The sequence below is a fragment of the Populus nigra genome, chromosome 6, assembly GCF_951802175.1.
Source record: "Populus nigra chromosome 6, ddPopNigr1.1, whole genome shotgun sequence".
In the NCBI taxonomy this organism is placed as follows: domain Eukaryota; kingdom Viridiplantae; phylum Streptophyta; class Magnoliopsida; order Malpighiales; family Salicaceae; genus Populus; species Populus nigra.
The window spans coordinates 19589526-19728132 of NC_084857.1; the positions used below are offsets into that span (position 1 = coordinate 19589526).

General features: G+C 33.8%; 8 protein-coding genes and 1 pseudogene across 24 annotated transcripts; 7 read left to right on the top strand and 2 right to left on the bottom strand.

Moving 5' to 3' along the window:
* Window positions 1–14915: 14915 nt before the first annotated feature.
* LOC133697253 (serine/threonine-protein kinase PBL27-like) lies at window positions 14916–26167 on the top strand. The gene is made up of 5 exons (XM_062119708.1): window positions 14916–15400; window positions 16277–16476; window positions 16707–16896; window positions 24467–24858; window positions 25000–26167. The coding sequence occupies exons 1-5, from the start codon at window positions 15259–15261 to the stop codon at window positions 25621–25623; spliced, it is 1548 nt and encodes a 515-aa protein (XP_061975692.1). The 5' UTR covers window positions 14916–15258; the 3' UTR covers window positions 25624–26167.
* Window positions 26168–33435: 7268 nt separating this feature from the next.
* Window positions 33436–41619, bottom strand: LOC133696187 (ISWI chromatin-remodeling complex ATPase CHR11). Of its 2 annotated transcripts, none has more exons than XM_062118294.1 (26): window positions 41298–41619; window positions 40580–40702; window positions 40377–40483; window positions 39534–39640; window positions 38948–39045; window positions 38634–38813; window positions 38290–38511; window positions 37937–38071; window positions 37523–37805; window positions 37352–37425; window positions 36978–37198; window positions 36799–36886; window positions 36623–36716; window positions 36344–36532; window positions 36198–36229; window positions 35986–36062; window positions 35792–35881; window positions 35632–35701; window positions 35472–35526; window positions 35325–35383; window positions 35087–35252; window positions 34466–34644; window positions 34141–34356; window positions 33855–33953; window positions 33678–33752; window positions 33436–33570 (listed from the first exon to the last, which is right to left on the bottom strand). In XM_062118294.1, exons 1-25 carry the CDS (start codon window positions 41490–41492, stop codon window positions 33735–33737), a joined length of 3177 nt encoding a protein of 1058 aa, XP_061974278.1. In that variant the 5' UTR covers window positions 41493–41619; the 3' UTR covers window positions 33436–33570; window positions 33678–33734. The 2 variants fall into 2 exon arrangements, with proteins under 2 accessions (XP_061974278.1, XP_061974276.1); XM_062118292.1 differs by having other exon boundaries at window positions 33855–33956.
* Window positions 41620–47595: 5976 nt separating this feature from the next.
* Window positions 47596–57601, top strand: LOC133697059 (uncharacterized). Of its 8 annotated transcripts, none has more exons than XM_062119393.1 (19): window positions 47596–47883; window positions 49345–49412; window positions 49503–49672; window positions 49759–50246; window positions 50327–50393; window positions 50488–50882; window positions 50972–51038; window positions 51143–51576; window positions 51654–51971; window positions 52050–52382; window positions 52459–52840; window positions 52925–53025; window positions 53177–53211; window positions 53725–53920; window positions 54618–54762; window positions 55301–55434; window positions 56237–56435; window positions 56586–56653; window positions 57276–57601. In XM_062119393.1, the coding sequence occupies exons 3-17, from the start codon at window positions 49615–49617 to the stop codon at window positions 56375–56377; spliced, it is 3294 nt and encodes a 1097-aa protein (XP_061975377.1). In that variant the 5' UTR covers window positions 47596–47883; window positions 49345–49412; window positions 49503–49614; the 3' UTR covers window positions 56378–56435; window positions 56586–56653; window positions 57276–57601. The 8 variants fall into 8 exon arrangements, with proteins under 8 accessions (XP_061975377.1, XP_061975382.1, XP_061975381.1 ...); XM_062119398.1 differs by lacking the exon at window positions 57276–57601 and having other exon boundaries at window positions 51654–51834; window positions 51919–51971; window positions 56586–56887; XM_062119397.1 differs by lacking the exon at window positions 57276–57601 and having other exon boundaries at window positions 49759–50055; window positions 50119–50246; window positions 56586–56887.
* Window positions 57602–62077: 4476 nt separating this feature from the next.
* Window positions 62078–68136, top strand: LOC133695640 (lipase). The gene is made up of 11 exons (XM_062117554.1): window positions 62078–62262; window positions 62341–62412; window positions 62643–62731; window positions 62825–62890; window positions 62977–63024; window positions 63170–63237; window positions 64862–64934; window positions 65022–65183; window positions 66964–67158; window positions 67535–67623; window positions 67749–68136. Exons 2-11 carry the CDS (start codon window positions 62346–62348, stop codon window positions 67951–67953), a joined length of 1062 nt encoding a protein of 353 aa, XP_061973538.1. The 5' UTR covers window positions 62078–62262; window positions 62341–62345; the 3' UTR covers window positions 67954–68136.
* A 6025-nt stretch (window positions 68137–74161) lies between these two features.
* On the top strand, window positions 74162–95539 carry LOC133697524 (chromatin structure-remodeling complex protein SYD-like). Of its 9 annotated transcripts, none has more exons than XM_062120146.1 (36): window positions 74162–74838; window positions 75153–75276; window positions 75373–75434; window positions 76241–76356; window positions 76476–77144; window positions 77503–77783; window positions 78131–78297; window positions 78418–78482; window positions 78912–79520; window positions 79742–80019; window positions 80156–80253; window positions 80419–80604; window positions 80773–80953; window positions 81027–81221; window positions 81335–81378; window positions 81726–81782; window positions 81979–82075; window positions 82379–82551; window positions 82642–82855; window positions 83039–83164; window positions 83284–83373; window positions 83526–83642; window positions 83752–83832; window positions 84066–84173; window positions 84485–84654; window positions 85338–85416; window positions 85505–85579; window positions 86526–86623; window positions 86721–86828; window positions 87756–87813; window positions 87890–88120; window positions 88231–89470; window positions 89561–90165; window positions 90451–90823; window positions 91211–91434; window positions 92214–95539. In XM_062120146.1, exons 2-36 carry the CDS (start codon window positions 75163–75165, stop codon window positions 95094–95096), a joined length of 10272 nt encoding a protein of 3423 aa, XP_061976130.1. In that variant the 5' UTR covers window positions 74162–74838; window positions 75153–75162; the 3' UTR covers window positions 95097–95539. The 9 variants fall into 9 exon arrangements, with proteins under 9 accessions (XP_061976130.1, XP_061976131.1, XP_061976128.1 ...); XM_062120147.1 differs by having other exon boundaries at window positions 91232–91434; XM_062120144.1 differs by having other exon boundaries at window positions 76476–76880; window positions 76956–77144; window positions 90451–91434.
* Window positions 95540–96491: 952 nt separating this feature from the next.
* On the bottom strand, window positions 96492–97465 carry LOC133697319 (photosystem I P700 chlorophyll a apoprotein A1-like; annotated as a pseudogene).
* A 1915-nt stretch (window positions 97466–99380) lies between these two features.
* Window positions 99381–103665, top strand: LOC133697269 (bifunctional 3-dehydroquinate dehydratase/shikimate dehydrogenase, chloroplastic-like). Its single transcript, XM_062119735.1, has 11 exons — window positions 99381–99545; window positions 99632–99882; window positions 99962–100067; window positions 100160–100378; window positions 100605–100951; window positions 101169–101232; window positions 101344–101452; window positions 101546–101689; window positions 102276–102424; window positions 102924–103086; window positions 103179–103665. The coding sequence occupies exons 1-11, from the start codon at window positions 99522–99524 to the stop codon at window positions 103217–103219; spliced, it is 1617 nt and encodes a 538-aa protein (XP_061975719.1). The 5' UTR covers window positions 99381–99521; the 3' UTR covers window positions 103220–103665.
* Window positions 103666–105281: 1616 nt separating this feature from the next.
* LOC133696924 (pentatricopeptide repeat-containing protein At2g36980, mitochondrial) lies at window positions 105282–107739 on the top strand. The gene has a single exon (XM_062119223.1). The coding sequence runs from the start codon at window positions 105430–105432 to the stop codon at window positions 107299–107301; it is 1872 nt and encodes a 623-aa protein (XP_061975207.1). The 5' UTR covers window positions 105282–105429; the 3' UTR covers window positions 107302–107739.
* A 19938-nt stretch (window positions 107740–127677) lies between these two features.
* Window positions 127678–131773, top strand: LOC133697277 (uncharacterized). Its single transcript, XM_062119745.1, has 2 exons — window positions 127678–127839; window positions 128578–131773. Exon 2 carries the CDS (start codon window positions 128665–128667, stop codon window positions 131536–131538), a length of 2874 nt encoding a protein of 957 aa, XP_061975729.1. The 5' UTR covers window positions 127678–127839; window positions 128578–128664; the 3' UTR covers window positions 131539–131773.
* Window positions 131774–138607: the final 6834 nt, after the last annotated feature.

The window sequence follows — 138607 nt, forward strand, 5'->3', positions numbered from 1 at the left end:
GATCCCAAAGATCTGTCATAGCAGAATAAAACTCCTAAATACTCATATTTTTCTAGTGAAGAGCTTGTATGTCGTTCTTCAATTGATACTGCTTTGCAAAATTTGATTGCGTAAATAACTTTTGTTGATGATCTCAAACCCTCTTTGTTGTCTCGTACTTCGCCAACTACATACTTATAGAATGCTTAATAGAGTTGTTAATCCAAGTAATAATATTTGTATTGTTTGCTTCTTAAACATCAATCAAAGCAGCATAACCCTTATCTGTATTTCTAGGTATCACAAAAGTTCCACTAACATATCCCCACATCTTTTTACCTTTAAGAAAATATCTCATTACATAACTTCAATGCAAATAATTCTTTTCATCTTATCTCACACTCACAGACTAAAGCGAATCATCTCTTTCAGTAGCCATAATAAACTAACAAAGAAAACCAGAACGCAAAAGAAAAGAAAAAAATGAAATACTAGATTATAGATATCGAACAAATATATTCTTGAAGTTGGATCCACGAAAGCTATGTTTGAGATCAAGCCTTATTTCATGAAATCATACTCTGATACCATGTTAAACAATTCAAATAAATAAAAAAGAAATACAAAAATAAGAGGAGAAGAGGCTAGGGTTTCATTGATGTTAAAGGAATAGGTTTAACCTAAGCACAAAAAGATTATATATAGGCTAAATAGAAAAGAAAATAAGAATATTATTCTATCATTAATAAATAAAACAAAATAACTTATATTTCTTAATACATCTTACCTAAGGTAAGTTGTATTGTTTGTTTGTCTGATATAAACTACGGTATTGTTGTGTTTTCTAACTATTGACCTAACTAAGGTTTAAGAAAAGTTATCTTCGATTAGGAGGTACATATCTAATCAGGTTAAAACCTAACTGTTTTAATTTCAAAATATAAAAATGAAAGAAAGTGTCTTTTCATTTAATATTAAGAATATTTATTATGTATAAGTTCATAACCTCATATATTAAAAGAAAACAAAATAATTTTTTTGGTGTTTTTTAAATATAGGCCAAGTTCTCATGAATTTAATAACTGGTTATTAAATTTAAAAATGCATGCAAAGATGTAAATAAGACTGCTTTTCTTGAATTTTTATGTATTTAAATGTTCTAAGTCATGCCTTGTATTTTTTTATTCTTATTTATGCAAATGTGATTTTTTATTTTTGAAAGACTTGGCCATATGCAAATTAAAATAAAAATTGTATTTTTGAAAGAAAGATTTTTGTTGTTTTCATGGAAGGAAACTTATTTATTTGATATCAAAAAACACCTCACGTGAAGGTCATGATTTCACATATTAAATTGGGGAATCAAAAAAAAAGATGGGAAATTCAAAATCAATTGAAAGATGATCTTTCAAAACAATTGAAAATTTATCAAACTTATACTAAGGCCATGTTTGGTAAAACACAAAAATGTGTTGTAATCAAGCTATTTTAATCACGATGTCTACTCAAGATGAAATATCATTCATCTACTTGAAACCAAGCGACACCAAATGAAATTCACATGAATTTATTTTCATGAACTTTGTTTAAATTTCATTATAATTCTAATAAATTAACACAAATTCAAATATAATTCATGCACCAACATTTAATGTCCAAAAGGCAATCACAACCCAAGAAAATAAACTCACAATTCAACAAAAATTATCAAACCAAAAACACATATGAATTCATATCAAATAATGTCTAAACAGTTCAAAACCTATACATAACAATAAATATTGTCCTAAATTTCATAACATTATAGCAATTTGTCCAAAAAATAATTTGAGGTTATAATCAACCTGAGTGGGGGAGGGTAATCAAGTTAAAGAAAACAATTGAGTTGGTAATGATGTTTGACATTGTTGATAGTGAGCAAGGAGAGAAGGTTGTGGCTATCACGACTCGATGGTGGCTGGGATTTCTAGTGTTGTTCAAAGGGAAGAGAAGGTTACGGTGGTAATGAGGGATAAAATAAGAGAGGTTGTGTTGTGGTGGCTGGTGTAGGTGAAAGAAAGATGATTTTTTGTTGGGAGGCTGATGTGAGTGGTTGATGAATGCGGAGGCCATTGATTTTTGGATGAAAGAGAGTCTGTCGACTTTCTTGTTTTAGGTTGTAGTGTTGTGTGTTTTGAGAGACCAAGACTCAGGCTGTCATAAGAGATAAGAGTGAGGGATGAGGGGAGTTATGGGTTTAAGAAAATTTTAGGGAAAATGATCCCTTTTTTATTTGTTTTCTCTTATGTTTTTTTATGCATTTTTACATGGTGCTAAATATGAAGGACATAAGAGGGTCATGGTTTACTCCTAGAAGAAAAGGAGACTTTTTGTATAGGTGTTTTTTTTTTGTTCTTGGTTGGAGGCTAGGTGATCAAAAATGGTCCTCGGAGGTTTTTTTTATGTGGCTCAGTGTATTCTTTATTTTGTGAGTGATGGCTAGTTTAGAAAATCATAGGTCTGGGGTTTCTGTGTATGTCTTTTGGAAGAGTATGTGAGCTGGAGAGAGTTCTTTTTTTGTTAGTTTTTTTTTTATAATGGCCTCCCTCTTAAAATTCTCCTCTTTTTTTTATGTGGTACAACCACCTATTTATAGGCAAAATAATTTGTCTTTTTTCTCCTAATTGCTTAATCCCTAAGCAACTAAAAAAATCATTTTGGTTCCTCATTTTTCTTTATTTGCATTTTTGGTCCCCTTATCCAAATCTTTTTTTGTTTTTCTTATTTTTTTTGTATTTTGATGTCTTTTAAAAAGTCAACATCGACTCAATATATTTTTTGTTGTTTTTTGCTATTTTTTGGATTTTTTTTGTAACAAGTAAGAAAAAAGAGGTCACAATCGGGTTATAACATTTATATTCATCACAAGTTAACTTTACTTCTTCATCATCTCTCAAAATCATAATTTTTTTATTTGAACACTTTGATGCATAATGCCCAAGTCCTTGACACCTAAAATATTTAATCTCTTATTGATGCTTCTATTGAACATTATTTATTCCTTTCTCCTTTATTACCGCAACCTACTTTTTAACATATAAGGGTTCGATAACTTTAGGTACTGCTATTGATTTTGTTTGTGCTTTACTTTCTATCCTAAGATTTGACTTTTAATCCTGAAAGGATCTCAAATAATTATTTGGTCTTGCATTACCTTTTCTTTTCAATTGTTTTTCCATTTTTATAGCCATATGCATCATATCTTCATTTTCTAAATAATGCAGCAATCCAACCACATTAGCAATATCTCTATTTAAATCATTTAAAAATCTAGCCGTTGTGACTTCTCTATCTTCAAAAACACTAGCTCTAATTATAGTTATTTTCATCTCTTTAAAATACTCTTCAATACTTTTAGAACTTTAAGATAAAGATTGTGATCTATTATATAGTTCCCTCTAGTAATGACTAGTGACAAACCTATTTCTCATGATTTTTTTTCACATCCTTTGATGTATCAATGGGTCTTTCTCCATTATGTCTCCTACCTATAACAAGTTGATCCAACCAAATAATAACATAATTGGTGACTTCAAATTGAACTAGTTTTACCTTATTTTCCTTCAAATATAGATGACAATCAAATACAAATTCCACCTTTTTTTCCTATCTAAATAAGTCCTTAGATCATTTTTTCCCCTAAAATGCTGGAATTTTAAGTTGTATGCTACCTAAATTATGATCTAAACCATCATGATCGTCAAAATTCCTTTATTGGCTTAAATCCCTATTTGGCCAAACTCTACCACCAAACTCTCCCCCTAGTCATGTCTCATATAAGAGATTTTGGTATGTACAAAACTTCCTTCCATGATTAACTACATCATCATTCTCATCAACATTAGAGTTTTCAGCTATATTTTCATCTGAAGAAGAAAGTGCTCATCTAGTAGACCTTTTAACTTCTTTTCCCTTTCCACTTGGAATATCATGTTTACTAATTATCTCGATATTCATTTTATCTATTTTTCCTATCAAAGCCTCCATCATTACATCTAACCTATCTTGTCTTTCTACAAGATCATTCATCTTTAATTGTATCATAATTTTTTATGACATTATGAATACCTGCATCAAAGGTTAGTAGCAAAGAAAGATTTCCCAACACACTCCCTCACGTATTTACACTCGGTTTAACATCACTTCACTCTTATTTCATACAATTCAATCATGTTTTTCACTCTAATAATCTCACTATGCCTTTTACCTTATTATTCACTTACTAGGTTCTTAAAGGTAACTTAGTAACTTATCAAATAATCATTCAAAACAAAATAATGATTTTGTAATAATGACGACTCAAGAATCAAGAAATATATGAAACTAGCTAAAATGAAACTTGAGGGCAAATTTATGAATAACAATGTAAATTCATGTGAAATATAATAAAGAAAAGAATACACAAAATAAAAGCAATAAAGTTTATGTTTAAGATTCAAAGAAAACTAACTAATTCAAGAAGTCAAGATTCAACTTCAAGAATTTCAAGAAAACAATTAAAATAAGGCAGGACAGATTTATATTTTCCAAACTTTAACAAAACAAAGCAAGGTAATCTAAGAAAAGCAAGAATTCAATTCGGCAATACAAAGATTCGGTATGTACATATTCAGCAAAATCAAGAAAGGATTCAAAAGACTTTCGGCATACCAAGATTTGGTATGTACCTTTTCAGCAAAATCAAGAAAATATTCAAGAGACTTTTGGCCAACCTTAAAATTTAAGGGCTTGCATTTGTTTATGCCCTAACTTGTCAATTCAATTAATCCTTGTAATTTTTCCCTTTTTTTTACTCTAGGATGAAACCATGAAAGAAACAAGATCAAGATCAAGAAAATTTTTCTTTGACGTGTTCAGCAAAATCAAGTATCTAAACAAGATGATTTTTTTTAATATGGGTTTGATGCGAACAACTTAAACAAGATGATTTTTTTTAATATGGGTTTGATGCGAACTTGAAATAATAAGAGAAGAATAGACTCTTTTTTATTATGAAATAAGACCCTAGCTGATGCAATCCAAGCAACACCAAAAGATCCATTGGAGTTTCCAATTGGTCTAGTGACAAGGCTTAGGGCTATGAGGTTTAAAGAGGCTTTCAATAGACTTCTTTAAGATACATTGGTCAAGGTGAACTTCAAGAGGATAATAAATAATGAAGAACAAGCATTGATTAGTCTTATTCATGTTCAATAAGGGCTTGTTGGATTGAGATAAAAAAAACTCAAATTAGACAATTTGACCTTTTTCTACTGTTTTGATTATAAATGGAGCTATAGGTTGAATTTTAATACGATTCTAGTTGGGCTGGAAACTAGACTTCTATATCTTTATTTGAAGTTGGGCTTTGATGTTCTAAGTAAATTACAAGAAAAAATTGATCTTGTCTTATTTTAATTAGTTAGGGTATTGATCTATCTTTGTTTTGTGCGACAACACTTGTTTAAGTTTTAAACTTGTTTTAGTTGGTTTGGGTATTATTTAAATTGGGTTTATATGTGACCCATTAAAGAAACTAAGGTTGCTTAGTTTTTTAGTATAAGTACTCTTTGTAAAGAATATTTTAAAAAAATATATTTATATAGAATAAAAAATCAGTGAGGAATCAGGGGTTAAATTGAAAAAATTAAAAGTTTAGTGGTCATTTATGGGGTAATTGAACAAATCAGAAACCAAATACCAACTTATAAAAGGCACTTGAAATTAAGGGTGACAAATGAAGTTTGGCAGGGATGTAATTGCATGAAATTAGAAAGAAAGAGGGGAATTGACAAATCCCAAATCAAAAGAAAAACCCTAATCTATAGGAATTAGTCAAAACGCTCACCTTAGTTCTCAAGCACCCTAAAAAACCACCTACACCCAAAACCAACTAGGTTTTAGCTATTTGGAACCCTAGACAACCCATCTAAAAGCCTAAACCTGCCTATAAAAAAAGAGGTCGAAGAACACCACAAAGAAAAAAACTGGAGAGAAGCATAAGGAAAGGAATGAAGAGAAAAGAAACTTAGGCTACAGGGTAAAGGCCTTGCCCAGAAAATTTCCAAGGCTTCAACTCTGGTTTAAGGAGGTTTGAAAATAATAAGAAAAGGAGATAATACTAAGAACCAATCCAAATTCAGATCTTTAAAACCAAGAAGGTATACATTTTCTTACCTTAAAAGTGAAGTTCATAAGGCCTGTTGGATGTTTCTTTTGTTTTTAATATGAAGTTTTGTTTGCCATGACATGTTTTTTATTCTTTTCTAACATTTCTTTACATTAAACTTGGATTTTAAATTTCCCAAAGTGGTAGTAAAGGGACAGGGGCACTTTCTGTTAATGAAAGAATAGTCCCTGCTTCTAAATAGCTAACCTGGCCATTTAAAGTGAAAATGGTCAGATTTTGAAGCTCTTTTTGTGAAAAATCATTTATTTTTTTGAGTTGATTGTTATTTAGGTTTGGAATCAATGTAATTTTTTAGTTTATGTGTTGTTTTTGTTGTTTCTTTAGCCATAATCCTATTCCTTATCAATGGTTTGTGGGAATAGGAATGGCTCACTTTAGAGCCTAGAAATGGTCGTTCTGGGCTCATTTTCATCTATCAGCTTTCTGGGCAACTTTTCTACATTTAAGACATTCATTTGTTGAATCTTGTCTTAAGTGCTAGTCTCATACCCTGTTTGGCTTAATTTCTGTTTTAGATAGGTCTGCCCTTTGTGATAAACAATATGGTAATTTCTAGCATCAATAACAGGTTTTAATGGGTTTAATCCTAGAATTTCAGTTTTGAATTGGAACCTTTTTCTAGGCAAAATCGTGTGATTTTATCAATCATCAAGAGTTTTGAACCCTTGATTCTTGATCTAGAGAAGTTTATGAACAAGAACATGACCTATTTTATTTGAAATCCGCTCTGGATTGAGTACATTTTAAGGGAAGATGAAGAACATTTGTTTGTTTTTTTTTTTATCTTTTCTGTTTTGATCCATTTCTGTTTGAAAATTTTTTATTTTTTGTGTTTTTCATCCATTTTGATCTGTTTCGTCTTTTTCTTTCTTTCCTTCAATTTGTTTCTAGGTTGACTCAGTTGGTTCAACCTCAACTGAGTCAACCCATTCTGGTTGACCCGGCCCCAAAAAAAGATAAAAAATATATATATACATATAATAATAAAAAAAACAAAGAAAAACCTTTTTTTTTGTTTTTAGGATTTTACCCCTTTTAGGAAAATTCCACTTAAACCTCAGTTTTTTTTAAGGATAAAACCACAAGTAAAAAATAAAAAGATTTTTTTTTGTGTTATATACGGCCAAGTGTCTTAAAAATACAAAGAAAATCATATTGTTTGGTGTTTCCATATGAAAATTCAAAATACATATTTGCATGTATTTTTAGGATTTAATAACTAGTTTATTAAATTCATAAGAATTTGATCAATATTTCAATAAATCACAATTTTTTTAATTCATGAGAATTAATGGTTAAGAATCCTGGTATAGAATGTTGGACCTACAAGTGAGGTTGGTATTTGAAATATTTGAATTAACCAGAAAATTCTCAGAGTTTATTTTAAATACTCATCAATTTTAATTAAAAATATTTTTTTTCTTTTGTAATGCACAAATTACAAAGAGCCTTTTCCTAATAATTTATTTGGGTACACGAGTCCATAATAAATTCTTAAACACCAGATTTATTCATACAAGTAAATCTCAATTATCAAATACAGATACACCACTAACTAAAAAACCCTTAAAACCTGAACCACATCAAACTGCAAAGTAGCTTTACATAAGGTAGGGTGTGTTAGAGGTGTTAGGCCATGTTTATTGCATTTCAAAAGTGCTTTTGAAAAAATTTAAAATTTTTTATTTTTTTTCTTTGCTTCAAATTAATATGGTTTTGGTGTTTTTAGATCATTTTGATGCGCTGATATCAAAAATAATTTTTAAAAAAAAAAATATTTTTTTGATACATTTCTAAGTGAAAAGCACTTTGAAAAACAACCGCAACCACACTCCCAAATAGGGTTCACAAGACCAGTACAACCGTATTTTCTAACGACCTTGAACCAAACAACTAGATGGCGACTCCTTTGGCCCCTTCAAAACCCACCTTTCGCCACGTGCAACACTTAGAAAGAGTATTTATACTCTTGAAAATAAAAAATCTAATGGATTTACCCTTATGGGCTAAATTGGTCTACTTACAAAACTGACCCAAAACTTATACTAATAAACTTGAAAGCATGGACCCCAACAAGCCTTAGGCCATTGTTAGAAACTAATTAATAATTAAGGTAAAACAAGCCTTATGCCTTAGCTAATTAATCGAACCCAAAAGTACAAATTAATAATGAGAAAATAAGTGTTAAAGTTCTCTCTAAGCTATCAGAACTTAAAAGGAGCCAAAAGAAATAAAACACAACTAAAACTAAAGCATATATAGAGTCCGTAGCTACCATATATATCATGGAAAAGAAAGGACTCTAACTTTTCAATGAATTCAGGCTACATTAGGAATCTTTGTAACCCAAGCTCATGCACAAGTTTATGGCCTAAATAAGCCTTATTTAATATCTATTTACTGTCCAAAATTAACTCACTACAGGTTTGGATTGATTTGGCCAAAAATATCCAAGAAATAACAATTTACCGATGAATCTACCAAAACATTAACAACAACTTCAACCAATTTAAACAATATGTTACTAAACTTTAATTAACCTGAAATTTTACCAAAATATATTTTCATGTGTCTAGTATCTTCTTGTAAAATTTTAGCTATATCTGATGTATGTTTTGAGAGATAAACCTGAACTTGCAAAACTAGTCAATATGTATTTTAAGGAAAAATTCAAACCTAACTTGGTTCATATTAGCATGGGAATAACTCACCCACACAAAAGATAGAAAAAATGTCAATTTCTTTAATAAAAATAGTATTCTCTTCAAAAAGTCTCGACAAAAAAGTATTTATACTAGAAAGAATCTTAAGTCTAATAGGATGTTCCTAATGAATATAGACAAACCTAATAAATAATAATAATAATCCAATGAAACAAAATTTAAATAAAGGCCCAAATATCTCTAAATATCCTAATAATAATAATTAAAATATAAATAAAACAATAGCCCAACTAATTTTAATGCAATTGAAATCATATTAAAATTCCTTTTGTAGCTCTAGTTATAACTAAAATAGCAGTGAAAGGTCAAATTGACATATTTGAATCTTCTTATTCTAATCTTTTTATAATATTTGGATACCCACCTATAAGTCATTCTTGAATATGAATTAAATTAATAAAGACTTGTACTTCATTATTTAATATCTTCTTGAAGTTCACCTCATTAGCCCATGTGTTTTAAAAAGTTCCATCGAAAACTTCTTTGAAACTCTTAGCCTTATGTATTGTCACTAGACCAACAAGAACCTCTAACAGATATCATGATATTCCTTAGATCGTATCAAATCATGTCCCCTTTTTTGGTATGAAGTTTTGGCCTAGAGGTGTGTATGTGTGTAGAGAAAGAATTTGGATGGTTTAATTGTTATGAAATTTGAATTGAATTATGTTAGGTTAAGTTTAAAATGAATGGGTAATGTGGAATTGAAAAGAAATTTTGAAGAAAAATCCATGTCTCCTTTATGTGTGATATTCGGCCAACTTAGTGTAAGAGGGTTTGAATTTGTTAATTCAAATTGATATGGAATATGTATTTGATTATGTTACATGATGTATTTGTTAGAAGGGTTTGAATTTGGGCATGGAATTAAATCACAAAAAAAAACATATGTTTCCCATGGCAAGAAGTTTCGGTTTAAACCAATAAAATACGAATGAACTTTGATGACTTAGTTATTATGAAAATTGGGTTGAGTTTTGTTAAGTGAAATGTATAATGGTTGAGTTATAAGAAATTTAAATGAAAATTTGGAAGAAATTCATATCCTTTTTTGTGGTGGTTTTAGTCATATAAGAGGGTTTAGATTTATTTTTTTTTTAATTTAAATTGATGTAAAGAATTGTGTTAAAAGGTATATTTTGAGATTATATAAAAAAATAATTTCATGAGATTTGAAAGGTGACCTTTAGTCCCTTAAGAGATAGGTTAGGTCAAAACTTCTTATAAGGAGGGGGTAGGACCCATAGTTTGCTTTATGTGTTCTTAAAATTATCATTGAACTGAGGATTTTAACAATTAAACCTATGGGTCAGTTTAAGGTAGCAGCATGGAGCAACAACACGAGCATGGGTTCTAGGTAGGTGCTCTGTAATTTTTCTGCTTAATAGATTTCTTAAGTCTTTTGAACTGCACATTTTTAAAAATGTGCATTTATTTATATAATTATTAATACTAAGAAATGATTGATTTGACTAGTTGTCCTGCGTAGAGCTAGTGATATCAGTGAAATTGATGGATGTAGTGTTTAATTTGACTAGCTATTTGGAATGGAGCTAGTGATGTCAATTTAATTGACTGTCGGGATACTTAATTTGACTAGTTATCCAGAGCAGAGCTAGTGGTGTTAATGTGCTTAATTGTTAGAATACTTAATTTGACTAGCTATTTCGAGTGGAGCTAGTGGCATCAATGTGATTGATTGTCGAGATAATTAATTCGACTAGCTGTTTAAAGAGAAACTAGTGGTGTCAATGTGATTTCATGTCAAGATACTCAATTTGACTAGCTATCTAGAGCGAAGCTAGTAGTGTTAATATGGCTGACTTGTTGGGTTATTTATGAATTATTTAGGTTGAATTAAGTAGATGATAAGTATAAAGAGATGACACATTTATGTTTAAAGTATTGATTTTGGTTTAATAAAATAAAAGTGGAGGTGTCTATGTTTTGTTGTATCACTTATTGAATTATATGCTTATATTGTATAATAAATTCATTTCAAGCTCATCACAGACCAAATGGAGCAATAGATTATTTATAGTTTTTTTTTGTGTTTAGGCAAAGATAATGTAATTATGGATAGGTAAAATTCCCTTTTTGTAATATAACTTTTGTGACTAACTATTGTATTCTAAAGTAAACTGGTATTAAAATGCATGTAATTTAACTATTGAATCTTTTTTATTAGGTTTGAAATTTAACATAATACTTATTTCAATTTATTAAATTAAAAATGCATGTAACTAATTTATAGTGTTTCTTATATTTATAATGAAGGGTGGTTTATGTTGCTCATGGAAGAAGGTCCACGATTGTTGGATCATGAATTAAGTTTTGATAACGTGTATGGATTGTGAATGTTGATACTTGAAAATATTCAATTTTAGAGGAGTTTTATTGAAATTTCAATAGAATCTTAAAAGTTATTTAGCAATTTCTATTAAGTTTTGATAGCATGGATTGTGTGGCTTTGTATACTCATTTTTCTCTTATTTTTTTTTTTCTTTATTTCTAATCTTTTTAGAAAATCTAAAATCTAGATTTTTTTTTTTATAAAATCAAGTGTCAACTTAATGATAATATTTTTTTTACTCCATGATAGACCCACACATCAAGTTAACTGAAATAAATAATAAAGTTTAATATCTAATAAAATCAATATGAAATTATCAAATTAAAAAAAAAACCCTATGTGCTGAAGAAAATTGGCACCGTGTGAATTTATATTGTTAATGGATATAAGCATACAGTAGATGAAACAATGTTTCACCTAGCTATTTTAGTGTTTTGTTAGTTTATTCATGTACAATATTGTTCTATAACCTAACTACATAATTAAAACCTGAACTTAATTTTTTATTTTAACATAAAGGAAATTCTTGGGTAGCTTTCACACCAAGATTAAACCTAAATTCTAGTTTCACGTTTATATATATATATATATATATATATATATATATATATATATATATATATATATATATATATATATATATATTTGAAATCAATTTTTTATTTTAACATCAAGGGAATTCTCGGGTACCTTTCCAACCAAGATTAAGCCTATTACTAGTATATTTTTAAATAATAATAATAATAATTTTTTCTTTAAAATTCGAAGCCTTACTAAATACTACGTGCTTGTTTGAAACGTGGTTGTGATTGTTTTTTAAAGTATTTTTCATGTTAAAATACATTAAAATAATATTTTTTTTTATTTTTAAGATTCGCGCATTAAAACGATCCAAAATATAAAAAATAATTAATTTTTAATAAAAAAAATTAAATTTTTATAAAACACAATTTGTATCGCGTTCCGGTACTGTAATGTCTTCATGTTTAAGGTAACGTTTGGGAACGCGGTTCAACCCGCGTTCCTAAAAAATTTGATTTTTTTTTACTAAAATTTAATATGGTTTGTACGTTTTGAATCGTTTTAATGTGCTGATGTCAAAAATAATTTTTAAAAAATAAAAAAACATCATTGACATGTATTTTAGTAAGAAAAATTATTTGAAAAATATCCGCAACCACACTACCAAATAAACTCTAACAGTAAGAAGTTCTGAGTGAAAAATGGAGTCCATGCTAAATCTTAAAAAAAAAGTAAAAAAAAAAAAAGAAAAGAGTCCATGCTTCTCAAAACTATGGTATACCGTAACGCTATGGCTAGTAAATTGTAATTATTTAACAAATTCATATGGACAAACCCTAATAAATTGGGTTTATGTACGTTTTATTGTTGCCCCTACTTTCTAAAAATAATAGCTTTTTGAAAAAAAAAATATTCTAAAATCAACAAATACATTTCTTCCAACACCGAGTTTCCCAACGTTGGATCAATCTCCTTGACGTCACTCGCACTTCTGGAACAAAATCAGAATCCAATCCAACAGTTCAAAACCCACGTCGCAGGTAAACTAAAATAGAACTTATCACTTGGAATCCCTACCCAGACAACTTCTCTAAACATTTTTATACATGTGTTTGGAATCTCCATCACAAGCGTTGAAGCACATCCCCTCATTGGGTCCCACTTTCTGGACAGTTATTACAAAAACTGGAAAAAAATCACTTATTACGAGGGCACCAGGATTAAACGGTAAAAAAATAAATAACTCAAAGGATATAAATAATATAATAATAAATATATAAGAGGATGCGTATAGTTTACTTAGCAATTATGGCATCCCTGTATTTTTCGAGTAAGATTTCTATTTCCTTTTTTTTTTCTTTTAGAAGTAAAATAATTTTCGTAGCTGTATCTAATAATTTGCTAAGATTTCTATTTCCTTGCAACTCAAAGGCTCATGTTAATAAAAGAATAGAGAATAGTTTGGTTAGTTTTTTTATTTTAATAAAAAAATTCATTAAAATAAAAAAATATATTTTAAAATAAAAAATAACTTAATTTTTAGACTCGTGTTACAATGTTGATTGGATTAAAAAAATATTAAACTTCAAAAAAATATTTGACCTTATTATTAAACTCAATAAAATAACTCAACCTTGAATTTTCCTAACTTAACTTTTTGTCTAGTCATGATTTTAAAATTAAACCCGTAAGAGTTGTCTAACTAAATCTAATCTATTTAATGGGTAAAAAAAAAGCCAAACAATAAGTAAAAAAATTTGATTTAAATTTAAAAAAGATTTAAGAAAATTTTTTTTTAATATTAAAACAGCAACATATTAAATTGATCTAGATTTCAAGGTTTAATTTACTAAACACGTGACTCATATCACGGACTCTATTGGGTTTAACAAAAAAATTTAAAAATATTTTTTACTTAATGATATTATAATAAAAATAAAAACTTATAGAATTGAATATAAACCAAATACCGAAACTTTTGTTTAAAATTATAATAACATTATAGAAAGTAAACATGAATAAATTATAAAGATCAATTTAAAATCAATAAATATTAAAGATTAAAATTCATTTTAAAAAATAAACAAAAAGTATTCAATAGAAAGAAAAAAAATTATTGGATATTTTTATTACATCAAATTTAATTGGTCAACCTCAAAACCTTTCGACCTAACTTTTTATATAGATCGAGTTTAAAATTAACTTGCGTGAAAGTTGATTTTATATGATACAATTGATTTGATGAGTTTAAAAGTAATATAGATAACCAATAAAAATATGATTTGATTTTTTAAAAAAATTAATATAATATTTTTTTAATATTAAAATTATAATATATTAAATTAATTTAAGGTTTTGTAGCTTAACTTGTAAAACTCGTGTCCCGGATCATTGACCATATTTTTTATTTAATAAATTAATAATAAAAATATATATTAAGTATTAACTAAATATCAAAATATTTATTTAAAATTAGAATAATCTTAAAAAAAACTATAATGACTAATTTAAAATTAATAAATTGTTGAATGATGAAATAAAAAAAATAAAGAAAAAAATTTTAAAATAAAGTGTTTTTCTGCATTTATATGAATAATGAAGTATTATAATATAAATTGTGTTTAAATTATATTAAAAATATATGAAGAAATTAGCTACACGAACAAGATTGTAAAGAATCCGAAAAACAACAATATTTGTTTCAATTTGAATTTAATATAATATGAAATTTCCTTTTAAAATATATGGTTGAATTTAAATCTGATAAATAGCATAAGCTATAAATCAATCCAAACAAAACATATATTGTTCTTTTCTTTTGTACAGGAGCTGAATTAAAACACGAAATTAATAGTTTGTTGGCAATACAATAATAGTTGTATTTTAAAATATTTTTTATTTAAAAATATATTAAAGTAATATTTTATTTTATTTTTAAAATTTATTTTTGATATTAATGTATTAAAATAATTTAAAAATATTAAAAAAAATAAAAACTTAAGAAAAGAAGCAGCATCACTTTATTACATTAATTACTTTTGTTCTATAATTACATCATTACGTTGTAGCTAACTTTTTCAGAAAACAAATAGCTTTAAACATTTTTTAAATATTCAAAAAAGAAAAGGAAAATACTTCACTTTATTACATTAATCACTTGAGATTTATTTTGAGGTTTCTTTTGTGTTTTTTACAATCTCTTGTTTGGTTTGCTAGCTTGAGCTTCCACAAGATTTTCTTCTATTTGTTGATCTAACACTCTCTGTCTCTCACTTGATTGATCTTTACTTTCAATGGACAATGAAAATCCTAGAGAGGGAAAGTTTTTAGAGAGAGAAAGCAAAAGCAAAGTGAGTGACTTGACACAGAATTTTCGTGTTAAATTTTGAATTAAAGATTCAAACTTTGAAAAAATTTCAATCTTTTGAGTGGTAAAGGTTTAGTTGGTCGTCTTTGATTTGTGTGTATTTGATATGGGTGGGTGTTTTCCTTGTTTTGGGTCATCAAACAAGGAGGGTAGTAGTGGTGTTGGTCTTGTTAAAGAATTGAACAAGAAGGATTCACTTAAAGAAGGTTCAGCTGGTCAGTCTCACCATGTTGGCAGAGTTAGTTCAGGTAACAAAATTTGATTTTTTTGTTAATTTTGGTGAATGAGTTTTGTTTTTGTATTCTTTTTTAAAGATCATTTGATGGTTTTGTTGTGTTGAATCATGCTTTTTTTAGTTTCATTTAGAGGTTTTTGGTGATGGTTTGCTGGTAGAATTGGGTAATGCTTTGATCTGTTTCATTAATGAGTGGCTTGATAAATTGGGTTTTTTCTCTTTTAGTTTTGCAGTTTTTTTATTGAATTGCTAGCTTCTTGTTTGCGCTGATTAATTTTTGTTCTAACGGTGTAGTGCCAAGCGTTTATTTTGGTGATCTACTCTTGTTTTTAGTAACTCTATTTGTGTTGTTTCTTATAATTATGTTTTGCTTTCTGTCTTAAAAATCATCACTATTAGGATGAAATGTGATGGTAGTAATTGCCTTTCAAACTGAAATCTTCTATTTCCCTAGCAGATTGGGAATGAGAAACCGAAAACTTCTGAGGTGATCTGTGTTTCTATGTCCTCAGTGTTTCTATGAAGAAAGTAAAATTAGTGATGTGTTAGGCTTAAATTAATGTTGTCTTCGAAATATGAGATGAGATTGTTGTCATTTCTGTTTGAACAAAGACTAGTTTCAGAATACTCACCCATAAGAAAAGCCCAACATCTCGTTTGCTGTTCTAGCTTTATATGTAGTATTGTTTTGGGAAGTTCATCTAATTGTAAAGTGCTCAGAGTCACATAAAAGGTATAGAGCAGCATAAAGATATGTTGTTCCATATTTTATTTATTTATATATATCTTTATCCTCTCAACTGCTGAATCGTGTTCCATAATTTAGCTTGCTCGAAGTTCTGGCTGTAGCAATTCATCTGTCTGTTTTCTGATTCACATATTCATGCAGACAAATCAAAATCTCGGAGTGGTTCTGATCCTAAGAAGGAACAATCAATTCCCAAAGATGGACCAACAGCTAACATTGCAGCACAGATATTTACATTCCGAGAATTAGCTGCTGCCACAAAGAACTTTAGACCAGAGTGCTTGTTAGGTGAAGGGGGTTTTGGGCGTGTTTACAAAGGTCGCATTGAGAGCACTGACCAGGTAAGTAGTGGTTTGTTGAAATGGATGAACATATTATCATGCATGTATACATTCTGTAATGTTTGTTTTACATTATGTGCACTATCTGTTAGACTTTGTGACTTTTGATATTAAGCTTCAAATTCTGTGGTCTTTTACCTTTTTAGCCTTTTGCTCTGAAATGTAATTTCAAAGAATGTTGTGCTGATCTCCTTTGATGATATTTGGTTGGTTGGAAATTGCATTTGCAGGTAGTTGCTGTGAAACAGCTTGACCGAAATGGCCTTCAAGGAAATAGAGAATTTCTGGTGGAGGTTCTCATGCTCAGCCTCTTACACCATCCAAACCTTGTCAACTTGATTGGCTACTGTGCTGATGGGGACCAACGCCTCCTTGTTTATGAGTTTATGCCATTGGGATCATTGGAGGATCATTTACATGGTTAGATTCTTTGCCTTATTTGCTTCAATACATTGCATTCATACAACCTCATTGCTTGTGGTTAAATTGTTCTGTCACATCACCTGGTAGAAAAATGAGATCCCCTATGGCAGACCACTTGTCTTTTCAACATGCATTCACTTTAACCTCTTTCTCTGGACAGACTGCTCTATCGCCCATTCATGAGATCAGGGATGAATCACTGGTTCATGCACTACATTCTGTTAAAAATATGTATTTCAGGATATATGTGGATATCATACCTCTTTATGTGTTTGGTGATCTGCATGAGTTTTTCTTCCTAGGAGAGTGAGAGAGTTGACTAAGAATGGACAGAAAACATGGGTATCTAGCCCTGGTCTTATCCTTTTGCTGAATTATTCTCAGAATAAAAAGCTTAGGAAAGTTTTAGTAGTCATCAAATCTATGTATAGATCAGCAAAAGGAAGTGAGGGAATTGACTGGCCAACTTGTTTCTTTGAAACATTTTGTCAGTATTTAGGGGAAGTTTTAAGGGGAAAAAAACACTTTGCGTTTTGTGGAATTGAATTTGGAACCGACCACAATTGATGTTATAAGCAAAAGCATCATTGTCATTGGTGTGAGGATATTGAGACGAATTATTAGAGTTATGGTATTTGGGATAATCTAAGAATGATTTGATGATGCTGTTAAAAATGTCTTAAAAAGAGAATGGGATTGGAGAGTTGGTGATACATATATGCTGCTATAGTGGCAGCTGCTGTTTGAATTTGATTTGATAATGTTAAGATCTTTCTTAACAAAACAATTTATTTTTGAAGAAATGCAGAAGGGAGAAATGAGAGGAGAAAGGTAGATGAAAGTTGATTGAAACTGGAAACTTTTATTGCTTGCCTCTCAAGTTTCTGTACAATTGTGCGTTTATACAAGTGATTCAATTATTTTGTTACTAACAGCTAACTTGGAACTGATTACTACCAGTCTAACTAACAAACCAACTAACTTGCCACATAATCCTCTTGATCTTTGTTGCAGAATTAGTTGCAGTTACAGTTGCAACTTCCATTGCTACATTCTGCCCAAACTTCACTTTTGGCCTGTTGATCTTTGCTTCTGCTTCTTTGCTTGTTTCTAATGCCAAACTTACTTGCACTTGTAACAATACTCCCTCCCTATGAGATTCTTGACCTCAAGAATCAAGGCTGGATTCAAGAAATTGACTTGAAAGTTCTTAATCTTCCTGAGTTGCATTTTCTTTGAATAGTTTGGACCATTGAATAAGTCTCATAACCACAACTCTATTACCCTTCTTCATGATCTTTCTATCTAGAATGGCCACAGGTTTAACTTCAACTCTTTTAAACTCATCCACTTTTTGTAATGAAGAAGAGACTACTGCATTGTTTCCCACCTTTTTCTTAAGCAAAGACACATGTAAAACTGGATGAATGGTAGATCCTTCTGTAGCCGCAACTTGTATGCTACTAACCCAATCCTTTGTATTATCTTATATGGACCATAAAACCTGGGATTCAACTTGATGCCTTTTCTTAATGTCACACTTGTATGTCTATAAAGTTGAAGCTTGAGATACACTAAATCCCCAACCTTAAATTCTCCTTTTATCCTTCCCTTATCTATATTTGTTTCATTCTATGCTCAGCTCTTTCCAACTGTGTTTGTAACAGTTGATCCATGTTAGCCGTTCTTTTAATTACCTCTTTTACTGCAACTACTATTGTGGTTTCTTGTGTAGCTATCTCTTTGCTTGGTGGAGGATATCCATGTAGAGCTTGAAAAAGACTCATCTTGATGGAAGAATGGAAGCTAGTATTGTACCACAATTGAGCCAAAGACAACTAGTGATGCCACTTCTTTGGGTTGTGCGTTGTCATACACCTCAAATAGTTCTCTTAACCCTTTCGGTTTGGCCATCAGTCTGTGGATGGTATGATGAACTCATCAGTAGCTTCACCCCCAATAGTTTAAACAACTCTTTCCAAAATAGGCTAGTGAATACCTTATCCCTGTCTGTGACAGTAGTTGTTGGCAACCCATAGAATTTGTAGAAATGATCCTAGAAAAGTTGAGTCATCTCTTGAGCACTAAAAGGAGGTGTTACTGCTATGAAATGCTTATACTTGGTAAACATGTCAACTATTTGAATGTTGCATATTTTTCTCCTGAATGTGGCAGTACTTCTATAAAATTCATGGTTATATTTCTCTAGGTTCCTTCTGAATGTTGCATCTTTTCCTCTTGAATGCAGCAGTACTTCTATAAAATCCATGGTTATTTTCTCCAGGTCAATGGTTGTGGTAATCCATGGTATGCTTACCCTTTCTATCTTGCGCATGCACACATCATATTCTTCCACAAACTTTTAGCTTTTTAACTAAAGTCTTCATTAAAGGCCAGTAGAACATTGCCTTGAGTCTTTTATAGGAATTTTGTATCCAGCATGGCCCTCTATGTATCAATCATGTGCAACACTTGCCAATCTTTCTCTTAAATTTCTCTTTTTTCCAATGACTATTTTGTTCTTATATCTCAGCACCCCTTCAACAAAAGTGTAATCTAGCCAACTACTTGCATCCATCATTTTCTCAGCAATAATTATTGAGAATCAATGGTGTTTCATTTGGGCTATCCACATCACCAATTCTTCTAGATAGAGTATATGCTACAACATTCTCCTTGCCTCTCCTATCTGAATTTAATATCTTAGCCCTAACAACTTGGTTAAACTTTTATTTTTTATGGGAGTATGAATCCTTTGTTGCAAAAGGTGCTTTAAACTTTCATGATTAGTTTTAATGATGAATTGATCATGCTGCAGGTAGTGTCTCCATTTTCTACTGCCATTAGTATAGCCATATACTCCACATAGATTGATAGTCTAAGATGTATTGGACTTAATGCCATTAGTGAGCTAGTGGCCTTTCTTGGCGCAAGATCGCACCAAAATCTTTTTCACACGCATCAGTCTCTAGCACAATGGTGCAGTTGAAGTTTGTCAAGGCTAATACTGGAGCCTTGCATAAGGCATCTTTTAACTTGTCAAAAGCATCTTGTGCCTTTCTATTCCAATGAAGCTAAGTTAATGGCTTGTTGATGACTTCAAATCCCCTTATAAATCTCCAGTAATATCCTGTCAGTCCATGGAAACTGCTCAACTCTTTAACTGAATAAGGAATGGGCCAATTCTTCACCGCTTTTGTCTTTTCTTGGATTAGTGGGTACACCTTCTGTTGATATGATGTGCCCCAAGTACTCAACTTGTTGCTCACAAAACATTTTGATTTCTTTGCTAGCATGTGTTTTTCCCTCAATGTAACATTTTGATTTCTTTGCTAGCAAGTGTTTTTCCCTTAATGTTTCTAGTACTAACTTCAGGTGGTGGATATGCAGTTCTAGAGTAGAACTATATACCATAATGTCATCGAAAAATACTTGTACAAACTTTATTAAGAATGGTTTCAACACAGTGTTCATCAAGGCTTGAAATGTAACTGGAGCATTAGTCAAGCCAAAGAGCATAACTTTGAACTCATAGTGTCCATGATGAGTTAAAGTTGTTTTCTCATCATCTTCTTCATGCATTCTTATCCGATGATAACCAGACCTAAGATCCAACTTGAGAAGAATTGAGAACCATGTAATTCATCCATTAAGTAATCAATTAATGGAATGGAAAATTTAGTTTTGATAGTCAAATTATGTAGTTGCTTGCAATCAACAAAAAACCTTCATGTATTATCTTTCTTTTTTACCAGCAACACTGGAGAAGCAAAATGGACTGCAATTGTGTTGTATAATCTTATTTTGCAACATCTCTTTAACCAACCTCTATCTCTTTCTTATGCACAAATGAGCTCTTATAAGGTCTGATATTGATTGGTTTGGCCCCAGGTATGAGAGGAATCATGTGATCAAATCCCCTAGCAGGTCGAAGGTGTTTAGGTTTTGCAAACACTGAGTCATATTCTTCTGGCAATGTTTTCATTTTTGAGTTTTACATAGCCCAAGTAGGTTCTTCACATACCTTCATGGAAAAAAAAATTATCCCATCAAGCCATACACTGCCTCTCTCAAGCTCTTGTAGTCCTTTGCAGTTGTGATCATTTGTAATCCAGCTTCTTCTATAATTCCTTTCAATTCAGTCATCCTACCATCCTTTCTGAATGACAATTTCATTTTGATGAAGTCAAACAGAATTGTTGAGTAGATTCTCAATCAGTCTACTCCAAGCACTCTCAAATCTGTTTGCAACTTGTATCCTTGCATAAACCATATGAATTTTGGACTGTGAGTATTACATTTATGTTGGCTACTGTTACAACAAGCATAATAGTATTCTTAATGGATGCCTTTTTTTTTTTAATAACATATGCTTCAGTGAAGGTGTACTGCCACTATCAATCGAAATGACAATGTCTCTTCCTTGACAACTGCCTTTGATCCTTTTAGTGTTATGTGCATAACCTTCAACCAATGCATTCAAAGATAGACTATATTCCTCAATCTTGCTTTCTTCACCCATATTGTATGAAGGAGCAGTTCTTGGAATGAATCTATTCTTCTTGGCCAAAGCATTATTAGACTCCTCTTGCCATTCAACTTGATCAAAAACCCACATCAGAATTGTTGGCTTGAGGATCTTGAGCATTGGTTTAATGTCATCCTTGATTCCACTTATAAAGTTGGAGATGTAATATGATTCTAGTAGTGGTGGATTTAAAGCATTCATTAAAGATTTAAGTTCTTCAAATCTTACCACATACTCCTTTACACCTTTTTCCTGCACTTGTTAAATTCTTCATCATCTTTTCCACTACCAAGCCTCATACAGATGGCTCTTGCAAATTCTTCCCAAATAGCCAAATCATTTCCTCTTAGGAAGAATTCTTCATACCATATCTCTGTCTTTCCTTCAAGGTATAAGGAAGTTATATTCCACCCACTTATTCACTGGTGTGAAGTGCATCTTGAAGAATTTCTTGCACTTTCTAATCCATCTTGGATTTTCTCTCCAAAAAGTAGGTGATTCCACTTTAGGTAATGCTACATTGTACCAACCCTATGGATATCATGGTTTCCCATAGTTTCCCCATGGTTGTAAGCTCTATGGTTAGGTATTATCCCATCTGAAGCTGAGTTATCTCTTCTTTCTGAATGACTTTAATGTGGTCATCATAGCTTCCATTTGCACGTTGTTCTGCTCAGCCCTTTTTGTTTGTTCCTGCCATTGCTTCTGGTTTGCAGCTATGGAATCTTGAAGTTCTTAATGAATGCTTTGCATTTGTTCATCAAGTCTTTTTCTGTGCTCCTCCAACGCCTTAATCTTGTTATTTTCCACCATAGTTCACTACCAAAATACCTCAAGATTTCAGTATTCTATTAGTGGCCAAATATCTTTGCTCTAATACCAATTTGTTGAGATCTTTCTTAACAAAACAATGTATTTTTTAGAAGAAATGCAGAAGGGAGAAACTAGAATAGAAAGATGGAAGAATGCAAATTGAAACTGGAAACTTTTATTGCTTGCCTCACAAGTTTCTGTACAATTATGCTTTTATACAAGTAATTCAATCCTTTCTAACTAACAACTAACTTGTAACTGATGACTACCAGTCTAGCTAGCTAGCTAACTAATTAATTTTCCACGTAATCCTCTTGATCTTTGCTGCAGAATTAGTTGCAGTTACAGTTGCAGCTTCCATTGCTGCATTCTGCCCAAACTTCACTTCTGGCCTGCTGATCTTTGCTTGTTTCCAATGCCAAACTTGCACTTCTAACACATAAACACTAGCAGAATGATGCCTGATAAAAATAGTCAAATCTGGGATAGTATTTATAAAATGCCACCACCAGTGTCATTAGCATTTGAAGTGGTACTGTTTGTATGTTTGATATTGCTAGTATCAGTTGTAGTTGAATCTGGCATGCTAGTGGTATTTTTAAATTGCTTGAATTTTGCTATTGATACCTGGTATTTTTCCTCAATTCATATGAATACCCCTGCGAAATATTGATGACAATTTCATGTGTTGTGTTGTTTTTTATTTGTGGTGTAGTTATCTGATCAAGTAGCAATATATTATTTTAGTTTCTTCATGAGCTGCGTTCCAACAATGAAGGCATGCTTGCACTTTTTTTTTATAGGAGTTGCTATATCATATCCATAATTTAATGTTAGGGCGGTCTTTTAGAAGAATGCAAAGTGAAAAAAAAAAATTCAAGTATAGGTTTTATCTTGGTATTTCATGGCAAACATGATCAATCAAAAGTATTAGTAGAGACTCACTGCAAAGCTTTTGGCAATATTGCTTACAGTATGTGTGAGATTAAAGTTGGGTCTGCTTCACATAACTGCCATGCAGAACTTAGAAGGATTAGTTGTCAAACCTGTGTCTAATCTTTTGATTAACTAGCATCAACCATCTGTTAAATGGTCGCTTATGAGTTCCTGTCTCAAATTTGTGTTAAGTTGCTGGATTTAATTCTTCAACTGAGAATGGCTTTGTCTAAGTACTATCTTTCAATATGAAGAGAAAAGATCTTCTGTTTGTGCGTGGACTAATCTTAAATATCTAATTTCCCATAGACAGAAGTGCTTGGCCTGAGAGTTGTTTCATGTGTTTTTGTTCATCCCTTTCAGTATGAAATGAGATTAATCTCTAGGAGTCTGGCAATAACTAAGTCTACAGGGAGATGAATAAGATCCTTGAAACTGTGGCAAAGGAACCACTAATATTATTTGGTATAGCTGTCATGGCTATCAAAGAAACCCGTGTTGAGATGATCGTGGATGAATTACGGTAGTAAAACCAGCATCACAAATTAATGCTATTGTAGTCAAGGGTAGCACCAACTGACGTTGAGGAAATTGAACTGAGATGGTCCTACCCTGTGCAGGAAGAGTATAGAGTGCAGTGTGATTGGATTCGATTTAAATTGAGGCAGGACCACAAGAAAAGCCTATCATAATCTGGTAAGGGATAATTAGAGAAGAGATAACTGCTGAAGGTATAAGAAAATAGCTGCGGGTGAGCTGAATGGAAAAGGCAGGTTCTTGCAGCTCAAGAGTGTGAGATTAAGGCTGTTGATAGGTTTGGGTGGCAATCTGTTTAGCTCTAGGGCTGTGGCATAATATCTAGCTTGCGTTTGCAATTGAGTTTTTGAACCAAGGTTTGAACCAGAACTTAGTTTTAATTGTCTTGAAATTCTGAAACTTTGATTTTAGAAACTTTACCAAATACCTGTTGGAGTTTCTAAACTTGTTTATTTAACTCAAAACCAGCCTTTTGTAGCAATATCGAGGCCCTTGATTGACTATATCTGTTGATGCTTGGAGTTGTAACTTGTAAAACTAAGTACTGTTCTTGTTATATCACTTTTGGTGGTTGCTGACATTTCTTCATAACTTTAACATCAAAGATTCTTGATTTAGAATTACTCTAAAATGATGCATTTCAGAGATTGATTTCGATCCCCTTTATCTGCCTGTATGCATGTTTCAAGTTTGGATAAGAATAATATGGTTTCTGCAACCCACTCTTGTTAGCGTATTTAATGTTGTTTTCAGATCTTCCCCCGGGCAAAGAGCCTCTGGACTGGAACACAAGGATGAAGATTGCAGCTGGTGCGGCTAAGGGATTGGAATACTTGCATGATAAAGCAAACCCTCCTGTCATATACCGGGACTTAAAATCATCCAACATCCTTCTTGATGAGGGTTATCATCCCAAGTTGTCAGATTTCGGACTTGCAAAGCTAGGTCCTGTTGGTGACAAGACTCATGTCTCAACACGTGTGATGGGGACATATGGTTATTGTGCTCCAGAGTATGCCATGACTGGCCAACTTACTTTAAAGTCTGATGTCTACAGTTTTGGGGTTGTCTTTCTTGAACTTATCACAGGGCGCAAGGCAATTGATAACACCCGGGATCCTGGAGAGCATAATCTAGTTGCATGGGTAAGTGTTTCTTCCTTTCATTTATCAGCAAACTTTTTAATGCATCATGGAAATTTACATCCTTTTTATTTTGTACACTGAATTAACATGAAAAGAAATTTATGTTCCCTCTGTTTTTTTCTTGGGACCTGGGCCTTTTAGGCAAGACCACTTTTCAAGGATCGTAGGAAATTCCCTAAAATGGCTGATCCACTGCTTCAAGGCCGTTATCCAATGCGAGGACTGTATCAAGCTCTTGCGGTTGCAGCTATGTGTTTGCAAGAGCAGGCTGCTACAAGGCCTCTAATAGGCGATGTTGTGACTGCTCTCACATATTTAGCTTCCCAAACCTATGACCCAAATGCTGTCAATCAAAGTAACAGAGTCGGACCATCTACACCTAGGAACAGAGATGATCGGAGGGGAATGGCTGATGGGCTGGATAGCCCAGACGAGCATGGACGTGGTGGGCGAAATGGTTCCCCTTCCACTTACAAAAACTCACCTGATTATAGGAAACGGGACCGTGTTAGGGAATTCAGCACTGGTGCAGAATTAGGAAGGAGTGAAACAGGTGGATCTGGCAGAAAATGGGGTTTGGATGACTCAGACCAACAGGATTCTCAGAGAGATAGTCCTGTGAGTACCAGCAGAGCAAGGGAAACTCCAAGAAATCGTGATTTAGATAGAGAACGAGCAGTTGCAGAAGCAAAAGTATGGGGTGAAAATTGGAGAGAGAAAAGGCGGGCAAATGCAATGGGTAGTTTTGATGGTACAAACGAGTGATGGCACCACAAGGGCATTGTTAAGGGGTTATGGTCTTTTAGGCACAGCGTATGTTCCATGCTTCTGAGGGTCATCATGACGAAAGAGGTTGCACATACATCATCCTTCATTGTCTTGGTTTCAATTTGCCACCAGGGTTAAGACTTCTTGTATCGAACTTTGACTGTTGTTTGTCCTGTATCATTCTTGTAGCTGAGTAGGAAAATGAATTCTTCAATTATATGGTTGAGGGAAGGACACAATTAAAGAAGAGTTCAGGGGAAGGGGTAGTGTTCAATTTCATGTGATTTAAGGGTAACCCCACTTGCAGAATGATGTGTGCAACATGTCATTCTATGTATTTAGGGGTTTCTGAAGTTCATATTCCATGGAAGTCTGGGAAGATTAGCTAATTTCTGCCCCCATGTATTTCTGTTTTATGCGGGGTGGTTTAGTGGGTTTGGTTTGGGTGCCTCATTGGTGTCACAGCTTGTGCTCAATAGTCTTGTATATGGATTTCTTTGAGTCAGTCGTGTTTCGGCTTATACAGAAAAAGTTTTCATGATATTGTTCTCCATGTATAATCTTATCACTCTGTAACGAACACCTTGCTTCTCCTGTCTCTCTCTCTCTCTGCTTCTACTTGCTTGTTGGGTCATGTTGTAGGATGTTTCAGGCTCGAGAATGATTTGCAAGTGTTAATTTCCAAGCCAATCTTTCCAATGAGTCACTAATGCTTACTATTGTTGGATTGTTTGAATTGTCATCTCTGTAGCCTCGTATGGGGATGGATTGTTTATTCTAACACTCGTTTTCAGTAGAAGACCGTGCTTAAATATCAACACTTGTGACCTAGTCTCCATTACAATGCTGCTTCTGCCAGGGCGTAAATAATTTCTTACACGTTTTTTCCTGGAGAAAGAGCTATCAGATAGTCGTCTGTGTAGGACGAAGCCGTAGTCAAAAGTAAATTTTCAGACCACATTTTTATTGGGCAGTTGGAGTCCGCGAAGTCCTGCCCATTGAAGTAGTTCTGTGTAATGAAACCTGTCTTTTCTGTTAGAGATGACACTGCTTTTAAAACCTTTTCAATTAGAGATTACAATGGATATCTACAAGGTTTCTACTGTAATAATACTTTATTTATCTAACATGTAAGAAATTTAGATATAGTTATCTTTTTTATGTGAACAGTATAAATCTAAAAATCTAAAAACTCAATTAAATTAATTTTTTAAAAAAAATTAAATTAAAGCCTTGTGATTGAATTTAACTCAGAGATAACTTGTAGGAGACACTAAGATTATAAAAACTAAACCCTCACTCAACATTTACGAAGAAACTCGAACAAGCATAGACACCATAAAGTTTAGTTTATTATTCGATGAGTCAGAGTAATTTAATGAAGAATCAAAACAAGAGAATCTGCACATCATACATACGATATGCGGCAATAATGTATTCTAACTTAAAAAATATTGTCTTATAAAATAACATTTATACTTCAAATAAAGTAAAACAATAATTGACATAATGGCTAACATCAACCTAAATTAAAATAAAATTTAAAGTATCTCAAATAAGGTCCAAAACATATGAGGTCCAAAATTTAAAATATATATACATATATAATTATTCTTTTAAATATGTAAGTTTTATAGTAATATAGATTAATTATAGGTAAAATAGATTTTTTATATTTTATTATGTCTTGTCCAACAAAATTTTAGACCTTGGTTTATGTTTTTCTCTTGGTAAAAATATGAGATGACTTTATTTTCATGATTTGTTGGTCAAAGAACTCGAGTTTTGATCAAAGAGTTTTAGATAAAATAAAATTTTTGAAGCATTTATTTTACTTGTATGAATCATAAAGCATAACCATAATCTTTTAAATATTTTATTTTGCACGGGAGAGCATTATTTACCAACCATGATTAATTGCTTTTGATTAGATTGGACTTTATTAGACATATTATGTGGGCTTTAACTCTTAGTTAGGAAAGAAAATGGTATTTATAAACTTAAAAGATGTTTAAGGGTTCTCATGACTTAGGATCATTAGTGCTCATTCCTAAGTCTTCCTTGTTTTTTTATTCATCGTGGTTGATGGCCTCCCAAACATGATAATAAGTTAAAATTATTTAATTTAATTAGTCTTATTTTGAACATGACTATGATTTAAAATTGGGTCAACATATTAAAAACCTAATAAGTCACATATGTTAAGAATCATTTGGAAATATTTAAAATAGGATAATTAATTAAGTTGAGATTTAATTGTAGATAAATTTTAAAAATTAAGGACTGTAATGTAATTAATATAGATGATTATAGTTCCAAACCTAGAAAAATCAAGTAGTAACTTGATTGCATAAAATTCTAAAGTTATCATGAAATCATATACGTGATATTTTTCAGGGGACATGGTGTTATTTTGTCATTAATAAAGTTATCAAATTTTATATACTAATAGAGGTTGAATAGTTGAATAACTTATGGTTTGTGACAATCAATTGTAAAGAGTTCATCTAACCTTTGAAAAAAGAAATATTCTTCAGATAATTTTTGTATAAATCATAAATAATTTTAAATTATTTAACGAGATCTTCAAAGCTTCTAAAAAATTTTAAAATTACTACTATCAATGTATTTATATGTTTCATAAAACCCATAAATATCTTAGGACACAAGTATAGCATTAAAAACCTCATGTAACTTGCAATTTGAATTGAGGAAGCTGTGAATAGATAAGAAAGACTTTCACTAATCATTTAATTAACAAACTATTTCGACTGGTTTTAACTCTTTCCACGTCAACTACAACAATCAAGATATCTTTTTCTGCCATGAAAATTGTTAAAAACAAGTTTAGAAATAAGATGGAAGATGGATACCCTCTTGATGAAGAAAGTATTTTCATTTAAAAAAATTGTATGAACTTTTGATATTGACTTGATTACTAACAAGTTCGATGATATGAAAGAATGTATATGTTTCAAAACCTGAACTAACCCTATCAGAACCAAAACTCATTTCAAAAGCTCTTTGATTTTTCTTTTATCAAACAATATTGTTTTGATATTGTTTTTAAAATATTAGATTAATCTAAGTTGATCCCCTGACTCAAAATTCCAGTCTTGTCCCAAATCAACTATTGGATCGAGTTTTAAAATTGTTATAAAAATTTCTATTATCCTTACATGCTTTATTTGAATAATTTTAGAATTAAAAGTTTTTTTAATGATATTTTATGAATAAAAAATAAAAAATATTGTATTTGGAGACAAGTTTTTTTTTATACCTCCTGTTTTGAAAGTATAAAAATTCTCTTTAAAATTATCTTAGAAATAAATTTATTTTTATATATGTTAATGTATTTTTAACAAAAAATACATTTACATCTCTATTATTTCTTCTGTTTTCTATATCTTGAAATAGTAAGAAACACTACCGTGGAACCTTGAAGGGTAGCTCAACTGGTCAGACCTTGAGTTTGTTTTTCATGGAATTAATCGAGATACACGCAAGCTAATCCAGATACCTAATAAACTTTACTATCGAGCCAAAAGGGCCAAAAAGCCTTTGCTTGACATAAAATAGTTAGGGGTGTATATATAAAATAAAAAAAGTAGGTTTAAAGTTTTAATTATGTTAACAAATGATTATACATATATTTTTTTTTTGCAACGCATGCAAATGGATATTGTAACTTTGTTGATGTCCACCTTACTATTTTTTCCGATTTCTCTTAGAAATTATATGCGCAAAACAAATGTAACTAGGCTTTTAACTTCATATACATGTCGCACCCTTGCGATGAACGCGATGTTGCGGCGACCCTTCCCGGGAGCGGGGATTGATTTCGGGGTTTTTGTTTTGTAAATAAGGGAGTCGTCACCTAATATTATGGTCACTAGAAACTCTAATTGGTCTTTTAGAGATTCTAAGACAAGGGACTGGTTGCGTAAAGGGAAGGTATTAGCACCCCTACTACGCCCTACCTAAGGTAAGTTGCTTAGTGTTTGGTTTGCCTTATAATTGTTAAGGTGTTGGTGTTCTCTTAATTAGTTTTTCTAGGATAGGTTTGCTATGATGAATGGATTTGAGTTCAAAGTCTAAAAGCAAGAACCCTTGGCCGATATGGATCATACATTTAGATATGTCTATAAAGTGTCAAGGAGAACTAATGCAGATCTCTTAAAATCTGTGTTTGCTAGGATACGCATCGCTTGCACCTCTTTTTTTAAAAAAATAAAATAAAGAGCAGACAACGTGTCATTTGCCTTCTAATGTAAAAACATTATTAGGCCCAACACGAGGCTAAGCCTTTTTTTTATTTACAAATCCAGCGCCGTAGTGTTTTTATATAAAAAATAAATAGAATTTTTTTTACAAAATAAATTGCCCCACGTACTTGGTTTGATATGATTTAGACAATGATTTTTTATGTTGAACATTCAATTATGTGTTTGAGCTTGGATGGGAAGCTATTTGACCAACATTATTTATTGCCTTGGTTTTCTAGTTGAAATGCAATTAGCCATAAAGGGTTTCTTGCTTTGAATCCATTTGACCATGAGAGGGTTTTAGCATAGAGTAGGCTTGGTTAGCCTTGGGTTGTGTATGATGAGGGGTTCAATCCAAAACCATTAATCTTGCATTTAGTAAGATTTAAGCAGCCTATATATGGTCTGATTTGAGCAACAAAATAAACTTGTTAGGAGCTTGTATCAGGTCTGATTTGAGTTATGTTAATGTGTATGAGTTTGGGTTAAATGGAATCCAAAGTTGGATTGGATTAATTAAGATGTTGAGATCATTTTTCTACAAGGATTTATCAAATATCCTAGTTAAACTAGGATGCATGGATAACACCTACTTAGTTGTTTGTAAGAGGAAGTTTTCTAATATTCAAGGGAGATACAAAGAATCGACAAGGGCTGACTTGAAGAAGAAATATTGTTTTTCCATGTTGGGCAAGAAATCCATGCCTAACATGGAATCAGAGAGTCAACAACATATGAGAATTATTTTCCATCATGTTTTGGCCTTTAAAAGCAAGGAATCATTCCTTAACATGGATTAGAAGGGGCAACTAGAATTGGAGAACTTTTCTTATTATTTTTTTCCTTTCTCTTGTTGGATTTCCTTATTAAAAAAAAAGATTATGGGACTATTTCAATGAGATATTTCAGCTGTTTTTCTTTTTATTTTTTAGATCATACTTTCAGCTAAACAAGGAAAGAAACTTTAGTATTCTAGATAACATCTTTCAAGTAAGGAAAGATGATTAATAGATGACACAAAGGGACACCTTTTCTTTTACAAGTTTCAGATCAACTACAAAGGATCCAATATAAGGGGATATGATTTTCGGGTTTTTGCTCTAACTTGTATTAATCTGAATATTTATTAAGGTTTATTTATTATTTTAATTTATATTTAGGATAATTATATTTTAGTTTCAGAGAATTTATTTTTGTTGGGTTTGTTTTGACCAAAAAATCAATATTTAGGCTTGTTTTAGGCATTAAACTTGTGCTTAGTTGAGTTTTAGTTAAGCCTTATTGATTTGTAACCTAATATGAGACCATTAGGGTTATTATTCTTAGACTACATCATGTCTTGTTTTGATGCAAATTTAGGCAGCCTTTTGATATTAATACAATTTAGTTTTTCTTAAACAAACTTCTTCTTTACTAGTACAAAGAGTAAATCAGACTTATCATGGTATAATTGACATTGTAACATCATTTATAATCATTTAATACCTCTAGTTCTTAGTTACAGGTTAATCTTGAGTCAAGGTTTAACCAAACCTGATTATTTGAGTTTCTTAAGGAAGTTATCATATTTGTTGTAGGTTACGTGGCCACAAGGTTCTTGTTAGTTGATATCAAAACTAAGCTATGAAATCATGTTATATCTTTCTTATTGTTGTTATCTATTTGTTTCCATGACAATTGTTTTTCTTTTTCTTTATTCTTTGTTTCGGTCAGAATTGCATAAGTTAGTTTTGATTAGTTTTCTTTTCCTTATCATGTTTATCCTTATTTATATGTGTTAATTGTGTTTATTCTTAAAGTCAAAAAAAGTTACACACCATAAAATGTTATTTTGGGTCTAAAATGATCTATTATGTTCATCAACTGAAAGGTCTTGTAATTTCAGGTTAGTACCATTAAAAATCAATCTATTTAGTTATTTTGGGTTGGTTACTACGTCAAAAACATTTTTATTTGCTTTCTGTCAAATCTAATCCAGAAGGTTAGATTGCAATTTGGGTCTAAAACAATATTTTTCTTATCATAAACTCTATGTTGGTCGTGTCTTTGTCCATTCTTGATATTATTTTTGCAAATGCCATCAATACAAACTTTTTTTATATTAAAACCACTTACAATTAAAAGCTTTGAATGAAACATGAAAGAAGTGTAAACATATGAGAGAATTGGTGAGAAAATATAATTTTTTTACCATTAATGAATTTTGTAAATTTGTGATGGCGAAAGAAAATGGTGAAACACTACCAACTACGTAGACAAATAACCTCAAACTTTAAATTCAAAGACTAATGCAAATGCTACATGGGTTTAAAATGGTGATGAATAGGGTGGGAAGACAGTAATAATAATGATGAATGGAGAAATGAGACTAATCGAAGAGGTAACTTGAATGAGATGTAAGCAATGATTTTAATGATAAAGTGAGGATAATGACTTTAAGGACGAGGTCACAAGATATATGAAAAGGTTTTTGACAGCTTATAAACCAAGGAGATAGTGAATTTAGGTATAAAAGCCAATTCCAAAACTATAGATGGTGATTTGAACTTTATTAAATTAATCTAGATTTAATTTTTTATTGTCATAATTATTCAAAATGAAAGTTTAAAGTTTTTTTTCTCCTATTAGTTATTTTATTGTGTAAAAAAAAAGTTTTATTATCCCCACAGCGGAGGCCAACATTTTCAGCTGAAAAAGGCCAAATTATAATTTCATTGTTTCTAAAGTTTTAAAAAAAGAAAAATGCTACAGTAAACGTGGCATTGTTAATGTTAATTAAGACGGCCCTTGACGAATTCCCAGAATCTCTATTGTTGCTAAAGCATCAACAAATTGATGCTGGCGCCGTACAACAAATTTCCTGGCAGTTTCACACGCGTTCAAACTCAGAGCACCAAGAAACCAGTTCCGTGCCTCTGGAATTACAAGTATTCAATCACAATGATTTCACGTCCTCCTTTGGAATTGTAAAGGTGTTCTCTTCTTCACTGAAAACCGACTTACGGGTTCTGGAGTGGATTATCTCAGACATAAAGAAAAGAGTTGCATAATCTTGCCCAAGTGTTACTGACAAAAGGAGAAGAAGCGGTTTATAGATGTGGACATGGTGGTTTATGGGATTGGATTTCCTTGAGCGAAACTTCGCCTCAACCGTTCTGGAGAGCATTCTGATGCTTGTGATGTTTTCCTTCAACCCGGGCACAACAGACAACCAAACCAGACCCTTCAAGAAAAGTTCGAACTTGAAGCAAAAAATAATTTGCAAAAGTCGCCAGTTTGAAACTACAGTACCTCCAGAAAAATGGGGCGCCTCCCTACATTTAAATTTACTACCCGTTGCTAAAAAAACATATGATGAAAACAGATTTTACTTCCTGCTAAAGGTTTAGGATCCCTGGACGTATGGCCACTTCTGTGCTGGTAAAAGCTGGATAATTATGTATTCAGGCGGACGACTATTGTTCTGTCAACTTCTGCTGAAAACAGGGGGGGGGGGGGGGGGGGGGGGGGGGGGCGCACTGTAATTTTTGCAAGGTTGTACAGATTAGCACATGAACCTTTTGCAGCTTCAAAATTCAGATCAGCACATCAAACATATGAGAGCAGATCCATCTTTCGTCAGGGAAATCTTAAACCGTTCGCCCAATAAATTTTCATTAGAGAGCCTCCTAACATCCAACTGCAATAGATAAAAATATTGCAACAGTTGAGATCTAATAGTTTGTTATTGGCCTTCTCCACAAGAAAAGACCATGGGCTGTGATTAACAAATGGAGGGGTACTCACCATGATGATACTAGTATAAGTTTGTACCCCCTAAAAAAATCCTATAATACACTTAAATCACTTCTTCCTTTTTCCCTGCAAAACAAAATCAGCTACAATTTTATCCACACAGCACCTCTCAAAAGAAAAAAGAAATTATAAAAAGAAAAAAAGAATTGACGGTGGATTGAAACTTGCCATGTTTGTGTAATCATCCATTGATAACTGTTTCCGCTTCTTTAGGGAAGGAGGGCTGTCGGTCTGTCTTCCCATGGAACGCTTGGACGGGGTCATGCTCTGCTGTATATGATGATCATAAAGAGTTTTGGCGTGAATGATTAAAGATGACCCAAACACATAAATCATGCAAACCCAACATGAAGTGTAAGAAAAAGGACAATAAATGATATAAATGATAACCCCGGCATGCAAATGCATGTGATTTTGGTGGGTAAGGTTGGATAGTGAGGATCATAAATAGAACCTTGGCAAGCTTCTTTTCTTTACGAGCCTGTCTCTCCCTCTCATCGTATTCTTGGTTTTCCTTCTCCACCAACCGAATTAAGGTATCACATCTCCTTGCAAGTTCTTGAGTTGTACGAGACTTTACAAACCAATCAAAACGAAACAAAGCCGATGTACGGAATGCCGCTTTCAGCTCATCCCAGTTCCCATATCCAAGCTTGTGAACCATGCATATCTATGTGTTGCAAAAAGGTCATTTAACATCACTAGATGTTTAAAATTCAAGGAAATAAACAAGCAGTTTGTATGATATTACTACAAATAAAGAAAAGAGAATACTGCACCATGAAACGATCACATTCTTCATTGTACAACTTCCCTTTGTTCTGACCATACTGGATCTTCAATTCAAGCCAAGGATTCTTGTAGCGATCCAGCTTCTTCCCTATTGCTTTCATGATCTCATCTTTACGAGAAATTCTGGCCTCCCCTCTTTCAATGTTCTTAATGATCCTATCATAATCTATACATATGCCACAATAAAAAAGAAAATGAAAGATAGTTTAATCCTTTTCAAGGTCTAATAAACTAACAAAATTCAAGTTACCCAACAAAAGAAACCCAACCAAAACCAGACCCATCTACAACCAGTAACAATCAAACATAGTTTTAACAGCTGTTTCACACAAAGGCGACCAGGATAAAACAACCAGTACATGCAGACAAAAAATGTGAAACATACAAATAATAGGTTATTGCAACCAAATGAGCAATTTCCAGTTGTTTTGTTTTGCATACAAGCATGGTGGTGCCAGTTCCGTTACCAGAGGACCCTTGCACCCAATAATGTCATATGACCCCACTTTAACAGGCATGATGTTCAATCCAGGAGAACTTTATCAACAGCCACTAATAAACAACATCCGAGGAAAAATAAGAACAGTGAACAATCTGGCATCACTTACCGTTTAACTCTTTGTATCGCTCTTTGAAAACTTTAGCATATCTTTCAACTTCCTCCTCTGTTTTCCCTTCCATTTCAGTCGCAATACTTCTTATGTCATTCCGACCATATTTCTCGCAAGCCCTAATAAAGGTATTGAAGTCTCTTCTACTCCACGAGGAAAATCCCTGAAATTATACAAATGAATTGTAAGTAAAGAGACCCATAATTATTCAATCAACACTTGAAATTGCATTCACCTCTTCCAAAAGCCGTTCTTTTTCTTCCAGTTCCTCGGCAGTCAACGGATCTCCAGTCTCTATATATCCAATAATCAATCAATGATTAGTAAAATGACATGAAAAAACAAAATGAGGACAAAACTGGGAGCAACTGAGATAAAGTACCTTCAGGTTCATCCACCTCAATTGTATCTTTCAGTTGATTCTTTTGATGTGCTTGCTGAAATTGTGATAAGCAACCCAATAAGTAAGATGCACAAGTACCTCTGAAAGAACAACTAGATAAGGCAGAATTAAAACTTGTGAGATCAATGGCATCACCCACCATGAGGAAGCGCACTTCTTTTTCATACAGCTCACTAAGCCTTTGTGTGTTGAAAAACTGGAAATCATGCCTGAAAACAGCAGACAAGAACATTCAAACACAGGATCTCAAAATCCATATCCATTCCGAAGCAAAAGCAGCAAGTTTGAGAAGCACTTACAATTGAGGCATGCGAGGAATTCGAGGTTCTTTTGGTTTTGCTGGACCACCCTGGCGCATTGTTTGCTTGAAGTATTCGGATTCTGAGTAACTGATCAAAGAAAAGATTGCAAAGAAGAAAAATGTGTCATATAATGCTGAACCAATATGCTTCAATCTCAAAAGATAAAGGAAGAAAGTAAAGGGGAGCATTACTTGCGCTTCCGCTCCCTCTTTGGAGGTTCAATCCAGTTCTCACTAACAATTTTCTTGAAGTCAAACTTGTTCTCATCCTTCATCAATAAGAATCAAAATAGAGGCACTGAGAACATAAGGTAATGAAAGCAAGCCTCAAAGTACTACTAAAAAAATGGAGATCAAACAGAATATCCTCCATTGCCTAAGAAGAATGGAAGGATTGCACCTACCTTATCGTCATCAAAATCATATAATTCAGCGGCTGCCAGAAATCAGAAAAAATATCAGCACTATTACATGTACACTAGCATTCAAATCACCAAGCAAATAAATACACGAACAGTCAAAATCTCAATCTGTCTGTGGATTCACATACTGTCATCCATTTTAAACTTGATTGCATCTTCTGTAAACTTCTTCATCTTGGCATCAAGCTCAGCTGTTGCCTCTTCTCCCTTAGCAATGATTCTGTCAATGTCCTCATCTGTAATGGTACTATCCTTAGAGCTGAAAACCATTTCAGCCCCAAACCTCACCATTTGAAGCAGCTCATCTTTATTAACAGCTGCATGAAAGAAAAAGGCATAAAAATGTCACGCATGCAAAATTTTAGCCACCAATACTGTTTAGTGCTCAAAATGAAAATGCAACTTACTTTTCTGCTCCGCCAATCTTCCTTGTTGGATAACCAAGGCATCAAGTGCAAGCTTCTTATAAGCCCTCTCAATCACTTTTTCCTCAATTGTATACTGTTTCACAATCAACCATAATGAGAATTAAAATTAGCATAACTTAGCTTCTACCTGAGCACATCAAAGATCAATTGCGAACCTCCGTGCAAAAACGGAACACTTGGACTTCTTTCTTTTGACCAATCCTATGAGCACGGTCCTGAGCTTGTAAATCAACTTGTGGGTTCCTACAATAAGAGCCGCATCAACAACCTCAACAAGAAACAAAAAAAAAAAGGCAGCAGCAGCACAATGTGAAAGATTGAAAAAGAGCCTCACCAATCACTGTCATAAAGAATGACAACATCTGCAGTGGCAAGATTAATACCCAGTCCCCCAGCTCTTGTTGACAACAAGAAGCAAAATTTCTCACTTCCTGGCTTGTTAAAGGCATCGATGGACGCGTCACGATCTTCTCCACCGGTATTTCCATCAATCCGACAATACAGATACCCACGAAACATCAAATAGTCTTCAAGAATGTCAAGCAACCTTGTCATCTGCATTAAAGGCAGAACCAACCACGAGATCAGTAATAAGGTAATTGAACTATAACATAAAAGCCTAGAGACTGCAGAGGGGTATTTCAAATGTTAGTGTACAAAGATTCATAATCTTAGCTATCCAGCCAACAGTAGCTATGAACAACTTACCTGTGAAAAAATTAAGACCCTGGAATCCCTCTCTTTGAGCTTAGGAAGCAACTTATCCAACAGAACCATCTTACCTGGAAAAGGAAGAAAACATAAAGACCAATTTCTGCTACAAACTTATGAGCACAAAAACATCAATAAACTCCATATCCGCCAGAAGGTGAAGCTTACCAGCATTGGTAACAAGATGGTCTCCTGTAGAGTATGGTGGACCAGGTTCAGCACCCTGGAAAAGATATGGATGGTTACAGCATTTTCGGAGCTGCATTGCTATGTTCAAAAGACGCTTACGTTCTCCACCAGCATTTACAACTTCAAGATCTTTCTGCAACAAAGCCTTGTAGTACTGTTTCTGCATCTGGGACATACCAACCTTCAGTATGGTTTCCTTTTTGGGAGGCAAACCTTTCTCAACATCTGATTTCAATCTTCGGAGAAGAAATGGCCGAAGGACCTTGGAAATGCAAAATCCATGGAGATAACATATCAGATGGCTACTAATTGTGGCAAAATAAATAGAATCCAAATATTTTTCCAAGACATTTGATTTCCTTCAAGGCTCAACAAAAGAAGGTAATTCCTTACCTTGTGCAGTTGTTGAACAACTTCCTGCTGGTCATTTTCACCAGAAATTTGAAACCATTCATCAAAAGTTTCAGCTGAGCTAAAAATCTCTGGCAGGAGAAAGTTGAGAAGAGCCCAGAGTTCGTGAAGATTGTTCTGCACATAAAAAATATAAGATAACACTATATTTATGTAAGAGAAACTATACAGAATGTTTTGATGTAATTGCAATCAGAAGATAGCACAAAAAAACAGTAAATTTCTGTGCAGCCTCATGACCGCTCAACATTTTGTCAATCTCAATGAAGTAAACCAAATCTACAGTATGGTCCAACTTGGCAACTTTCAATGTCCTTACAGATCCAAACAAATACCTGAAGTGGAGTTCCAGTAATGAGGAGGCGGTAGTTAGTGTTATAAAGCCTCATTGTTTTTGAAAGGAGAGAATTTTCATTCTTAATCCGATGAGCTTCATCAATGATAATATACCGCCAACTGAAGCGACGCAAGGTGGACTTCTCTTTGATGGCCATTTCAAAGCTTGTAACACAAACATCAAATTTCCCAGCAGCCAGCAACTCTTCACGTATATGTTTCTGGCAAAAACACCAAAAAAAGACCATATGCAGTATTATCAACTAATGCATGCATAGAAATTAAAAAAAAAACATGCAGCAAAAACTATTACTAAACTATACTTAAAGCTAAAGCAACTTACTCTTTCATCAGGATTGCCAAGAAACTTGACGGCACGTAAAACTGGACAAAAACGACGAATTTCATTCATCCAGTTACCAAGTGTAGATTTTGGAGCCACTACCATATGAGGACCAGTGATTCCTCTGAATTCATGCAAGTAGCCCATTAAAGAGATTGTTTGTAAGGTTTTTCCAAGACCCTGGATTGAAAAATGAAGATGATATTAATAGCACAAAAAACTACAATACAGAATTACTTGAGACTCTAGAAAACAAAACCAAAAGCACTTTTAAATTAGGATAACGCCAAGACCATGTCTTATTTAGTGCATACCATTTCATCTGCAAGAATTCCGTTTATACCATTCTCATACAGTCTTATAAGCCAGTTCAATCCAGCAAGTTGGTAATCCCTCATCTTTCCTTGAATACCTGCAGAAAAGAATAAAAATAAATCTTAAGCCACCAAGATCAAGCTACCCCAAAACAATCACATCAATGAAAATACTTTGGTGTTATGAGAATATGTAATTAGCCAGACACCCATCAACAATGATGCATGCTATTCTTCAGCTAACATTAATTTTGTTACATATAAGTTAAGGATGGACAGTCAGGTTAAAAATCTTTTCACCATTAGTGTGGATCATCTCATTTGCTTAGCAAATGATGGAATAAGAAAGAAATAGCAATGAGCCAGCTAACAAAAGATGGAATATTAGTGAATCCATAACTCAAATGCAGTGATACATGATATAACAAATGTGTATGAATGCAAACAGCCTGGGGAATGTATTTGGACCCAAATCAATAGCATACAAAATTACAAAATACTTAATCTAACAGTCAGTTAGAGAGATGCAAGTGTGTGTATGCATGCATGCTTGCATAAAAAAAAATACATGTACAAGGTCCCTTACATGATGGCTGTGTCACCAGCCGTGTGTTTCCTGATATACCATCTTCTTCCTCCTTCAAGCATTCTTCATCTTCCTCCTCCTCGGTTACTTTTGAGGCATGCCGACCCCTAGATTAAATTATGAAACCAAAGTATATCACAGTTAGAAGCATTGAGGCATGACCAGCATTCATAACCTTGCCAACAACCATGCATGGTGAATTCAGAGCATAAAAGCGGTTCAGTCCACTCTAAGCAAATCAAGGTTCCTGCAAGAGTTGCATGAAAAAGTAGAGTAGGCTTGAAATGCACGTCTAACCAATCTTTGCCCAGCTTGATAAGTCCAATTATTAAACTCATGATCTCAGTAAACTGTCATGATAAATTAATGAAAATCACGGTCTGCTACATATTGATGCATGCCCTTCTCTCCACATCCCAGCTTTTTATTTGCTAATGAAGGCAAGAATATGCGCATCAGCCCATCAACACCATTCCAGTACTACTTGGACTGACATCCAAAACCTAGCCTTCTATGATTTTCACAAAGTCCTTTTTGCAATAAAATCTCTGAAATAAATCATGAATCTTATGAAAACACAGTTAAATGACTAATGCATCGTCGATACTTATACTCAAATAGGGAAAAGTTTCCAGCAAGCAATTAACAACACACTAGTTTGTTAGATGAATTTCCAACAAGTATAGCATCAAAAAAAGTACTGAATCATACAACTACAGTATATAAGTTTCACAAAGTATGTGTTCAGATAGCCCAAAATCTCAATGATTAGCTCTTGCTCTTCCTGTCAAAAAACAAAATGAATTCTTTTGAGAAGGGATCTTCTACAAACAACAGGTATACCTTCCCTTAGCCTTCTTCTGGGATGATGATTGATCATGTTTAGCAAAATGAGCAAACAACTCAGTTTGCTGCAGCAAATACTGCAAGCGCCCCTTCCCCTTGTTATTCTGCAATTAAGCTAACTTAAGTAAACTTATCCAACATTTTTTTCCATATACTACATGCAACAGATATACATTGAGTAGTCTTGTAAACAAACATACCATATCAGCATCTATAGCAGCATTTTGTTGATCCAGTATCTCCTGAATCTTGTGTTTCTTCAATTTCTGCATTTCTTTGAGTCTCTCCCTTTCACGCTTGCTAATTTCATTGTTGGTTACTTCCTGCGTTCAAAAAAATCAAAAAAAAAACCATCATCAAACTCATTTCAAAAGTACAAGCCATGATATAATATATACCAAAACACCCCGAGATGAATTGCAAAAGCAAACCAATACAGTTAACCACAACTTCAGAATAATCAATAACCAAAGAGCCATCATTGAATCTAGGAATCTCTCCCAAAAAAGGCCTGGGAAAAACAATGCATGTGAATCTAAGTAATTTAATTAACAAATACCAACTCTCCTAATTCACTTGATTTCCTTCAGTTTTTCCCGCAACCCATTAACACAGTGTTATCACAACATAAACACAAAATCACCTATTCGCGTCATCGCATTACATGACTCATTTCTCAGCACCTCCACCTTTTCGAGCCTAATTTAACTAATTTTGCAAGTCTCATTCGCTATAAAAAAACACCAAAACACCTAACAGAAAAACAAGCCATCTATATGTACTCTACAAGATTCCCAGTAACATATAAATGTTAAACCTAGCCCTGCCCCACAAAATCCTTGAAACACCAAAACCCTAACTAGATCCAAACATATAACAAACTTTCAACCATTTCCAGTGGCAAGACCGTAAAACTACCTCGTCAGCCTCGTCTCCTTCGCCGTCGTCTCCTTCAGCATATCCGGCAGCCTCATCTTCATCGGAGTCAGCTGAGCGAGCCACCGCTTCGATCTCCTCCTCATCTTCCTCTTCGCTGACCTGCTCGTTAATTGGCTCTTCCTCCGAAGACATCGCCTCATCAGATGATGTTTGCTGCTTCGAAGGTTTCGCCATGAGAAATTTGCTCTTCTCTTTCTCGCAGATCGAGGGTTACCAGCTTTTCTTTTCTTTTTTTCTAGAGAGAGACTGTGTTTGGATTTTTCGAAGCGACTTTCAAAGGCAGTAGAATGAGAGGGCTAAGGGCAGGTTTGGAAGTTTAGGGATATGTATATATATATATATATACACACGCACGCACGTACGCATGCTAATTTATCTAGGTTTTTTCATTATTTTATTTATTTGCGCTTTTGAGGTTCGTGTTTTGGGGTGAAGTGGAATTTCCCGCCTTTTATTCCCGCCCCATGTGGAAGCTGGTTAGCCCTGGGTCAATGGTTAGGTTTGTCGACTCGAACCTTTGGGTATGGATTTTGTGTGTTAGCAGTAGGTTCACCTGCAGGGAAACTTGGGGTAAGGATATGTTCATGGACATGGTAAGGATGGCCCGTGCATGATAAATGACTAAATGTGATATTTAAACTCTCTAATGTTTTAAATTGATTTAGGTGATAATTGTGATTCAATTGTATTTTAAAAGAATTTTGAATTTTTTCAGTTTTTAATTAATTTATTTTTATGTTTTTTTATCTTTTTGATATGATTGTGTCAAAAATAAAATTTTAAAAAAAATAAAATTTAATGTATTTTCAAGCAAAAAAACATTTTAAAAAATAGTATTTACCACATTTTCAAACAGAAACTTGATATATTAAGTTAAACAGGTATGCATTTATGTGAAGTTCAATTTAAAATAATTTTTTAAAAAAATAAAAATAAATTGAGAAAGTTCAAACAATTTAAATTACAAATTCTTCAAAAATCTTATTTAAAAGTGTGAGAGCACTTTATCAAGTAACATCCAAAACTTTAACACTTTTAAAGTGAGAAATTTTCTCTTACTTGATTTTTTTTTTCTTTCCTGACCGAGAGCGAGCTCCCTTTTCCTTTGAAAATCAAGTTCTTCTTTTTTTTTCTTTCATCCGGCACACTCGCGCGCGCGCATAAACACTTAACTTTTTTTAAAAAGTACCCCCTGCACTTTGAAAATACCTTCTACGTTACTCAATAGTAACTTTTGTGATTTTTGGATAAACTTCTTCTAATTCTAACGCTTGTTTATACCAAATTTTACCCTAGTCGTTTCAAATTTTACTAAGTTACTTGTTGGTGCCTTCAGTTTCGTGAAATTCATTGTCATAAAAATTTTATTTGCATTTTCATGTTTATTTATTTATATATCTTAACACCTGAACAAAACATTTCAATTCAGATTCTCGAATATATCATCATTCTTCTCATATTATTTATCACTTTCCCTTATTTTTTGTAATCTTGAATTTTGTTAATATCAATAATATTACCCGGGGTTTTACAATAATATTAAATTTGTCTGACCACAATTTCCACAGTAAGAATTTTTTAAAAAACAAAGTATTAAGCATAATAGTAATGATAATTGTTATTCTAGTTTTTTTTTAATTTTCTTCTATTCTTAATATTAATACTTTTAATTACAATAAATATAATACTATTTAGAATACAAATAATAATATTTATCATATTAATAATAATGTTAAACTTTTCTAGCCAAAGTTTCTACCATAATATTTTTTTTGAAACAAATACAACAATAATAATAATGGTAATTGTTAAAAAATTTCAAGATGCAATCTCAATATATTTTTTCAAAAAAAATATTTAAAAAATAATACAAAAACTTAGAAAAAAAATAATTCAAAGGAAAGGAAAAAATTAAAAATTTTCAAGACACGATCTCAATATATATTTAAAAAATATATTGGAAAAATAATACCAAAAATATATATAAAAATATTAATTGAAAGTAAATCAAAAAATTAAAAAATTTAAATTTTCTCAGGTATAGTTTTATGTGGCAAGCTCTTGTCATGCCGACTTGCTAATGACTTCTTTAAGTCGCTAGGATATACAAAAACATAGGAAAAAAATAATTTAAAGAAAAGGAAAAAATTAAAAAATTTCGAGGCACGACTTTAATATATATTTTTAAAAATATATATTGAAAAAGTTAAAAATTAACATTGTTGGGTCTTGCTGGGATCCTTATGCGTGGAAATCAAATCTCATTTTGTATTTTTTTTCATAAAAATGACATATAAGAATTTTTTTCCATTTAAGATTCGGTTGGATTTTCTTATTTGAATATGTTTGTTTTTGTTTTTAAAAATACTTTTAAAAATAAAATCTTTTTCCTTTTACTTCAAATTAAGATTTTTATTGTTTTTAATTTCATTTTCTAATATTGTTATATTAAAGTTAATGGAGCTCTCAATTTTTTTTTTGATTTACATCATATACTTTAATAAAAAAAAAAAGTGTTTTTCCATTGGTTGGTTAGGCTAATAATGTTTATAAAAATCATATATACAGTTTTTTAAAATAAAAATAGTGGAGGCATTTTTTTAAAAACAGTGGAGGCAAGCTCCACTGTTCAGTGAACAGGGTTTTTTTTTAAAAAAAAAAACCAGTACACTTAATTAATTTCACTTGCACTGTTCACGTGAACGTGAACAACAACTTTTTTTTTAAATTAGTTTAAGGTGAATTAAATTTACTCGTACTGTAATCTTAATTTTATTTTTGATAATATTTTACCTAATTTTGTAGTTTTTGTCGAATGAATTTTGTACGTAATGAAATTGTAGATAGTTTTTTCTTAAAGTTATTTTTTATATATAAAGTGTGATTTATTTCATGATGTAATAGCAATAGTTAAATCCATAATATTTAAATTAAAAACCATCAATATTAATATATATTTTTTAAAATTATTTTATAACCTCAATTTCAAAAGCATTCTTAACCAAACATATTAAAACTACTTTTTCTTCAACCACAGTTTTAACCAAACACCTATTTTTTCAAACCAACCTCAACTAAAAGTACTTTTTATAAAATAACTTTTTTTAAATCACAATTACAATCGCTATCGCAATACCAAACACACTCTTAATGTGAGGTGTGAAGCTCGTCGAGGTGGGTGAGTCCCTTTCTTAGATGGAGTAGCAAAAGCATGCTTCGCAATCAAGCTAGAAAAAAACTCATCTGCGAAGGCTAATAAAGTTTTTAGGCCGGAAATGAATCGCTCTTTTCCGGCCCTGAAAGTGCCGAGTCTCTCTACCATTTTCTTCTCTTTTACTTTAGGCACACCCAATTGGTCCTGCACATGCAGTGGTGGGTCCAGCAACAGTAAGACCGAACACCCAGTTAAATCCTGCACATATAAGGACCCAAAGCAATTTGGGTCATGCACTGTTCAGGACCCAAAAAGAAATCAATTCTCACATGCCGACAAAGCTTGTTTGGTAGTATAGTTGCGAGTATTTTTTTAATAATTTTTCATGCTAAAATACATGTTAATGATATTTTTTTATTTTTTAAAAATTATTTTTGATATCAGCACATTAAAACAATCCAAAATATATAAATCATATTAATTTTTTTTTTAAAAAAATTTCAAACCTTCTACTATCTCTATGGCCACAACGACGCGAGGAAAAGAAGGTCACATCCCAGCCGCAAGACTTAAAAAACAAAAAATAAACGGGTCTTGTCAGTGCTTCACACCCAAATACCTGGGCATGGCTGATAGACAGGGCCCAATGCAAGACCAAACTTAATATATTCTTGTTGGATCTGACAGCCCAGCCGCATCCAATCTCAGTATTTTCAAAAAAAAATATACAAAAACTCTATGGCCACAACAGCTTGAGGCAGGAAAGGAACTCTCCAGGAAGTGCAAACAAGTACTGTAAGTAATATGTGTTATAAATATTTTTGGGTTTGTTAATATAGTTATTTGTGTTATAAATATTACTAGTTTTAATATAATTATAATTAAAAAATAATAATATTTTCAATACAAATAATGATATTTAGAAATCTAAGATCTAATTCTAGCTATGTAACCCGCGCGTTGCCACGGGTCAAATAATAATAAAAATTTAAAAGAGTTATAAACAAAATAAAAAAGAGGATATTTTGTCTATTGTTTTTAGTTTTTGGTTTTTTAACTCGTCATGTCACTTTTTTTGTATTTAAAAAATATGAAAAAACAAAGGGTCTAGGGTATGAGAAAAAACACTATTGAAAAAAAGGGCCCCTTCCAGAGTTTTACTGGATCACCCGAGTTTTGGGTTGACCCGGTAGATTAACTGGTTTACTCCGGGTCAATTGCAGGTTCATATTTTGATAAATTACTTTTTTTCTATGTTTTCCTATTATTCTTTAAATATTTTCTTTTGAAAAATATATTGAGATTATGTCTTGAAAATTTTTAATTTTTTTCTTTGCTTTAAATTAATTTTTTCTATGTTTTTGTATTATTATTATTTTTAAAATTCCAAAGAATTATTTTGAAGTAAAGAAATTATATTGCCAAAGGTATTGTGGGTCCTACACTTTACAGGGTGCCTGTTTGGGTCGAACTCCATGCAAGACCCAAGGCTATTCTAGGTCTTGCATTCCGCAACTAGCTTAGAAAGAAGGCTAGCTATGTGTTTAACAAATGCAAGTCCAACGTTGTTTTCATGGAGAAGTAGAAAGAGGCTCCTAGCTAAAGGTAGCTTGTCTCGCCCAGGAGCTGGGTGGATTTTGGCTGCTGCACAGGCAGGATCCACACCCCCTCTGGTCCAGCCTGTGTAGTACCCAAAATCCATTTAGGTCATGCATTGTGTAGGACCCAACACCAAACTGGATCCTGTACACGTAAAGATTTAATTGGATTTTGGGTCCTGCACTAAACAATACTCAACACGCACTTAGGTCCTGCACTGTGCAGGACCCAAACCTTGAGACCATGTTTATTTTTGTGTTTTAAAAATATTTTTGATAAAATTTTTTATTCTTTTTTTGCTTCAAAATAATATTTTTTTAGTGGTTTCAGATCATTTTGATGTATTGATGTTAAAAATAATTTTTAAAAAATAAAATATTATTTTGATATTTTTTAAATAAAAAACATTTTAAAAAACAACCACAACTACACTCTCAAAACCCTCAACCAGTGTTGCGAAGAATGTTATTTTTGTCCTTAGACATTTGGATTTGCATGGCGTCTAGCATTGCATACACTGTAGGGAGTGATCTGATCCCTTCGTTTTATTGTTTTAAAATGGAATAGCATTGGTTTTGGATGGGAAACTCCATGCTGCAAATGCCATGCCGTGGCTTCTAATGTATTCCAGCACCAAGATTCTCACTTCATCAACCCTAAAATTTATGGAGAGCTCCATAAGTTTTAATATATGATAATATTAGTGAACATGATTAAAAATTTTCAAATTTTTTTCAAAGTATTTTAAAACTATGAGTTAGGTGCACCTGTTGAACCTTGGTTTCATAAATCTGGAAAGGAATGTTAGATCCATGTCAATAATAATCATAATTGATATAATAATAATAATAAAAAAAAAAAGGAAGATACAAATCGCAATATATATTTAAAAATAAAACAAAAATTTTCAAGACATAATCTCAATATATATATATATATATTTAAAAATAATACAAAAATATGAAAAAAAAATTAATGTTTTAGCTGCTGCAACTTGCAGGATCGAAATAGCTACAGTATAAGCAATCAACACCAAGGACATCGACATAGGATGATTGTAAAAAAAAAAATTGATAATTTTTTTTTAACTTGAAATTAATGTTTTTATTATATTTTTATATTATTTTTTTCAAAAAATATGTTGAAATTGTGTCTGGTTAGGATGCAGACTCAAGAAATTTTAAAATTTTTTAATTTTTTTTACTTTAAAATAATATTTTCTCCATGTTTTTGTATTATTTTTTTAATATTTTTTTGTGAAAAATATATATTGTGATTGTGTCTTAAAAAATATTTTTTTTTATTTTTTAATTAATATTTATTTATAAAATTGTTAAAATCATGAATTTACTTATAAAATTATATGATATTACGAGTAAATATATTATCGTGTTAAATCTGTTTATAAACTCGAAAAGTAATAAAATTACAGTAAAATCGTATGAAAACGCTGAAATCGGCTGAAATCGTTTAAAATCACGATTCTGAACCTGTTTTACGTGTTTAAAAGGAATATATATACTGCACTACAGGAAGCCAAGAACAGCACAAAAAAGGTAAAAAACCTAGCGTCTTCTAGCGCCTCTCTCTCTCTCAAAGTCCTTCCAGTTGCAGCGTTCCAATCCAAACTTCCAATTTCCAAATCCAAAACAAACCGTCTCTGCAACATTCAAGTAGCTTACCATCCAGTGTTCCATCTCTCCAATTTCCATCTCTCTGTAACTTACCAATTTCCAAATTCCACTTTTGTACAATCTACCTCGCTTTCCATCTGGGTCGAAAAGAATTATTTCTGCAAATTGCAACCTACTGGTAAGTGATCTGCAACCTTGAAGGATTTTTTTTTTTTGTATATGGAGCTTCTGAGTTCTGAATTAGTTTTCTTAGTTGGGAAACTAATTAGGGGGGAGCCGGGGAGTCATTTTAATGGCAAATAATTTTGTTAAATCTTGACAAAACCATGTGGAAAAATCCTTTGCACCTGGTAAAATAAAGCCATTGTAAGCAGCCGAGCTCAAGTTTTTTTCCTCTTGCAACTACTAATCTCAGAGCCAATTAATGAAATTTTGCTCAATCAAATTTTATTATGTTTTCTAACCTGAACTTATTTTTAAAGTGGCTGCTGTTTCTTTGGCTTTTCATATATCCCGTAGTCAATTAACGAGCATGTGGATTAAAGTTATCAAAAGGAAATCATTGTTGTGATGAACTCTGATGTTGCAGCTCTTTATTTGTATTTGAAAGCCTTTGTTGCTCCTCTATATTATATTTCAGAGTTGCTCTTAGCTAATTGTTTTTCATTGTCTTGATGATACATGTGCTTAACATACCAAGTAAGACACCAGATTCTGACTTTTGAAATCAAAATGCCCTTGCCATATTCATATCTACTAGTGTAAGATTTTTTAATGTTGCCATGCTACTGTGATCTTTAATGAATGAATCGATGCTCTGTGTGCACGCTTCTTATTAGTTTACCCACCGAGGGATGCTTTGTGCCTACCTAAAAGCCGTCTGCGTCAGTTATGAGTGTTTGTCTGTTTTTCATAGGATATAGGATATTTTCCGATAACTGGTTGCTGTCGATGCAGAAGATGACCATGTATTTATTGAAAAAAAGCCTAACCCATGCATTGCTACTGTATTTTAAAAAGTACTGTAATTCTTCACTCAAGTTTTATTCATTGTCTCCGTATATCATGACTAGATGGGCAAGTGGAGCCCTTAATCTAGAGATCAGCAAATCTGGTGATGTTGTTACATCAGTGAAAAGGTTTGTGCATGCTTGTTAATTCGGTACTATGAAATGCAGGCATATGTTAAATACCTCATGTGCTATTTCTCACAGGGGTGTATGGGCAATGATTGCAGACTTGCAGTTTTTCTTGGTTATTGCTTGCTACAGGCCCCCTCAACGTATGTTGCGGGATTCAGCTATCATGAAATTTGGTTTTGTGCTGTTACTTGTCACTGAATGTTGAATTGTTAAGCATACCTTATGGTTTCTTTTGTCACTTGATATTTGAGAGTTTGCAGCTCTAATTGTAAGTGTTTGATTTATTTGTTGGGATTTAGTGGACCAACAATATCTAATCATAGATGGTCACTTCTCTGGTGCTTTTAGGTTTTAATATAACTTGGCTGTTGACATTCTAATTTTTATGGATAAACATCAAAAACAGAGAGGACCTAACTCATATGCCTGGTTCTTGAACCTGGCAGCAAACTATTTAGGTTTGAAATTGTTTTCAAGTGAGCTCTTAACACATGCAGATTTGAAGAGCAGGGCTTAACTTAATTTGAAGAGTGATAGTGTTATTTAGCTGGGAATGTTTGTATAAGTAAGTTCATTTCTTGAAGTAGTCTTCCAAGAAAATTGGAAAGTTCAAGACTGCAATCTTCTGATTGATTATATTTCTTGATTTCCTTAGCGTGCTGGAAGAGTAACAGTGCCCTTTTTGGGGGGTTTTCTGCTGGGCTTCCACTTGATTGTGGAGACAGAGATAATATAGCTGGTCATCAATATTGTGGTGGGATAATCAAATGGATCCTGATTTGGACCCTTTTGATGATATTCTTCCTAAGCCTGCCTTGACTAATGGTAAGCAATGCTTGGCAAATCAAAGTACAAATGGTCTTTTTTTGGCTTTAAATAAAAATTGGGTTGTTTGATGTTAATTTTGTTAGTAGCTAGGTTAGGTGGGAAGTTTCAGCCTAAGGCCAAACCACGACCAAAAAAGGTGGAATTTGTACCAATTCCTTTTCCTCCAAGTAAAGCCAAGGAAAAGGCTGTGGCAGCATCGCAAACTAGCTTGGACACAAATATTTCTGTTCAGCCTTTTGGTATCATGGATGAGAAGTTGACATGTCAAATTGGTTCGTTGTCTCCATCATCACCTTCCGGGACTAAGGAACCCTTGAAAAGCAATGATGGAAAAACAAAATTGGTTGAAGAGTCAGGGAGTCCCTTAGCCACCTCTGACATGGTTGGGGTCAAAGAACCTCTGAAATATAAGGAAGGTTTGTCCTCTTGGGAAATAGGAAGCTTGGAGGCAGCAAACCTCTCCCCTGCTAGGATAAATGATGCAGACTGTGTTGGTGCTATGGATTCGGAGGCTGCAATATCTGGTTGTAATGATGACCAGGAATCTAGCTTTGTGAAATCAGCAGGAGTGGTAAGAACTCATCCTCTCCTTTATTGTTTTTGATGTGTTGCATCCATGGGATTGATAAGTCCTGAAACTTCTGTCTGTAGGCAGGCTCATTGGGGTTTGATTCAGATCTACTGGATGACATTCTTCCTAAATCTCTAAAAAATAATTGTAAGATGCGCTTTCACAACATAGTTGATCTGTCACTAATGGAAACCCTGTTCTTCTATTGAAAGATTCACTGTGGGATTCACTTCTGCTACAGCTAGGGCTGGCGGGAAATTCAAGCCTAAGGCTAAACCTCGGCAAAGAAATGAAAATCCAGCACCCGTCTCTTCATCTCCATCTAAATGTGCCGAGGAAGAACCTAAGGCACATTCTCAACAAACACAATCCACAGAGCCTGTTGATGTTGCAAATACAAGGATGAACCCAGATGGTCCAGCTTTACTTCAGCAGGGCAATGTTAAGAGTAATGAGCCATCAAAAGACAGCGAAGTTTTATATTTCAACGACAACAGCTGCATGGAATTAGTCAACCCCTCATCTGAAAATATTGCAACTGAAGAGGATGTGAGCCCCCAAAATACTCCGCTTGCAGAGATGAAGTCTGGAAATGATGTTGGCCTGAATTCTAGGTTTGTAGAATCTGCCATAGAGGTGAGGGTTTGATCTGTCTCATGCCCTTGATATATTGCACCAAGATGCGCGGTTGAGTTCGATAATTCTGGAAATTCTGTTGGTTGTAGGTTGGTTCCATGAGATTAGATTTGGACGCTTTTGATTATATGGATCCTCAACCAGCCATATCAACTGGTATACATCGCTTGCACAATCTTTGATCCCCCCCTTTCCTTTTGCTTTTGTTATGAGATGATTGATGAAATTATTATTATTATTATTATTATTATTTTGGTCAGGGAGGGCTGCTGGCAAGTTACAGTCGAAGGTAAAGGCCCGGCCTAGGAAGGGAATATCTGAGTTAGCTGCTTCTGCTGTTTCCAATACCGTGGTAGAAAAGGTGGCAGGTCTAGCTTCCACTGTCTTGGATAACATGCTGCCCGTTGAATCTTCTGGTGTTGAAAATGGTAGACTAACCGATCATGTTAGTGAGCCTAATATGGAGAGTGCTGGGACCAAGGAGCCAGGGAGAAACAATGGCCAGGCTCTTCTTTCTCCTCCAGAAATTTTAGCTACTGTCTTTTGTCAGAAGGACTCAAAGGGAAAATCTAGCTTTCCTGCACAAAATTTTGTTGATTCTTCAGCATTCATGAAATGTAATGTGGTGGCGACAGATTTTTCAAGTCCCAATGAAGCTGCTGTTCAGGTTGATAATGGAAGGTTGGAATTAGAGGTGAATCTACAGCCTTTCTTTAAATTGTATAATTTCTTCCTTGCAAATACGTTTTGGAATAATTTGGTTAGTTTCAGGAATCAGGGGCATTTCCTGCCTTGGAAACTCCAGGTTTCTTGTCCCCAGATGTCATGGAGTCTGTTATGGCCCCACCACCAAATGTTCAACCTGTTCCTTCTGAAACCATAAACATTGATGGGTGTTCAGTTGCTGCCTTCCCATCAGATAATATTGTTGATTCCCCATGCACTCACCTAGGTGATTTTATTCCTCCAGATCCTTGTACTTCGGAGATTCGAATGAACCAAGAACTGAAAAACCTTACAGAAACTTCTCGCTCAGATAATGTGACTGCTATCCATCAGGAGGATGCCTCTGATTTGCCAGAAAAGGAGGTAATAAGTTCTGCATGAATAAAATATTTTACTTAGATGTGTAGATAGGGTGCTAACTTGTTTTTGGTTTCTTATAAGACTTCTAGTAGTAGAAAAAGAAAGGCTGCTCCAGTATCATGTAGTTCTTGGAAGTCTCAAAAAGCTTCCTTAGTTGGTGACATGAACGAACATGACAAATCATCAAGGCGTCTGACAAAGCAGGCCGCTGCCCCTCAACTTGGTGATGAGCCAGAATATGAGGCTCATGGCAATGATGACTCATCCATGCACCCCGGCGATTTTCTTCCTTTTGATCCTTGTACCTCTGAGTTTCAAGTAGATCAAAATCAGAAAGACTTTACAGAAAGCAATTGCTTGGCTAATGCAAATGTCGTGCGTTCAGAGGATGTTCCTGTAGTGCCTGAAAAGGAGGTAGTGCTGTTTGACATGGATAAATATCTTATTTAGTTCTGACAATTGGGTTTAACTTCTTTTGGTTTCTTCTTAGAGTTCTAAGAGTGGAAAAAGAAAGGTTTTTTCAGCATCAAATTGTTCCCGGAAGTCCAAAAAATCTTCCTTGGCAGCTGGCCCTCAAGTTGTTGATGAGCTGCATGAAGCTCATGATAATGGTGGGTTACCTGAACCTCCTGGTAGTTCTGTTGATGAAGAAGATAATGATTATGAACCTAGAGGGGATGAAGAGAGTGACGATGAAAACAAAGTGGAAATTGCATCTCGAAAGAAACGAGCTTCAAAAAAATCAAAGGAACCAGTGACTGAAAATGAAAAACCAGTTCGAAAGCGCAACAGATCCAATGACACTTCAGAACAGTCAATGCAAAAACCTCGCAAGAAGTTTTCTCATTCAACTCGTCAAAACAAAAGATGCGGTAATCTCAATATATGTGTGTCAGTTGTTAGGAGAGATTATGAATTCTTATCTAAGTCTTACCAAATTGCTTTCTTTTATACAGTGAATAAGGATTTGCTTAACATGCCAGAGGATGAGATTGATTTCAAGAGGTTGCCTATCAGGGACATCATTTTGTTTGCAGAGTACAAGGAGCGGCTAGCAGTATGTGTACCTCTCCCTCTCTCTTGTGCAACAATTTACTGTGATTTGGTTTATCAATGTCATCTCCATATTAGTATCCTTGTATTTGTGTTATGTTTGCATATTTAGAAGTTCAAGGTTTCTATGTTGACCTCCTGTCCTTTTTATGCAGACGACAACATCAAAAATTCCCCCAAACAATCAAAGGTATGGTGTGAATTCATGAGTAATTCTTAGCTGAGGAGCTTTTGTTATGTTGCATCACACTGCCATGGCTCTTGTGATTGAATCAGTATATGTATACATCTAATTTTGCTTATAAATGGAAGCCACTGTAATGTCACCTGTGTATTTGGCAGTTGCTTTGTGCCCTGTTTGCATGATATGTTTTTCCCATATTTCTTCTAATAGAAAACGAGCAAAAATTGTTCAACTGCTTCTAGTAATCTGCTTTATTGGAAGCACGTTTCATCACGTCACACCACTTGCTTTGCCTTTTTTTTTTCTTCTGGACCAAATCCATAGAACTCAACGTAAAATTTGATCTGTCTAATAATTGGAAAAGCAGTTTAGTCTTATTAAAGTAAAAAAGAAAAATCTGACAATAATGCTGCATGCTCCAGCCTCCAGGAATGATTGCTAAAATCATCACACGGGAAGAAGATGCTTATATATAGTTTTAAAGTGTATTGATTTGAACCTTTGTTCACTATGTTGCAGCACTGACAATCCATTTCATGGAGAATATTCCCATAATGAAGACGATGGATTTGCTTCGGAGCAAGACGTAACCCATGGTGATGACCAAACATATGTTAGGGCTCAACCAAGTTCATCTTTATTCAACTACCAGTCTTTCATGGACAGAGCACCCAATTCAAGATGGTCAAAACAAGACACAGAGTTGTTTTATGAGGTAAACATAGTTGTAATGCTGCATTTAAAAGGCTATAATTAACCACATGTTTTACTGACAAACAAAGCAAATAGAAGTATCTGTTTCAACTTTTGTACTCATGAAATTAAAACTGATCTAAATTCAATCTTTTGTTTATATTTTAGTTATGCAAACTCCGTCCACTATTGCTTGTGGTGCTTATGAGCCTAAATTGTTGAAGCTGTTCTATGTGATGATACATTAAGATAGCATACTAGGTTGGTTCTTTGAAATGAGTCATGGATACACCAGAGGTCATGATGATTGGCTAAGTGTCAGTTTTTGTTGGGTTCATTAGTCTAAATATTTTTTTGGCTGGTTCTTCCAGTAAGTTGAAAATTTTGAAAACTTGTTTAGGGGACACAACATCATCAGAGAGTCAAGGGAAAGTTTTCCCTGTGATTTGCATTATCATGTCTGGTTGGTAAGAAATTCCAGTTCTACTACCAAGTAATTGCTGTAGTGATGAAAACCTAAAAATAAAATGTGTAAATTTATGACTCTTTTCCCTGAATATATAATTTGAGATGTTAGAAGAGAGAGAAGATATAGAAATCCTATGTAACTTAATGAATTCCTTCAAGCCAATTCACAGCATGCAATGCCATGATGCCTGGTGTTTTGTGGTTGTCTTATATTTCAAGTTTCAACTGATATATTTGCTGTTGTGTTTTAGGGGATTCAACAATTTGGGACTGATTTATCAATGATCCAACAACTTTTTCCTGGTCGAACACGGCATCAAGTCAAGTTAAAATATAAAAAGGAGGAGCGTCAGCACCCCTTAAGGCTCCATGAAGCTCTGAGCAGTCGTCCAAAAGGTGAATAGATCACATAACTTATTTTCTTTTTGAAAGTTCAGTTCCTAGTAAGCTGAATTTGTATTACAGTATAGTTAATATCTATTACACAATGGTGTCTGCAGTCTGCACTATTTGGGAACTGAGTGAAGTGGGATTCCAAGATCTTCTTTTATCTGGATGTTTTTTTTTCCTTCTCTTCTCTTTTGGCTTCATCTCAAAAGTGGTTACTGACTGGCCATGGGCCTTGTATCACATTTTCTACTGCATCTCAAATCAAAGTCTCCTAGTTTGCTGATTTGTAGCTTCATTTTAAATCCCTTAGAAATGGAAATATACATTTGGCTTAGCTAAAGCCTAAAAGGATATCAAATTGTGAAAATCCATAATTTGTTCTCATACGTGGCCAAAGATTGTGTTATACATAGCATGATATATGTGTTTTTCCAGGATTCCCACTAGGATCAAGCGATTAAGAAATCAAAACTTAAGACTGATTTTAATCATTGCGAGATGAGCCATGTTGAATACTATGTGTTATAATATGATTTTTTTGCAGATAATTCGTATTTTGAAAAGTTAATTGAGCAGCTACAAGAAGTTGCTGGTACTCAGGAAGAACAAGAGTCTTACAAAGATGACCTAGTTGATGTGTCAGGCGAGGAGGATGCAGAGCTAAATGCTGAAACTAGTGTATGCTTTTTTTTCCTGCCCCCTTTCTGTTTTGTTATGAATAAAATGCTCTGTTTACTCTTATAGTTACCAGGTAAAGGAAAACAAAATATCCCTTTGTTTAGAAGCTTGATTTGTTACTGTTTTATCGATATGTTATGTTGTATTGCTGTGTATCTGCATGCTGTGTTCTTTGCATTTATAGGATAATAGGTCCCACCTGCAAACGCTCACATGGAAATGGTCATCTGGTTTTGGTTTGGGATACAGTTTGCTGTTACATAATATGTTACAATAAATTTTGAAGAGCTTGACTAACCTGCTAAAAATGGAAGAGTGGACCCATTGGTGTTGGAATCTGACTATACATTTCATGTTATGCTTTCTATTGTTCTCGTGGACATTTCCCTACTGTTGATTATCTGATATGGTTGTCCAATTGGGATTCATGTGGTTCTCAGACTGCTTTTGCACAATAAAGAGATTCAAGCATAATAGGATAGTACCTGTGTGAGAACTTTATCTTGACTTGATTTAGAAGTTATGGGAAGCCCAACTGCAGGTCCTAGATACGGCCTTCTGTGACTTTCCTAGATGGTAACGATCACTGTTAATCGTGTTATGCCTTTCATTGGCTCATCCTGTGTTTCCCTTGCTGCTTAGTTGCAGTAGTCTAATCTGCAGTAGTGGCACCAATAGGGAGGGGACGGGTGGTGGGAGGGTTGCAGGCTCAACTTTTACCTTTGAAACAATCACACATTTATGCCAGTATTCATATATAAAAATCACTGAATTGGTAATGCATGTATGGATGCGCTGGCAGGGTGAAGTTACAAAACCCGAGCAGGGTGAGAATGCAGGAGTTGAAGAAGAACAGGAAGAGAATGTTGCTGAAGACCACCATGGTCCACTGAAATCTGGTGTTAGCGATGAGGACGTAGATGATATATGGGGTTCATATTAAAGTGTGTCTTAGTATCATGCTGAAGGTGGGAGAGGAGTCTTATTCATATTGCTTTTTGGTAATTTTTCCCTTCTCCAAAGCGTTTAATGCATTTTGTTTTGTTTCATCTCGTGCTTCTGTTTTCATCTAATGCATGTTATCATGGGACGGCTTGTCTGTTTGTTCTCTTGTTGTGTGATGGCTTAAATCACTTATGCTTACTGAGCAGGCTCTGTATGAAAGCTTCAATGAGGCAGGAAGAGCTGCTTGCTTACATGGACAGTCAAGAGGATTTTGGTATGTGTGCCAAAAATTTTAGGCCCAAGTAAATCTTGATGCAGCTTTGTAGTCAAACCATTCAAATTTTCTTTTTATTACGTGTATTTATTTATTTTTCTGGTTTATCACCTTTCTAATTTAATCTGTGATGATCCCCCTCACTCAAAATTTAGGAAATTTTGATGTATATAGAATCGCAAGCATGGCACAAAACTCTTAATTTAAAAATATGCTCGACCTTTTGGATTCAAATCTTGGAATCAATACCGAAAAGAATTTATTAAATAAATATCTTGTGTGCTCTTAAAATCATTTGGAAATCTTGTGTGCTTTTAGGGCCTGTTTGTTTGTTCAATTTATAGAATCGTATCATGAAGATGATTGTATAATAATAATAATAGCAGCAGCAGCATATACGGGGGATTTGTCTGAAAACATTATAGTATTATTTGTGGGGCTAAAAATCTCTACAGCCACCATTGTCAGCCCAGTATCTGCTACCTCATCAGCATGAACTCTTAATTTAAAATCCGAAAACATGAAGAGAGTTAATTAGAACAATGTTTGCATGCATCACTCAGTTTTGCTATGCAATATCAGAGATACGTGAACTTTACATTCCTTTTTCCTATCAATGTAGGTTAGGAGTTCCTCCTGTTTAGCGAGGGCATCCTCAAGTGCCTGGACAAACAAAAACATAACAAAAGGCTCAAACATTACATTCAGTTGATTTTTCTCATGCTGGAAACAGCTCCAGATAAAATAAAAGAAAATGAGTAGAATCGACTCGCCTTATAGTAGCATTCAGCATTTCTTATTTCTCAGGGGGCGTGGCTTCTGGTTTGGAACTGAGAACATTAAGCTTTTTTTTTTTTTTCCCATTTTTGCTGATTTTTGTAATGAATAATTTTACACTATCAAGCATATTTTTTTATTTAATTGTTGAATCGAGTTGAAATTTTACTAGATGTTTCCGGAGGTCTTGTTTTATATCATGTTAAAATTTCAGATTTATTCAACATAAAAAATTTATTGTAATAAGATCTAAAAGCTACTATATATGATTTATTTTAGTTTCTTAGTTGATTTAGAATTTTTTTATCTGACTTTTTAATAACCTTTTTTTTTTACGAATTGTTTAGGATTTTTTCACGTATTACAAATAGGGTTATTTAAAGTGTACTTAAATTAAGCTTTTCAATCATGACGTTTTTGAATAAACTTATGTTTTGCATCATGCAACACTTTTCTTCTTCGTCAAACAAAGAACAATTAAACTTATTAAAATATAACTAACTTTGTGACGCTCTTTTTTATACTTCTTGTTCGTGAATTACTATTCATTAGGTGAAGGTTTTTATTTTAATAGTATTGATGTCTTAGGATATGTTTCTTTTATGTCACATTCCTATCAAACCTGATTGTTTGGCTTTCTAGGATTCATTATTGATTTTGTTGTGGGTTGCGTGACTTTATGATCCCAACGTTCGTATCAATAATACTAAGAATTCCCAATGTCAGACTTGAATCTTGATAACTTAGTCTAGGAACTGGAGAAAGAATCTGGGCCCCGTTTATTTGCTGGAAAGTAGTTTCCTTTTAGAAAGTGAATTCCGGGAAAGTGAATTATTTTCTGATGTTTGGTAGTGTAATGAAAAATAAGTTGGAAAACATTTTCCAATGTTTAGTTATGTTATGGAAAATAAGCTGGAAAATAACTTATTGATGTTTTATTTTTCTCAAGTTTATTAAAATAATAAGGAAAAAATATTACAAATTAAAAGGTTGAATGAGAATGAAATTGAAAAAAAAAAATAATTTCATAAATTATCTCAAATAAAATAAATAATAATCAAAATAATAGAGATTAAATTTAAAAAATTAAAATAAAATAAAAGATGAAGAAATTAAAATAATAATAATTAACTTTTCATAAATTATTTCAAATAAAATAAGTAATAATCAAAAGAATGACCAAATTTGATAGATAAAAAATTTTAATAAAAAAATGATAAGGAAAAAGCAAATAACAATTATAAAAATAAGGACCAAAGTTAATATAAAAAATAAATTTTAAGAGATGAAACTAAAAAATAAATATTCAAAACAAAATATATATAGCAATCAAAAATTCGAAGATCAAATTTGATATAATTAATAAATAATGACATTTCTAAATTTTTCATAACTTTCGGAAAGTTTTTCGCCCAAATTTTTCAGGAAAACACTTTCCTGAAAACCAAGCCAAATTTTTTTTTGAGTGAGAAGTGTTTTCTGTTGATCAATTTTTTTAATGACAAACAAATACATGAAAGTTTGGAAAGTGGTTTCCCGGAAACCACTTTTTGGAAAATAAATACAGCCTAAAAGGGAAAACACTTTCCTGGAAACCAAGCCAAATTTTTCTTTGAATGGAAAGTGTTTTTCTTTGACCAAAAATTGTTTTTCATTGACCACCCTTTCTAATGACAAATAAATACAGAAAAATTTAAAAAGTAATTTTCCAGAAATTACTTTTCAGGAAATAACCATGCCCTAATGTTCTACATGATTCTTGAATGGCCATAATCAGCAACATCAACGGCTGTTTCTTCGCCGAAAGAAAATTTTTTCTTCATGTTGCCAGAATTCCAAAAAAGTGTAAAGCAATCAATCATTGGCGTGAAACTGGGTGTTTAAAATACCGTTGTGTATGGCTGATCATCTTCAGAAATTGCATTCTCATAAATTCCCGAAAAAGCTCTCCTGTGGCATTTGGCTTTCACCATTTTGAACCATCTGGATCATCAAAATGAAAGAAGGATACGTGATGTTTTTATTTGTCTTATGAATTGCTTGGAAAACGAAGAAATGTAATTAACAAAAACATAAGTAGCAGCAATTGTACATTTAGCATGCTGTATCATTCAACGGATCGTTATTTGCACAAATGCAAAGTACTGCCAAAAATCTCCGGCAAGTCACTGGTTAGAAAGAAAGAGGGAACCATGCGTTTCAGAAGAGAGAGTTCAGAAAGCGTTGGAAAGGTCAAATTATTTACCTAGCATCGATTGCTCCAAGCAACTTGCTCTGGTATTTGCTGCCCAGAAACTGATATGAACTGTTGCTCCAAGCAACAGTGCTCCACAAAAGCCTGAATCCAGGACAGCCATTAATGATGAACATCCGATTCAGGGTCTACAATAATCAGGACATTCCAGAAGCATTGGGCAAAACGAGAATCATGCATTCATCTAGGGGGAAAAACCAAAATTCTTTTCAAATCTCATTTTACTTGTACAAGAATTTACAATCAATATTATTTAAAAACAAATAAAATATTTTTTTTAATCTATTTAGGATGATGAATAATCTCTTGGTTATTTAAATACCTTCATATAGTTTATGTTATATTCAATATCTGTCCATTTGTTACTCTTGATTAGGATAACGTGTAACAAGATCAAATCATAACACTCCTTATATAAAGATAACTTAATGATCTCAAGTCTAAAAATCACTTGTACAATTGTCACGTGAGCCTTTCCATAAACACAAATGACCTTTGTATATGGAATTCTCATGCAAGTCGGTTTAGTGTACATGTCATTTGACACCTATATATTAGTTCTAAGTATTCCTCGTACCTTAAGTTATGAGAACAATTGCTTTATTTCATATAGAAAATAACAAAATATATATAAGTCTCAACAACTTTAATTGATATTCAGTCTTAATATAACATTGACCATGGACATTTTAGAAATAATACTTTGATACAATAAGAATCTTATAATTATAACAATTTTATAGTTTTATTTGCAAATTATTTTTTTCCACATAAATTTATTTTTATTCTAGATTCATTAATAAAATATTAAATTTATTAATCATATATATGATGAGTATTAAAAATAAATAAATTTTTAATAAATTAAATATATTTATATGAACATAGTTATTATAATATAATCAACTGATTAACTACATTACATTTGCACTAATATTTTAAAAGATTGCAAGGATAACCTTTGGTTTTGTCACATACAATGTTCATGAGTATATTCGAATAACATATGATTTAATAACTATATAAGATAGATAAATTAAGATTAAGAAAATCCAATCTAACCTTACATTACCCAAAAAAATAACTCACGTGGACTTTCTAACAACCTAACTAATTTAAGTCCTGTTTGGAAACGTAGTTGAAACCGTGTTTCCTTAAAATTTAAAATTATTTTTTTTACTAAAATTTATTTTTTTTATATTTTCAGATCATTTTGATGTGTTGGTCTTAAAAATAAATTTTTTTTAAAAAACATCATTTTGATATATTTTTAGACAAAAAACACTTTAAACCACAACCACAATCCTAAATAATCCCAAAACATGGTAAAATCAATTTTGTTTGATGATTTAATTTGGAGAGTGTTAAATCAACATGCCCACCGGTGCTAAAAAAGATCATCAAAAATGACAATCGGAGGAATCTCTAGACTTGGTTGGATTGCTATGGCTAGAAAAAGGCATAAGAAAACTCGTCAGAATTGTTTCTGGAACATAACCGGAACCTCCTTTTTCCGATCCATCTCACATCAACAACTCGACCCCTACCGCCTGTAGGTAGTTTTAAACAAGTATTCCACGAATTAATAATCTAATATCCCAGATTTTTATTAAAAATAAAAGAGATCCATCAGGGAAAAAATACAATAGATATAAGATATAGAAGGAGAATGATTTTTTTTTATTTTTTCATCAGTGAATTTTCAATGAATCCGCTTCATTCATCAACTCTATACAATCTAATATTTCTATCGAGCATAAGTTACATGAAATTTCTATTCCTCAAGCAGGGCATTCAATAGAAACTGGCGTTTGAAAAGAACGATACTCATGCACTTCACTCCGCCTTCAGTCTTAGAACGTGCCAATTTAGGGAACGTTTGGGAACATGGCTGCGGCTGCGTTCCTAAAAAATTTGAATTTTTTTTTTTTACTAAAATTTAATATGGTTTGTATGTTTTGGATCGTTTTGATGTGCTAATGTCAAAAATAATTTTTAAATAATAAAAAAATATCATTAATATATATTTTAACATGAAAAATTATTTAAAAAACACCCTCAATCACACTGTTAAATATGCTCTTAATGGGCGCGGCGCTGAACTCTTGAGGTAACGAAAGAGGGGAGAACGTCGTTCCTTGACAAGTCGTTTGGAAAATGCATCATCAGTATGGGTCTTGACATTTGACAAGGGCAAACCGCAAACGTGTAAGATTCAAGAAATATTTAAAAAATAAAATGAAGGGTTACTTGAAATTACCATAACATCTCCTTAGAATCCCAAACTGAGATGGAAACCAGAAGAGTTAAAAGGGTAGTATAGGTAATAAGCAATCGAAGGAAACCAAACTACATTCGTTTTTGTTCTTTATATTATTACGCCCCCCCGCCCCTCTCTGTGTCTCTCAATCAGTGTTTCCTTGTCTTTTTCCTCAATTAATCAAATTATTTTACGCTACGAACTCTATTTTATCCAAAAACACGATAAGGCTGCAGTCTTTCCGTCTAATATAATCGTACGGTCGCCGGAGACCCTAAAATCGGAGCTCCGAATTCATTGTGATAGCGGGTCCACCAGGTCCTTTTGCTTAATTTTTGTTTTTCAATTAGCTTGTGTGTTTTGATTTTAATGGATTGTTATGGGTTATCACTGCAGAGTACATGGGGAAAAGGAGGTGGTTTATTTTGGCGATTTTTGTATGTCTGTTTGCTTTCTCTTGTGGAAGAGGTAATTTTATGAATTAATACATTTATTTATTGCTCTCTTGTTTCTGTCAAGGGTAATTGCACAAGATTTTAGGTCAAGATTGTGTGATCAATTCAATTTTTTTAAAGATTTTTGGGCATGGAATATATATTAGTTGATATATTTTTTTTCTACTTGTTATTATGCAAATATACGAAAAGATTGAGGTTTGTTGGAGTAGAAATTGTAAGGGGTTTTATTATTTGCTGCAGAACTTATGGCCGAGCATAAGCACGCAGATAATCATCTAACCGCTTACAATCACTCTCTTGCAACAATATTGGTTGAGTATGCCTCTGCGGTAATAACACAAAACTCAAGACCAGTATGAACCGGAACGGGGTTTTTAAAGATTTATATGATTTGGTGACTAAAAGAAGCTTTGTGGCTGCAGGTATATATGTCAGATTTGACACAACTTTTTACTTGGACATGCCCGAGGTGTTCTGGTTTGACTGCGGTACTGTTATTAGTTGTAACATTTTCAATTTCAATCAGGTTTTCATTCTTTCAAAATTGGACTGATAAATCTTTTTGTGGAAACAGGGATTTGACATTATAGAGCTGCTTGTTGATGTTGAGCACTGCTTACAGGTGTGCATTTATTATGACTTGCATATATTGATTTAAGAGACTGAATCCTGATATCCTTTGCTTTATTCTGATATTATAACTCATAGGTTTGTTTTTTGTGGTGCTCTTTTGTCAAAAATTCTGATGCTATGATGACTGGATATAGTCATTTGTTGGAGTTGCAAAGGATCTTAATGCTATAGTCATCGCCTTTAGAGGAACTCAGGAACACAGGTTTGTCATATGCGTATATTATGTTGGTTCAATTATGCTTACCTTGTCAATGAACCCCGATTCTTAAATTAACTGTTATAGGGGGTTGCTCGCAATTTCTGCTAGCCAGCTGTGTAGTCAACTGAGCTATGCAGACTCTCCAGAGGATATAAAACACAAATGTTAGATGGTGAAAATATCAAAATATTATTCTTATGTTGCGTAATGAACATTCGAAACAGTAATGCATGGCATGCTCACAACGGAACAAAATCACACACTTTTATGTCAATATCAGCAGTCCTATACAAGCAAAAAATTTTGTAGTATCCAGAAAATTGTTTGGTTAATGTTGTATTGAGTTCTTTGCACATGGAAAGTTTTGATAGTTGATGCAAATCAGAGGGTAAGAACCCTTGAACTCACGCAAGAAAGAACATGATGCGAATTCCGTGGATATAAAAATCCAGAAACCCATAATGAAGTAGATGAAAAACCCGGAAAACCAAAAATCAAGTTTGGATAGAAAACCTTGAGCCAAAAATAACTTTGTACCTAAGAACCAAAAGTATTATAAATTGAACTTGGACCTGTTGAATATAACGAATCGAAAACTCGAAGTATGCGAAGATGTCGCAATGTTAGTTATACCTTAATAAGTAATCCTTTCAAATAATGCTCAACGTGCTGACTTTTAATGTCCTTGAAAAACATGGAAAAGCTGCTGACTTTGAATCTTTAATCCACATGGAAACTTTGACTTGGAAAAGCTGCTAACTTAGAATCCTTCATCAACATGGAAACTTTGACAATTCCAAGTTGTCTTTGTTGAATATGTAAAAATTGTCGCCTATGTTGTCCAAAGATAAAAAGGAACCCTTGCCTTTTTGGAATTTGTAAATCAAAAGGAAAGATAATCATAAACCAATTAGAAAAATAATACAATTCTCGCACAATAGCTTTTGGTTTTTGTTGTAAGGCCTTTCTGAGCTCTGATTGCTATGAAATTTTAATCCTATAGAAAAGGTCTCTTGAATCTTCTGGTAAAATTTTAGTCTAATCTAATGGTTGGATCGAAAGTTATGTTTGTTAACTTAAAACTGTATATTAGAAAAAAAAATTAAGCTCAAAACAACCTCTTTAATTTTCTTGGCTCTTGGCCTTGTAATTAGTCCAATTAATACCCCTAATGGATCTTTTCATGGTGCTTGTTGGTTCTCATCAGTAGTGTATTTAAATCAATGTGATTTGTGTGTGTATATTTCTTCGGCCAAATATTGATGAAAGGTGTAAAGTGACAAGCATTGTTTTTGTAACTTAAGCTACATGCCACCATAAGAACCTCCATGCTGAATTTGATTTCTTATGTTTTGATTGTTTGGTCCTTGAGACAAGAATCCAACAAACAACTACAAGTCTTTGATGCTTGATTATCCTTGTTGCTTATGTGTGATGTGTGCTTGATTAGTATCGTGGTTCTTATTAAGGGCAAAATCTATTAAGTTCTTGATGCTCACAGATAGTGCAGAAAGAACTTGATGCGAATTTGATTCCATCTCTTTCTGAATTAGGTCTAAGTTGGTTAGGTCAGTTGTTGGAACTATTGTTGACTGCTTTTTAATGTGGTTTAATTGCATATTGACAGCATACAGAATTGGATTGAAGACTTGTACTGGAAACAACTTGATATAAATTACCCAGGCATGCCTGATGCAATGGTGTGAATTTCAAGTCTCTCTGAATTTGTTGATTGGGTTTATGCGGGAGTTCATAATTCATTCCTTTTTCCTTTTTTTTGGTTTCAGGTGCACCATGGGTTTTATTCTGCATATCACAATACAACAATTCGACCTGGAATTCTAAATGCAGTTGAAAGAGCAAAGAAGTATTATGGAGATCTTAATATCATCGTGACAGGGCATTCAATGGGAGGAGCCATGGCAGCATTTTGCGGACTTGATTTGGTGGTAATTATGAGTAACCATTTCTTGAAACAAGCACATATCACACACAAACAAATTTTCATAGGTGTTGAATTGTGGATTTTCTAGTCCAGCGCTGTAACGCCCCTCACTTTATTATAGTATTTTAAAACACAACAAGGGGTGTTCAAAACCCGGTTAGGTTTGGGCAAAAAAATCCATCTAAACCGGGTTTTTTAATTTCTGAAAAAAATTACCTGGACCGAATCGAAAATCGATTCAAACCAAATCGGATCGGTTCGGTCTGGGTTGGTTTTTTTGCTTTAAAAACTAGAAAATCCAATACCATCAAAGCCTTCAAACTTCCCAACATTTCCCTAATCTGCCTGAACTGTTCCATTTGAATCTCCAAATAGAAGGAAAGGTAATTAACCAAAATGATGCAACGGAAAAATATTTATACCTGTCAAGTTTCAAGATTCAACAAATAGCACTAAAAATCCAGGGTTTGCAACAAAAAATATCAGTCAAATTAAGAACCCATTGGATTATGTCACACATAAAAGCAAATAAATTATAATCATTTAGCCATCAAGCTTGGATATAGAGAGAAGGCCACGCACGCACTGCAAGAAGGACAATACACAGTGAAGCTACTGTGTTCAGTCTCTTAGAATATAGAATGCCTTCCATACATCGATCATGGTTTCTTGTACAGGCTGTAATGTAATGCCAAAAGTGCATGGCAGTGGGTCTACTGGTGCTTGCACTAGCACTAAAATTGAAGAAAAGAGGAGCCAGTGAAGGATTATTTAATGAAGAAGCTGAGGACTGGAGTAACTTAAGAGATTTTCTTCAAGTGAATCAGAGGGTGGAAGGAAGATAGGCTAATGGGGAAAGTGATAGGGTAGAACTAGAGATAGGGCAGGGGGAGGTGGAGTGAGGCTACAGTAGTGATTTAGGGTTAGGTGAAAACTTTCTATTTATACTTTATTTTTTGACAGTTGGTTCAATTTCAGTTGAACTTGTTTACTTGATTTTAGTTTTTTGAAACCGAAACCGGACTGGATCAAATGTTTTTTCTTATTTTTAAATTGTTTTTTTCTCAGTTTCTTTTCTTGGTTCGGTATTCGGCTTTTTTTTTGTTTTTCTCGATTGATTTTTTTAAACACCCCTGCGAACAATCATTATGGTAAAAGAAGTGAATCTTTTTTTTTTTTTTGAAATTGCCTTGTCTATATCCTACTTTATATTTTTCTCGTGACAATTTTGACATAACTTATAACACCCATAGTACAATACACAAGCATATTAACCATGCAATGGATCTACCATTTAAAATAATGAATTTTTCTAATTTAATAAAATTTCAGTAAAGTTTTCCTTGTACGGAGGTCCTATCAAAAAAAATTTGTCTCGAGTTAAAATCTGCAATACAATCCAGGCTCATGCAACCAATACTTACAGAGAAATGACAATACAATCAAAAGTATTACGATGTCACCACATATTTACAGTTATCCATACATTAAGTTAGTCATTTATTTTAATATAGCGTGATATTATCTTAACTTAAAATATACTCAATCAGAATTCATTATTGAGATCTACTTATATAATAATATAACAGGAAGCTATGGTGTAAGCCGTCTGGATTGAGACGGTTGACAAGAAGTGTTGAATTATAGCCGGGAATATTATTAATGCATTTTATATTCGACATTGTGTGACTTTACTTCCATATTATTACTACTGTATTTTATTTGCAACGTTTGGTTGTTGATGCCTTTGAAATGCTATTGAACATGCATTTGTCTATCTCCAGGTTAATACTGAAGCCAAGAATGTTCAGGTTATGACATTTGGACAGCCTCGGGTTGGCAATGCAGCTTTTGCATCTTACTACAGTCAACTTGTGCCAAACACAATTCGAGTCACAAATGACCATGATATTGTACCACATCTACCTCCATACTATCGTTATTTCCCTCAAAAGACATACCATCACTTCCCAAGAGAGGTAACATTTGCTTTCTCGGGTGAATGATTGATGGATTTAATATTAAGCTTGCAATGCAATGGATATATAGTCAAGGCATGTGAATTTTCTGATAATTCCATTTTAAAAAAAGTCTGCACAGCTATAAATCAATCCATTGATGTTGATGCTTTGCTTGGACATGTTGGATCTTCTATTAAAATATGCACTTATGCAATTTAGCCTTCTGATAATTCAGCCTTGTCCTTGAATCGTGAGATTTTGGAACTAGGCAATCTGTACCCAGTCAAGTCTCATCTAACTTTACAGTCGTACAGAAAAGTTCTTTGGGAATCATGCGCATGCACTAGGTTTCTTCAGCTTTTTAAAACAGTAATAACCTTTCTCTTAATTGCAGGTTTGGCTGCATAACATTGGAGTGGGAAGTCTGGTTTATGAAGTGGAGAAGGTCTGTGATGGTTCTGGTGAAGACCCAGACTGTAGCAGGTGACCTTCCCCGCGAAAATGATATTTGGGATATGTAGAAATTAATATATAGTTAACACAGTTTAAGAGAGATTCTTCTCCCAAAACGTTGCTACAACCTCTTCAGCATTGAATTTTTTGTGCAGGTCGGTGGCAGGGAACAGTATTGCAGATCATTTAGTTTATTTTGGTGTTGAGCTGATGTGCGAGACATGGAGATCTTGTGGAATCGTGATGGATTCTCTTGCCAAAGAGTACGGAAAAATGGATGTCAAAGGAAATATTGTTTTCTCCAGAGATTCTATTCTGAGAATGAAAACAGAGACAAACATTGGTGGAGATCGTATGTAGAATTCAGAATTTGGGTTCTCCTCCAAGGTGGCTGAGAGGCCACTTGTGAACTCTTCCCCAAGTAGGTTTTTCTTGATTTTATATTCTGAGCCCATTGTGTAGCTGATGACCACTGTCGAGGGGGGCGTTCTGTATATAGATTGATTTGTACATCTAAATCTTTTTTATTTATATTTTTTATAAGGGAAGTATATAAACAAAAAAAAAAAAACAACAAAAAAACAAACACTACACAGCTTGGAAAGGGGGACACAACCCCCCACCTAACCTAAAGCAACAAAGAAGAAAGTATGGGCATATTCTGGAGAGAGGCTCTCTTAAAACCTAAATAAGAAACAAACAAATAAAAAATGAAAATATTATCAGAAAATCCAAATATAAAGCCGTACAAAAAAGAATAACTTTAGAAACAATTAAATTGTTTTTATATTATTCAAGCTTTTGTATTTTATTTGGTAATACTATTTTAAAAGGGAACAGAGAATTTTTTTTAATCCTTATCCAAAAAAAGAAGAAGAAAAAAACTACGTGGAATTGCATGTTTTAGAAGATTCTAATATCTTGATTTTTAAATGAATTGAAAATCAATCTGTTGAAGAATAATTGTCTAGCATCAATCTTTATATTTCTTGGTCATGATTTGTTATCATTGTTGGGTGGGGGGTTTATTTTCAAAAGTGTTGGTGTTTCAGTTCAAGATAATTGTAATGTTACATGTTTTATCTTTAAATCTGATTTTTAGCTTTTTCAGATTTGTATCATTGATTTTTATTATGGGTTATGTAATCGCATGATCATGAGATTTACATTACCTAGACTTAGAAGGTTGTTTCAATTATATTTAGTTGAATTAGATTATGTATTGAGATCTTTTAACAAAATTTGAATAGAGTCTTTTGACTTGGCTTTTTGGCACACTATCAAGTTTTGCATTTCCTCTATGAGTGGTGGACTTATTCTTTAACCATGTGATGCGAATCTTGTGATCACTCAACCTATAACAAGATTGATAACGAATCCTGAAAAACTGAAACAAGTCTCGTAAGAGTATGACAATGAAAACATGTACCACGACATCAACACTATTAGAATAAGAAACCTCATTCTACGAATACCAATTCGTGAACAAGAAGTATAATGAAGAACACCATAAAGTCAGTTATACTTTGATAAGTTCAATTGTTTGTTTAAACAAAGAGAAAAATGTTGCATCATGCAAAACACTAGTTTATTCAAACACATCATGATTGAAAACTAAAAAACCTAAGTACACTCTAATAACCCTATTTATAATATATGAAAGACATCGTAAACAATTCTAAAAAAAATAATAATAAAAATTCTAAATAAAATAGAAAAAAATATCTTAAATCAACCAGCAAACTAATATAAATCCCACACATGAGCTCATGGATCTTATTGCAAGGCCTTCTTGATGTTGGATTAATTTAAACTTTTAACATGATATAAAATAAGACCTCTGGAAACGTCTGATAGAATTTCAGCTATATCCAACGGTTGAATAAAAAATTATGCTTGTTAGCATAAAAATATATAATAGAAAAAATCAGCCCAAGAATCCTTGTAAAAAAAGATTTTTGAACATTAAAGAAATCCTTGCCACACTTGAAAACTATATTGATGTCCATTAAAGATCCTTGTAGAATTAAAAAAAAGCCTTAAAATTAGCTTTTGAATATCCTTTCACTATTAGGAAAGGAATCCTTTCCAAATGCCTTATCTCAGGAAAGAAAAAAATAAAATCCTCTCCAAATAGAAAGTTCACGAGTCAAAAAGCAACAAATAACAAAATCATATTGCATCTTTTAAACTGTATCATGATGCCTTAGTTAAATTTTAACTTGATATAGAAAAATATGTCTGAAAACTCTTGATTAAATTTCAGCTCAATCAAACGGTTGGATTGAGAGTTATACTTGATAGTATAAAACTGGACAACATGTACAATTACACTAGAATCTAAATTTTATTATTCAACTCTTTCTTGGATCGTATCATTCCATCTCTCTAAAGTGGTGAGTTTGTTATTCATTTATGTATCTCTTTGGTTTTGTACCTTAGAGTGATGAGCAAAAATTATCATTTATGTGAGTGACCTACAACTTTGTGATTTCCATACCTTTATGATATCAAATTGGTATAACAGCTTTAGATTTACAACCATGGTTGTTCGCTGGTGTCACGTGCAAGAATTTAAGAGGGATATCCATGCTCTTGAAATGGATTAAATGAGAAGGTAAATCAAGCACCTCTAGGAGCGTCTTGAACGATATAAGAATCGTGACGATGATGATAAGAATAATACTAAACTTAGTTTCTTTAACAATAATGAAGAGGATGTCAATCCTTTCCATCGCAGACCATACCATGATGCTAGTTACCATTGTTCTTCTCAACATCAATGAAGAAGGCATAAAATACTAAGCTTATCAAGATTTGACATGAGAATCGATAGTCTTGAATTTGAGGGGAAAATGCAACCTGACAATTTCATTGATTGGTTTCAAACTAGTGAGAGGATTTTTTTATTTCAAAGAGTATCCTGATAAAAAAGTGAAGTTAATGGCTTTTAAACTCATAAAATATGCTTCCTTATAATGGGAGAATTTTAAGAAGCAAAGGGCTTGTGAGGGCAGAAGCAAGATCAAGTCTTAGGAAAAGATGAAAAAGAATTTTGAGAGGGATTCTTAATCGAACACTATCGGTAAGAGACTTTTCTCAAGATTCATAATTTGATGCAATCTGGATTGACTGTAGAAGAACACACGATGGAATTTGACTTGCTCATGCTTAAGTGCGATATTGTTGAGCTTGAAGAGCAAACAATAGCCCGACACTTTTGCAGAAATGTGTTTTTTTTCATAATTTTGCTCTTTCGATGCCCTATTGGCCAGCCTTAAGCAACTTTTGGGGCCTCAATGTATGTTTTTGTAGGCTCACTAAAAAATAATATCTTTTCCTGAAACAAGTATTTTTTTTTATATATAATCTTATGCTTTCAACTACTTACGGCCAACCATAGGTAATTTTTGAGGTCTCTAAGTATGTTTTTGCATGTCTGTGCACATATAATAACTTTTGTAGAAATGTTTTTCATTTTAGTTTTGTGCTTATGACAACCGACCGCTCAACCTTACTCCATTTTTGGGGTGATGCGAACCCCATGATCACACAATCACGTATCCCACAATGAAAATTGACATAGAACCGAGAAAGCTAAAAATCAAATTTAAGATAGAAGTTTGACAACAATGATTACTTGAACTGAGACACCAAAAGTTTTGGAATAAAACCCCCACCCAATGATTATAATGAATTGCGAAGGAGAAGTATAAAGAGTGACATCACAAAAACAATTATTTTTTGATAAGTTAATTTTCAGTTCTTTCAAGAACCAATGTGTGAGAATCATCTCAAACACATATAATTTATATAACAAGGTTTGTAGCCTTACATTCCATTTCAAAATGGTATTTATATAGTCTACGAAAAGAAATAAAAACTTAATGGCCTATAATATGACCACAAATACAAAAATTAAGTTTTAAAACAAATAAAATAACAAATCCTAAAACTCGATGCAAGTGTAACAACCAAATCTGTTGCACAATCACACATGTGAAAATCCGGGTAAATTATTTTTTAAAAGCATATCTACTTGTGCGATTAAGTCCAACAAAATATTTAAATTCATTCTTTACTTGATTTAACATTTAATTTGAATACCATGAGATATTACAAAAGAGTGGAATATAATTACAATTATATTCTTGTCCAAAATAACATGCTTATTACTTTCATGATTATATATAGGCCATATTTGTTTTCTGGAAAGTAATTTTCGGGAAACCACTTTCCAAACTTTCCTGTATTTGTTTACCATTAGGAAAGGTGTTCAACGGAAAACACTTTCCGGTAAAAAAAAACACTTTCCATTCAAAGAAAAACACTTTCCGGTTAATGGAAAACACTTTCCAGTCAAATGAAAATTTGACTTGGATTATAGGAAAGTGTTTTCCCTTTTGGTTGTGTTTGTTTTCTGGAAAGTGGTTTTTCGGAAACCACTTTCCAAACTTTCATGTGTTTGTTTACCATTAGAAAAGGTGGTCAATGGAAAACACTTTCTAGTCAAAGGAAAATTTGACTTGGTTTTCAAAAAAGTATTTTCCTAAAAATTTTGGGCGGAAAACACTTTTTGGAAGTTGTGAAAAATTTAAAAATATTATTATTTGCTGATTATATCAAATTTGATCCTTAAACTTTTGATTGCTATATATATTTTGTTTTGAATATTTATTTCTTAATTTCATCTCTTAAAATTTAATTTTTATATTATCTTTGGTCCTTATTTTTATAATTGCTATTTGTTTTTTTCTTATTATTATTTTATTGAATTTTTTTTATCTATCAAATTTGATCCTCATTCTTTTAATTGTTACTTATTTTATTTGAAATAATTTATGAAATGTTAATTATTATTATTTTAATTTCTTCATCTTTCAATTTTTTTATTTTTTATTTAATCTCTATTATTTTGATTATTATTTATTTTATCTGAGATAATTTATGAAATTATATTTTTTTTCAATTTCATTATCATTTAACTTTTTAATTTGTAAGATTTGTTCCTCATTATTTTAATAAACTTGAAAAAAATAAAACATTAATAAGTTATTTTCTAATTTATTTTTTATAACATAACCAAATACTGAAAAGTATTTTTTAACTTATTTTTTATTATACTATTAAATATTAAAAAATATTTTTTCAGAATTCACTTTATGTGAAAAGCAAACGTTACATAATTAACTTATACAAAAGAGAAATATCCAAGCTACCGAAGTCTACCCGATGGTCTTGATCCTGGAAATTAGTTGAAATTAAAGCAAATTATTTTTTTGCACATCAAGTATTACAACAACATAATATTTTTAAATAATTTACTAAGCGTCTATTTAATCATGATTAAATCATTTATTAACTCAATTCTGTCCCTAACAATGGGACACCATTTCCTTGCATACCGGTCCCTTCTCACAGGGCAGGGCAATCTGGATTTCAATCACCAGTCCCATCTCACAGGGCAATCTGGTTGCACTTTACCGGTCCCATCAAACAGGGTAATCTGGTTTCACTTTTACCGGTCCCATCAAACAGGACTCCCCAGTTTCCTTTAACTCTTTTCTAACTTTACCGGTAGCACGATTTTGTTGATGATTTTTTTATAGCCTTATTTTCAGGTTTGATTTTTATAAAATAAATAAATTAAATTAATTTTTTTTTAAAATCAAAACCTAACCTAAACCGGTTCAAACTGACTGGTTTTGATTTGGTTCAGTTATTTTAGAATAAAAATCAATTTTTTTTGTTTGACTTGGTTTTTTTTCCAATTTAGCTCGGTTATTTTTGGTTTGGATTTCAAATTGACCGGTTTTGATTCAGTTCAGTTATTTTAGAATAAAAACAAGTTTTTTCGGTTTGACTCGGTTATTTTCGGTTTAGTTTAGTTTTTTTGATTTCAGGTTTATAAAATCGAAACCAAACCGAACCAATCGATTTTTTTAAATTCTAATCGGTTTAATCAGTTTTCTTTTTATGGTTTGGTTTTTTCAATTATTATTTTTTGATTTTCTCGGTTTAATCAATTTTTTAATTTTTTACTCACTCCTAGTTTTACCCCTTCTCCGTGTATTATTTTAATTTTTAACCAGTAATTTTCCTTTTACTTTTAACAATTATCATGTTTAAAACACACAATGATGAATGGTTGTTTTAAAAAGACATAGTTTTTTTTTTTGCAGCTAGAATTCTGATGAAATGAATTTGCTTTATATCTTTATAACATGCATTAATTGGCATTAAAAAAAAAGAAAAAAACAAAGAAAATGTAAACCAATACCAAAAACCCTATATAATACCTTTTTATTATTACTTTTACTTTTACTATTATTATTTTAAAAGGTTTATTATTGTTATAATTCATTTTTACCACCAATTTCTATCATATTTTTAAATATATATTTCTTTTACAAAATATCTTTTTATGCAATCCAAGAAAATTATGCTAATTTTATAATTATAATTTTTGACATCTTCATCTGTTTTATTTTGATTGGTGGGATAAGTTAGAAAAAAAAAATAATAAAAAATTATAGAGTGAAACAGTAAGTAAGTAACCAGAGATGAACGAGTGAGCGGAGAGAAAGAGAGAGCGGAGGGCACGGAGAGGAAAAAAGACAGGCAGGAAGAGAAAGAGAGCAGGAATTAGAAAGTAAGAAAACAGTGAAAAAAAAAAAAAAGGAAAACAGACCGCCATAAAATTCTCCCACGGCCAAAACCTAGGCAACCTCCTTAACATACCAGCGCCGCCGCTGCCACCAACCACACAGTATGCCCTTCGCCGGCAGCCGTCTACCACCATCACCGAACTCCACCACGGATTCCAGCCACACCCACAGCCATCTGCCCCATCCGATCAGCCTTCCCTAATCAATCAACACACCACCAAAACACCATCGCAGCCCAGACCTCTCTCTCCGCGGCGCAGCAACCACAGCCTCCTTTCAACCCAAATCCCACCATAAAACCCGAAATCAGGCCGAGAAACGAAGCAAAATTCCACCAGAAACCACACCAAAGAATCCAACAGTGACTGCTGCCTTTTCTCCCAATAACCAGATCGTTTTCTGCCCGTTTCTTCCCGCGGGTTCATCTCCGCTCGTGAGATACACGCGCCGCCGACCAATCGCATGGCAACTCTCTAGCGCGTGGGTCACGCTTCCCAGTCTCCTTTACAGCATTTCCCGCCCTAATTCAGCAGCTCCCGAACGTCGTTTTCAAACTTACTTCACCATTTGAGAGAAAGTACCAACCTATCTATGTAGCTCACTCCCTGCTGCTATCTTTTTCCTGCAATTAATTCCCTAATCGGATTCGACGATCTCGTAATTTCATTTTTTTTCCAGTCTTTCATCGCCTACTTTTCTTTCCCCTCTTGCAAAAATAGTTTTCCTTAAAATTGAATTTTCCAGCCAATCGTCGCTCATGAAGCTGAATTCTTTTGAATCTTTTTACAAGTGGGAAAATTCAATTAGTACATTTTTTTGAGATATTTCTAGTGTAATTTTTTCATTAATTATAATAGTTAGCCTTTTTTTAATTTTAATTAATTTTTGTAGCTGAAATGAGATGGCGTCTTCACAATCTTCACAAAATGTGGAGTTGGAGGCTGCTAAGTTTCTACACAAACTCATTCAAGATTCTAAAGATGAGCCCGCGAAACTGGCTACAAAACTCTATGTGGTGTGTGGCTTGCGCTCAAATAAAATTTTATTTTTATTACTATGTTTGAACTGTGGTGGTAATTATGTGCATACTTATTATATTTGTGTGTTTTAGATTTTGCAACACATGAAATCAAGCGGGAAGGAACATTCCATGCCGTATCAAGTAATATCAAGGTGAAACATTTTGGTTGCATTTGGTTTTTATCTTTGTTTTTAAAGATGCCGTGTTTCTTAGATACTGGAGACAGCTTATTCACTGTAAATGATTCTGGGATTGTTAGACATTTATTCTTGTCTCGTCTTGGGTGGATTTATTAAATTATATCGGTTGAGATGATAATTAATACTAATTGAGTTTGCGAGAAGGCATGAGTTTTATATACTTTCTTTATATAGTTAGATTATGATGTGATTCCTTTTTAAAATCTTGATTTTGGAAGTGATGTCCATGTACCTAACAATCGACTTCTAACATGTCATTCGGTTATTAAGGTTCCACTGGCATGGCTAGGAAATAAGATTTATTTGAGTTTCGCAACTTGTTAAGTCCCAGTTTTCTCGTTTCACACTAAACTTTAGTTTGAACCCTGCATTATCAACACAACTGTGCTCCTATGTTGAAAAAAATAAACTTAAATAGAATAATATTTGATGCCGGTGACTGCTTCCTTCATGAATATTTTGTTACTAGATAATCTGTAGTCAAGTACCATATGGCAGCGAGTTGGTCACACAATTTGCCATTGGATTGCCAGGTTATTTTATACGGTCTCTTTTCTGATTTGTTCTTGGTCTCTCTCTGGTTTACCTGTTCTTAACTTTTTATGTGTTTTTTTTTTGCTTACCTGGTATTCCACCAGTTCAGTTTGTTATGTCATCATCATAGTTGTGGCAACATTGCAACTCTTTAGTTGAAATTCTTCTTTGCTCAACTTTTTGTGGTGGATTTGTTTCTCTGACATATTTTTTCTTAAACCAAGGGCCATGGAGACTGTCATCAATCAGCATGGTCTTGATATTGAAGCTTTGAGGTCATCGCGCCTTCCTTTGACCGGTGGAACTCAAATGGGGGATTCTTCGACTGCACAATATGGGGGTAACATGATTTTGTTCATACTGCCTCCATTCTGCCCAGTGAATCGTTTTACTGTATTTATTGTGCTAGTGCGTAGCATATTGAATTAATCATTAAGAAACGGGTATACCCTCATGCAGGATCTTCACAGGCAGTTGGAGTTGGGAAAGACTCTAAAGCTGGATTGGCTGAAAATGAGATATCCAAAGTTGATCCTTATGCTTCCAGTAGGCCCCCTGCTGGCCCAAGTAGCGCAGGCCATGATTATTATCAAGGATCTGGAACTCAAAGGAGCAGCCAGTCATTTGATCATGAAAGTCCTTCTAGTTTGGACACTAGGTCTGCCAATTCACAATCCCAAGAAAGAGGAGCGAATCAGAAGGATAGTAAAAAGGCTGTTGCTAAGAGGAAGAGGGGTGATTCATCTTTACACTTAGAAATGCATGTTGACAATCCCCAACAACTTGATCCTCGCAATACCATAGTTAATCCAAGGAAGGGGAAAATGAACAAGGTTGACTCACCAGGGAGTTATGCAGTTAGAGGTGGTGAAAATACCAGCTTTAATAAGGTTCCTAGTAGTGGTCAGCTGGAAGTTTCATCTTCTTATGTGTCTGCAGGACAACAGCAAGGGGGTTCTCTTTCATCTGCACATGAAAGTCTCACTTCCAGGTGTATGTGGAATCAAAACAAAGCAGGGTTATCCCTTGAAAGATCTCAAGTTCCGAGGTTCTCTTCGAATGCTGTTTCTGGTAATGCAACAGCAGAAATTCCATCGCAGCAGTCAGCAATTTCATCTCTTGGATCAAGTAAGGATTAAAATATGCTATCAAATAAAAAGAATATGGTTGGATAGAAATCATAAATTTGGTCTTTTTTGATGGGGAAAGCAGGATTTGTTCCGATCTTAACCATGCTCAAAGACTGGGAGCAAAAACTTAAAAAGTGAATCACTTAGTTGGAGGACATATTATTGATAACATTTTTGTTTAGTTGTTTTTTTGGTTGTCTGGAAAGATGTTTTCTTCTTTACTGCAAGGAACACCAGGGAATGGATAATGTTTTATGGGGTTCGAGCATTTCTCATGAAAGATTCTGACCATTTTATTTAAGTAACTCATTGATTAGTGATTAGTGATCTGGTACTTGGTATTACTGATGTTTTAGGTGCTTTTAGCAAGGTTCATGGAGGGATGCCTGCCACTTCGTATCCAGCAGGGCCCATGGGGGAGCCAGGGTTTGCAGGTCTAGTGCAATATGGTGGTTCTGAACATCAGAAACATGGATTGGCAAAGGGTGCTGTAGCTAGTTCTGCTGAGAAAACCTCAGAAGGATTTTTTTCTGCTAACCGTGTGGATGACTTTCCCACTTCACTTTCAACTGGAAAGATTTTAGAAAATGATGGAGGAAGTTCAAACATGTTTGCAGAGTCAAATAAGATTATCCAGGTACACCCCCCCCAAAAAAAACCATTATGACTTTTCCTCTCTAGACATAATGAAAGATTGCTGTTGAATGATAGTCTTTATCCTAGCTCTGTTTTGGTTTTCATTTGCTTTGTGATGTACAGCACATGCAATGCCAGACTAGTAAGTGTTAATTCATTTTCTATCTGCAGTGGTCTAGCATTTGATGTTTGATCTCTTGATTTTTAGGATTATGAAATATAATGTCTCATCATGCATCATTTTTTATCTTGATTTCACCATATTCTGTTCCGAGTATGAAACTCTGTTCTCTGATATGTTATGTATTAGGCCGCCTCTTCTTTTTATATGTTCTTTTTCATCACCAGGGTGGCAGGCAATCTAGTAATTCAGAATTGACAATGATTAGATCAACACCTCCTAGAGATGTTGGAAAATCTCCTGTTTCCCAGGGTTCTGTCTCGCCTGGCATGCCTTTCAATGAACAACAGCTGAGACAGCTCAGAGCTCAGTGCCTTGTCTTTTTAGCATTCAGGTAGATAGCACTACTCCCTGAGCATGTACTTTTCCTTTTAGATGCAGAGTCATGCTGAGAAAGCCTTTGTTTTGCTCTGCTGGTTTTAATTGGTTTGTCCTCCTGGTTTCTGTGTTGCAGAAATGTTTTGCCGCCAAAGAAACTTCATCTGGATATAGCACTTGGAAATGTTGTTCCTAAAGATGGTAAGAACTCATGATTAAAGATGATCATGGGCAGTTCTACTTGGCCATGCTAGTGGACCTAGCTTAATATGCTAGGGCTTGGAAAAGGAATCTTGCTTGTTTATCCAAGTTTATCGCTGGCCTTGACTCGCAAAATTCTGCAAAGCCTGGCCTCCTTTGCGCTAAGAAAACATATGTAATACACTGGCTTAACTTGTGTTTAAGACAGCCCTTGGGCTTTATAAGCATGGGTGGGACCAGGCTGTGGCCTAGGCATCATGCATCTGTCCTGAGGTGAAAGCCTGGCCTAGACTAGGTCTCACGATCAGTTCCACTTGATCTATTTGCTATATGTATTTAATTTTTCTCCTTCTCCTTATTGTTTTGTTCTTGTTGTTATTTTTGTTGTTATTGTTGTTCAGCAACTATCTTTTGCTTGGTGATAATCAGGTGGCACTTTGGATGGTCCTCGCAAAGAGCTGACTGATCATAAAGGAAAGGCACAATCTTCTAATGAGCCAACCAATATTCCTGAAGTTTTAATGCCATGTGGAAGGCTGAATAATGCAAAGGAATTTGATAAAGTGCTTCCCGGTTTGGGGGGAAGATTCTTGGATGAAAACTGTGCATCCAAAGAAGCTGATAAACTTAAAATGATGGAGGACAAAAGTGGTCTACCTTCTGACCCCTCGATGCTTGCAGATGAAAGGAAATATCTGTACTCCACAAGGAAACTGGATGCTGAAATACAAAGGCAGGAAGCAGTGGAATCACAGGCAGTTTTCACCACTGCAATGCAGCAGCCTGATTCAGCAAGGGGTGGTTTACCCTTGAGTAACCCTGTGGACAGCATGGGGAATGCCTTTCTTCAAGTTGGAAAAACTGACCATGCTTCTTCTGCAACATTCATAAATAAGCAGGCAATCCCTGAGGCAGTTAGCTGGACTAGAATTGGCAGTCAATCCCAACCATCCGGCTCCATTCAGCTCGGATTGGTTCCAGACAGAAAAGATAATGCTCCTAGTCAGTTTCACATTCTTGGCAATAGTAATGCTTCAGGTAACAAATCTGGTCATAATGTTTCCTATTACATTTCAGTAAATGAGCATTGGGCTCCTAATTCAGGCTTTGACAATGATCTCACATGGTGGCTCAAATGAAGGATGCAGATGTGATACAGAACACTTGTCTTAGCACGGGATTTGGCTTTCTAGAACAAACAATATCCTATGAACTGCTTTTGTGATTCTCATGCTGCTTATGTTAATTGTTGTGTGCAGATGATTCAAAATTCGAATTTCAAACAAGATACGCTCTAGATGCGTGTAAGGTTGTTTCAGTTGATGTTTCGTTAAGAAATGACATCTCTTTTACAACAGAACAAGATGATGATGATAAGTCAGCCGCTTCTACTGATTCACCACCTTCTCCAAAGTACACCATGTTAGAGAAATGGATTATGGATCAGCAGAGGAAGAAACTTTTAACCGAGCAAGGTTGGGTTCTAAAACAGCAGAAAACAAAACAAAGAATTGCAACTTGTTTTGACAAGTTAAAGGTTTGTTTGGAGATTCTTCTTAGTTGCTTGGTGCTTTGTCATCTTATTGTCATTACCAATTCTTGCACTCTCTTGCTCCTCTGGGCTGGTTTTTGCTCACACACTTTGTTCCCCTCCTCTTATATTTGCGGTACAGGAAACTGTTAGCTCGTCTGAAGACATATCTGCAAAAACCAAAATTGTAATAGAATTGAAAAAGCTTCAGCTCTTGGAGCTTCAACGCCGTCTAAGGAGGTGATTGATTTTCCCAAATTTTGCTATATTTTGTTAGCTTGTGTATGTTTTATCATGATTTGCAGTCAGACCATGATGTTTTCCACATGTCTGGTTGCTTTAGTTGCTTAGTGTCATTTTAGATATTGTTTTCTTTGACACCTTGTTTTGTGTGAATTTCGGCAGTAATTTTCTCAATGATTTTTTTAAGCCCATCACAAATGACATGGATCGTTTGAAATCATATAAGAAACATAAGCATGGTAGGAGGATCAAACAACTTGAAAGGTATGAGCAGAAAATGAAGGAAGAACGACAAAAGAGGATACGTGAAAGGCAGAAGGAGTTCTTTGCTGAGATAGAAGTTCACAAGTATGTTTTTCTTGCGGTTAATTTAGAGCACTTGCCCCCTCCTCACCTTTTAATATTTTTTTTTACTCTTTTTAAATGCTTTGTGTTGGATGCTTATCTTCTGTCTAATGGCTTGCACTAAATAAAATATCCTTCTTTCTTTTGCCCTGCTTGTTAACCTCAATTTAGGGAAAGACTGGAAGATGTGTTTAAGATTAAGAGAGAACGCTGGAAAGGTTTCAATAAATATGTCAAAGAGTTCCATAAAAGGAAGGAGCGTACCCATCGGGAGAAGATTGACAGAATCCAGCGTGAGAAGATTAATTTATTGAAAATCAATGATGTTGAGGGGTATCTGCGAATGGTGCAGGTTAGATCTGGCTTGCCAATTTTTCTGATGTGAGGCTGGTATCCTATGTTCACTCCTTTTGCCTATTGCACAGGATGCAAAATCAGACCGTGTTAAGCAACTGCTGAAAGAGACGGAGAAGTATCTTCAAAAGCTGGGATCCAAGCTACAGGAAGCTAAGTCTATGGCAAGCCGATTTGAGAATGATATGGATGAGTCACGGCATGCTGCTGTTGTTGAGAAGAATGAAACTTCTGTTGAGAATGAAGATGAAAGTGACCAGGCCAAGGCAAGCTGCTTGGATGTGCACTTTCTCAAGTTTATTTTGTTTTTTTGCGCATTCTTGATTTTATATTTGCTTGCTTAATTTTTCTCATTTAATCTCTTTGATCTACTTTGCAGCATTACATGGAAAGCAATGAGAAGTACTATTTGATGGCTCATAGGTATGAATGCCACTTTTTATCTTTCATAACTTTTTTTGTTTGACATTTAAAGAATTTATCTTTTTATGAAAAGGGAGTGGATTAAGTTTACCATTTGATATCATGTATATTGTGGGCTCTAGGCAGCATTTGTTCTTAATTCTTTTGTCTATTTTGCGCACCTATAAATGTCATGATGTTCTTTACTAGTGGAGCTACTAGGTTGTCTTTTGACATTGAAGTTCTTGCGAGGCTACTCCCCCGTCTCTCCCTTTTTACAATTCAAATTTTATGTTATTCTAAAGTATTTTACTCTGGAATTTTTATGTTATTTTACAGTATTTTACATTGGACATTATTTTGTGCAGTGTAAAAGAAAGCATTGCAGAACAGCCAACATGTCTCCTGGGCGGAACATTAAGGGAGTGAGTAGAACCCATGTTGCTCAAATACTGTGTGCATCACTGTTTATTAGATTATTGGGTCATTGGGTGTAGTGATAAGAATCTTTTAGGTTGTTTAATAGATCAGATGCAAATGATCCTTCTTGCAGACTCAGGTTAGACTTTGTGCTGTTGTTCTCCAGTTTGAAATTTCTTAAGTTGATGTTTTGATCTTCAGGTATCAGATGAATGGACTACGGTGGTTGGTTTCACTATACAACAATCATTTGAATGGCATTCTTGCTGATGAAATGGGTCTTGGAAAAACTGTTCAGGTACAATTTTTTTATTTTTTTTATTATTATTGTATTTTAACTCTAGTTCCTTTTCCTTTCTGACTAAAAACTATTCAAACAAACATATCAACCAAAAATTTCTTACGAAGTAATGTGGCAGCTACTTATCATGTTCGATCAATTTTCTAAGGCCCACATATAACCAGCTATCACTTTCCACATCAGTTTGTATTAAGTTTTTGTATGATTTATTTGTTTGTAGATCAGTTTTCTTCCTATTTACTGTCATACTGTTTCCTAGCTGTATATGCCAATGATCTAGTTATTCTTTTCTTTTGGTAGGTTATTTCTCTAATTTGCTATCTGATGGAAACAAAAAATGATAGAGGGCCTTTCTTGGTGGTTGTACCTTCTTCAGTTTTACCTGGCTGGGAGACTGAAATCAATTTCTGGGCACCTGGAATCCACAAAATTGTCTATTCTGGGCCTCCGGAGGAGAGGCGCAGGCTATTTAAGTAATAACAAATGGGAATGAGACTCTCCATATCTTTTTGCAGTCTGGATTATTGAATTGGAAGTGTAAGTGCAATCATTGTTTTTTTCAGGGAAAAGATTGTGCATCAAAAATTCAATGTCCTTCTGACAACGTATGAATATCTGATGAACAAACACGATAGACCGAAACTGAGCAAGATACATTGGCGCTATATAATAATTGATGAAGGCCATCGCATAAAGAATGCTTCTTGCAAATTGAATGCTGACTTGAGGCATTATCAGAGTTCTCACAGGTTGTTATTAACTGGAACACCACTACAGGTAACAAAATTTCCCCCTCAGTTCTGCTATTTCTTGGATTGATTGTTTATATTCTTCGAGTGCATTGGTTTAACATATGCAAAGTGTCTTCTCTTGTTACAGAATCATGCCTTGTACATTCCTCCTTTGATAATTTTCCGCAGATTTTACTATCTAATTCAATTTTATTGTTCTCTCGTGCAGAACAATCTTGAGGAATTGTGGGCACTACTCAACTTTTTGCTACCTAACATATTTAACTCAGCAGAGGATTTTTCTCAGTGGTTCAACAAACCATTTGAGAGTAATGGTGACAATTCAGCCGATGAAGTAAGCCATTTGACCTGTTCTACTCTTTTTTTTAAGATGTTTCACTGTATTGAGTGCTTTTTTTGTTGATATTCTCTCAAATTTCTTATATAACCATCACTGGCTGTTTGCACGTGTAGGCCTTACTTTCCGAGGAGGAAAATTTGTTGATCATAAACCGTCTCCACCAAGTTCTTCGACCATTTGTACTTCGGAGACTGAAACACAAGGTCCTTAAAATTATTGTATAACATACACTGGCGCATCTGAATGCATGCATAGCAAATATCACAAGGGATTTTTTTTTCTTGTTAGACATGAAACATTTGGTGTTGGGATTTATTCTCACATCTTTGCTTGCATTCTCAAATTCATTTGTTAGGTTGAGAATCAACTGCCTGAGAAGATTGAGAGACTTGTTCGGTGTGAGGCTTCTGCATATCAGAAGCTTCTTATGAAGAGAGTAGAAGAGAATCTTGGTTCAATTGGAAATTCAAAGGTCTCCTTCATGCATTTTGTTCCCTCATTTTTTGATGGTTGTCCTTCATGAACAGTAACTGCTAAAAACTATTACCATTATTTAACTGTAGAAGACCCATCTTTTGCAGGCTCGAACAGTGCACAACTCAGTTATGGAGCTTCGTAACATATGCAATCACCCATACCTTAGCCAGCTTCATGCGGATGAGGCATTCTCTTTTTCTGTTTATTTTGACTTATTTGAATCTTGATATAATACTCAAGGAAGAAGGAAAATAAAATTCTGTTATGATGAGTTCTGTCTTTCTTTGTGAAAATACTTCCCGTGCCCTTTTTATTATTCCTTTTGGGAGCTGAATCTGGGTTAAAGGTCTTATGTGTCCATTTTGATATCAGTTTGCTTCTTCTCTCATTAACCTCAATATGAAATTACCTTTTGTAGGTTGATACTTTGATACCTAAGCATTTTCTGCCACCAATTATTAGGCTTTGTGGAAAGCTTGAGATGCTAGATCGTTTGCTACCCAAATTGAAAGCAACAGACCATCGGGTATGGGTATTCTTGTATTAAATCTGCCACTTAATGTTTGCTAGAAGTTTATTTTGTTTCTTGAGTAAATTGAACCAGTACCTGGCAGGATTATAACCATTTTGCTGTAGGGTGAATATTAGGGTGCTTCTAGACTTTTTCCCATTACCTTTTTCTTAATTTTGTTGAAATGCATGCTAAACATCTCAATGTTGTTTTCTTCATAAATGAAAGCTCTGTTGGTTTTCAAGTACTCCTATTACCATGGGCTTTAGTTTTGAATCTGTTAATTTTCCAGTATTGAGGATTTGCCAATTGCTGGATCCATACAGGTTCTTTTCTTTTCCACAATGACCAGGCTGCTTGATGTTATGGAGGAGTATCTCACTTGGAAACAGTATCGATACCTTCGCTTGGATGGTCATACCTCTGGAGGTGACCGTGGTTCGCTCATTGACCGTTTTAACCAACAAGATTCTCCATATTTTATTTTCTTGCTCAGGTGATCCTTTTTTCATATATACTTGATATTTAGATATTTCTTTGTAACCAACCAGATTTTCCCTGTTTTATGTTTTTACTGGTGAGTCATGTGTCATGTATGCTTGATATTTAGGTTCTTTTTTGGTGTTTACCAAGGCATGGTAGTATAGTAGTCATGCCAAGGTTAGAAAATTGGATGAGGTTGAGATAGATGAGGGATAATTTTTTTATTTCCAACGTCAAAATTATACTAGACATTGTTTGTCTAGCTATTTATCTATTGTGAAGGTTGGCATATTGCAGGTAGGAAATTTTGGTTTCTGGATGTTTAATAATATGCATTGTGTTTCCTTCCTTCTTAAAAGAGAGAGTGCACATGGAGATGGGATATTGGAGGAGGTAATCCATGTATATTGTAACCATTTGGCACGTGCACACACTTGTAGGGATTTTTTAGTCTTGTTAATGGTTGTGATGCAAATGAAATGGTTGATTGGTTGGTTATGCAACGAGACATTGCATTTCAGTGGAGCTTGTACAGTTCATTGTTTCACTCTTATTACTATGATTGTGTGTTAATAGTAAATTACATTAAATCTCAAAAACCTTTTGATGTGCCCTGGCATATTGAATACTTGTGTGTTTTCATGCTTATGTTTAATTAATTTACATAAGCCTGACATTTCAAATATATGGACTTAGCATTCGGGCTGGTGGTGTTGGAGTGAACCTTCAAGCTGCTGATACTGTGATCATATTTGATACTGATTGGAATCCTCAGGTCATAAATGAAGTTGCAACACCTTGATTTGTTTTCTATCTAGGTTACTGATTCTAAACTGGTCTAGTTTATGTTGGTACCTTATCAGGTTGATCTTCAAGCTCAAGCAAGGGCTCATAGGATTGGCCAGAAGAGGGACGTGCTTGTTCTTCGATTTGAAACAGTAATTCTCTCCTTTCTCTTGTTGTCTTTTCAGGCTAGTGCATATTGATTTTCTGATTTTGGAAATGTGAACATTTGAGATTTTTTTATGATAACTGACTCTGGTTTCTAATGAATTAATGTTAAACCGGAGAGGCTGGGTGCATGGCCCCACGAGACTTGAAAATGATCAGTACCAGCATAGTTTTCTTTCACAATGGCAGCTGAGGGTTTGGACTGATCTCATAAATGCCATTTCTTTCTTTTGCTGGAATGCATCAGATGACAAATAGTACTTTTGCCAGTCCCTAGGAAAACCTAAATAAAACAAAAAAGAATCAAGGAGTTGATAAACTACTTAGGTATTGAATACCTATTCTTCCCTTTCTTTTTTTGTTTGCTATGTGATTTGAAAGAAGATGCGGCCCGCCCCCACACCCCCCCCCCCCAATGTCCTTTCTCAAGGCCATACTGTATTTTTCTTTTAGAATGTCTTTGGTGGTATCCTTCATTTCCTCCTTTCAGAGCAGTGTCTAAATGCCGATGCTCTGGAGCGGAATGAGCATCCATGTAGGAAGTTTCATGTTTTTTTATAGAAGTATTTGTGGTGCTTCCATTTATGCCTTCTCGACATCTAAATTATACTTGATCAAAGGGCCTGATCATAGGTTCTAAATATTGGTAATACACTGTTCTCATCTTTCCTTTTAGGTTTTTCTAAAGGGAGTAAATTGGCATAATTTCTGAATGATTTTTCATTAATTGGGGAATTAAACATTAGATTGATTTTGGGCTTGAAAGTTCAAGAATCAAAGCAAAAAGATCAAGAGGAAAATAAAATGGTGAATGCTAGGAATGCCTGATTTCTCTTGTTGTGAACCCTGGATCTTGAATTTCACAAGGACTGTGGAAGGTGATGTATGTTTTTTAATTTTTAACTTGTTTTCAACCATTTTAATTGTCATAAGGTCCAAACTGTTGAAGAACAAGTCAGAGCTTCTGCTGAGCATAAACTGGGAGTTGCCAATCAGAGCATTACTGCTGGTTTCTTTGACAATAATACAAGGTTAACGGAAATATTTGTTCAAGTGCTTGCTCTTTAAAATTATTCCAAAGGGTTTTTAACTGATGCTCCAGGGGAAATTTCTGTCTTGTTTTTACAGTGCAGAAGATCGAAGGGAATACTTGGAGTCCCTTCTGCGTGAATGCAAGAAAGAGGAGGCTGCCCCTGTTTTAGATGATGATGCTCTAAATGATCTCTTAGCTCGCAGGTAAATCCTTTTCAAAGGCTGTTGTATTTGTCAGTCAGCATTCTATTTTCTTGTGACTGGTAACCCACATAATATAGTATGGTTTACAAGCTGCTGCTCATTTCTATTTTAGAATTTATATATAGCTTGTCCACATAGTTGAAAAATATGATTCATTTGGGGTGGCTAGAAATTGTCTGGAAATGATGTATAGGCTTCAATGTAAACAAACTATTTTTGAATTCACTTATCTATTCTTTTTGTCCATGATTGAATAAATTAAGATTTTCGTATAAGAAATAAATGATCCATGATAGACTCAAATGTGTTTTCCTTTCACTGCATCTCATCGTATCTGATCAATGAAGAGGCCTCTGGCATTAGTGCCTTCTGCATCTTTATGTTGCTTTGCTTCTGGGGCTTCTAAATTAGTTTCTCTAGCTGATACCCAGTGGGACTGTAAAGCCTTTTTATTATTATCAGCAAATAAGATGTATCCTCTGGTTTCCTATGTAATACGTTATGTTGGGTAAAAAGAAAGGTGAGTCATTGTAGAGCTAAGATAATTCACTGTCTCAAAAAGTGGGGGTACTCATGTAAATAAGTGCAGCTTTCTGAATAACATTTCAACTTAAATAAGAGGAATTTTTCCTCGGTGACTATTTCTGATCATTCTACTTTTAAAGGCCATGTTTAATCACCAGTCGCCATCTTAGCAGTCCTTTTGGAAGGGCTAATTATTGTTTTGGATTTGAAATTTGAATACAATGGAATCCTGAAATCCCTTCCCTGTTGATCCTGAAATCCCTTCCCTGTTGATGTACCTATTTTGGCCTACTTTACTTTGGGAAGCGGTCTGTATTATTTGTGCTATCAATTGCATTGCCTTTTTGTTGAATTATGTTGTCAAGTTGAAATTTTCATATTTATTAAAACTTACGTTGGCAGTGAATCAGAGATTGATGTATTTGAATCAGTTGACAAACAAAGGCGGGATCAAGAAATGGTATGGTTAAAATATGCCTGCCTTCATGGCTTAACTGCTCTGGTTCATCAACTAAATAAAACTTCTAATTCTGCAGGCAACATGGAAGAGTTTGTTATCGGGTCAAGGGATGGATGCTTTGGAACCTCTACCACCTTTGCCTTCACGGCTTGTAACAGATGATGACTTGAAAGCACTCTATGAAGCAATGAAGTTGTATGATATGCCAAAGGCTGGGGCAGAATCCAATGCAGGGGCGAAGCATAAGGGGCAGCATGTTGGGGGCCTTGATACTAAACATTATGGAAGGGGCAAACGAGCTAGAGAGGTTTATCGTTTATATTTGACTCTTGTGGTCATAGCATGTGCCATCTAACATGTCAGCTTGTTATGCCTTCACTATCCCTTTTTCTTAATTTTGGTCTTTCACTTTGTTAGGTACGCTCTTATGAAGAGCAATGGACAGAAGAGGAATTTGAGAAGATGTGTCAGGCTGAATCTCCAGACTCTCCTAAGGTGAAAGAAGAAACAGGAGAGAGGAACTTGCCAAAAGAGGCTAGTGGGTCTTTATTGGCTATTGGTTGCACAGAACCTCAAGCTCCACCACAACTGCCACCGCTGCCACCTCCTGTGGAGCCTCTCCTGCTGCAGCAGAGCAAAGAGGTAACTCCTCCATCAAAACGGGGGCGTGGAAGGCCGAGAAGAGCAACTTCAGATAAATCTCCAGCTGCGATGGTACTCTCAGTACCTCCTGAAACTGGCAAAGTGGATGTGGAGTTACAGAAGGGAATAGAGTCTGGCTCCTCAAAAACATCTCCTCTTGATTCTTCTCCTGTTCTTAATTTAGAAGGTAATAGTGGAGCCACACCTCATTTAGGATCAAGGATTGCTCCCAGTGCTCAGCCAACCACTCCAGTTTCTGTTGCACTTAGCTCACAAATCACTACTGCTCCCCTTTCTGTGCCATTGCAATCAAGAGGTCGAGGACGGAAGGTTCAAGGTGCAGTTCAAACACCACGGCGCAGAGGAAAGAATCAAGTGGCTGTTTCACCCACCACTTCAAGTTCTGCTGTTCCTGATCCAAATATAAATGATCAATCACAGAATGTATCTGTCAATCCATCAGTAATTGCCATGGGTGGAACTGTTTCTAGTGCTCCCATGCCACAACATCCTACTAATTTTCCTGCTGCTGCTGTTCCTGTAGAGGGTATTAGTGCAGCCACTCATCATTCTGGGCCTGGGACTGCTTTGGATTCTCAACCAAACCCTCCCAACCCTTCTATCTCCCCTACCATTCAATCCATAGTTCCTAGTTCTTCAGTTCCTATGCAAGTCAAAGGGCAAAACCGAAAGACTCAAAGTGGCACTGAAACAACTCGACGCAAAGGAAAGAAAGAGGTGCCAGTATCACCTTCTGTTCCAGATGCTTCAGACAGTCAGCTTTCAAAATCCAATCCAACGTTGTCACAGGATAAATCTGGGGAATCAGGAAGTAAAGCTATTTTCATGGTTAGTAACCAACAGAATGATGCTCTGGAAAGAGATTTTAACCAGGAGCAAGTGTCCCAAGAAGTTGGCCAGGATAAAAAAGCAACTGAGCATTTGGATGATGTAGCCCAGCATAGGCAACCAGCCAGCACTCTTACAACGCATGATGGTATTACCAGATCTATGGGTAAGATTTATAGATATCTAAATGGAATTGAAATTGATGTGATGGAAACAATTGATAATATCTTGCATACTGAAATCGAAGAACTCAAAGCTTGTGCAGGATCTTCTGGACAAATACATGGTGTTGATATGCATGATGTAGCTTCTGTGACAAAGGAGGTTTCAGCAGTGAATAGCTCTTCAAAAGCTAAAGTACTTGAAGTTTCTGGGAGTGAAAGTGGAGTTATCCTGTCTACACCTCAATTAAGTAAGCGCTTTGCAGAGGTGGTCCAGAATCAAAGCTCAGAGGATAACCCTTCCCCAGTGGTTTATCCTGCAACTGAGTCAATACTTCATTCTGCCACTGTAGAAGGTGTTTGCAAAACTGTGCATCAGCTTGCTCCAAAGATTACTTCCAGCTCTCAGCCAATTTCATCTTATCCTTCTGTTACTCCAGTATTTCAATCTAACACTCCTGAAGCCATGCAAGTTAAAAGGCAAGGCCATAAAGCTCCTACCAGAGGGGAAGCACCTAGACGAAGAGGTAAGAAACAGGGTTCAGTTTCACCTGCTGTGGATGCTTCAATTGGTCAGGATCCCATTGTAAATCCTCAAATGCAAATGCAAAATAAGTCCAGAGATTCATTAGGGAGCAAGGTCATATCCTTGAGGAGTGGGCAAGGAAATGAACTCAAGGAGTTGAAGAATGTTGTTCAGGTATTTTGTAATTTGGTGATTTGGTACGATACAATATAATTATTTGCTATCAATCTATCATAGTGATATATAATTGTATCCCTATCATATCAATTTAGAGTTGATACAATTGAATATATTTATTGCTATTATATTGTATCCTAAGTATATTAGGGCAATTTTTTTTTCTTTGTATTAGCTGTGTTCCATCTACTCTTTAACAGTAAATCAGTCTTATATTTTGTTTACATGCTGTTTCGTATTCAATATTTATTGTTTGTTTTTGCTTTTCCTTTTCACTTTTAGGAAGCACATATTCCCAGTGTTTTAGTTGGTCAAGATCCAAAAAGAAAAGAAGCTAGTGGGATTCTGGCTGTTGGCCGAATTCAGACTGCTGACGTAACTGATGTTGCTCGTGTGATGAAGGAGATATTTTCTGAGACTTGCTCTTCAAAAAATAAAATTGGTGACTCTTCTACAGTTGAAGTTAGAAGTGCCCCTGTTTCAAGTAAGATGTCTGTGGAGGTGGCAAAAAACCAAAGCTCAGAGGGTAAAGCACTATCCGCTGTGTCAATTTTAGAAGCTACAGTTCCAGTCATGGGGAGTTCAATTGATGATTCTAAACAGCCTGGGTCTGGAGATGGTGTCAAGATGGAAGGGGATCATACTCCTGCTTTGGGTAAGGCTCCTACTTCTGAAATCAATCCCTCTATGCTTGAAATCAAGACCAGTCATGGCCCTGTTGAAAAAATGAGAGAGTTGATACGGGCTTCCACTGAAAACCCAGTCACGGGAAGTAACATGGAAGTCAGTCATTCAGTTCTTGATGCTGGTGACAGGGACAATATTACTTCTCAGAGACCTGCTCCCGAAGGTCTTCTTGGTGATAGTGGTGATCCTCCCATGGTTACCCTATCTGTTTCAGATGTAACAGAACACCCTAGGAGTGACTCTGGAAACAGAATGGAGGCTTCAAAAGCATCTCCTAAGTCTTCTCCACATGTTGTTAGCCTTGGCAATCGTACAATTTCCATTAAACCTGATTATACTGATTATTTTTCCTTAGGGACTGTTACTCCTGTTGCAGATCATTCAGATTCAAGAAATATCCTAAGTGTAGCTGATAGTGTATCTAGAAGCAGTAATAAGCCTTCTGTGAAAGAGTCCCTAGATTCTTCTCTTGAAATCAGAGATGATGAAGCTAAAACTCATATTCAATCGGGGGTTGATATAACCAAGGTGGAGGGTGAGGAGGTCTGCAAAATGCAAATTGATCCTGCTGTATCAGAGGTTTGTTTTTTATTCTGTTGTTTTTCTTATCTCGATTTTTCTTAGACAGGGACAACATCTGCTTATCTTTCTAATTCTTGGATGAGGTTTTTTTTTTAAAGGTAAATTGTCTCGAATGAGGTGTCCACTAGACTCGGCAATATTGCATTGAAACCCCCAAACATCTGACATTTCTCTTTGCTCTCCTCTTAGGTGTTGGTTTTTTTTCCAACACCATTTGGGGTTTCTCTTTGTTTTCTTCTTAGGTGACTTGTTACCACATATGGCGGTTTTGCTTTGATTTGTTTTTTATTAGATATTTGGTTACAGAAAAGTTACATTTGCCAAAACATTTCACTGCTTAAGGGTTTAGAGTTTCATATCATTTAGTTATATGTCATAACTCTCTGTTCTACTTTCTGACTTGCCCATTATTTGTTCCATGTGCAGTTTCCTTTTCTTTATGATGGTTTTTTGTGCCTAACTGGACTTGCAGATTACTTGAGGGGCAGTTTGGTTTTATATTTGAGTTTGTGTTTGCTTGAAGTCTAGGGATAGTTTTAGCCTGTTCTTTAAATCTACTGTTAGTCATTGCAAACACTCAGTTTTCAGTGAGGGTCATTGGGCTTTACTAATAACATAGGATCTAGGAAGGGCTTTTTTGGAGTTTGTGCATGCGTGGGAGTGTTGTTTCTTTGTGGGTGATTAACAACTTGCTCTATTGATGTGTGATGTTTTTTTTCCTCCTATCAATTTTTGTGCATTGATTCAGTTGGTAACTAATAAAATGCTATTACCAGGCCTCTTCTCTTAAATATCTGTTTTCTTCCAACAAGATAGAGCCAAACAGTTCTGCAGCTGGAGCCAGTCATCGAAAGGATGCTTTTTCTCAGTTTGGTGGGATTGTGCTGCAAAATATTTCTCCACTCAGAGGAAATACCTATGGCCCATGTGAGAATGATCTTGTTGGAAGCTCAGTAGTAGTGGAGGAGCCACACAAATCTGAAGCAGGTAACGAAGCAGAATATTCTCAGGTTGGTGTGTTTGTGCCAAAAGATTTGTCAGAAAACATGGTTCTACCCTCGTCCCCACTGGCAAGGGAGGAAGAAAAGGACAGTAGACCATTTGAGCAGGGTTTAGCTGGCAGCTCAATAGAACCAGAAACATCAAAGGGGTTTGAGGCTCAAATGGCCAGTAAAATGGATGTATCTAATGCTAATGTTATCATTCCAGAAATTAGACCAGAACACATGGTTCTACCCCAATCTTACTTGGAAGCAGAAAAAAACATCAATGGCATTTTGGAGAATGATGTGGCTTGCTGTTTGGTGGTGCCAGAGGGAGCAAAGGGATCTGAAGTTGAAAATGATGATCAGATGGGCGCGCAGAAGGTGTCTGATAGTGTACAAGAAATTGTGGATCCCTTACCATCTTCTCTTGTAATAGAGGAAGATCAGGTTGAGGGCTCATCGGAGAAGGGTGCGCTTTGTTTCTCTATAATAGTTCAAAATTCAGGAGGGTCAGAAGCTGAAGCAGGCCAGCAACTAGATGCATCTCATGCTGAGACTTTGGTACGAGAAAATGTATCAGAGAACATGGTTTCGCCAAGATCTTCCTTGGTATCAGAGGCACCAGTGGTTGAGGGCTCTTCTGAGCAGGATATATTTGGCTTCTCAGTAGTACTAGAGACATCTAAAGGGTCTGCTACTAATAATGAGGTTCAAGTAAATCCATCTCAGGTAGATGGAGTTGTGCCTGAAACTAACACGGTGCAGGAATCTGAGATTGCAAGATCATCTGAGAACCACCAAGATGACAGCTCAGTAGCCAAGCAATCAAAACCATCTGCAATTGAAGAGGGCAGTCAAATGATAGTATCTGAGGTTGGTGGAATTGTGCATGAAACTTCTTTGGAAAACAGTTGTGTGCCATCTGTCTCAGAAACAAAGGCAGAAAATGCTAATTGCTTATATGAGAAAAGTTCTCATTGCGTCTTGCTTGCTCTAGAGGAAGCAAAACAGTCTGAAATTGAAAGTAGCAACCAACTGGTTGTATCTGATTTTCCTATGACGGGGCCTGAAAATTCTTTGGAGAACATATGCCAGTCTTCATGTTCTCTAACAATTGAGGCGGATAAGATTGAGGGCTTGTCTAAGAAGAGTTCTTGTGACATCTCAGTAGCAATGGAGGAATCAAAAAAGTTTGAAAAAGAAAACGATGAATCTCATGTTGGTAGCATGGAATGTGAAGAAAGTCAAGTTGTTGGTACCAGTTCCAAACACACACAGGTTGGTAGCATTGGACCAGAAGATACATCTGGAAACACAGACAAATCCTCATATTCCTCAGAAATGCAGGAAGGTAAGATTGAGGGCTTATCTCATAATATCCCAGAGGAATTAAATAGGTCGGAAGCTGAAACAGATAATCAAACTCAGTATGCTGGGATGGCTCTAGCCAACATGTCAGAAAATATCGAGGGCTCTTCTTCCTCGGGGATGCAGGAGGACAAGATTGAGGGCTCATCTCTGAATGTACCAGAGGAATCAAATAGGTTGGAAGCTGAAATAGATGATCAAACTCAATTTGATGGGATGGCTCTAGCTAAGATGTCAGAAAAGATTGAGGGCTCATCTCTGAATGTCCCAGAGGAATCAAATAGGTCGGAAGCTGAAATAGATGACCAAGCTCAATGTGGTGGGATGGCTCTAACGAACATGCCAGAAAAGATAGAGGGCTTATCTTCCTCAGGGATGCAGGAAGACAAGATTGAGGGCTCATCTCTGAATGTCCCAGAGTCAAATAGGTTGGAAGCTGAAATAGATGATCAAACTCAATTTGATGGGATGGCTCTAGCTAAGATGTCAGAAAAGATTGAGGGCTCATCTCTGAATATCCCAGATGAATCAAATAGGTCGGAAGCTGAAATAGATGACCAAGCTCAATGTGGTAGGATGGCTCTAGCAAACATGCCAGAAAAGATAGAGGGCTTATCTTTCTCAGGGATGCAGGAAGACAAGATTGAGGGCTCATCTCATAATGTCCCAGAGGAGTCAAATAGGTTGGAAGCTGAAACAGATGATCAAACTCAATTTGGTGGGATGACTCTAGCTAAGATGTCAGAAAAGATTGAGGGCTCATCTCTGAATGTCCAAGAGGAATCAAATAGGTCGGAAGCTGAAACAAATGACCAAGCTCAATTTGGTGGGATGACTCTAGCGAACATGCCAGAAAAGATAGAGGATGTATCTTTCTCAGGGATGCAGGAAGACAAGATTGAGAGTTCATCTCAGAATGTCCCAGAGGAGTCAAATAGATCAGAAGCTGAAACAGATGATCAAACTCAATTTGGTGGGATGGCTTTAGCTAAGATGTTAGAAAAGATTGAGGGCTCATCTCTTAATGTCCCAGAGGAATCAAATAGGTCGGAAGCTGAAACAGATGACCAAGCTCAATGTGGTGGGATGGCTCTAGCGAACATGCTAGAAAAGATAGAGGACTTATCTTCCTCAGGAGGGATGCAGGAAGACAAGATTGAGGGCTCTTCTCTGAATGTCCTAGAGGAATCAAAAAGGCAGGAAGCTGAAACTGTAACAGATGATGAAACTCAGTGTGATGGGATGGCTCCAGCGAACAAGTTGCCGTCATCTTCTCTCTTGGAGGAAAAGACTGATGTCTTATAAGAGAAAGATTCAGCTGAATAATATTGGTGGATCCAAAATTATCTGTGTTGTAGAGTGATAAGCTGTCTTCAGCTAGAATTGTGCCAAGAAAGCACCATCGAGCTTGGCTTCATTTTTGAGCATCAGTGGGAAGATTTGAGGGCCAATTTGAAAAGGACCCAGTTGGGGAGGTCAGTGGCACCAGAGCAATCACGAAGATCCGTGGCTGTTTCTGTTTCAGGTATTTATTAACAAGAATTTTACTGTACAGCTGTGCTGTAATTTCCTGAAATATAGCCTGTATTTAAGCTCACTGAATTTGGGTTGACTGTCTTGACTGACAACACCTAAGTTATCAGGTTTTATATCGCCCCGTGTAAGTGTTTAAGTGATTGTAGAGTACCGTGTATATTAGTGTTTTTATTCTTATCGATAAATTTATAGAAAACTCATGTTTTGTAAAATTGAATAATAGTTTTAATATCAAAATAAACTAAATATTCTATTTAAATTTGTTCCAAAAATTTTTATAGGAAATAATTTTTAATTAAAACTTATCTAATTAATAGAATTCATCTATTATTAATATTTTTAAATAGTAAAATATAAATTAAATTAAAAATTTTAATTTAAATAGAAAAAAAATTCAAACATGAGAAATAAAAACAATAATTCTACACATTAACTTCTAAGTTTATTTGAAGATCTTGATATTTGATCATCATGAAATTTTAATTCAATATGAAATAGAGCCTTTAAAAGTTTGTTAAAATTTTGTTTTGATTTAATAGTTGGATTAAAAGTTATGCTTAATTTATCAAAGTATATGGTAGAAATTTTTTCATATTAGTCTCCTCTACTTCTAAAAAATGCTTTTAAGTTACCGATTAGAAATTGAACTCGATCACTTCAAAGGTAAAGATACTTCAAATATAACATTGTAGCTATTTTATTCATGAAGTTGCATGTCTTTGATATATAAATTTTTAATTGTAATTTATGATGTGTACATGCAGAAAAAAAAATCTAATGTTATATATATAATTTTTTAAAAGTTCATTTATAGTTCCTTCAAATATTTTTATTACTTCAAATTAGAGTTCATTATCATTTATGACCTCTAATACTTTAAACCATTGTATGGAAATGAACACCAAGATAATCTTCCATAATATCTTTAGAAAAATTATTAGAAATTACCATGTCCTCAATGTTCTTGTTTGTAAGATCTTCATCCATGATTGAAAGATTATAGTTTGTCTCTAGCTCCTCTAACTTTAGGTTAAAAAATTGAAACCATAACTCTAACACCCTTTTTGATTACATTTTCTTTAACATGATTAGATAACTTTAAAATTTTATTTTCATCGAACTCTTTTATGTTTTTCATGGATTAAGTTTTACATCAAGAGTTTTCTAGATCAATCGATTAAAATTGATTGGGCGTAACAAAGAGCCTAACATAGCTAGGTTAAGAGATAATTGAGCATGCCATGACGTTGTTAGGATCTCATATAGGCTCTTATGACCCTGACCTGTAAATGGATCTTTATGAGCCTCTAAAATATCTTTTATACCATGACCAATGCCCCAGTTAGTCCTATACATGTGACCCGCTACCAGGAAAAGAATTTCAATAGCTAAATGGTGGTGTGCAATATCGGTCAGCCATAGACCCCCAGTTACTGGGTCTAATCCTCCACGAAAAGTAAGAAATTCCGAATATTTTGACCAATTCAAAGTGAAAAATGGGGTTGCTCCCTCAGCAAAATTGAGATAAAGTTGAGCCAAAAGATCTCGATTCAAGATAAATTCATGAGGAAATGGGATCTCTTTAGGATCTACTCCAGCGTTTAGAAATTGGTTGGTAAAGATACATGGACTTGATGTCCCGCCCAAGAAAGAGACCCAAGCCCTAGTAGCCCTGCTAAATGATGATTTAACATAGATTCTACATCTTGGAACCAAGCCAATTTTGGAGCAGCTTTATGATAATGGAACCAACCAGCAAAAAGCATTAAGGCTGCAAAGATCAATGCACCAATTGCCGTACAATACAATTGTAATTCACTAGTTATTCCAGATGCTCTCCAAAGCTGAAAAAACCCGGAGGTTATTTGTATTCCTCGGAAACCCCCACCCACATCACCATTCAATATTTCTTGGCCCACTATTGGCAAAACTACTTGGGCGTTAGGCTCAATGTGAGTAGGATCACTTAGCCATGCTTCTTAATTGGAAAAACGAGCACCGTGGAAATACATGCCACTTAGACAAAGAAAGATGATGGAGAGTTGGCCGAAATGAGCACTAAAGACTTTTCAGGAGATCTCTTCCAAATCACTAGTATGGCTATCGAAATCGTGAGCATCAGCATGTAGGTTCTAGATCCAAGTAATGATATTTTAAAAGTTTTCTCTATTAAGGCCCTATTTGTTTTATGGAATAAAGTTTTCCATATTTATTTATTATTATAAAAATTAGTCAATAAAAAACTCCTTTCAATCAGAGAAAAATTTAGTTTGGTTTTCATAAAAGTATTTTTTTTTATTTTGGATGTAATACACTTTCCAGAAATTGTAAAAAATCTAAAAATATCTTGTTATTTGTTGATTATATCAAATTTGGTTATCAATCTTTTGAGTACTATATATTTTGTTTTGAATCTTTATTTATTTATTTTATTTTCAATTTTATCTTTTAGAATTTGATTTAATTTTTTTAATATCAACCTTGGACCTCATTCTTTTAATTGTTATTTGTTTTTTTTTCTTATTATTTTTTTAGTTGAAATTTTTTTTATCTATCAGATTTTGTCCTTATTCTTTTGAGTACTATTTTTTATTTAAAACAATTTATGAAATTGATTTTTTTTTCAATTTTATCATTTTTCAACTTTTTTATCTATCAAATTTAGTCTTTATTTTTTTATTACTATTTATTTTATTTGAGATAATTTATAACATTAGATTTTATTTTTTAATTTCATCTTCCTTCAAATTTTTTCATCTATTAAGAAATCGTGTGGGAACGCTGTGCAAACCGCGTTCCCAAAAAATTCAATTTGTTTTGCTAAAATTTAATATGGTTTGTATGTTTTGGATCGTTTTGATGTGCTGATGTCAAAAATAATTTTTTTAAAATGAAAAAACATCATTGACATGTATTTCGGCACGAAAAGTTATTTGAAAAACAATTACTACCACACTGACAAATATACTCAAGTAGAATCTTCATTCCTTCAATAAACTTGAGAAAATAAATTAAAATATTAATAAATTATTTTTCAAATTATTTTTCATGATATAATCAAATTCTGTATTTTTTTCATTTATTTTTCATAACATTATCCTATATAAAAAATAATTTATTTTTTAAGAATTCACCGGGTACTTTCCGGTAAATAAAAACTTTATTAATTAATAATGCCTATGCCAACTCACAAGTCACCAACCTGCCGCTGCCAAGAAATGAGAAAGATTTCTACGACTCCGTTTGGAAGAACCACTTCCCGACCAAACATAGACTTGTTTCTTTCGTAAAAGAACAAAAGGGAAGAAGAGAGAGGCTTGAAAAGTGACACTACCAAACTCCTGAATTTGAACGACACACCACATACTACACCAAACCCCAAACACACCAAACACCAAACACCAACACATCATCTTATTGAATTAAATTATAAATTAGCCCTTTAAATTTTAAAAAACAAATTAAATAGTCCTTTTTAATTTTAAAAACTAATTAATTAATCCCTTAACCAGTGTTTACCATGCTTAATTTAATACTAATTTATTTCAAAAAATGTATTCTTCTCCCATCAATCTTTCAATGCCATCTATTTTTTTTCCTTTCTGTTTGTTGAAATAAAAATAAATATAAAACAAAATAAATTAAAAAAATATAAAATGAACAAAAAAAAATTCTTAAACCCGACCTTACTTGACAAGTTGATTGGGAAAACCAGTAACCTAGAACTTGACTTAAGCTAGTTTTTAAATTGAACAAGACTTGATAAAATCCAGTTGACCTATCCAAGTTTAATCAGGTTAACATTACAAAAAATAATTTTATTTTATAAAAATAAAAGGATACTGTTAACTCGAATAGACTCAATGACCCAAGCTCTTTTCCGTGTCGTCTTGAGGCTAGTTTTGACAACCGTGACGAAAAGAAAAAGAAGAAGAAGAAAAAGAAGAAGGAGGAAGTTACAAATAGATTTTAAAATATAGGGATTGATTAATCCTTTGAAAAAGTAAAGTTACTAATTTATAATTTAGTCCCCCATCTCATTGTACCATACAGCAACAAGAGCAGCACTCCACCAAACACCAAATTATCCTTTTCCTCTCTCTCTTTTCTTTTCTATCCCTCCCCAGCCAACTCTCAGTCAAACATTTCCACAACAGCACAGACACTTTCAGAGCAAAAAGAAAGAAAGAAAAGATGGATTCTGCAAGCAACGTCCTGGTAATTATCGTTATTTTATTTTCCTTTTATTATAGCTGTGCATTTGTTTGCTTGATTAAGTAGTATTTAAATTGGAACTATAACAGTTGGCTTCATCACCTTCTACTGCTGCCGCGGTGGGAATGGGGAGCGGGGGAGTAAGGAGGAATCCAACATTAATATGTACGCCGATCATGGCTGATTCTGTTGATAAGATGGCGATTCTTATGGCTGAAGCTAAATCTGTGGGTGCTGATTTGGTTGAAATTCGTTTGGATAGTTTAAAGGATTTCAATCCTAATTCCGATATCAAAACCCTAATTCTTCACTCTCCTTTACCCACTCTTTTCACTTACAGGTGCCTTACCTACATACCCCTTTTCGTTTCCTTTTCTTTTTTCGATTTTTCTTTTTATTTTTTTTAATTATTGTTGTAGGCCAATGTGGGAAGGTGGTCAGTATAATGGCGATGAAAAACCGCGATTGGATGCGCTTCGATTAGCCATGGAGCTCGGAGCTGATTATATTGATGTTGAGCTCAAGGTTGCTTCTTTTTCTTCTTTTTTTTTTGAAATTAGAAGCTAGATTTTTTTTTAAAAAAAATTTAATTAGCGGTTTGATTTTTGTTGGTGAAGGTTGCTCATGAATTCAATGAGTTGCTAAGAGGAAACAAGCCTGGGAAGTGCAAGCTCATTGTTTCTTCTCACAACTATGAGAATACTCCCTCGGTTGAGGAACTTGGTAATCTTGTGGCAAGAATACAGGCTGCCGGTGCTGATATTGTTAAGATTGCCACGACTGCTTTGGATATTACTGATGTTGCGCGCATTTTTCAAATAACTGTTCATTCTCAAGTAAGAAGCGTACGTAGTATGCTTTTGTTATGGATTAGAGAGCAAGGTGGAGGCTTAATTATTTTGTTAACAATATGTTTCCGCTTAGAGGATGAATCAAAAACTTACTTAAAAGATTGGTGGTTTAACTAAATTTATTATTAGTTGTGAATAGTAACTCTAAAATTTTATGATTTTCTGGAACTTTAACTAAATTTACTTTAGTAACATGAATTATAATTGCTAGGTTCCAATAATTGGACTTGTCATGGGTGAGAGGGGATTGATTTCACGGATACTTTGCGCTAAATTCGGTGGTTATCTCACCTTTGGCACCCTTGAGTCAGGGGTTGTTTCAGCTCCTGGTCAACCAACGATCAAGGATTTGTTAGATCTATACAACTTCAGACAAATTGGACCTGATACTAAAGTATTCGGAATTATTGGGAAGCCTGTTGGCCACAGCAAATCACCTGTTCTATTCAATGAAGCATTCAAGTCAGTTGGTATCAATGGGGTCTATGTGCATTTATTAGTGGATGACATTGCACGTTTTCTCCAGACTTACTCATCCACAGATTTTGCAGGATTCAGGTTATATTTCTATTTGCATCACTGGCTGTTAAATACAATGCTTTCATATTAATAATATCCTGCCTGCTTTAGTTTGATCAAAAACCATTTTGTGTGATTTCATTACCTTTGGTAAGTAGTCTTCTAATGAGTCGTTGGCCAAAGTGAAAAGGAACTTGTGCTGTATATATAAGTGCAATGTGTGGTAGTTGTTGATGGTGTGATGTTTAAAACTCAGTTGCACAATTCCTCACAAAGAAGATGCTGCGAAGTGCTGTGATGAGGTTCATCCAGTTGCAAAGGTAATGTGTTATCTCTCTTTGATTAACTTTAAAGTTTATGATCACCTTGGGGTGTTGAAACATTTTCTTTCGTACATGAATGATTTATCTACTCTTGATCTTCTCTCACAGTCAATAGGAGCTGTTAATTGCATTATAAGAAGACAAAATGATGGGAAGCTATTTGGCTACAATACAGATTATGTTGGTGCTATTTCTGCTATTGAGGAAGGACTGCGAGGTATTTAGTTCTTAAGAGAACACACATTTTTTCTCTTGATAGAATCTTCCTTTAAGACACTAAGCTGTTTTGGTTCCATTCATTTTCTTGCAGCCTCACAAAATGTTAGCAATACAGCTGGTTCACCCTTAGCTGGGAAGTTGTTTGTGGTCATTGGTGCTGGTGGTGCCGGCAAGGCACTTGCTTATGGTGCAAAAGAAAAGGGGGCAAGAGTTGTCATTGCCAATCGCACCTATGGTGAGGTTCCTGTACATTCACTTTGTGCAATATTTTTTACCTGCTCATGCCATTTCCTAATTTATGATATCTGTGTTTCAGCAATACTTGGTAGAGGAAATATCATGGGTTTTTGAAGTATTCAATAGTCTAGAAACCATCTTGGCTGTTGCCTTTTTAAATTTATGTTTGATACTCGCTGTTCTCAGCCTGTCTTGCAATGGGGAAACTGTTTTTCTTTCACTTCTTTCAACTTCTCTTCACTGTTTCTTTTCTGCAACCAAAGCTCTTCACTGGTTTCTTTTAAGCTCCCTTGTCGTTGAAATTTGTGAAAACTCAAGGCACTCATTGATGAAGGGTGACTTTGTTTTTCTTAATCTATCATATTATATGCTCATGCTGATAAAAGAAAATCATATTATATGCCCCCCCTCCTCCGATACACATGTGGATGTGAATTTTATACAGGATTTAATTCCACAGTACATTTGTCGTGGTTGGATTATTATTCTCCTTGCTCTGCTTGGGATACTGTGTTACCAACCCAAACCGTGTTTTTCCTGTTTATTTTGATTTAGTTTTTTAATTTTATATGTTTGCCTTCTAGAGCGTGCAAAAGTACTTGCTGACATAATTGGAGGAGATGCTATAACTCTTGCTGATCTGGAGAATTTCCATCCAGAGGATGGCATGATTCTTGCAAACACAACATCTATTGGAATGCAACCAAAAGTCGATGAAACACCTGTTTCCAAGGTTTCCCTACCATCATGCTGTTTTTTTCTTTGTCAATTATTATGCATCTCCTTGAATGAAAAATGTACTTTTGTTTTCTTTTGGATCATCCATATAATTTTTTTGCCAGCACTTTCATTTCTGTATAGATTTATGAAGTCTTAAGAACATAGGTATGGATATGTGCCCATCCTATTGGTTAAACTTTTGCTGAACTGCAAACGTTCTGTACATCCCAACTATTCCTACATCGATAAATCATTGTTCATTATTTGAAGGGAACATTAAATTTGGCATGTGAGTTGTGAGGGTATGGTGATTGAGATCAAAGAAAGCTACATATAGTTGTTTCCTCATGTGCTATGGCCTATATGAACCAGCTATGTTATTTGGCATCTTAGAAGTTTATAGAAGGTTTTTAGTGATTTCCTGATTAAATAAAAGGTTCTTTTATTACACATGGTTACTCTGTTAGCACCTTCAGAGGTAAATAGTATTGAGAGGCTTGATGTGTTTGCAGAACGCTTTGAGATCTTACTCCCTGGTTTTTGATGCTGTTTACACCCCCAAAATAACCAGACTCTTGAGAGAAGCAGAAGAATCTGGAGCCAAGATTGTAACAGGGTTAGAGATGTTCATTGGGCAAGCATACGAACAGTTTGAGAGGTTTACTGAATTACCTGGTAAGCTTAGTAGTTATAGCTTGTATAACTATGGCTCCCTATTACTCTCTTGGTTCATTCAAATCTATATATCTGTCATTTTCTCTTTGCAGCACCCAAAGAACTCTTTCAGAAGATCATGTCAAAGTACTAGAGTGGTGGTGCAACGCCAATATTATATTGCAGCTGGTTTCTTTTTCCATTGTGGATCAATTTAAAGTATTAAATGATCTCTGGTTGATTTATCACTGTTAATTCCCACAACCTGTAACTCATTTTTCACTGATGAAATAGATTAGGATATATGTGATCTCTAGTGGAAACCTTATGTATTTGCGAAGTGATGAAAGTTTATTTGGTCAATTGCTGTGTCTGACCATTCTTCTGATCCCTTCCAAACCCGTGTTCACAGCTGCATGTAGGGATTCTTCTAATAGAAAGGAGGGATTGGTGAATAAAATTTATAGCGGATCTCAAGTTCACGTGAAAAGGGTGTAAAACACTGGTGGTCTTTAGTAATTTCTTCTTGTCTTTTATGGCAAAACCCTAAATGTATCTTAATGTTTGTCAAATATTCGTTTTTATTCTCTTGCTTTTTAATTTGGTAACTTGTTCAATCAATCTCTGTGATCGATCTTTGAATCTGTTCAATTTGCATCTTTTCTCAACATGCTAATTAAGTGATATATATAATAACAAAAGCTAAATGGTTTTTGTAGATTAATAGATTTTTTTATTATGAATTGTAATAATAGTATTATTTTTAATTTCTCATCTTATCTTTCCGTGAGATTTTTTTAGTTTATGTTTTTTTTTTCTCTTGATAACTAAAGTGCACAATTTTTTTTATTTATTGTTTGTTAAATCAGACATGGCTTTCAGACGCAAGTCGTTTGGGTTTAATATGTTGCAAGACCCAAGCAACTTGGGTAAGATATATTTGCCAGATCCAAGCAACTTGGGTCAGATATATTTGTCAGATCCAAGCATCTTGAGTTTGATATTTTTGTTATTACTATCACTATTATTGTTATTATTTCCATAGTTTTAAACCCGATCTGGTGGTCGGCCGGGTTCCGGGTTTTGACCGGGTTAATTTTTATTTTTTAAAAAATTCAAAACAGTGTTGTTTTAGTAAAAAAAAGAAGTTAACGGGTTGTAATCGGATTTTTGACTGGGTTTTACCGGGTTGTCCGGTTCATACCGAGTCATGATTTTTTCATCAACCTGGTCCGGTTCCAACCTCGGGTCGGTAGGGTTCCAGGTTGACCCACTAGGCTGGGCCGGGTTTCAAAACTATAATTATTACTATTATTAGTATGATTATTATTGATGTTATTATTATTTTTAGTATTATTAGTGTGATTATTATTATTATTATTATTCAAGTAAATTTGAGTTTGAGAACATGCTTGATCCAAGTACCAGATCCAAGTTCGTTGGGTTTGGTATGACTGTAAGACTTAACAAATTTGAATCTGGTATGGCTGTTAGACCCATAACTGTTGAATCTAATATAATCACCAAACCTAAATCTTTTGGATTTGACTTGATTGACAGACTAATAGGCTTAAAACATTCTCTATACTTTTAATGTTTTTTTCTTAAATAATATATATATATATATATATATATATATATATATATATATATATATATATCAATTTGGTTTTATTTTGTTTCATAATTGATTTTCTTTAATTTTCGTTAAAAAGATGGAATCATTCTCAATTTCTTTTAGAAACTTTGGAAACATAATCTTCATTTTATTATTATTAATATTATAAGTTTAATAATATTTTTTTAAATTTTTTTTATTAAACAACTCAGTTTATAAAGGAAAAATAACCACACTTGAGATATTCATTGTTGATAATATGATAGCTGGAAAAAAAGAAAAAAAAAAAAAGGTAAACCATTCTCAAATGGGCCCAAACCTATAAATAGTGTCAATTTGATCCCAAATCTTTCAACACAATTACTACTCAGGTCTTTCAATCAATGTTCATTAAATTTTCTTTTAAAAAAAACATTAATTTAAAACTGAAATTTATCAAAAATAAAAAAATAAATTGAGAAAAGGATCCAATTAAGAATTAATATACAGTTAAGAACCTAATTGAGAATATCTATAAGTTTGGCATGCAATTAAGAATTAATATACAGTTAGGGACTAAATTGAGGTCTTCCAAAAAGAGAAATCTATTAAATGGCCACCAGATACCTTCTGTTTCGTTCTCAGACAACAGGAAAAAAGAAAAAGAAAAAAGAAATACAGCGAAGCCTGAGAAACATCAAATCCTTGACTAACATCCATAGCTTTATTGAACTCTGTTTCGTTGCAACCTCAGAAGAAGAAATGATATGCATTCTATCCTATTCCAAATCACCTCCAAGATCACTTCCCTTGCAAGATCAGGTTACATTGCACATGCCCGTAAACTGTTCGATGAAATGACAAAGAGAGATGTAGTTGCTTGGAATTCAATGCTTACTGGTTATTCTCATCTGGGCCTTCACCAAGAAGCCTTGTCTCTCTTCCGCCAAATGAGAACCAGCAACACTAAGCCTGATCACTTCACATTCACTACAACTTTAAATGCATGTGGGGCTTCAAGTTCGCTTCGAAATGGAACCAAAATTCACGCTTTAGTTATTGTTTTGGGATGTCAATCTTCGATTCCGGTTAATAACTCTCTTATTGACATGTATGGGAAGTGTTTGTGTCCGTTTAGTGCCAATAAAGTTTTTCAAGAAATGATCGATTCCAATGAAGTTTCCTGGGGTTCTCTTTTGTTTGCGTATACGAATTCTGGTCAGTTTGACGCAGCTGCTTCCGTTTTTAAATCCATGCCTAAAAAGGTTGATGTTGCTTGGAATATAATGATTTCTGGTCTTGGTCAGTATGGTGAAATTGAGTTATGTTTGGAAATGTTCAAAGAGATGAGGGAGAGTTTCTGTGAGCCTGACCAATGGACTTATAGTGCCCTCATAAGTGCTTGCACCGAGTCATTAGAATTGGTATATGGATGTATGATGCATGCTGTTGTTATTAAGACTGGTTGGAGCTCAGCAATGGAGGCAAATAATTCAATTCTAAGCTTTTATGCTAAACTTGGTTCCTTGAATGATGCTGTGAAGGTGTTTGAATCGATGGGAACTCTGACACAGGTGTCTTGGAATGCCATTATTGATGTTTTTATGAAAGCAGGAGATACCAGTGAAGCATTTCTCTCATTTCAGCGCATGCCTGATAAGAATGTTGTTTCGTGGACATCTATGATTACAGGGTATGCAAGAAACGGGTATGGAGAAGAAGCACTTGACTTTTTTGTTGGAATGATAAGGAATTGCTTGCTTCCTGATGATTTTACATTTGGAGCTGTCCTTCATGCATGCTCAAGTTTGGCAATACTTGGGCATGGGAGAATGGTCCATGGATGTGTAATTCGCCATGGTTTTCATGCCCATGTGTATATTGGCAATGGTTTAGTTAACATGTATGCTAAGTGTGGAGATTTAGAAGGGTCAAATGTAGCATTCAATGATATTTACGAGAAGGATTTGGTCTCTTTCAATTCCATGTTGTTTGCGTTTGGATTGCATGGAAAGGGTACTCAAGCTCTACAGCTGTATGAAGATATGGTAGCATCTGGGATAAAACCAGATAAAGTGACTTTCATTGGCTTGTTTCTGACTTGTAGCCACTCAGGGCTAATAGATAAAGGTCTCGAGTTTTTTGAGTCAATGAGGTTAGTTCACGGGCTATCCTTCAACATGGATCATGTGGCATGCATGGTGGATATGCTTGGCCGAGGTGGCTACGTAGCAGAAGCAAAAGAGATGGCTGTCAAGCATTCAAAAACAGGTGATGTTAAGCACAGCTCTTGTGAACCTCTGCTGGGAGCATGTTCTACACATGGTGAAGTTGAAACTGGGACTAATGTTGGGGAAACGTTAAAGGATTTAGAACCTCATAAAGAGACAAGCTATTATGTGTTGCGGTCGAATTTGTATTGCGCTAGCGGGCGATGGAAGGAAGCAGAGATGGTTAGAAAGGAAATGGTAGATGAAGGGTTGAAGAAAATTCCTGGTTGTAGTTGGATTGAAGTGGGAAACAAGGTAACAGCATTTGTAGCAGGACAGTCACAACCATGCATGGAAGAGTTGCACACAACATTACATTTCCTGGAATTAGAAATGAGACATCCATGCTTCATTGATTGTGAAAATTGAAGAAATTCTCGTGTTAAACTCTAGCGATCGTTTTAGTATCAGAGTGATCAAACAGCTGCCACTCTGATAAACTAACCAGGCCACTGGAGTTTACTCCTCTCTGCGAAATCTTATTATTGATACAAACTGACGAAACTGTCCTTGTAAGTACCCTCTCCCCACCCATCCTCGTCTCTCTAGTCTCTTCTTGTTCATCACCAGCACTTCAATAACCCTCCTTCCTTGAGCCGGGGGGGTCATTTCAAGATCTTGACGGGCACGTTTGCGTATGTGGGCTCCCCTGTCGTTAGGTTAAAAAAAGAGAGAAAAAGACTGGCAAGAATGGCAGTTCAAATTTAAACCATTTATTCAAAGTTAGTGATGAGATTAGGATTGATGTATTCTTTTATATCTTACATTTTCGAGTCATGGGGCCAAGTATCACAGCTTCTTTATTCATCTTGTATATTATCATTTGTAGAGAAGAAAGATTCTAGATGCGAATTTGACATCACATTATAAAATTCCATTTTTTTTTATAATAACAATATAATAATTAATGGTTCATGGATGCAGATTTTTTAATTTCATGATTTAATGTTTTAGAATTTGATCTTTAATATTAATTTTTTTCTGTAAAAAAAACAAAAAACCTTAAGTTAAGTCGATACTCACTTTTATTAGATAAACAAAACTCTCCACGCAACCCGATACAATTAGATAAGGTGTAAGAGTATATCGGGTGCAAGTATATTAAAAACTCATCATCCCAATAACTTGCCTCATTTTTGCCTTCAGTTGTGAGAGGTCTATGTTTGTCACTTGCTCTTCTTCGTTGCTAGAGTTATGTTCCGAATCATCATTCAATGTAGCTTTTATTGGTTTTTTATTTATTTATTTATTTATGATAATTCTTCTTTTTCTTTTGAAAAAATGAACAATCTACCTTGACGTATCCTTTGTTGTTGGATTTAAAACATTTGGAACTTCCTTGCTTGAATTTTTATATTTTTATTTTTCTTCAAATTTAAAAATCTTTTATCTCTTTGTTTTTTTCTTAAGAAGTTTCAGAATGTTAAGTTTCCTGAATATCATATACACAACATAAACTATGAAATAAAATTATTTGGGAGTCTCCAACATTCTGTTAGATAGATATAGAGTTGTTTAGGGATTTATTACTTGAAGACTGAGTTGTCGTAAACCACTAGTCATCCAATTATCCGGCCTCTAATGATAAACCACACGAACCACCCGTAATAAATATCCTAAATTCTTATGTAGAATAGAGGAATTGCTATATCTAGAGTGCTAGCTCTAATTTTGTGTTTACATAGTTTTTTCAGTTTAACAGACAACCATACTAAATAAGAGGCATAACTTAATATTTGTAGGAAAATCTGAAAACCTTATAAATTAGAAAAATATCAATTTTTCCCTTGAATAATATCTATATTTAATTTAGGATAATTTTAGAAATTAACTTAATCAAGTCTTTACTTGATTTTTCTAGGTCTAGAAATATAATCTATGTAGTAATCATATTCTAGTACTTAATTTCTAAAATATATTTTAGTCAAGTCATATTTAATTAAATCATCCTAATTTAATTAAATACAAGTCTTTACTTGTATTAGAGCCTTGATGACCAAGTGGTCACGAGTTCAAATCTCACCATCCCTATATATTTGATAAAAATTAAGCACATGATACTATGAGTCGTGCAAGTTTCAAGTTCAAAAACCTTTCACTTAAGGGGGTGTGTTAAAGAATAATATAAATCATATATTGGGACCTCACCTAACAGCTTAAGCTATTGGGTTAAGATGGTTCTTTGACAAAATATTGACCTCAATAAAAAAAAACTGAGATTATAGTCCCAACCTTGGTGTCTTTTTTGTTTTTTTAAAGCTTTGTTAATTAATCATATATGTGATACAATTAAATGTTAATACTGTATATATTGTTTTAAGTAAGAGAAAAATATTGAAAATACAAGTTATTTATGGGTTATAAACCCTGGATCTATCTTTCCCTACATACAATATTCATGATACGTTTTTTTTTTTTGAAAAATTACTCTAACCTTTTGAAGGTTTGAAAGTGATTTCACTTTCTCATGTAGTTTCAGAAATCACACTTTATATATTGCGTCAATACCATACTCAAATTTTAATAAAAATATTAAAATATCATTGGACCCTTTTTTGACCTTTTTTTTCCTCCCCCTGTATTCTCCTTATCTTCTTTCTCCTATCCCTTACCTTTCTCTCTCTTCATCTCCTCTTTTTTTTTAAAACCTCTCCTCTCCTCTCTCTCTCTTTAAATGGCAATCAAAAACCTTAAAGCATCAGGAACCAAATCTTCATGAGCTTGTCTATTCATTACTTGAATCTTCTTTGCTTTCAAGAGTTTTTGATTCAAGAGTTTTTGATTCACCACCCTGAAGTATCCTAGCAAAGCCACCACACTAAATCCAAGTATAAACTCTATCACCTATAAATACCACAGGCTTGACTTCCTCATATCTCTTCCTTTCCTCTATAATAGAACCATGATGGAGAAATGACCTTGATCTTGAGAATAACATTTATTAAGATTTTGTTTGTTTGATGAAAAATATTTTTTTTTTGTAAAGTAGTTTCTTGAAAAGTGAATTATTTTTTGATGTTTGGTAGCGTAATAAGAAATGAGTCAAAATATTTTTTCAATATTTGGTCATGCCATGAAAAATAAGCAAAAAAAATCATATATTAATGTCTTTTTTTTTCAAGTTTATTAACATATATAGAATATTAAATGTAACTATTTGACCATTTACAAGAAAAGAACAAGATATAAAAAGTGTAATGGTAGAATTTCTTTTTATTATATCATATATTTATATATAGCTTATTTTTACAAAATATAACTATGCATGTAATATAAATATTTTAAATATAATATTATAGACATATAACCAATTATTGGTGTTTGGAGAACATTGAAAATAAATTTATTTTCTATGATATTGTAATTTCATAACATAATTTATATGATTTTAAAATGTATGATTATTGTATAATATAACATGTTTTGTATTCAAATATATTTTCTAGCAATATTATCTAAATTAAATTATTATATGCATTAATATACTTTTATATTGTATATTAATATATCTTAATTTATTATATCCTATATAAGTATATTAGTCATTTATCATTTTCTAATAATATTAAACTTTAAATTATATATATATATATATATATATATATATATAAAATAAAGTATTATACCACTTTAGTTTTTGAGTCCTTCATGGAAAGTATTTTTTAATATTTTAAACTGGAAAACACTTTATTCCTTCAAAAACTCATGTTTTTCTTTAATCATAAAGTGAATTTTGTTAACTAGTTTCCCACAATGTAGTTAAAACATGAGAAATTTAGGAAAGTATTTTTTAGAAAAACACTTTTCAACAAACAAACTAGGTACAAGTTGATTAATTTCGCTAATGTGAAATGTCCCACTAATTTTTTTGATACTTTTGGCCCTTGCATTTGTGCATTGAAAACCATGAAACCAACATCAAGAGTGATCATTGGTAACCTGGAGCACTGTTGTAGTAAGAAGATCAGTTGCCCAAGTCTTGTTAGACTATAACTAAGATTTTCGAGTGTGGCAATGCCATCATGGTTCTTGATGGAATCTAAAAATTACTAAAATTGGTGCTAATGTTCCATATTGTCTAGCTTGTGATTCGTACCATTAAGACTTCTATATTTGATAGATTCATAAAAATTTGACCCTTGTATAAGCCTCTATATCGAATTATAGTATTTTTTTTTTATCATAATCAATCAATTAGTTCAACCCATTGATTAACGAGATGACCCACAATCCAATGCAAGTGTAATTGTTATATTAAAGACATCTTAATTATTAAACAAAAAAAAAATAATCAAAAACCAACATGTAATGCCTAAGGTAAGTGGCTAGTTGTGTATAATATATTAACATTTGAGATTTAGTCATGGAATTAGTAATGGAAATGCATTAAGTTGGGTCAAGTCTTACTTTTATTTTGTATGATGCAAAATTGAGTTTAATTTAATCCATGTCAAGGGTATATGTCACTAGGAAATGTTTTATTTATATTTATTTTCTTATTCATTTATAGTAAAGTTGTTTTTATATATTAAGCTAATAATGTACAAAATGCTAAATAATATTATTTAATTACATGTGTCAGAGGAAAATTTTAGGCATAAAGCAATGACATACCCGTGAGAGTAAGGACACATGTGTTAAAGTAGATGCACAATAACACCAGAATCAATAAAAATCATAAGGTAAGAAATGAAAACTCGCTAAATGATCCATATAGTTTACATCAATGACATTAATTGATGCAAACTTCTGAGATAACAATCCTGAAACTCACAACAAAATAGATAAACAACCCAAGAAAATTAAAATTCAGGTTTAGACACAACTTTTACCTAGATATAACCTTGTATCTAAAAACAAAAAGTATTGGAAAAGAATTTGGACCCATTGTTTATAGCGAAACAAGAACCAAAGGAAAAAAAATGACTTAAAAGTATAAACTACGATTGAAATGAGGTAATTTAGCAGTGAGGCAAGTCTCACCATTAATGAATGATGTAATCAGTAGTGTACGTCGATCAAAGAGGCAGGCTAAAAAATCTACTCACATAAATAACAAAAAATACATTATCATACAACTACATACTTGAAACTAATAATTCCTCACAAAATATTGATGCAATCCTATATTGAAAACACATAATAGATTCAATGTTAACATAACAATGTAATGGGCATAACAAATAATATCTCAAATAAACTAGATAAACAAAGAGGTATTATAAAACAACAATAATGAATTTTAATAGTTTAAGTTGCTTATTCTGATATGAAAAAAATTAAAGATGTGAATGCATAAAGTAACGATCCAAACTATACATAAGGTGATTACATGTAATTGATGGTGTAGGCGGTAACGAAAGGATGCAAGGGAAATAAAATAGTCAAGCATACTACCAAATTTAATAATTTTATTGACAGAAATTTCTGTCGATATTTACACCACTAGTCCGTCAATAATTTATGGACTATCAGTGAGTACATCGATAATAAATATATTAACGGGTTTACAGATGAATAAAGCACGCCAAAAAAATTATACTCGTTTTATTCTGTTGGTATATCCATAAGTAAATATAACATATCACTGATAGAATACCATCTGTAATTTCATCGGGGTGGTAACACTATTAGTGACATTTACAGTAATTATTTCCTAACTCTCCGGAATATATCGACATAATAGTTTCGTTGGTAACCCCATCAATAATAGTTGCATTTGCAGTAATTATTTTTGAAAATAACGATATGTTAAATAGTATACTTACTGAATAAAAGGTCTCAGTTTATCGCAGTTAAATAACACATAATTATATGCTTGTCTGAATTCTATTTCTGACAAATATCGTCTCCTCATAATATTTTTTAGTACGGGTTATCCAGGATGAGAGAATATTGATAAGTTCTCACTTGAAGGCACTTCCCCACCATCGTCATACCTTGAAATGCGGTTGATTCTTGTTCTCAACCGAGACTCAAAATAGTACAAGATAAATGTTGAGGTCTCTACAATAATATAGGCATCATATATCGAAGCCTCAACATGTGCCTTGTTTTTACTTTTCTCTAGGTTGAACAAGTACCTTCATGAAGTTAAATGAATGTTTTGAAATATGCAAAGAATGAAAATAAAATTTTAATTATGATGCATGTGTAAACTCTAACCTCTCGAATGAATACATCTATCTATATTGGACTGAGCCTCAAACGTTTGCCTCAAACGGTAAATGTATGGGTAGATGCTTCATTGCGTTGAAAAATGATGGAGAGAATATCATCTCATGTTTGTATATTGTCTGGATGATATTCGTTTCAAGCCTCTTTATTCGTTGTGTTTGCAACTTGTTGGAGTATATATCTCTAAAGAAGTGACTGATCTCTGTGAGTGCATCCAGTATCCCTTTTCGCAATAAATCCTAGTAAGCTAATGGAATGAATGTTTGCATAAACACATGACAACTATAACTTTTCATTCCACACAATCTGCAATCCTCTAAATTCACCAACCTTGATATGTTCGAGGTATGCCTATAAGGAAAACACAACCTTTTAAGCCATTAGTAGAAATGTAATTGTGCATTCTTATCTAAGATGAATCTGGCTTTAGACTTTGCAACCCGTCACTTAACATAAACCAACTCCATATTTTTACGGTGATAAAATAAAGCTATATTTATTCTAGCCTTGACGTTGTCATTTGTTTACCCCTTTACGTCCATAACCGTGTTGAAAATGTTCTCAAACATGTTCTTTTTATGTGCATGACATTAAGGTTATGACGGATTGGTCTTCCAATAAGGAAGCTTCCAGAAAATACTTTACTTTACCTAATTATAGGCGAAACCAAAATTAGAAAACTTCAACTTATCGGATTGAAAACCAAACACAATGTCACTATACTCTAACTTCACGTTATACAATTCTTTATCTGAAAGAAGTGGCGGTGCAACATCCCTTTTAACTATGCTAACATAGAAGTCCTTTCTGTTCTTTTTTAACTTGTGATTCGTCGGCAATAACTGTCGGTGGTAGTAAAAAAAGACTTTTTACTGCTGTTTATTAGTGTGAATTGCTTGTTATTTTCCATACAATATAAACATGCTAGTTTTCCATGCATGCTCCAACTAGAAACCATTTCATAAGTTGAAAAATCATTAATAGTCCACATTAAAGCTGCCTTCATAAAAAACATTTGTTTCCTTGATACAACATAAGTCAAAGCCCCAAATGACATCTATATTCCAACCTAGACTATTAGGACTAGGCATAACCATAGATAAAAACATGAACTCTGGCCTCATAAACATCTTTGGTGGCAAGTTGTAAATCATGAGTATCACTAGCCAACAAGAATATGAAGCAACAAATGACCTGATTGGATTAAATTTGTTTGTACATGACCTAAAACACACGTTTTTTTTTATCTCCATTGAAAACTGAAGATACACACTGTTAAAATATTTCTAGGCTTCACCATCGAAAGGGTGCTCCATCACTCTATCCACCACATCATGTGATTAGTGTCATGTCATGTGCTCAACAGTCTTTGGTGACATAAATAACCTCTGCAGTTTAAGTAAGTTTGGAAAGTATCTAAGTTTTCTATGTGCGACAAGAGATCTTCCCCTGCCAGTTGTTGCTACCTAATTTTTGACCCATGTTTTTGATAAATTTTCAGAAAAAACCAAAAATAGCAAAAAAACAATGAAAACCCCAAAAAATGTATTTTGATATATTTGCATCGTTTTTAGCATTTTCAACGTCATTCCAAAAAAATTTAAATTTTCAAAGGTATTTGGAATGCGTTCAACTTTTAACGCGTAAATTTTATGATCACTGATTTTTCTTGTTGAGTTGACGTTGATATTGCTCGCTTTCGAAAATACAAAAAAAAATCAAAATTTACAAAAAAAAGAGGAAAAGAAAAGGAAAGGAAAAGTTAAGGGACTAGTTTGAAAACCTAGCAAAACTTTTCCTATAAATACCATGCTACAGTAAAAAGAAAAAGGGAGGGGGGGGGCGGAGAAAATTTTACTCGGGGAGAAAATTTTTATAGGCATGGGGGCGGAGGAAAATTGAGAGAAAAAAAGAAAAGAGGGAACCCTAAACTGATTCCATCGCTCGGCCGCCCCACCCTTTGAGAAACCAGAGCCCCATCTGGTTTCCATTTCCTAGACAGAGGCCGACCACCACCAACTGCTTTTTCTCCAAACGCAGCAACTCCCTCTCTGTCTTCCCCCCATCTTATCCCTTCCAGTGAACCCCAAAAATAGCCGTGACCCTTGTTTTCCCCTCCCTCCGCCACCGTGCAACAGCCGACCCATTGGCTTCCCTCTCCCGGCCGCTGGTCCCTGCTTTGTGACCCAAAACCAGCCGGCCACACCCCTCCACTGGCCGTCGCTCCCCTTCGCGGCCAAGACGACAACCGCAAGATCCCCAACGAACGACAGCAGCAAGGCCACCGCCAGCAGCCCAAGAAGGGCAGAATCCGCCAACTGCTCACCACGGACGCTCGGCCAAGACCTTCCCTCTGCACACAAGCCTGCCTTCTACCCACAGATTGGCCTCCACAGAAGCCAACCGTTGCCTCTAGCTAGCTCCACCATTGCCCACAAGCCCTAGCGGCGACCGAATAACATCCAACCGACAGCCACCGAGAACGACGCCTAGCAGCCCGCAGGCCCTCGTCCTCACCAAGACCCGAACTGGGCAATGGCAACTGCACAGACATGACAGAAGCTCAGCCGCCGACCGCCCCTTGGATATACCGTCGGCCACCTAAAACAGAGAAGGTGAAAAAAGAAGAAAAGAACAGATCTGTAGAGAAGCAGATCCAAAACAGAGGAGAAGAAAAGAAAAAAAATCCAAGAAATGATTTGGACAGAAATGGATTAAAATCAACTGCCTGCGTTTTTTTCCTTGTTTGCAGGTCACTGTCGGTGTAGAAAGGAAGAGGGGAGGAGGCTGTTACAGACCCCTATTTTCACGGCGGCACGTGAATCCATGCGCCGTAATGGCGGTGGCACGTGGAGGAGACGCGCCGGCGCTGCCCAAATGCCCAGAAATCTTCCAGCCATTGTTCCTGTAGTTGCAGAGGGCCTTCCCTGCAATTCTTATAGATTTTTGGGGGTTTATTTTGTAATTTTTAAATTGTATTTGATTTTTTGAATTCTTGTCATTTTTTTTACATGTAAAAGATGGTGTATGAGAAAATCATAATAAAAAGAGATGTGTGTGTGTGTTTGTATTTTTATTTATGTTATTGAATTGTAAAAATCAAAAAGACAAAAAGAATTAAGAGTTTAATTTGAATATGGTTAAATATCTCAAGGACAAATAAAATCATGTTATATTTTCCATGAAAGTGTAAGAACATGTTTCTACATATATTCGAGGATTTAATAACTGATTTATTAAAACCTTAGAATTTAATGAATATTTTAAATTTTCAAATCACATCAAATCGCAAAGCAGCTTACCTCAGGTAGGATGCGCTAGGGGTGTTAATACCTTCCCTAGCCACAACCAGTCTCTTACCCTCGAATCTCTGATAACGACTAATAAATTCGGGTTTCCTAGTAACCCTCGATGAAATACTAGGTGGTGACTACCAAAGAACCAATCTAGCAAACAATAACAAAAAATCACCGCCGAATCGTCGCGCGGGTGACGTGCGACACCAGTTATGAGTTTATAACAAGAATGCCACATGTTCTGCACTCGATCAACTCTTAATTTCAAGGTAGTACAACATGCAGAAGTTTGGACACATGTTAATTTTCTAGTATTCTAGACCAAGAAGTTTTATCATGGACTTAGTAGTATAGAAGTTCTCTTTCAACCTATTCCCTTCAAGTAAAATACTTCTTGCACATTCAACAATTTTATCATAAACGACCTTACTCAACCTATGATCCGACTTAATGTTAAACTTGTGCAATGACCAATAATTTATTGTGATTTATGCCACCATCCCATATTAGTTCGTTAAAATATTTTAAAAGATCAAATAACCTAGTCGTGTCTGTATTAAGTTCTTCATCTATGATTGAACATTAGCCGAAATGATTCTGATTCATTCTCATCGCATCCATAATCATATTCCTATAAGGATTACTATTTTCATTGACAACTCCATGCACATTGTTAGAACTAGAAGTAGACCCAACCTTTCTATCTACTATGGTATCGTGAGGAAAATATGGTTCTTTGTGTCATAACAACACAAGTATTTCTCCTTGAACTTTTTTTATAGAAGATGCATCGTTACAATATCTGGATCGAGAAACTTTTTATTTTTACACCTCTTACATGAACATCTAATACCGCTCTACTAATATTTCTTAGATTAGATAGTTTTTAATTAATAAAACCTTGAACCCCATTACAATAATCTATCATCCACAACTATTGAGATGAATCTCTATACATCCATAAACGATCATCCATTACTTATATCAAACCTATATGAAATAATGATGACAACATGTATTAATTAAATACATTAACTAAATAATTTGAAAAAAATATTGATTTAACTCAAACTTATTCAATCTATTTCAATAGTACTCTTAATTCATTATTAATTATCTATATAAATTCAAATTTCTACATAATTAGCAAAAATTTCAACTTGGTAATAAAATTGACAAAATATAAAGTGAACCTGTTAAATAAGTCATTATTTATTTTATCACAAAACACCCAAGTCAGAAATTCAACATAAGTTTCATCAATTTACAAACAAATATAATTTTACAAAATCTAAAATAAACCCTAACATATTCAAATCATAAATCCATACAACAAATTTGTATGAGAAAAAAATATAAAACAAGTAAACACCCAAATAAAATACATATACACTACAAAATATATGCAAAAAATCAACGTTTTAAAATTGAGTCCAAATACAAAATGGGTAAATTTTCTTACTTAAAGTAGAGAATCCTCAATAAAATTTGAATAAGAATACAGATGATGACAAACTGAGTATTATGATGGCTGTATTTGTTGTGGAAGGTTGAATTGTGTTAAAATTAAAAGGGAGGGGGGGCTGTTTGTTGTAGAAAAAAATGCATTAGGAAGAAGGAGAAATGAGAGAGGGGAAGAGGGGGGTCGATCGCAAGGTCATAAATTAAATATCATTGACAGCTTTACCAACGCAATTATTCCATCAGCAACTCCGACAATCATTTTGTTAGTAAAAATGTCACGTCACCATATAACTTGTCTTTTTGAATCTCGCTGTAATAACCTTCATGATTTCCTCGGTATATACCATCAAAAAGTTTTTATCGGTGTTTACCAATGGATATATAGATGAAAAATTCTGCTGGTAAAGGTCATTACAATATACCGAGATAATTTTTCTGTTGGTGTTTCCATTTGTATTTGCTAATTTTTTGGTAGTGCAGTTTATGAAACAAATGAGGCAAGTTTGTTTATGAACGAAATTCTTTAGGTATTGATATGATCTAAGAAAAGGTTGAATAAAAAAAAATTAGATTATAGCATAATTGTGCCTATTGTTCAATTTTACGCTTTGAGCATAACTCTCACTTTGATCGTTAGTTTAGGCTAAAATTTTACTGGGAGTTTCCAAACATATTGTCTATATTGGGTTATAATTTCAGGTCAATTAAAGTTTGGAAATGTCTTGCGATACAAGTTAATAGATGCAATATGAATTTCATTATTTATTATCTTTTGACTTGAGACATTTGCCATGCATTTAGACATCTTGATTTTCAGATTAAGATCATGCTTTTATTTTATTTCTTTTTATATTTGTAATGTTCAAGTTTTATTTCATGATATATTCTCATTAATCTCTTATTTATGCTTATCATTTCCTTTACTATACTTAGTTAATCTATATCATAATTATGTTCTTATCTTGTTTATTCATGTTTTTCTTCTTTTATGTGTTTAGTTAAGTTTAATTTTGCCAATGTAAAAAGGTCACACTAATAGTGTAAGAATAACTATAGTACAAACTCAACATGAACTTTAATGTTTATATTTAAGAAAGTTTGCTATTAATATGTTTTATAATTGTTATCTTACTCAATCTTAATACTGTACTTGTTAAGTGGTGAGCCTAGATTCGTGTTGTATAGCCCTTGACATAATAAATACTTGATTCTTTCATAACCTACTGTATGGATAATCGACACCTGTGTAATAAAAGAATATTGATTTTTGATTGACATAAGTTAGCACCATGAATCCTTGACAACATTTACAGGTATTGACATTACTCAAATAAGATAATTAATATGATCATGTTAATAACTTAAAATGAGCCATTAATGATAAATCATCTGATTGTAATATCTTTTGTGTATGTTTTCTAGTTAAATAATAAAAAGAGTTTGAACTATACTTATTTGAAATACCATTATTGGATCCTCAAACCTTGAAAATTGTTTTATCTTTATTTAATCTTTACATTACTATCACATCTCAAAGTTATCTTCAACTCTGTTTCTTTTATTATTTGTGGTTTTGTATAATTAGCTTCCCTATGGATTGACCCCAGTCTTGCCGAGTTAATTCATTACTTTGACACTTTTGCACTCAGGAGAAGATATCAATCATTTAATCATGTCATTACCCGATTATAGAATACAAGAAGGTTGCCTGAACATAGACCATTTATGAGAAATCCTATATATTTTTCACACCACGAGCATGTCACCCGAACACAGACCATTCTATCTTCAAGTCATCACTCTCTAAAATAAGTAGATCTTTGAGATGATCACTCCATAAAAGGTTAATATTATAATTTTTCTTCGAGTTGATCTCTCTTTCAAAGAATTTCTTAACAAAATGAAAACCTTTGATTTTTTTTTTAAAAAAACATGAGTTTTGAAACAAATATAAGGATAACCATCTCTTGATTTTTCTCTTAACTTGGGAAAACTTTCACACCTTTTTTTTTTGTTTACAACCTTACTTTCTAAAATCCCATACAAGACTTTATACCATAAGTATTGTAAAGAGGAGGGAAAGTGTCATAACCCGATTTTTTACCCCTATTTTTCTTTCTTTATTTTGAATTGTCCAAAAAATCTCACAAAATAGAAAAACAATAATAAAAAAAACCCAAAAAATAATATATTTTTGATGTATTTGCATTGTTTTTGGCATTTTCAGTGTCTTTTCAAAAGAATTAAAAATTTAAAAATTTATTTTCGACGCATACCATTTTTAACACGCTCATTTCAAAATAATTGATTAATTTTATTGAGTCCACGTTAATGTTGCTTTTTTTTTTTCAAAGATATCAAAATGCAAAAAAAATAAATGAAAAACAAAAACATTTGGACAAAGGGACCAAAAGTGCAAAAAAATAAATAAATGAGAGACCAAAGTTTTTTTTAGTTGCTTAAGGACCAAACAATTAAGTGGAAAAAGATAAGTTTATTTTGCTTATATATAGGTGGTTGTACCACACAGAGTGAATTTTAGGAGAAAATCAGTTAGAGAAAAAGACCCACACACTAAAACACTTTTCCAAGACATATAAAAACCAAAACTTGAATTTTCCTTTCAATATCCATTTTCCCAAACCCACTAATTAAGTACAAATACCGAAGTGAAATACCTAAAAAAACAAAAAAGAGAAAGGAACCTCTCTCCCCTACAAAGCCTCCTCTCACCATCTTCTTACCTAAAACAGCCATACCAAATATCCCATCATCATTTTCTGATCCAAACACTTCATTTCCTTCTCCCAGCCGCTAACTATTTATAGAGAGAAAGCAAAACCATAGACCAAGCTCCCCTTCTCATTTGATTCCAATCGTGATCATTAACATCACACCTCACAATCCCTCTCTCTTCCACCCAAAGCCCAAGCCACACATTTTCCATTTAGTTTCTTCTTCATCTTTAACAAGCCAAGCTTACAGACTCTCTTGGTCAACCAAATCTCCCACTAACTTCTATAATCTCCTCTACTGTTAACAACCATTAACCCCTCCAAAACTAAAACCAACATACACCACTGTAAGCTCAACATTAAGCAGTCCTCCTTTATTTTTTTTCACTGTAAAAGGACCAAACCCAGTTGCTTTTATCTTCTTCAGTAGCACCAATCAACATTCTTCCATAACCGACTGATTCATCACTTGCCACCATCAACGCCAACTTTCTCTCCATGCCTTTTTATCTTTCATTGACAAGCAGCCTTTCCATGCCTCTTCATTTACCAGCAACTCATGACCATTAGATTAATTTTTTCAAAAGAAGACCAAACACACCCCTTAATAGCTAACCCTCTTTAAATCAGCCTTCAACTCTCAAACCAATAACAAACCAGATTCCACAATCTATACCAATACCAAAACCCTTAACCCATCACTGTCACCACCACCTACGCAACCAACATCCCTTCATTAATGCCAAGAAAAACGATCTCCCTCTCTTTCCATCTCTATCATGTTCTAGTAACACCACCAACCATAGTTTCCATCATAATAGCCTCAATAACAGCTTAGTATCGTTCCATGATAGCCACATGATTTTGAGCTATTATCTAGCTAGAACAACAAATGCTAATAGTATGAATGATGGAATTGAACAAAGAAAGGGAGAGAGAGACTAAAGCTATTTAGGTTCAAATCTCTTTCCACAAGCCTTTGTTTGCCTCACCGCTAGCCAAAGAAGAAGAGAAGATTCAACAAGAAGAAATAGATTTGTATAAAATAAAATACAAAGAACCAAATCTTGTTGTGTGATATGAACCAAGTGGGGTCTGAATTTGACCTTAAGATGTCTACTTATCAGTTTTCTAAGATTGGATATATCTCTCAAATCATATATTGAAACAAGCTGAAATTTTACAAGAAGATACTAGACACATGGAAATACAGTTTGGTAAATGTTCAAGTCATATGGAGTTAATGAACATATTATTTAAGAGGGTCAAAGTTAATAGACAAATATTGTCAAATCTATTAAACTAGACCTTATTGTACTATTTGAGACATATGTAGATTTGTTGATGGGATTTTGATGCGATTCAAGTTAAGATGAAAACTAGACATCTCAAGCTTTCCAACCATATATGGTAGTCCTAGTAATATTTCTAGACGAAAGAGAACGACGTGTTTGAAGTTAGGACTAAAAGTCTGCCAATAATATGCAAAAATTAAATATTCTGGTTATTTACTTTATTAGAGGTTGCTTGACCACATGATCAAGATGTTTATATTAGTAGGTATCAGAGTTAGGCTCCAAAAATCAGGTTATATCCTTTAATTGCTTCTTGTTAGTTTTGACTTCTTTAGGTTTGATTGTCTTTGATTTAATTTTTGATTATTTCGTGTCTAGAGTTTAGTAGTTTAAGTCTAGGGTTCCTTAAAAAAATAGTTTTATTTTACTTTGTTGCCATCTTAGAATATATTATTAGCATAAGAGTAAAAAAAGAGAGTCCAAAAGTCATTTTTGTCAAATCTGTCACAAAACACAAAACAAGGGGTAATTTGGAACAAACCTATTCATAAAATTCTTAAATTTTACATACTAGTTCAAGAAGTCCTAATTGAACCCCATATAAAATTGTTGTAATAGGTCAGATTCGTATCAGAAGGGAATCTCAAGTCAAATAAATTCAAAAAATTCTCAGCTTTTATATACTATGTTTTAAGGTTCTAATAGAACCCTATATAAAATTTAAGATCATTTTGACTTCTTTAGCTATAGGAACTAAATTCAGGATTGATACTTGTCATAACGGGTTGAATTCACGGTAGTAATTCAAAAGTTTTTTGCTACTATTGTTTTTCAATTATGAAAGTATAATAACATCATAATTGATATATTTAGACATGATCTAATGTTTTTATATAAACTTTGCATATTTTTTCTTTCATGTCTTCAAAAACATCCATTTTCGTACAAATTCGCATGTTACTCATGAAATTATAATCGTAATTTTGTCTTTTCTTATCTTCATATTTTTCTTGCCTCTTGAGTCATATATATATATATATATATATATATATATATATAAATTTGGATACATTACTATGAATTTTATATTTGATGTTGATTTCACTTCCGGAAGAGGCGAAAAAATGTGAGACGAGAGGAAAAAGGCACAACGAGCATATTTGAGTGCAAAACCTATATTTAAGTGAAACATAAGAGGAGTGTAAACATATGAGGGAGTCGGCAAGGAATGTATATTTCTTGTCAACTAGCAAGGAATGTATATTTCTTATCAACTAACCAATTTTTAGATTAAAAAATGCTAAAGGCAAGCAACAATATAACCCCACAAAGAGGAGACAATGAAATTGTAACCTAGTTACACATTATGAATCAACAGATGGATCAAATGACTACTAATTTGGAGATAGATTGGATAGGTTAGAGAGGCAACATGTTAATGATTATGGTAGGATTCAAATTAGGCTTGAGCGAAGAGAATTTAATGTTAGGAGGGTTGTCAGGCGAGTTAACATTAATGTGATGAGTTTGCGGCTAATAATATGAATATGAGTGATGTTGATTTTGAAGATGTATCTATGAGACATGGGGAAAGTTTTGGACAGTAGCGGAATTGTTAGTTTGTAGGGGAAATATATGATGATAATTTTTGCTATAAGGGTAATTATATGTACCAGGACCATAATGCCGAGTTAGGTGGAGATTTGAGTATAATTAAGCTAATAATACCGATTTTTTAGGGGAAGAATGATTCAAAAGTTTATTTAGAATGGGAGAAGAAGGTGGAGTGGATTTTTGAATGTCACAATTATCTAGAGCCTATGAAAGTCAAGCTTGCTATAATTGCTTTTACTAACTATGCCATTGTGTGGTGGATCAATTAGTGACAAATCGTATAAGAAATTATAAGAGGCAAGTTGATACTTGGGATGAGATGAAATCCCTTATAAGAAGGAGATTTGTGCTTAACCATTATAATAGAGAATTGTATCGAAGGTTGCAGAGTTTAAGTCAAAGTACAAACGGTGTTAATTAGTATTTCAAGGAGATAGAACTTTTTATGATTTGAGATAGTTTTGAGGAGGATAGGGAGGCTACTATAGCTAGATTCATGAATGACCTTAATCATGATATAACTCATATTGTGGAGTTGCATCATTATGTGAAGTTGGAGGAGATGGTGCATATGGTTGTGAAGATGAAGAAACAACTTAAACAGAAAGGTACCATTCAATAAAGCCAACAATTAGGCCCTTCGAAACCTTAGAAACCTAATTGGAAGGCTAACATTGGGGATGTTCAATCATTATAGAATAAAGAGGGCAAGGCCGAATACCCTAGAGAGAAGAGAGACACCTCAACCGTTGTTAAAGGTAACAATGTTACTCATACTTCTCGTAATCATGACATTAAATTATTTTATTGTCTGATTTTTAGTCATGTTGCTTCATAGTGTCCAAATAAAAGAGTCATGTTTATGAAAACTAATAATGAGGTTGAGACCGATGGGGAGGATGGAGAAGACAAGATGTCATCATTGAAGGATGCTAAAGATGTTTTTGTTGAGTATCCAATTGAGGGAGATGCGCTTGTGGTAAGGAGAGCATTGGATATGCATGTCATGGATGATTTGGAAGGTTAGTGGGAGAACATATTCCACATGATATGCCATGTTCATAATAAGATATGTAGCTTAATTATAGATGGTAATAGTTGCACTAATGTAGCTAGTACTGAATTAGTAAGAAAGTTAAATTTGCATACTACCTAACATTACATACCTTATAAATTATAGTGGTTGAATGATAGTGGTGAAATAAAAGTAAATAAGCAGGTTTTGGTTGTTTTTTCTATTAGTAAATATTGTGATGAGGTGTTATGTGATGTTATGCCTATGCAAGCTAGTCACTTGTTGCTTGATAGACCATGATAGTATGATAGGAGAGTTATGCATGATGGAGTGACACATAGGTATTTTTTTGAGATGAATGGAAGACCTATAACTCTTGTATTTTTAATACCTAAGTAAATATACGAGGAGCAACAAAAATTGAAGAAGTAGAAGATGGTTGAAAAAGAGAGCTTGTATATCAAGGGGATCTTTTTTGCTAACAAGGTTCTTCTTGGATTTCATAATGATGCCATTCTTCAGCTTGGTATTAAGTTTTTGACCTTAAATTTTTAGGTTAAATGGAGTTTGGAAACATATTATTTTAGAGGGTCGAATTTAGGACATATCTGGATCTGTAGGTAGGATTTTGCTGCGATTCAAGTTGGGATGGAAACTAGACATATCAAGCTTTCCAACTATATATTGTAGGCCATTAAATCATCCAGATGTGAGAGAACAATGTGTTAGAAGTTAGGATTGAAAACCTACCAATAATGTGCAAAAATTAGAGTTCGATCTAGATGGAGGAGTTTCAACATAAAGAATTTGGTATTTTATTATTTTATTTTATTTATTTATTTAATGTTGAATAATTTTTTTTTATTTAGGTTCGTTCTAGCCCATTAGATATTGTTTAAGGGTTTATTTTATTATTGGACTTATGTTCATTAATTAATAGTTTAGGCCCATTAACTTGCAACCTAAAAGGGGTCGATTAGGGTTAGTTAGAGGAGACTATATTATATTTTTAGCTATAAATTTCAGCAGTAAGTTGGAAAATAAACATGAGTTTTTCTTTTGTTTATTTATGGAAAAATAATCTTTCTTTGCAAGAACAAAGATCGTACATGACTTATCAAAGATTAATTGACTTCATGATATCATTCAAATACTTAGGATTCTTATATACAAGGTTATTTTTGGATGTCTTTTACCAATACCTTTTGTTCCTAGGTACAAGGTTACCTCTAGGTCAAGGTTTTGACAAACTTGACTTTCGGTTTTCCGAGTTATTAACTACTTCATTGGGGATTGCTTGACCACGTGATCAAGAGATTCACATCAGTTTGTGTTTTTTTTTTCAGGTCTCTGTTCGTGATACTACCAGCATAGGAAGAAGTAAAAGAAGAAATCGAGCTAGATTTACCCATTTTCTCTTCACCGGCGATGGCATGTGGGCTCACACATCGCCAGTGATGGAGGTGCGTGGAGACCACATTCCACTACTGTTTCCACACTGCCAGTGCACTCCATTGGCTCCCTAGATCACCCAAAACTCGTCCAGTCACTTATGGAAGATTGATTTATAATCTTAAATCAATTTTTGGACAAATTGATAAAATGTTTTCAATTTTGGGACAAAACCTCATTGTTGTGTATAAAATTTGGATTGTTTGAACATTATTTGATTTGAATTCATTTTTGTTTTTGGTTCGATAATTTATGTTAAATTGCAAGTTTATTTTTTGGGTTATGATTGCTTTTTGGATGTTAAATGTTGGTTCATGATTTATGTTTGAGTATGTGTTAATTTATTTGAATTAACATGAAATTTGAATGAAATTCGTGAAATTAATAAGATTTGTGTGAATGTTTTGGCGTTGATCAATTTTGAGTTGATAATTTGCTTTGAATTGATATATATATTGGTTAAAATAGTCTTGATAAAAACTTTTTATTTGTGTCTTGCCAAACATGGTTTTCATCCAAATTTTTAATTTTTGAAAAATCATCTTACAATTAATTTTGAATTTCCTACTTTTTTCTACCCTCACATATTGAAATTATAACCTACACGCGATACACTTTTTCGGTATTAAACGAATTGGTTTCCTTCCACAAAAACAATAACAAAAAATCTTTCTTAAAAAAAAACAATTTTTATTTTAAATTGCATATGGTCGTCAAGTTTCTCAAAAATAAAAAAAATCATAAATATTAAAAATAAACAAAAAAAATGAAAGGCATGATTTAGCATCTTTAAATATAAAAATTCATGGAAAATAGTATTTTTGCATGTATTTTTGGATTTAATAGCCCATTTAAGAAATCCATGAGATCTTGGTCTATATTTTAAAAATACCAAATAATTTATTTTGTTTATCCTAATATAAAAAATTACGAACTTATACATAAGATGTATTCCCGATATTAAAAGAAGAAAATACAAAAAATATGTTTTGATTCTAAAATGATCAGGTTTTAACCTAATAAAATAAAGATCTCTTTACCAATGAAAACTTATCTTAAACCTTAGATAAATTAATGGTTAGAAACAACAACAATACCTTAGTATATATCAGACAAACAAATAATACAACTTATCTTAGGTAAGATGTACTGGAGGATATGTTCTTTCTATACATAATTTGTCCTCTTATTCATACTATAAGATCAGTTAAGATTTCTAATAATTAAAATACTAAGTGACAACTCCATTTTTTTTTAAAAAATAAAAAACATGAATTTTTTATTTTTTTTATTATTAGAAAAATCCCAACTTGAAAAAATAATTACTGTGATGCTGCAGAAATGCAACATTTATCAGTCTCATTTGGTATGTTTAATATTATTCATATAATTTATCCAATTAAAACTGAATTGATTTGATTCATTGGATAAACACAAAAACTAAAATTCCTTTTCACTATTAAAAAAGAGAAAAAATATTCAAATGACTGATGAACGAATTCAATAACCCAAGCCCTAATAAATCCTAGGAACCGATTTGCAACTATGGATATGATTACAAAAAGTTTTTTCACTATGGAAACCTAATTTGCAAATGATTAAAATCTCAATGGCAAAATAGCAAAAACAAAATGTAAAGTGAAATCACAAAAAAGCCCTTCAACTTCTAAATTTTCCACTAATAATTTCCATCTCAAACTGGCAAAGATAGTGCCAATCGAGAAATTAGGTCAAACTGGCAACAATTATCATTCCAAATAAACTAACTCTTCTTCTTCCCAAGATCTGTTCGGCCCTAATGCTTAGCTCTGTTGCACTCACAGATTGCCTTATGGTTTCCTTTCTTGTGAAACAAACCAGTAAATTCCTTTCTTCTCTTGTATTTTTTGAATTGACAACATACATTAATTATCCTTTTTCCAGGGATTTTAAGGCTGCATTATTTCTGGTTCTGCTGCATTTGCACGTGCTTGGTTTAATTTATTGGGTTTTGAGCTCCAAAGTTTCTTGCTTTACTTGTTTCTTGCCCAATTTGGACACAGTTAGGGTTTAATTTATGAGGTTTTTGAGTTCCAAAGTTTCTTGCTTTAGGGCTATGGCGTTATGGGGCATGCCTAGTTTTATGGGTGGTTTATGTTTTGACCATTACAATGGTGGCATGGTTGGTTAGAAACAGAGTATTTCAATTACTGAATGTTGGTTTGTTGGATTGCCTTTTCATGTCATGGTTTTTTATGTCAACCACTGATGTTTGCTTGCTAGAAACTATTCGATTTTTTTTCTTTGAAACTTGTGCTTATGGATGCAAAGTTTGTTACTCTGGACTTGGAAATGGTTGAAATCGGAGAGGATTGGTCTTTTGGTTTTCAGCAGCAGATTTGTGTTTTTTATTTCAGGTTTAGATTTGCAGGGTGAATATTTGTGAAAATTGCTCAATAATTCTTTTAATGTGTTTATGTGATGCCGATTCCCTATTGTTGTCTGCGATTCATATACCAGTGAAGCCTACAGTAAATGTCAATTACTCTGACAGTACTTCTCTTGTTTTCCAAGTTAATCTTAGTTTTTATTTATGTTCCACCTGTACAAATCTGCAGAGCCCGTGTGGATGTGAGAGTTGAAAGTGGATTTTTCTCGGGGCTTGTGGAAGTTCTGCTTTTCAGCCTGGTCATCTGAATTGAGTGATGGAGTGCAACAAAGATGAGGCCTTCAGGGCGAAGGGCGTTGCAGAGAGTTTGATGGTAAAGAAGGATTTTCCAACAGCCCGTAGAATTCTGCTCAAAGCCCAACAACTTTATAAGGATTTGGAAAACATTTCTCAGATGCTAACTGTTTGTGATGTGCATTGCACTGCCGATAAAAAACTGTTAGGGACTGACATGGACTGGTATGGCATCCTTCAGATTGAAGAGACAGCTGACGAAGCAACTATTAAGAAACAGTACAGGAAATTTGCCCTCCAACTTCATCCTGACAAAAATCAGTTCCCTGGTGCTGAATCTGCATTTAAGTTAATTAAGGATGCCCAAACAGTGCTTTTGGACAAGGGAAAACGGTCCTTGCATGATATTAAACGCAAAGCTTCTATGAGTAAACCTGCACCACCATACCGGCCACCACAGAAGGCAACCCACTGCTCAAACTTTACTGGCTTCAATCCTCACTACAGGCAATCACAACAGCCAGCCTCTCAACGTGATTCCTCTAATGGCCGGCCAACTTTCTGGACTGCCTGTCCATTTTGTACTGTAAGATACCAGTATTACATAGAAATTATTAACAAACCTCTTGTGTGCCAGAGTTGCAACAGATCCTTTTTTGCATATGAAAGGAGTGGACAGGGGCTTCCGACAGAACGTAACTTGAATCAATCATCATTTCCGCAAAGGAAGAATGTCCCAAATCAGACTGCTAGCAAAGTGGGGCTGGGACGCCAAGAAAATCTGAACACTGTGCCATCTAAAACAGAGTTCCGTTCAGAAAAGTTAAATGGTAAAAGAAAGAAGAAGCAAGAAGAGGAGTCCAGTGAAAGTTGCAACACTGAAACTGATTCTGATGAAGACTTGGCTAGTGAGGAAGATGGTGATTTTAAGGCTGAGGTGAATTTTGAATATAAAGGAGAGCGCCCAAGGCGATCTGGACGGCAAAAACAGCAGGTTTCTTATAAGGAAAATCTGAGTGATGATGAAGACTATGTGAGAGATCCAAAGATGGCCAAGTTGAGTGGATCGTTCTGTGAAACTGAAGAGGAGAATGCGAATGAAATGAGGGAGGATGTGTCTGACAAAGAAGATCAATCTAGTATAGCTGCTGATGTGAAAGACGAGACCATCCTGAAACCAGAAGAAAGTAAAGAAATCAAGGACACCGAGAATGTGAAGGGAAAAGAAAAGGTAGAAGCAATTTTCTGTCAGAAAAACTCTGAGACTCCTATTCGCTTGTCATCAGATCCAACCTCACAATCCGCATCAGATCCGGATTCATATGACTATCCCGATCCTGATTTCCATGATTTTGACAAAGACCGGGGTGGAGAGTGCTTTTCAGTGGGGCAGGTGTGGGCTGTATATGACACCTTGGATGCCATGCCTAGATTTTATGCTCAAATCAAGAAAGTTGTCTCTCCTGGGTTCAATTTGCGGATAACCTGGCTAGAGGCATGCCCAGATGATCAGAATGAAGCTGAATGGGTTGAGGAGGGCTTGCCTGTGGCTTGTGGTAAGTTCAAAAGTGGAAAATCTCAATACACTGACAAGCGGCTAATGTTTTCTCATCTGATTGATTTGGAAGAAAGTGGCCAAAGAAACACATACAAGATATTTCCTAGAAAGGGGGAGACTTGGGCCCTCTTCAAAAATTGGGATCTCAAATGGATATCTAATGCAGATGCTCATCAGGACTATGAATATGAGTTTGTTGAAATTTTGTCTGAATATGCTGAGGGTGTTGGTGCGCGTGTTGCCTTCTTGGGTAAAGTGAAGGGCTTTGTGAGCCTTTTTTGTCGGATTAGAAAGGAAGGAATGGACGTGTTTGAGATTCCTCCAGCTGAACTGTTCCGGTTCTCCCACATGATTCCATCATTCAAACTGACAGGCAATGAAAGAGAAGGTGTGCCAAGGGGATCTTTTGAACTTGATCCAGCTTCTTTGCCTAAAACAATTTTAGAGACTGCCAATCCTGAAGATCTCAGAGAGGAGGTTGGCAATGCTCATTGTGATGGATCATGTTCGAGATCCTCAGACAAAGCAAAACCTGAAGTGGTATGTGAATCAGGTACTTCGATGCATCAGCCTGACACAAAAGGGACGTGTCTGCTATCTGAGGATAATTGTGGCAGTATCATGGAAGATTGCAGTGCTGTAGATGCTATTGAAATTCCAGAATCAGAATTTTTCAACTTTGAGGCAGAGAAATCCATTGAAAAGTTCCAGGTTGGTCAGATCTGGTCACTGTACAGTGATGAGGATGGCTTGCCAAAGTACTATGGTCAAATTATGAAAATTCAATCTGACCAAGGTTTTAAGTTGTGGTTAAGGTGGCTTACTCCTTGTTTGCTGCCGAAAACTGTGATTCAGTGGCAAGATAAGAAAATGCCTACTTGTTGTGGAAGATTTAAGGCAAAAAATGGAAAACTAAACTGCTATTCTTCTACCAGTTCCTTCTCACATCGATTAGCCGTAGAATTTGATGGTAAGAGAAATGAATATTCCATTTTGCCAAGGAAAGGTGAAGTTTGGGCTCTGTACAAGAATTGGTTCCCTGAAATTAAACATTCTGACTTGGAGAATTGTGAATATGATGTGGTGGAAGTCCTTGATCAAAATGATTTGCAGATTAAGGTTTCACTTTTAGAACGTGTAAGTGGTTTCAACTCAGTTTTCAAGACAAAATTAGTAGGGCTGTCGGCTCATACACAGGAGGTTCTCTGTACTGAGCTGATTAGATTCTCCCATCAAATTCCTGCTTGTCAACTGACAGAAGAGAGGGGTGGCAGTCTCAGAGGCTTCTGGGAACTTGATCCTGCAGCTTTGCCGGTTCATTATTTTGACCTGATTTGAGATGATAGGTTGATTAGTCTAATGCTGTATATTTTTGCTAGACCTTCTGTATCATGCATGCTTCACTAGTGATGACATTTCTTCTGTCAGGTTGAACCAATGCTTCGACCATGTCCTAGATTTTAATCTTGAAAATGCTCATGAATATGGCGAACTCGATGTTTTCAGCAGTGCATGCTCTTTTATTACTTGCATGCTTTCACTGGGGAAAGAAGCCGCTGGCCTTTTGTATCAAGCTTGCTTTCTGTTTATTCCCTGTTTTTTGTCCCTCCATTGTTGATCTGCAACTTGGTCAGTTGGGTGACAAGTCACCGCCAGGATTAGCTAATTAGCCAAAGCTATGAAAGTTAAATTTTCTTCACTTGGTTCATTTTGCTTCCTATTAGGGTGTGGAGGTTGTCTGTTAGCAGTAACATCCACTTATATAATTATTGTCATCGAGATCTCTTTTTGAATGCTTGACATGCTTCATTTGTGCTGGATGTCTAATCCCTTTAAGAGCACTTGGGTGGACTTCATGTCCTCCATTTGTTTGGAAACGTTTGTCCCATGTTAGAATATTTAAGCTCATTTTATCTCAAAAGACGCTTTGAATGAGGCTGCGGGCCTTGCAAATGCATATTTAAATGTGGTGCAGGTGCAGGTGCAATGCAATGGTTATTCTATATATTGACCGGGTAATGGAAAGCTAGAAACTCCCTGGCGTTTGATGTTTATCACACAGATCTTACTTTATGCCTTGATTTATCTACGACTGGTTTAGAGGAATAACTGAAACGGAATAGTGGGAGTGCGCATTCAGTGGTCCAAGTAGCACTGGAAACCCACTCCCCAAAATTTTCATGAGATAAAAACAGGTGGTGGCTATTTTTTACCGCATGGCTGCTGGAGTTGTCATTAGAAATGCAGAAGGCCAACTCATAAAGTGGAGATTCATTAATAACTAAGCCAGATCTAAATTTGTTCGTAAAATATATGCTCTGAATTTATTAGTAAAATATAAGCTGACTAATTTTACAAGATTATATATATCTTTTAAATTATATATCTGATCAAGTTGAGATTTTGAATGGAGATATTAGATATATAAAATTATATTGTGGTAGATTTTCAGATCAAATAAAATTTAGGATCATATTATTTCAGAGAGTTAAAGTTATTAGATGAATTTTATCAAATCTACCAGACTAGACATTCGTATACTGTTTGGGATATATCTAGAGTTAAAAATAAAATTGTGTTGCAATTAAAGTTGGGTTAGAAACAATACATTTCAAGTTTTCCAAACATATATGGTAGTTCCAACAATTCATTCATACAAGAGAGAATAATGTATTTGAAGTTATTAATTTGCCAAAAATATATGGAAATTGAAGATTCGAGTAACATAGAGGAATTTTAGCATAAAGATTGTTTTTATTACCCTTATTTATTTATATATTTATTCTTGAATAATTATTTTTAATTTGAGTTTGTTATGGCCCATTAGAAATTGTTTAGAGGTTTATTTTATTATTATACTTATTTTAGTTGATTACTAGTTTAAACTCATTATTTTGCTACCCAAAATGAGTCATTTAAAGTTAGTTAGAGGAAATTATATTATGTTTTTTTAGCTACAATTTGAGTAGTAAGATGAAAAATAAACGTGAGTTTTCTTTTTGTTTATTTATGGAAAAACAACCTTTTTTTGCAATGATAAAAATTATTCATTGACTTATCAAAGATTAACTAATTTCATGACGTCATTCGCATACTTGGAGTTTTTATATACAAGATTATCTTTAGGTTCAAGTCTTTTTTCAATAACTTTAGTTCTTAGGTATAGGGTTACTTTTAGTTGAGGATTCTATCAAATCTAATTTTTAGCTTGTCGAATTGTTATATATTTTGTTTGAGATTATTTGACACATGATCATGATCAAGAGGTGTATATTAATATTAAAGACATGAATTAAAATGCATTTGTTAACATAGTATACCGTGTTAACAAACACATCCAGTTTTAACAGGTTTCTGAGGTTGCATCAATGTTCATAAATCTAGGAAATTACAAAAATCCATGTTTTTTTTTTTTTTTTAGTTTTCATTTTGTCTATGTACAAGTTGGTGGATTATCACTATGCCCATTAACAAGAAAAACTAAGACTCCTATTGAAATTAGTTTACAGCCTGAGATAATCCATTGGATTTTAATATTGAATTCCCTAGCCTTTTATTTGGATTTTGTTGCTTTCATTCAAACGTCTTTAGACATTTGATTTGCCTCCTTCCCACTCAAAATCACTGCGCAACATATTAATAAAGAACTCATGCTCGTGTTGAAATTTTTTGGCACGTGATTTATCTCCCTTCTATCTCAAAATTATTGTGCATGCATAGTCATTGTGGATTCTTACAGTGGGTTGCCAGGACTTTTATCGTTTAATAGTGAATCATTCCCAGTGAATCATTCCCACTTTGATGTGTTTCTCTTCTAATGAGAACCAAGTTAGATTATATGAACCAAGTTAGATTGAACATATCTCTCAAATTATATATCACATAAAACTAATATTTTACAGAGAAATACTAGAAATATAGAGATATATGATAGTAAAATTTTAGGTAAATTAGAATTCAAGAACATATTACTTAAATTAGTTAAAGTTTAAACATATCTCTCAAACTATATATTATATAAAGCTAATATTTTACAGAGAAATACTAAACATATAGAGATATATGGTGGTAAAAGTTTAGGTAAATTAGAATTCAGGAACATATTACTTAAATTAGTTGAAGTTCCTATTATTATTTTGGCATATTTGTTGACGAAGTGTTCTTTCTTGGCTATTTTAAGCTTAATCAGTCTATACCTGTAATGAGTTAATTTTGGACAGCAAAAGAAGATTAAATGAGGCTTATTTAGACCCTAAATTTGTGCATGAGCTTGGGCTATAACGGCTTCTAATGTGGCTTGGATTCATTGAAGAATTGAAGTCTTTTCTTTCCTAGGATATGTGTAGTGGCTAGGGACTCTATATAAATACTTTAGTTTCAGTTGTCTTTTATTTCTTTTGGTTCTCTTTAAGTTTAGGAAGCGTAGTTTTTCATTCTTAATTTATGCTTTTAGGTTTGATAAATTAGCTAAAGTCCAAGGCTTGTTTGGGTCCATACTTTTAAGATTATTAGTATAGATTTTGAGTAAATTTTGTAAGTGGGTCAATTTAGTCAACAAGAGTAGATCTATTAGGATTTTTATTTTCAAGAGTATAAATGCTCGTTGCAAGGACAAAATATTAAGACTTGATAATAATATTGCCATTGAATTTATTCAGCTTGTGTGAGAGAGATTCTTGTATTCTTTAACTCTTTAACAAATTAAATTGACTTATCGAATATTAATTGACTTTATGACGTCTTGCTTATACTTCTCGTTTGTGAATTGGTATTCGTAGGGTGGAAATTCTTATTCCAATAATACTGGTGCTTTGTGATATGTCTCCATTGTGTCACATTTCTTTCAGATCTATTTTGACTTTCTAGGATTCGTTGTCAATCTTGTTTTGTGTTGTGTGAGCACAATGATCATGAGATTTGTATTAGTTGGTATCAGAGATAGACTCTGAAATCAGGTTATATCTTTTTGAAAATTTCATTTCTTTGTGGTCTATAAGTTTAGTTATGTTTTTCAATCTTTTTTTTCTCTTTTTGTTTTCAACATCTTAGTAGAAAAACAGTGTTGTGTCATCTTTTGTTCTATCCCTAGAAATATTAGTAACAAAAAAATTTTAAAAAAGGAAGAATAGATAGTAGAAGTCGTAAAATACTTGAATTAAAATACGGGGATATCTTGAGTTTAAGTCCCACTTTTAAATAGCTAATTCTTTCTTGCACCCGCTCGATATGTAGTCTCTCTTGAAAGGAACAAGATGGGTTCTCATCAATCAAAAAACTGATGCAAAGTGGCATAATCTGTCACTAATTATGGAGAAGACTTAGAAGAATACAAAGATTGTTAGAGTATAATATAAATCAATTCCAATTTCACCCAGAAAGAAGCCTTAATGATAATTGAGGACATTTCACCATTTTAGACTAAGTTTTTGACTTAGGAAACCGCCCCTCTATTCCTCAGCTATGCTTGTGGCGTATGAAAATTTGGTTTGGCGTCAACAACCTTTCTTTCTTCTTTCTTTTCTTTCCCCTCCTTGATTTTCGCGCTTGAATTACAAATTTTATTCAAGCTCGTTTCAATTCTGTCGTGAAAAACACAAACAATAGAGAAACCAAATCAACCCATCTTTAAATCACTTCAAAATTGATATGCTAGTTATTGGGAGTGAAATCTCACTATATATTAAATTTGAGCTCCTTTTGATATCGTTTGATTGGGGGTTTAAATCTTGAGTTAAATTATGTCGCAAACTTATCATACACGGTTGCTCAATACTTAGGCATAAGAGAGAATGACCCATAAACTTAGATATGTTTTAATTAGGTATAAGGGTACTACATAATAAATTTAAGGTTATTCTGATATCATTTGGTCTTGGTTTCAATTCTGATGCTTAAAATTACATAATAGGTCAATGATTAGCACTTAAAAGTGCATTCTTATTAAGACTTTATATCATCATATTGCACTAAAGTATTGTTAAATTCCCTAACTAAAGCATGTTTTATAATAACAAGTCTAATAATATAATATATCTTTAATTTATGGTAAATGCTTGTTTTGAATGCAGGTATATCTCACAATTCAAAGGATTGATTGATGTGATTAACTATTGAAAATGAAGAGACAAAAAGAGAAATATGCTAAGAGAAGAGATGCTAGTTCAATTCCAAACTAGAACACCATTTGGTTATTTGATCATAACTGGAGTTGTAGAACTCGGATTTAGGTCCACTTTATATGGATGGAAAGATAAGACATAGACCTAAAACTTTCATGAGATTCCAAGACTCAATTCTGCCATTTTCAAGTTCAAATCTTAGCAATAAAGGAGAAGTCGGAACCTGTCCTACAACTCAAACACTGTTCGGTTTTTAGCTCATATCTTGAGTTCTAGAAGTCCAAATAAGCTCTGGTTTTTTTTGTTGGAAATCTAAGACAATTTTCCATAGCTTTCATGGAACAAAGGGCTCAAATTTTGATGTTAGCAATGATGTTTTGGCTAGCCAACAATATCAAAAATCTGCCAACAATGTCAAAAACGAGCCACCAAATCAATGGTTGCCTACCAATCAATAGTTCTGAATCTTAGCCTATAAAAGGAGGTATTTGCCATGTATTTAGTCATATTATTTTTCAGATCAAAATCATGTTCTTGCTTTCTCTCTTTATATCTTTGTAATGTTCAAGTTTTCTTTCATGTTATATTAATCTCTTGTTTATGTTTTTTCATTTCCTTTCATATACTTAGTTAACTTATATCATAATCATGTTCTTATCTTGTTTATTTATGTTTTTCTTCTTCATTATGTTTAGCTAAGTTAATTATGTCAAGGTGAAAAGGTTTTACTAATGGTGTTAGAATATGTATAATATAAACTCAACATGGACTTTAATGTTTATATCCAAGAAAGTTTGTTATTAGCATGTTTTATCTTTTTATCTTACTAATTCTTAATACCTTGCTTGGTAAATGGTTAATCTAGATTTGTGTTGTATAACACTCGGTACATCAAATACTTGATCCTTCATAGTTTTCGGCCGACATCGTTATCATGATAGGAACTTGATTTGTTGTTAACATAAGCTAGCAATATGAATGCCTGATGATATTTATAAGTATGGTGTTACTTAGGTAAGATGATTAATATGATCATGTTAATAATTTATAATGAGCTAATAACGATAAATCATCCGATTGGAACCTCCTTTGTGTGTGGTTTCCAATTGAGTAATAAAAAGAGTTTATATTATATTTATTTGAAATATCATTAGTGGATCCTCTAACCTTGACATCTGTTTTATTATTGTTTAATCCTTACATCAATATCACTTCCCAAAACTCTCTTGAACTACATTTTTGTTATTATTATCTTAAAATCTTTCTTTTTATTTGTAATTTATACAATTCACCTCCCTGTGGTTCGACCCCGGTCTTGCCGGGTTATTTATTACTTCAACACTCCTGCACTTGGGATAAGATATCAACTCTTTGATCGTGTCAGTGAAAATTGTGTCAAGTTACAAAAACATGTTTGTTAATATTTTTTTTTAACTATTCAATTTATGTCTATTATATATGGGTTATTTAGGTGTCAAATAAGTGTTTTGATTAATTTTTTCTTTTGTTGTATTTTGAGTCTTTGTATCATCCATATTTCGCACGAATTTGCTTTACTACTCATAAAATCATAATCATAATTTTGTTTTGTTTGCTTTTAGTATTTTATTGATTTTTGAGTCTCTTTATATATATTTAGATTGCATTACAATATCCATTGACTTTGGTTCATTGATTTTCAGTTTTGAAAGAACTACATAAAGGTGAAATGAGAGGTAAAAGGCAAAGTGAAAACAATTGAGTGAAAAGCCTTGAATTTTATGAAACACGAGAGTTTTGAGGTGTATTTTTCTTGCTACTAATCAATTTTTACAGATTAAAAAATGTCTAAAAATAATGAGTCTGCGACACTGAAAGGGGATAACATCTTTCAAATGCAAGCTTTTGCCAAACAATTTGAGATGCTAACTAGGATGATGAAGAATCTAAAAGATGAGATGGCTTCAGTGAGACAACAAAACAGTGGGACAAATGGATTGAGAATGGGGGCTCATCGGAGAGGAAACACAATATGAAGGGCTATACAGAATGTTAAAACTGACTTTATTGATTTTATAGATGAAAACACAAATGTAGATGATGATGACTATGACTATGACTTTGCATTTATGGGTAATAGAAATTGGTTTGGGCATAATTGAAGCCGAAAGAATGTTAGTTTCGGCCAGGGTGAAATATTTAGCTAGAGGGAAATTGGGGTCAATTAAGATGAAAATACTTGGTTTCCAAGGAAATAATAATTTAGAGGATATCTAGAGTGGGAAAAGATTAAAGGTGAGGCCTTAGTT

Excerpts from the sequence above, each read along its gene's own strand:
- LOC133696924 (XM_062119223.1), top strand. The coding sequence starts at position 105,430 with ATGCATTCTATCCTATTCCAAATCACCTCCAAGATCACTTCCCTTGCA.
- LOC133695640 (XM_062117554.1), top strand. The coding sequence starts at position 62,346 with ATGGGGAAAAGGAGGTGGTTTATTTTGGCGATTTTTGTATGTCTGTTT. Across the intron at positions 64,935-65,021 it reads CAGGCATGCCTGATGCAATG|GTGCACCATGGGTTTTATTC; the intron begins GTGTGAATTTCA and ends TTTTGGTTTCAG. Across the intron at positions 67,159-67,534 it reads ACCATCACTTCCCAAGAGAG|GTTTGGCTGCATAACATTGG; the intron begins GTAACATTTGCT and ends TCTTAATTGCAG.
- LOC133696187 (XM_062118292.1), bottom strand. The coding sequence starts at position 41,492 with ATGGCGAAACCTTCGAAGCAGCAAACATCATCTGATGAGGCGATGTCT. Across the intron at positions 36,063-36,197 it reads ATGATTTTGATGACGATAAG|GATGAGAACAAGTTTGACTT; the intron begins GTAGGTGCAATC and ends TTATTGATGAAG. Across the intron at positions 35,384-35,471 it reads TGAGGTGGATGAACCTGAAG|AGACTGGAGATCCGTTGACT; the intron begins GTACTTTATCTC and ends TTGGATATATAG.
- LOC133697253 (XM_062119708.1), top strand. The coding sequence starts at position 15,259 with ATGGGTGGGTGTTTTCCTTGTTTTGGGTCATCAAACAAGGAGGGTAGT. Across the intron at positions 15,401-16,276 it reads TGTTGGCAGAGTTAGTTCAG|ACAAATCAAAATCTCGGAGT; the intron begins GTAACAAAATTT and ends ATATTCATGCAG. Across the intron at positions 16,897-24,466 it reads ATTGGAGGATCATTTACATG|ATCTTCCCCCGGGCAAAGAG; the intron begins GTTAGATTCTTT and ends TGTTGTTTTCAG.
- LOC133697524 (XM_062120141.1), top strand. The coding sequence starts at position 75,163 with ATGGCGTCTTCACAATCTTCACAAAATGTGGAGTTGGAGGCTGCTAAG. Across the intron at positions 78,483-78,911 it reads AAATGTTGTTCCTAAAGATG|GTGGCACTTTGGATGGTCCT; the intron begins GTAAGAACTCAT and ends GGTGATAATCAG. Across the intron at positions 83,165-83,283 it reads GTGACAATTCAGCCGATGAA|GCCTTACTTTCCGAGGAGGA; the intron begins GTAAGCCATTTG and ends TTGCACGTGTAG.
- LOC133697277 (XM_062119745.1), top strand. The coding sequence starts at position 128,665 with ATGGAGTGCAACAAAGATGAGGCCTTCAGGGCGAAGGGCGTTGCAGAG.
- LOC133697059 (XM_062119393.1), top strand. The coding sequence starts at position 49,615 with ATGGATCCTGATTTGGACCCTTTTGATGATATTCTTCCTAAGCCTGCC. Across the intron at positions 49,673-49,758 it reads TAAGCCTGCCTTGACTAATG|TAGCTAGGTTAGGTGGGAAG; the intron begins GTAAGCAATGCT and ends TAATTTTGTTAG. Across the intron at positions 50,883-50,971 it reads TTGTAGAATCTGCCATAGAG|GTTGGTTCCATGAGATTAGA; the intron begins GTGAGGGTTTGA and ends TGTTGGTTGTAG.
- LOC133697269 (XM_062119735.1), top strand. The coding sequence starts at position 99,522 with ATGGATTCTGCAAGCAACGTCCTG. Across the intron at positions 99,883-99,961 it reads CCCACTCTTTTCACTTACAG|GCCAATGTGGGAAGGTGGTC; the intron begins GTGCCTTACCTA and ends TTATTGTTGTAG. Across the intron at positions 100,952-101,168 it reads ACAGATTTTGCAGGATTCAG|TTGCACAATTCCTCACAAAG; the intron begins GTTATATTTCTA and ends TTTAAAACTCAG.